Genomic DNA, 144,179 nt, shown 5'->3' with positions numbered 1-144,179 from the left:
AAACATGATCTTTGACAAATAACAATATGATTGAGATAAAATTATAAATAAAATTGTAATTAAAATTATCAATAAAACTTCTTGGTTTAGTTTCCCTTTTTTATTAATTTTGACCAACGAGCGCTTTTGCTTAAGAAGGCATCTTCAGGAAGGCATTTTCTTAGGCGGAAGCGTTTGTTGGTCAAAATTAAATAAAAGTGAAACTAAACCAAAAAGTTTTGTTAGTAATTTTATTTTTAATTTTATCTCAATCATTAACTATGGAGTTGGATCAAGAAATATCTACAATAAAACATCAATGTAAACAACAGTACTTTTTTCAATTTTATTATTACCTCTACAATAAAATTCAGTATATAAAATAAATTTAATTTAATTTTAAAGTTTTATTACCATTACATTATTTATTTTTTTAGATTTGATAAACAAGCTATAAAATTCACTGAATAAAGTTAACTACATACGTTTCACAAGTTCTTTGACCGGAAATAGCTTTTTCTAAAATTGATAAATGTACTATACAATAATAATAATAATAATAATAATCATGGTTTATTTACAAAAATAACAATTACTTTATCTACTACATACAAACTTAAGTAATAGATTTTTCTGGATCATGTCTAGTCTGCCTAACTAGGTACAACCTGTTTTAAGGCAGACATTTTTATGCAAAAATAAAAAATATCATTACTACCTAGTAGTTAATTTACTATACAGTTATACAATATTAATTTATTCTTTAAGAATTTATTTTGAGTAAATTATCCAATTTTCTCGACCTCAATCCAGTAACCATTTTTTTACAAATTCATTAAATTGAATCCGGGTTATGGTTTTACAATGTTTGGGTAACATATTGAATATTTTGGGGCCCAGAAACCTGAAATTTCTTTGCCTGAATTCAGAGTTTGTGGTAGACCCCATGACCCATCCTCAAGTTTGACTTCTGGTAGTGTTATGAAAAGTAAATACACTAAAAAACGCGGTTAGTATTATTTTAATAACGGCGCCTCTGTTCTTATTATAAAAACCTTTTGTGTGCGGGTGTCTGCTCTAATTTCACAGCAAACGTCTAGTGAAATGGGTTGAATCGTTGCACATTTTGTTTTTCTAGAATCATTCACGTCTTCATAAGTCCTATAATAGATTTTGCTCTTAAAACTTTAAAACGTTGTGTATTTGTCCACACTTGTAATACATAATATAAATGGAAAAACATAGACCGATAATTGAAAACACCTTTTCTGAGAAGAACGTTTATTATTAGAATAATGTAATTTAATAATATATTATGCTCTTTTACGTATAAAATTACTATCGTAATGTATTGAAGAACATATAAAGTAAGGTAAACGAAAGCTTGTAAACCAGAACAAAGAATATAGGTTAAAAGATTCATCCCTTCAGGCTTCATGTAATCGGTCCTCCGGGCCTAACAACCTATTTTTTATTGAACGCCGTAATACAAATTAAACAAATGATAATTTGTCATTTTTGTGTGATGATGCTTCCAAAAGCACACAAAATTTACAGGCATATTTAATATTGCGATAATGCAATTAAATTGAAAAGTAAAGAATCTATAATTTAAAATTGTAACAGTAACATGTTGGGGACTGTTACATGCTAGTGAATTCTGCCTTTCGGGCCTTACTAAATTGGCACTATGGGCCTAAATGAATATGTGCTCGTAGCCATATTTATTATTGATTTATTATCATTTTATATTACATGCACAAAATAATAATTTATACAAGTTGCTTTGACAGCCTGGCCTAACTAGGGTTATTTATCCCGTTCTAAGGCAGTCAAAAAATATTAAAAAACAGTCATCAATATATAGAAATAATTATAAAGATAGAGGACAACGTGAAAAACAAAGTAAAAAATGGAGTAAAAACATAGTAAAAATGTAGCAAAAAAATTAAACAAAAACAAAGAAAATAAATGTAGTGAAAACATAGTAAAAAACATTAACAAAATATAAATAAGTATTTAAAAATATTTTAAAACTTAGTAAAATGCGAAATAAAAACAGAATATCTAGTAAGAAACATATTTAAAGTCAAAGTAAAAAAAATAATGTATGTGTTTAGCAAAAAGCATTTTTTTTTAAACATAGCAAAATGCCGAGTAGAAAGAGTGAAAAAAACAAAGTAAAAAATAAAGTTAAATATTTTAAAAAAAGTATAAAAAAAAATCTTTATACAAAACATTTTTTTTGAATAAAAAAAGTACATAGTAAAAAAATTAAAAAGTCATAAGGATCTTAACAATGAAATTAGTAAAAAACTAAAAATATATATTAACAATTCAAATTGAACTATGTGTTGGCCATCTAACAGCCACCATCAACCCCTCAGACTCCCGGCGACCAATTTCTCTGAGGAAAGTAGTCAGCAACCTCTTTAGCTTGTGGCTCCTAAATCAAAAATTTCATATATTTTCGAAAAACTTTGCCGTCCAATTAAACGCCCTAATTTTTACCAAAAGAAAACATTTTTTATATCTGATTTCCCGTAACACCGAATTTCTTTATTCCATGAACCGCTGTCATGCGTATACTCATCTTACCCATTATAGGCCTTTTCATAAACCACGTGATATTTATGCAGATTAAATTTATTTGTCGGCCTCGTGGTGTAATGGTCAGTGTATTTGTCTACCATGCAAGAGGTCTCGGGTTCGATTCCCGACATGGTTGATATGAAATATTATTTTAAAGGGTGTTTTTACACTAGAATATTTTATAGTCCCTGGACTGGCACCTGAGCGTAAGACTGATCATCTTACCTTCGTACAACAAAAATGATCAAGATACGCTGCGATTGTGAACCAATGCAGTGCCCTATGCACCATTAAGTGCGGAAAGGGAATGATGATGATGATGAAATTTATTATCTGTCAAACTTTAGAAATCGCACCTTTGGGATGAAAACGACCCAACTCAAAAAAGCTTAAAATGAGTTGAGATCATAAAACAACTTCAATGAACATAATCCATCTTTCTGCATTTAATAAAACGCAACATTCGGCAACAATAGGACAAAACCGTTACATCGGTCTCCTTATTACTTAGAGAATTTAGATTCCGTGTCAGTACGGAAGCGACGCAATAAGTGTTGTGTTTACATTGCTGTGTGAAGGACGCAACGCAGACAAACATATAGTGACCGAAAGCCGGTTGAGTCAATTTTATTCCGATACAAATGGCATCTGTAATTTATTTATTTAATATAAAACAACCAATTTGGCTTTGTGATTGTTTCGTTCCGACTTATGAAGACGAAAGTCGTAGTGACTTATTTAAGTAAAGTCTGCTTATTATTTGATTTAATAATAATCTTAGTTACTTATTTACGTTTATTTCACTATCTTTTTTATCAAAGTGCTTTTGTTTGTTTTTTTTTTCAATCTTTTTTTAAAGGAAAAAGAAATATTTGCGTTCTTTTGATTTACCCAAATATTTCATTTTGATGGCCATTTTCAACGGGTTGTAAATACCTCACTCAGTAGAGTGGGATTCGAACTACGGACCTTTGAGCCATGATTCCGAGACACTAGCCACGGGACCACTACCCGATTCAAATCTAATAATGACTCATTAAGTAAATGTCTTGTTTAAACATATAATAATTCATTTTTATAACGCTGTTTTTTTCGTAAATTCATAGCTGAAAGCCTTCAGTTTATTTATTAACTCAAAATTTTGTACTTATTTCAAAAGAACCGAAATATTTGACGAAAGAATACAAAGGTGTCACAATTTATGTTCTTCTTTCGCAATTTCCCAAAAGGTTGATTTTTTTATTTGAGTCGTTTAAGTCCTAAAGGTGCGATATGTTTTGTATTCAAAAGCATTTATATGGCGAATAAATAATACGACTCTCAATTAGAATTTTAAGTGTGTTTCTGCTCGGCTGTTAAACTTTTTAATTCTTAACAGCGCGGTGGCTGCACGGCAGTGTATACATTTCAACTTGGTAAAGTTATAGATATGGGCGGATGAACACACGCGAAATAAGAAAATTAGTATTTTTCACAGATCCGAAAAAATGAGAAATTGCAGGAAACTTCCCGTGCGCTTTGTACAAGGTGACCACTAAAAGACTAAATGAATGAAAGATGAAGAAGACTTAGCTCTCCGCTCTAAATAGAAGTGAAGTCTCACTGACAATAATAATATTTCTCCTCTTTTTAAAAAAAAAAAGATTAAAAAAAGACAAAAAATACTAAATCTATTACACATATCAAACAAACACCCCATCTTACACGCATCACTTAATAAGCCATATTCCATATATTCCATATTTACAAAATGGAAATACCAGCACGAATTGAATCGCGTGTTATACGTGCAGGGTTTATAGTCCATAGTCGATGACACACTTTTCTTCTTCAGCCTTCTGTTTTCCACAGCTGGATTTAGACCTCTTCCATATTCTTCCATTTTTCTCGGTCGGTTGCTACTTGCAGCCAATTTTTTACCCCTTACAGCAGCCATGTCGTAAGACCATCTTTTTTTAGGTTTTTTGACGCCTCGCTTATTCTCCCAAGGTCTCCATCTTAAGATTTTAGGGGTCCATCTTGTGGAGTCTTATCTCGCAACACGTCCTGCCCATTGCCACTTCAGTCCTGCTACGCGATCCATAATATCCGTTATTCTGGTTCTGTTCCTAATTTCTTCATTTCTTATTTTATCTCATACCAAGCATGGATCGCTGTGTACATTTGAACTTTTCTACATTTTTTTTGTGTGAGGACCATGGTCTCTAATGCATATGTAGTCACTGGCAGTATACATGATTAAGATGACACACACACGCGTTAAATAAGTTCACCTAAAATAGAGTAATGACCAATGATGCAATGTCATAATTTTCTATCGAATCCAATACATACGTACATTGCAACTCTTACAATATTGCACATTAAATTAGGAGCATTATTCTGCAGTACATTCACATCGTCTCTACTATAAAGAAATGAACAACAACGGAACGTAGTCTAAAAAGAGACCACAGGACGCAGCCAAGACAGTTAGCCCAACGAGTTCAGTTCACTTCAGTCCAACTCGATAACGTCACTCAGCTTCAGTACGTAGTTCAAATGCAGTCTCTTCAACCCATCATCGCCGCTACGCTTGTGCTACACAGTGAAGTGCTGTATCTCTTTTGCCATGTAATAAATACGCATTAAATAGCAACTTCTTGTCTACTCTGTTAATCTCTAACTGCGGTAGGATTGCCAACTAATTCTCAACAACCTATTCCTACATACATATTCTTGTTACATTTTGTTGTTTTGTTGTCAGAAATTGTATAATATTGTGTTGTGTACGTAATTGATGCTGGTTAGGTTTATGTTTTTATTTTTAATAACATTTTTGTATAACACCAACGCAGCACTGTGCGCACAACATAATAAAATAAACCTTAAAAAAAAATTTTTCATAATCATCAATTAAATCATGATCATATAGTGACCACTTAAACCAGCCAATGACAGGTCATTAGCCCTGTAAATGCCTAGACTTCCATATAATCTTCTCAAAAAAAAATTCTCTCTCTGTTGCAAAAATTTAAAGGTTTATAATTCCCAAGGGAGGAAATCAAGCCTGTCTAAAAACATTTGGATATGCTCAAAACATTTTTTATTTAATTTTCAGATTATTTTATAAATATTTTCTTAAATGAATAAAAAAAAAACTCACTCTGGCTGAGTTTTTTATTTGCTCCCCTGTACTTCTCGGGTTCTCACAATTTCGGCGCGCTGTCAAATTGAGCAAAAAAATAACAAAACGAAGATGGTTGTCCCGAAAGCCCCCAAATAATTCACGGCAATTTGCTCACACGAAAAACTTTCCCCGTCTGACAAATCTTTCATAATTTTTTCAAACTCCCACGTCTTTTGTTAAATCATTGGACTTCACATAAGGGGTGTTTTTTAGCCCTTAAGAGGAGAGTCAACATACATTCTAAAATATTATCATGTAAGTAATATTAATTTTATGTGAGATATGGAAAAAATGTATTCGTGAGCTAGCGAAATTAAAAATGCATTTAAAAAAACGCTTTCTGATCTTAGTACGGGGTACTGACTCTAGTTAGACTGGAAATGTGATACAATTTTTAAAATAAATGAATGGATTTCATTATTATTACTATTATCGTGTCACCAAAAGTCAAAATATGCTATTTATAAAATCTTCTAAGAACAACTTTGGTTTTTATGCCCCAATGTCCAGAATGTGTAGATTAGTCAATTGATCACACGACTTGGAATTTTTCGGGATAGATCTTCCGGCTTTTCGTAAATCTCTTCGTTACTAAACAGTGTGGGATGAAGTTGGATTGGCATGGTTTAGCTCAAAGATTTTGGTCTTTCGTTTTTTTTTATATATTGTATACAATTATTGTTTTGCCCTTGTTTGTCTTTGCTAAATAGATTTAAGTTTTTTTTGTTCAGTTTCTTGCATTTATGTTTCTTCATGTAACTGTTGTAATTGGCTTAGGCCGTATATATTATAAATAAATAAATAAATTAGCTGTATGAAACAGTGCTTACGATTTTCTTGTATTCTTTAAAATATTCTATTATTTTATTTGTTTTCTACTTTTATTCTTAAATTGTTTAAACTTTCTACAGAATATGTTGTATTATTTTAAGGTTAATTTTTGATTAAAAATCTTGTTTAATTTAAAGGTTTATTTTTTTTATAAATCTTGGGAAAAGGGATATTTACGTTTTAAAAAAAATTAATCACTAAGCCAAATATGTTAGTATTTTTTTTTTGTAAAAAGCAGATTGGCCGTTTATGTTAATAAAATAAAATTACTGTTGTTATTTTATTGGTTAGACTGTAAGAAATTGACAGCAGCAATTAGTCCACCCTTTAGTAAAATTGTATATTCCTAGTGTTGTAATATTCAGTGCTTTTGCCTACCATGCAAGAGGTCTCGGGTTCGATTCCCGACATGGTTGACATGAAATATTTATTTAAAGGGGTGTTATCACAGTAAAATATTTCATAGTCCCTGGACTGGCACCTGAAGCGTAAGACTGATTATCTTACCTTCATGGAACAAAAACGATCAAGATACGCTACGATTGGTGCACCAATTCAGTGCCCTATCCACCATTAGGCGCGGAAAGGGAAAAAATCAATTTTGGAGTACGGTATAATCGGTTAGGGTGGTGCGAGTGACACAGTTTTAAATAGTGTATTTGTTGCACAAAAATCCATAATTAAAATATCACTCATAAGTCCCAATACTGAAGAAATATTCCACAAATCACAACTTATGACACCAAAAAAATTATACGCTAAAACAATTCTCACTTACATATTCAAAAACTACTCTTACTCAAATGAAAGACATAATCCCTACAATACATCACATACAAATAATATAATCACTAGATCCTCAGCACAAAGACAACTTGAACAAATACAAACTATATTAGTTTCGGACAAAGAGATTTTCAGTATTATTCAATTAAAATGTATAACCTACTTCCACTATCTTTCAAAACAATTAGTAACGGGAAAATGTTTAAAAAGGCTATAAAAAAAGGATAGTGGAGCTAGGTAGAAGTAAAATGGATTGTCTTAGTGATTGAATCAACTGCTTCACAAGTGTATAGCTTACGTTAGGTTTTTGTTATTTTCGTTGTGCGTTTTGTAATATAAATAATATAGATGAACATAATATATACCTAGTACTTAAAATGGTCTGAATATTTTGTTAATTATCTCTGTTTATTAAGTTTGTCTTCTTTGTTTATTCTCAAATGTAAAAACATTTCAAAAAAGTATATTGTTAAGTGTCCTCGGCTCGGGTAGTCACATTATTTTTATTATTGTTTATAGTTTGTAAGAGTAAAATATGAATAAATAAATAAATAAATGAATAGATGATGATGAATGTACGTATGTACTGTTGACCTGTATTAATGTATGTTTTACTAATTTAACAAATAATTCCTTGAATAAATTACATATTTTTTAACAGGGTGATCCGGTGACAGCTGTCATCAAGCGAAGGCGATACTGCGAATGACTCCTGAGAGTCTTAACCACGCTTGTGCTTACCTCTTTAATTCATAATTGCTTTATAAACGAGTAAGTTCAAATGGTCATAACCGCTCATAACATTACATTTATTTAAAAAAAACAACGTAATTGAGTTTAAGTTCAACAATTTATTTCAAGTTTAGCATTTTAAATCAAATTTTGCATATTTATTTTAGGATTTAAAGAGGCAAATTGTGATTCCGAAGTAATATCGCAATTTTTTGATTAGATTAGATCAATTAATTTTTGTATCGATCTCTGTTTCCCTGAAGTTAAATATTGAGTACTGGGGATGGAAAGACTGAAAAAGATATTGAAAGGAGGGTGAGTGCCGAAAACAGGGTGAACGATGCTCTAAAACCTACCTTGAAAAGCAAATGTTTGTCGCAGAAGAAAAAACAAGCAGTTTACCGTGGAGTGATGGTGTCGACCTGAGGTAATCTTGAATCTAGGCATTATAGTGCCTCCGAAATGTTTACAGCTGGACGGGTAAATTCCTTCGCTATCCTACTTCGCCAAAGAGCCCAGAGCCTATGGGAACGCCTGAAAAGCTCCAACAACACACTTCTCCAAGCCATTGCAGGGTGAATCCATTCACCCCTGTTTGAGCTACGGCTACTAATGCTGAAACCGCCATGCCATTAGGACATAATATAAGAGTATTTATTATTTATTTTATTTCATCTCATTTATGCAAAAAATCAATTATTTATGTTTTCTACCCTTACAAGTCGATTATTTTTGTTTAGTTTTTAAGTTTAAATTTTTTTAAAGTTTGTTTTTCTCAATGTTATAAATATAAAATACATATTTGGAAAGTTATCTCTATAATGTTATACGAAAATAAAATATATTTGTTGTTTTATACGGTAGAATCGGCTCTGCCATTTTACTGGAATAAAAATAAAAATATCATTATTTTGGACGGAAACTATGAACTTTGAAAAATGATGATGAAAGTAGAATAAATGCTGTCGAAATGCTTTCTCTCGTGAGAATGTGTGTTAAAATGATGTGTTTTGGGCACAACTTTTTACTTTTAGTGGAATATTCTCATCGAGGAGAAAAAGCAAATAAGTTTAAATAATTTGGATGCTTTTTCTAATATAAAATAAATAATAATAATATAAAATAAAATAATTACTTTAGTAAACATTGAGAAAAAAGCTTGTTTAGCTTTGAAACTGGTCGGTGGAAAAAAAATTACTCGTTAAAAACCAAGTTATTTTATTTATTTTATGGTAAATTCATATTCTATTCATTTTCGACCAGTTTTAAAGGTAAACAAGTTTCGTTCTCAGGGTTTACTTATGAATGAATTATTTTCTATTTTATTTTATATTATTTTTATCATAAAATAAATAAAACAACAATGTTTGATTATGTCCAAATGCTTGCAGACTGGCTGGATTTCCTCCCTAGGGAGTTGTTCATATTTAAATTTATTTCAACATAGAGGGAAAAAGTTTTCGAGAAGAAATTTGGAAGTCTAGGTAAAGTGGCCACTTAAGCTAGGGTTTCCTAGGACAGCGGTGCCCGTATCTTAACGGCCGTAGTGAACGGTGATGCGGTGGACAGCCGTCGTAGTGGTGACTAGAGAGTGGTTTTATTTTTTAACTGTGTTATCAACACCATTTTTATAGGAAACCACTCTCTAGTCACCATTACGACGGCTGTCAACCGCATTAATGTTCACCACGGCCGTTAAAATACGGGCACCGCTGCCCTAGGAAACTCGAGCTTTAAACCAGCCAATGACAGGTCATAAGCCCTGTAAATGCCTAGACTTCCAAATTTCTTCTCGAAAACTTTTTCCCTCTCTGTTGAAATAAATTTAAATAAAACAACTTTGTTTTCAACAACAAAAAAAATTCCGACCGGTTTCAAAGCTAATGAAGCTTCTTTCCCAAGGTTTACTTAACTAATAAACTCTTTCCTATTTTATTTTTTGCTCTCAGGATGTTCCCAATGAAACAAACAAATCAAGTCTTTTTTCCTTGAAAGGGTGGTAATGTGAGATGGATATGCTCGAAACTTAACAGGAGCGGACTAAAATAAATACTGTTTATTTGGCTATTTATAATTCTTATTATGAATCGCTTTTATAATTTCTGAGATTTTTAAGTTGTCTTATTTTAATATTTTATTTTCAACATGAAGCACTTTTAATCCAGCTTTTATAATGAAATTATAATTATATTCATAATTAAAGATATTTCGATTGTGTACAATCATCATCATTATCATACCTGATGGTGCATAAGGCATTGTACTAGTACACTAACCACATTATATTTAGATCATGTTTGTAAGATGAACAATCGTACCCTTTGGATGCCAGTCTAGGGACTATGAAATATTGCAGCGTGAAAACATTTTTTAAAAAAGCATTTCATTTCAGCCATGTTGGAATCGAACTCGACCATTTCTTTATCAAGGCTTAAAATATAATAACACTTCATGTTTTTGTCATTTTACACAAACGAAATATTTCGTTATTTAACAGGGAAAATCACAAAGTTCATGCCACAAAAAAAAATATTCTACTATTTTTTTTTAGTTAACGTGCTTGAGGTCCTGGATTCGATTCCCGTCAAGAGCTGTTTTAAATGTTGTGTTTTTTGTTTTTCAATTATTTTTCCAAATCATGCATATGAAGCGTAACAAATTATCACATACATATTTTTTTCTTGAATGTTTTATTACGATCTGAATTGTTTATATTAACATATAACTCACATGAAAAACATTTGACAGAAGGGAACATAGAAGCCTAGGCATCCACTTGGCTAATGACCTGTCATTGGCTGGTTTAGGTGGTCACTTTACACACTGTGTAATATTCACCATTCTGCCTATATTTGAACATCTACATTCTTTCGACTCTTCTATCTGTTGATGTTTTAGAAGTTAAAGAGCTGAAACCTTTATTGTTGCGGGTGTGATTCATTTGATTGAATTATTTTACCTACACACTAGGCAACGCCTAAAAATATTTTTCAATTGATATACTTCTTCTTGGACTACGTGGATTCATCTTTACTTTGACAAACGTCAAAAGATATGAGAGTTTTCGGATTTTTCCGTGCACGTGTCAAGTATCTTGACCACTACGCCATAAAGGCTGCTAAAATTATGTTTTTTTTTTAAATTATGCTTTTTTTTGTTTTCTTTTTTATTTATAAATCATTTAACACAAAGTATTTTACAAGTATAATACGTTGAATTACATTCCCAGGAGTTACAACAACTCAATTTGGGGCATTAATAATGTTAGCATTTAGAAAATAACACATATTGAGAACAACAAAGAAACAAAGCAAGTTTAGCACCTTTATAACTAAATATACAACGACAATATATACGCCTTAAACCTTTTCTTACACAAACAGAATTAATATACATAAAAAACGCTTTTAAAAATAAAAAAAGTAGTAAATATACTAAGGGAGATAAGGTCATTAACATCACATGCCATGCAGATGATGCTGCCATAGTGATGATGAAAACATATCAATCTCAGTTAGTAAACATCTGGATGCCTACGAAATGTCGTATGGTACAATTAACACATGATTATTGGAAACATAATTTGGATATACAAAACGTGTGTCAGACCAAATCATGGTGTATACAACAGAGGCGAGGATAGACAGAGAGGAAATAAAAAAATACGAAAAACCAAGTAGAAAAACTAAATAGAAAAACTAAATAGAAAAATCAAATAGCTGCTTAGAACGTCAGAGATGAAAGTGCTAAAGGCAATCGCAGGGAAACCCAAAAGAGGCTGAATCTAGAGTCAAGAAGTTAGACTGATTTGCGATACCCAGTGGATAGTAAATAGATTATGGAGAGATTACGTCAATAATTCCATTAATCGACAGTTCTAAAATCCCCTATACCATTGCCCACGAAATCCCGGCCGTTTGCTGCCTGCCCGGAAGACCACCAAGGAGAGGGAAGAACAGCTGAAACTCAAAGTCTCAGAAGTTAGCTTTTAGCTGAAACCAAATTAATTGATCCTTACCGAGAAGAAGAAGATGATTAAACTTTCAGCTTTATAATGTTACAGTAACTTTTAAATTATGCTACGCTATTTTACGGTTAAACTATGCTATATTGCGTTACAGTTACTATTAAACTATGCTTTATTGGATTGCTGGTAAATTATGCTCTATTACGCTACAGTAACTATTAAATTATTTTTGATTATGCCATATTATTTTACTGTTAAATTATTTTGCTATTTTATGTTGCTGTTAAATGATGCTATATCATGGAGTTGGGATTTATGTCTTTATATAATATGTAAATTATATTACATTGTGAATAAATAAATAAAAATACAACCTTTCAGGGACAAATCCACAATTTGTCTTTAAAATTTAAACGCTCTCAAATTACTGTCGTTTGTATAATAATCAACAACAGAACATACGAAGAGGATAGCAAAATATTTTAAATTAATTTTAAGTATCTTACGAAAAATTCCGTTGGTTTTTCGCGCGCTCCGCTAGGATATTGTAAAAAACTGAAATATTTTTCTACTTCTGCGGAAAGATCATTTTTCAAAACCTACCAAGTGTCACTAAATGTCAAAAGGGTAGTTTTTAAGCACCTTCACACCCCGTAATGCCCACTTACTCATCTTTAATAATTGTCACTAACGAATTTTGAGGAAGGAAATTATTAACCCAAAAGATCTCACTTCAACATTTTATTTTTAAAAGTAGAAGTATTTTTTCCAAACGGCGCCGGATTAATATACACTTGAATCAACGTACTAGTATGTGGGTAAAATAAATTTTTGTAACCCACAACTTTTACTAAGATAGATCAAAACACTTTTTTTTAAATAAAAAAAATCATACAGACATAACACACATGATAAAATAAAACATACATTCATAAAACGCATAATTTAAGTTTAAAAGTTGTATTTAAGATGCGTTTTTATATTGATGAATGAAGTTTTAAAATAATTGAATTTAGATCATCTATATTGCTAGTTTTATTTAAATGTGTATTTTATTAGTGTAAACCTGTAATTGATGAAAAAAAGTATTGTCCCTTATTTATTTTTTTGTATTTCTGTATTTTAAATATTATTTTCTATCGTTTGTAAACCATATAAATACATAATAAAATAAATCATACATGCATAACACACTAAATAAAATAAATCCTATAGTAAAACGTATTAAAATTTTAAAAATCAACAAGTTATAAATTACCTAAGCAATAAATTTTGATATTAAAAATTGTCACAAATTCATCTATCCGCTTCTAATGGTCCATAGGGCGCTGCATTGGTACACTAATCGCAGCATAATTTGTTTTTTTTTGCTACGTCAAAATAAGATTATTTGTTTTACGCTGTAACTTTCAATTTTTATTTTATGTTTTTCATAAATATATATTTATATATGCATCTTCATCATAGATTTTATAATATATTCTCGATTAAGTATCGAGGTCATGCCCATGTGGGATATTTTCGTTTTCATGAAAAAATTCATATTTTATAAAATAAAAAATGTACCAAATGTAAACCAAAAAATCTAAATTATATAAATAAAACAGGAATGAAGAATATTTTATAGTAGGCAAAATAGAATTCTAGGTATTTACAGGGGTTATGACCTCTCATCGGCTAATTTAAGTGGCTTCTTTACACACTGTGTAACATTCACCATTCTGACTATGTTTAACCATGAACTTTTCCTCAACTCTTCTATCTGTTGACTTTTACCGTTCATTACAGCTAAAAAAAAGCTTATGACCTGTCTGTGGGTTAAGTGGCCCTTTTACACACGTTGTAACATTTATTATTTTGCCTATGTCTGCCTACGTTTAAACAGCCCTGTATAGTGTATATCTCTAGACTTCCATATTTCTTTCTTAAAAATGTTTTCCCTCTCTGTTGCAACAAATTTAGATCATTATGATTATTTTTCTCTAAGACTGCCAAATTTTTAATGAACCTACCCAATTTTTTTGTGAATTCAACGCGTTCGAGATGGGGTCACCATTTTAAAATTTTGATTTGCGAGTGCGGATTATAAAGATTAACACGGATTAGATTTAAAATATTTATTGCTAGAAGTTACACACTTTATTACCATATAATAACCATGTAATGAAAGTGAGGAATAGTTTGAGATTATTATTAATTATAAGGCATACAAAATGCTAGGTTTAAAAATGCGAATGTTTTACGATTCCAAGAACACTGAAACATTAACACTGCTTTATAACACATATGTGAGAAGTCAGTTAGAATAAGCTTCAACTATATGGAATCTCCGATATAAAAAATATGTAAACAACCTTAAAAAGATACAGAAGAAATTTACAAATTTTATTGTACACCAAATGCAAATCAAACTCTGGAGTATAGAATAGTGATTGCAGATCAAATATTCCTGTTTATACTAGTAGACTGCCCTTTCTCACAAGTTCTTTAGAATATATTGTACCCAAAAGAACAAAAATTCATTTTACATTTAATTTGCCAATACCTGAGACTACCTCAAGGAAAAACGATTTCGTTTTTAGAGCATGTCATTATTATAATACGGTTCTCTCCGGTCACGCAGATATTTTTCATCTCTCCTATCTGAAATATAAAAGATTCCTTATAGACAGTACGCCCGTTTAGTTATAGGATGTTAGTAATTATGTATGTCCATTATTTTATTCTGTACCTTTTATATTACTTTTATGTTATGGTTTTATTTTTCTTATTCTCTAAATTTATTTTATTTCTATTTACTTAATTTTTATTACTATATATTTACAGATGTGAATATTTCATTTATTTTTTATTCGCACCTTCTAAGTGCCTAACATTTCTTCAATTTTAAATTACTTTTATTTTGATACGTATAATGTACTTAATCAATAGCTTACATCACTGTGGAATTTTTTTTTACACTGTTTTCACAATTTTAGTTTATGAATATTATAATTTGCTGACTCTGTTCATGCGGCTACAAGAGTAGATCCCAGCAGAATGCTCGTACGAGATTTTCCACTAATTTGAATTATTTATTTCCAAAAACACGTACGACGACGAAGTTGGCTTAGAAAAATTTCTCTTTTGTGGCCCCAAGAGTGTTCAATGTCCCGGATGAACATATTACGATCTACAAAACGAAAGCCATTTTCAGAAGGAGTATACAAGTGTGGATTTTGTCTAAGGGAAGAGTCCATTGTAGGAGACTGCTGCAAGATATTCCATAAATTTACGTACTATTAAGCGTGTTGTCCAGATGCCCTTTGAAATAAATGTATGTTTTTGTAATAATATTTAATTTTTATTTTTGCTATTATTTAATAATGTACCAACGTGCTTTCACTTTCCATTTTGTTGTATCCCAACTCAGGGCCTTTGGCCTCATAGATTTTGGGATACATTCTTTTTTTTTTTTTTGTAATTTGTATGTGGTTAGGCCGATTGAAAATGTGTCACAGCGTAAATAAATTCCTATACCTGTCTCTTTTTCTCTCACCTACTTAAGTCCTGTCCCTTTTGCACATTTATAGTTCTAATAACTATTGAGTCGATTATTTTGCCACCCGGGGTCAGTGTCCGATTTGACCGCGATTGAAGTGCATGTTTGGTTTTGGAGTTTTGCCGCTAAGCTACCGCTCGCTCCACCGTATCGCCGCCTCAGCTAAGCTCGGGGAAAATAAGAAAATCAACCAAAAAGGTCAGTCCATTCACTCCATTTCCTTGCATCCATTTGCGCTGTGACATTTACAAAATTTAATATCCCTCCTGTCGAGAACCAGCTCACGCGTCGTCAGTATGAATAAATCAATAAATGTAAAACATATTTTTTCCCAAATAAATAAATAAATAATTTTATCAAAAGAATTCGAAATATGGTTAAAACTGGCCAAGGACCCTGTGTGCAGATGAGACGAAAGATCGTGAAAAAATTCCGCGAACGATGTCCTTTTAAGTGTAAAATAGAAGTGTCGTATAGAGTGAAGTTAGGTTCGTATCAGGTGTGCCAATTAAAAAGGCGTTCCAGTGTTGGCATCCTGATAATGTTTATTTTCAATATTATTTTATTATTATAATTGTTTGTGGCAAACTGTGTGAAGTGTTTTCAAACTTGAAAAATAAAAAATAAATATAATTGAATAAGAACGAATCCGTAAGCGTGTATTCGTCCCTTATTGAATCGATTCTGGAAACCAAGCAAATAAAACTAAATAATTAGTATGTTTCGAAGGTTCTCCATTTCCATTTCAGATTTTTTACTCCTCAAAGTTCTATTTCTTCGACCTTAAAGTACCCCTTCGTGTTGTGGCTTGGATGATTTTCGATAGGCAGATATGTAGAAGGGAAATTGTTGGTCGTTATATTGAGCAACTCTACCGTGAACAGAAAAAATAGTGCCCATTTTTCTTAACTCACAGAACCATTATTCTGAATGCTCACAATTGATTTTAATAAAAATGTAAGCCAGATAAGTATGTAAAACGAGAACGTTTTGGTTTTATTCGAATATTGGTAGACAAGGACTGGAAATATGTATTTTACTTTTTATTTATTTTTGCATTATGTGCAATATTTGACCACATAAATAAAGTATATTCACTTGAATAACACAAAAAAGAAGAAAAACATTTATGAGAAGGGTATATGGAAGTCTGGGCTTATGACCTGTTACTGGCCGGTTTACGTGGCTAATTTACACACCGTGTATCATTCACCATTCGGCCTATGTTTAAACATCCACATTTCTTTAACTCTTCCATCTGTTGCTTTTGTTAATTAAACTTACTGGAATAAGAAGACTATATAAATTGAAAAATTGATTTCAGACGTTGCCTAGCAGGTGAAATGGTTCAGCCGGATGAATCTCACCGACGTGATAAAGGTTACAGCATGGAAGAAAATATGACAGCATGGAGCAAAATATGGAAGAGTTGAGGAAACGTGGATGTTTAAACATAGGCAGAATGGCGAATGTTACAGTGTGTAAAGTGGCCACTTAAACCACCCAATGATAGGTCATAAGCCCTGTAAATGCCTAGATTTCCATATTCTCTTCTCATTGATATTTTCCCTCTCTTTTGCAACAAATTTAGATAGAATTATATTTTTACTCAACCAAATGTCAGTTCACATTATTAATAATTCTTTGATTGACAAATCGTAGTATAATTATTCAAGATTTTTATCGCAGACGCTGTCGAATTGAATTGCATTTGATTGACATAATATGTATGTTATTGGTTAAAAATGTGATACTATTTTATATGGCCATGATTATTTTTCAACTAGACGTTGGTTACGTGTTTTCGTAAATTTTCCGTCCACAATCAAAGTGTCACAAAATAACAGAATAATTCATTTAAGCTTCTCAATTCATCCAAAATATAACAATATGAGACTTAATAAGAAAATTTATGTAGATACGGGAAAAATCACAGCTAAAATGGCCGTTTTGCCAATATTAATGCTTTCTCGATTATTTGCACTCGACTTCTGCAAAAACTATAAACCAATCGAATGTTCTAGATCATATTGGCTTTCTATTTACAGTATTCCTAATACGCTTTATTCCTTGATAACGTATTCGCTGTATCTTTACGGATTTATTAAAATTTGGGAGTCAGCCAAATTTGAATCAAATATTTCTTTGATGGTTGTTTTTGTCGATCGCTTCTACAGTTTTGCCGATATTTTTTCAGTTTCAATAGTGGTTGTCTTCGCCTTTGTAAATACAAGAAAATTTATAAATTTCTTAAATATCTTAGAGCAAGTAGACTTCCAGTTTATTCCGACAATTAAAGACGCAATAAACACATCGTTGAAGAAAATAGTTTTCAGAATTGTCTTATTTATGGCAATTTATTGGGGATTTATCGCACTTTTTGTGTTCTTTGTAAACTGTTCCTGTGATTTCCAGTTCTGTTTCATAAAATTTTGTATAAATTTATTTTCAAAGATTATTATTTTATTGTGTTCAGTTCAAGAAATCGTATTCTTGTACACAATCAACTCAAGATTCATTTTTTTAAATCAAGCCGTTTCTGATTTATTCAACAATAAAAAAATATCAATATTTAAACAGACTTGTTATATTTTTCTTCAAGAATCATCGAAAGGAAATTCGGTGGTTTTAAATATTACTAAGTTTAGAGATTTTCACTATCAGTTGTGTGATTTAACAGCAAGTTTGAAAGAAGTTTTTAGCGGTCAAACTGTGGCAGTATTTTTTCATTCTTTTATTAACATTTTTTATTTTATTTATGTATTTCAATTTGGCTTGGTCATTGAGAGAAACTCAAAATTAATTTTGCTTTATCCTAAAGAAAATATTGCGTTGTTTGCAACATCGATAGGTTTTGGATTAGAGGCTATATTAAAACTGTATTTTATAGCTAAATATAGTAACTCTATCAAACGCCAGGTAATAAATTGAAAATCACCTATTTAAAAGTGCTTAAATGTTTTTTTAAAAATGATACAATCCTAATCAAAATTTAATTTATGCGTTCTAATATATAAAAAATTCTAATCATGGAATTATAATATACCAGAAGGCGCGTAGAATCGTGTTTATGTACATCACACTGTGTCCAAAAGTCTGACATCCCGCCTGCGCGCATGCGTGAAGTGGCCGCGTAATGTTACCAGATTGCAAAAAATAATCACAATAACCCCCGAATATGATAATTTTGTATAATGTTTTGTTATGTTTTACCAAGAAAATTATTTTTCTGTCTGGACTATAAAAAAAAGAAATACTTTTATTAGGCAAACGTCAAAAAAATCATCAAGTAATTAATTAAATTAATACCGTTTAAAATTAAACTAAGGTTTTTCAATAGAAAACGGGTAAAAAAATCGACTACCCTGGCAATACTGACAAAATATCTACCTTGTTTTATTTGACAATCTGACAGACGGTAAAATAATAGAATTCTTGAATAAAATTATTTGTGAACTCGCTAATTACACGTGAAATGTGATACCCCCTATTCCCTCTTAATCCCAGCAGTATTTTGACACTTACAAACGACACATCACGGCATAATTAAGTTTAAATCGGCAGTTGCGAACTAAGCGGCGTATTTAGAGTAACTAATGCCAAATCGTAAAACTACTAATTTTTGTTACAATATTTGAGTTTGTCCAAATGTTCGTATTTTCAGGCGTTGCCTAGTATGTGAAATAGTTCAGTAAGGTGAATCTCTTCACATCAATAAAGGTTTCAGCTCTTTAACTTCACTAAAATTAACAGATGGAAGAATTGAAGAAATATGGATGTTCAAACATAGGCAAAATGGTGAATGTTACACAGTGTGTAAAGTGGCCACTTAAACCAGCCAATGACAGGTCATAAGCCTTGTAAATGCCTCGACTTCCATATTCCCTTCTCAAAAATGTTTTCCCTGTCTGTTGAAATAAATTTAAATATGAATAACTCCCTAGGAGGAAATCAAGCCAGTCTGCAAGCATTTGGACATACTCAAACATTGTCACTAAGGTATTATTAAATTGAGATGACGCTTCATGTAACACGAATTTGAAAACGTGTTCTAAAAATTATCGAATGACATTCCCGTGCAAAACGCGTGGTAGAGTAAAAAGGACTAACTGTTTATTTATTTATTTTATTTTATTTGGGATTTTTACAGCTTTTACATAAACAAAATAGGTAGAAAAATCTTAACAATGCTAAAGCCAATTAAAAAAATCCACTGTTAATATAATTACACATAATATATAAGAAAATAAGTTTAGTAATTGTATTTGTGTGACGTTTGTATTCATGTGTATCTGAATGTGTGTATGCGTGAATGAATGAGGGAGAGGATACATGTGCGTGTGGGAATGAATGAGGGAGAGGGTGCGTGTGTGTGGTTGCGTAAGTATAAAAAAATAATTGTTTAAAACTTGTTAATTGTATTAAAAATGGTACAATAAAGAGCTGAGTAAAAAGTTAGAAACCTTTTTGTTAAAATTCAAATGACGAAATGATATAATTTTTTATTTTTTTTAAGTATGCTGCTTACTCTGAACTCAAAACTGTATGTCACCCCTTTCGCTCATCTTTACATTTGCTTAGCGTATACACGGAAAAACACTTTTTCCTACCAAATACACGATAAGCACAGGAACCTATGTTGGTTTGAACACAAGTCAGGTGCTTGCTGCCGTGTAAACTTGCATCAATGACTTACTTAATATTTGATATTTTTTAGTGTGAACGAACGGGAACCATTTTGCAATCATTGACAATATTTTCACAAAACGAGGAATTAAAAGAATCGGTGAGTAGAGTTTACGGTTTTTAGATATCATCATCCTGTCCTTACCGCATTTAATGGTGCATAAGACATTGCATTTTTACACTGAATACAGCATATCAATCATTTGTTAATTGAAGTTAGCGCGATACGTCTTACGCTTCAGGTGTTTTACATTATTTAAGTAACCACGAAACAGGACGACGTAAACTGTAAAGTTAAATGTATTTACACAATTAATTAACAAATAAGTGTTAAATTTCATACACAGATCGACGGTAAAAGAAATGATTCTCTCAGTTTGCTCAATACAAATTTATATAAAAATTGCGTCCTGTAAAATCAATTAAAATGACGTAACAAATACACATATTTTTGTCTTGGTTTTAAATTAATATGATGTTTTTCATGTTATTATCTGTAGTATAAGAGAAAAAGTTGAATTGTACAATTCTTGTAAGACTTTAAATAATTTCAGACAAGGCATTTTTTAGCGTTTTTAGTTATATTTAGGTATGATTATCTATTTTCATGTATTAAATATAGAAATAACAGTTTTTTAATCGTAAATTTAATTTCTCTTTCAATACGTACATATTTCAAATATATTTTAATACTTTACTACATGGCAATAGTTATGCCCGCATTATACATAGTATTTCAAGCATTTAACCAATGTTAACCCCTTAACTGTCTTTGGTAATACGTTTTACCACATATGGATCATCTTTAATACAAAAAGTATGGAAAAGTAATATTCATTGCCAATTTCTTATCTTACAGACAATCTCTGGTATATGGGATTGCCACTTTTTGTATTTTGCGGCAATCGGTTCATAAAACTTTACGAAGAAAAAAAAGTTCATAAATGAACTTTCAAACGTGGTAATTACGGTATACGAGTACAAGTGTGCATATATTCGATCATTGCGACAAGTTTTTGACAGCTTGTGCCTTTGATTACGTTTTTGTGTGTTTTATTTGTTTATTGGAGACAAAAAATGTAAGCAATTTAATCATTGCAATATTATTATTTATCTCCATTATAAAAAAGCTTATTTTAATATATTTTTGATTTAAAAAAAAATCTCCTCAGCTATTAGTTAATATATTAAACAATATCTTTTTAATCAATAAAACAGGTCACCATTTTTTAAAAATTCCCGTAAATTACTGTGTTTTCGTAAAGATATCTCATTTGTTATAACTTTTGCATTTAAACGTTTTATTTTACTTTAGTCGCGAAGAAGTTATTTATGATAAAGTAAATTCAATATTATTTTGATAAAAAAATGAAAATTTCTCAGTTTAAGTGTATTTTATTATTAATATGCTAATTAAAAATACTTAACTTCAATATCAATACATAGATGGCGCTCCAACTCGCTTGTGAATGGTTTCTCATTTAATAACATATATACAAAAATCAAAAATGTTACCTGTGTGGATATTCGCTAATAAGCGGAATGGGGAATGTTGTAGTACTTAAAGTGGCCACTTAACCCAGCCAATGACAGGTCATAAGCCCTGTAAACGCTCAAATATCCATAATCCTGAATTTGAAAAAATTCTACCTCATCTCTGTAGGGATATAAATTTTAAAAAATGTATTTTATTAATTCTACTTAATCATTTGAGAAAGTGTTCGAACACAAACATTATTTTCAATTTAAAAAAAGGACATAAAGTGGTAATACGTATTTAGTAATATTTTGCTTCTTCAAACGTTCTCTGGTTAAACGAAACACCGTGTATTTCATTTTCCAAAAGAAGAAAAATCTAATTCATTGAATATAATAATAAATGAACGCATGTTAATATTAAAAAGATAATTTTAAAGTTCCCTAGAGTCTTGCCCTATGAAGGGTTAACAATAAAGTATTTTTATAAAAATAGTAAAAATGTGTTCTTCGACAAAGCCGTGACAATTAATTAAATGATTCAACTATTATTTTCAGATATTTGATTTTTCAGTACAACTACTTCATAAAAATATAAACATCACTGCCTGTGGAATGTTTGCAATTGATTTTACATTTATTTACCAGGTATTATTTTTCTTTTTAGCACTGACATATAAGATTTGTCCAAAATATATTTTTTTACATTTCTCTGTTAAGAATATTAACTTACATAATTATTATTTTTTTATATTATTTCAGATATTCACAGCGGTTACGACTTACCTGATAATTTTCATACAATTTTCAAATTCCATAAATGATAAGAAAAAATAGAACCACTTGTGCGCATTTTAAATGAATAAATATGTGTTTCTTCTGATTCGTGTATTATTTTTTATTACTGTAACTCTTTGCTCTGTAACTAATAACTGTCGGTACATATGTGAACATGTTTGAATAGTACTTTTTATGGTTTACTTGAAGTCCCTTATTTTAAATCCAAACTGGGACAAAGACACTCATTTTTCATAGCTGCAAAACTGTTCAATACATTTTTTAAGGACAATATGATACAAATGAATTATTTGAATTTGTTTCAATTCAAATTTTTTGTGAAATTATGGACTTATTTTTTAAATTATTTTAGATTTAAATAACTTATTATTTTAATGAATAAAATATACAAATAAAGATTATAATTTCTCATTTTTAACGACAGAAAAAAATTGTTCTCATAAGTGTACCTCAGAGGCAAACGTATGCAAATCCAGAATTTGATGAAATGACATTTCGATTTTCGTATCCAGTGTATTGCCATGTCAATTGATTTTGAAGAAATGTAAGTCTCATGATGAAAGAACCAATGTATTCATCATCATCATCATCATTCCATTTCCGCACATTATGGTGCATAGGGCACTGAATCGTTACACCAATCGCAGCGTGTCTTGATCATTTTTGTTACATGAAGGTAAGACGATCAGTCTTACGCCTTAGGTACCAGTCCAGGGACTATGAAATATTCTGGTGCGAAAACACCCTTTTTCAAATAAATATTTCATATCAACCATGTCGGGAATCGAACCCGAGACCTCTCGCATGGTAGGCAAACGCGCTGACCATTACACCACGAGGCCGACTATCAAAATACACATTCATGAAAAGAATCCAGAATTTGATGAAATGACATTTCGATTTTTGTGTCCAGTTTATTGCCATGTCAATTGATTTTGAATAAATGTAAGTCTGGTAATGAAAGAACCAATGTATTAAGATACTAAAAGTAAAAATTGATGTTCTGAATTATTAGACATCACTTACGCTATTCTTGAACATTTGACGCTTGGATTTGAATCCGTCACCCTCTGAGGTACAGATATTAGCACTCATTTTTTAACTTTCTGATTTCCATCATATTCTTCCAGTAGATTTTATTTCAATTTAAAATAAAATGTATACTCACACACAAGCCATAAATTTGTGGATTTTTTTTGTGTTAATGTAATCGTTTTTTTGCATTTGTATCTTATATAGGGTAAAAGTGGGATAGTCGCCGCACATTTTGAAAAACACGATTTTTCGACAAATTTATGAATTAAACTGCCTGATACTTTTGTGGCGTTTAATTTACCTATTAGATAATATTGTTCAAGTGTAAAAAGTAAACTATTTATTGTATTTTTTTGTAAGAAATTATTTTCACAACCCCTATGAATGAGGATAGTTGCCTACTCTATGGGATAGATGGCTCAATGTTATTTTGACTGGTGGGATAGTTAGATTATGAAATCAGTTGAAACATTATTTTTTAAATATTACTTTATTTTGTCACAATTATGTCACAATCATTTTTGCCACTTAAAACTAACATTCAGTTGAGCAATTTTAGACCTAATAGTTGATACAATTATTATTTTTTATTATTTGCAGAAGTTTAGTCCGTCTACATTGATTACAGATATCCCCTTACAAAGTACAACTCTTGTTAAACCACTCCTTGCACATAATACATTGTATCTAATCCACCATAAATGTAGGTAATTTTTAAAACATTCCACGCATTCATAGTCACTTTCTCATGACAACTGGAGGGAAAAAATTTCCACCGGCATTACAACAGGCTATTATTGACATCCTCTCTCCCTTTTCTCCTGATGTGATTGACTGCACCGCCTTTGCATCTTTCGTAGCTATGACTTTTCCTGGTGAGTTGTTTAACTGGGTCCCAGTCTCGTTGCTATCAAAAATACGATCTGGTTTTCTAGTAAATCATGCTCCGTCATTACTTCTAGCAAAAGATCGATCATTTTTTTACTTCTGCGCGGTCAAGTCCTTGCGCTCGAGCAATGGACAATTCTTTGGCCTGTCTAATACTAAGCCCTGGATGGTGTTTTAAAAGTGATCGCAACCGATGAGGTCCAGCTTTGCGAGTGTCATCATTGAAATTAGTCTTAATTCCAAGTTTATCATCAAAGTCGAACACCAGCCTCTGTGGCATATCTCTTATTAAAGGAAAACCCGCTTTCTGTAGTTTCCGGATATGCACAACAAGTCTTCTTTCATCTTCCTGAAAAGAAAGGATACTAATCAATTGATAAAATAAATAATTAATGTTAACAAACAAGCTAGACAAAATGAGGGCGAAGAAAAAAAAATATCATCTTACCTCTGGCCTAAAAGTTGACATAACTCATTTGTTTACACAAATCATTTCTTTCGAACGAACAGGGTATAGCATAACAACAGTATAAGCAAACAATTAATCATTATTGTTACCAAACTAAAATTAGTTTCTCAGTATTTTGTATCTCAAATTGCCTCTTAAGTGTGCTGACTGGTATGCCATACTGACGGGATGTTTCATTTATGCTAAGAGTCTTTTCTTTTAGAGCATCTTCGGTCCATATGGCTTTTGGCCTTGTTCCGATTTTGCGTACGCATTTGCGTGGCATTGCTGGAAAATAAAAATGCTAAATTAGTATGGGGGACTGGAGCATCTATCCTTTATTGAGGAGATAGACGCCCTTAAATATGTAAAATAAGTTTAATAAAAAAATACTAAAACTATAATGCAATACTAAGTATATACATTGATCGTAAACATAAAAATATTATCACTTACCTCACACACTCGAAAGTTCCGAGCGAAATGATAAAGTGGGAAATCGAAATCCAGCAATCGTTTGCGCGTAATCAACTATTTGACACGTTCCTCACTCACACGAACGTCACAACGCGATGCACTGGCCAGACTGGCGAATAGCGGGGTAGAGCTTTGTTTTAAATTAAAAATCGGCAGTGTAATAGTTATGCATGTCTCTACATGACAATCGTGGCATCTATCCCCCTACGGCAACTATCCCACTTTTACCCTATACGTTTTGCAAAATGCGAAATATATATATATTTTTTTGTTTTTAAATTCGGCCATTTTGAAATAATTAGTTTCAAAAAATGTCTCCTGGGGATCAGTTTTACGTAGAACTGTCACCCATGCGGTTGTGTAAAATTACTACTCCTATATAAAATATAAACTTTAATATTAGAATTATGATACCAAAGTTAGACGGCCGACTGGGAAAAACCTTTGGTAAATCTTTGTACCACAATCGCAGCATGCAATCAGCATACTGAAGCTATCGATATTTTAATCCCACACCAAACATTTGAGGTTTCCTTTTTTTGAGGAAGTATTTGTTTCAATTTTCTTATGTGTACTTTCGTCTTACCGTGAATTTGTTTTGTAACTTTTTAAATATATTAAAATAAAAAATAAAAAAAATAATAATTCTACGCTATCTCTGATTAAATTACGTCTGAAGGAACATCTTTTCTCTCTTCCTTTATCTATCCTCTTTTCCGCTTTGCTATTTATTACTTCTTCCTATCGAGTGATGGTATTGATTTAAGGTAATTTATACGCAAATACTGTTTTTTCTATATTTGTAGATCTTCAGTTTTTTATTTTATTTTCTATTGAATACGTTTTGTGTCATTAATTATAAAAATAAAACATGGATTAAAAAAATGCAATTTGATAATGGGCCCGGTAATGTACAATTTATATTTTACCCAAAAAAATAGTCAAATTTCAAAAAATAAAAATATGTTGATAATTTCTTATTCGAAGGCAAGGTGACCAGTCCTACGCTTAAAGTGTCAGTCAGAGACCATGAAAATTACTAATGATTTAGATACATGTTGCATTTCACAAGCGTATTGGTTTTTCATATAAAATTTAGCGTCCAAACTAGTGACATACGTTTTTGAAAGGAACAGGTTTTTCTAAATCTCTTCCTGAAAAAGTTATGTGTCTGAATATCGCACTAAATGTTTGATATTTATTGCACTAGTTAACAGAGGCTATAAAAACTTTACAAAACAAAAAACTCAAGACAGTTTGCTCTCTTTTCTTCGCCGACAGCCTCCCAACGAATAGGAGTGGTTTAATATCTAAAACCCTCAAATATAAATTATTTTCACATTTGTAAACTCAAGAAAAATAAATATTATTTCAATAGTCTTCATCACGTATCATTTATTAAGCAAAACCTCCAAAATTCTAAATAATTGTAATTAACTAATTCAAAATCGAAATAATTATCCAACTAATCTTATCCTAACAATCAAAACTTATTACGTCACATTTAATATGACAGGTGCAACAATTATCATGTATTTGATTAAATTGGTAATTATTTATGTGGGACTTTTGAATAAATACAGTTTATTAATTACTACTACCTAACTACCAGTCGACACCAACCTTCAATAAAGTCCACATATTCAAAATGAAAAAAGATAAAATATCGCTTAGAATGGCTTTAGCGCCACTTTTCAAAACTTCAAAGCTTTTTGGCTTAAATTTAATGCACTGTCGAAATAAACTTGATAAAAAGTATACATTTTCAAATTATGACATCACTCTTTTAATATATTCAACATTTATTATCTCGATGTATACTTTTGTATTTTTTAAACATATTATTAACGCTTCGATAATAAGTTTAGAAAAAAGTCTCTCGATTTTAGATTTATGCATAGAATACTTATACTTAAGTACGGGCTTTATTTCTTTACTAGTAACCATCATTTTCACAGAAAAAAAATACTAATCAATTCAACGATTTATTGAATTCGTTTGTGAGTTTTGATCGTCAGTTGAAAACAACTGTTAAAAATAAAACAAATCATAAATTAAAAAGGTTAATATATATAAATTTAAGTTTTGCCTTTTGTTATTGGAGTTTTTTACTTTTTCATGCTTTTTTTATAAAAGATGAAAACTCCGGTTTGTACACGTGTTTTGAGAATTTCATTTTGAATTATTTTCCCAAATTAGTTATGCTCATATACTGTTTTCAAGAGATATCATTTTTGTTCGCTGTTAATGCAAGGTTTCGCATTTTAAATAATGCGGCGTTAAACTTATTTTCAAATGGAAAATTGAACATTAGCGAAGAAAAAATATATGAAAAGTCTCATCGTTACTTGGAGGACACATTCTTGAAACGATCTGAAAGTATCAGGGAACTTCATTACCAATTGTGTGATTTGACATCTGATCTGAAGAAAGTATTTTCGATGCAAAGTGTCGTTAACATCTTCGATTCTTTCGTCATAATATTTTTAGTTCTTTATTTATTATTGTACAGATCTAATGATGATAATAATGATTTTTTCACAAATAATCTGATGCGAATTCTAAATAACCTGCTACTCGTACTGGAAGCCATCTTAAAGCTTTATTCCATGGCGAAACTCAGTGAATCAATAAAAAAAGAGGTATGATTGAAAATAATATTTGTTTGTGAACTACGTGTATTTTTTAAAATATAATTCACCAGTAGCTTTGCTTGCGTGGTACATTAAAAATTATACTCGCGTGGTAATAAAAATTAGGTAATTCTTTTGTTTTTTTTTTTATTAGTGGGTATTTTTTTAGGTATAAAGTAGTATAGTAGTAGCCGGCATCAAATTGAATTATGAAACTATTAGAAAATTCAATTGAAATTTTAGAAAAATGATCGTAATTTTGATACACAGTGTATTTTTAACAATTTATCCGTATTATATTTTTTATTTGTAAAAAAAATATGTATTTGGCATATTGAAGTTTTATACTATTTTTTAATTTACTGATTTTACTATGGGAAGAGTCACAAATTAACACGGAATTTACTTACAAGTTGTGACATGAAAACAAATAATGGCTCCTTAACAAAATTGTGTATTGTGTAAATGAATAAATAAATTAAATTAAATTTTCGGTCCTCCAACTTTCGATATGCAAAAAACAACGATTCGTTGGTCTGTAGCAATGTAGTATCGTTTTTCTGTTTTGATATTAATTATTTTTTTACCAAGAATATTACCGAGGGAGCCAGATGTTTTTTCAAGATGAAAAGTAGCCTATGACCTGGACTATTTTTCTGCAATGATCAAGACGATTAGTGGCTCCGTTGTGACGTGAAGGAAACACAAAAAACATACAATCCTTTCGCATTTTTAATATTAGTATTGAATAATTGATTACCATAAATAGATGTTCAAAATACATTTATTTATCGTAGTTGCTTCAAATTTAAATATGTATTTATTGGTTTAACTCAAAGTTTTTGGTCTTTCGTTTTTTTGAATATATTGTATACAGTTATTGTTTTGCCCTTGTTTGTCTTTGCTAAATAGTTTTATGTTCTTTTTGTTCAGTTTCTTGCATTTATGTTTCTTCATGTAACTGTTGTAATTGGCTTAGGCCGTATATATATATATAATAAATAAATAAAAAAAATATATTTGAACCAGAAATTTGAACGATTTAAAAAAAAAAACGGAATCTTTCATCATCATCATCATCAAACTCTTATCCGCACCCAATGGTGAGTGATGGTGGAAAGCAAAAAACTAATCTTGATCTGGCTAAAAATTAAGCAAAGAGAAAATAAAATAAAAATCTGAGCGTCACATGAACAACATGAATTAAACTTCACTGTACAGACCTCCTTAGAACAATGTATTCTAGTAAGGAGTAATTATTTAACCTTCAAATGTATGGTTTTTTGTATTGCTATAAAAAAATATTTTATGTTGCATTAAATATTATAGTTTTGGAGGAAAATAATAAAAACCATCATGTCATAAAATTATAATATTTAAAAAAAATAGAATGATAATGTAAGTTTACATCTTACTGGTATTTCCAATAACTATATTTAATTTGATGTTTTTTACATAAATTTATAAACATATATAAATATTAACGTTTTTGCTCCAAATTTCGGTTTCTGTTGCCTTTAAAAAGATTATAAATAACATAATAATTTCAATATGTTCGCGAAATTCCAGAAATCACAAACACATACGTTCAAAATTTTAACTTACATAAATCATTGACAAAGGGTTGAATTTATTTTTTATATTCTCTTAAATCCATAAATAAATTATCTGAACTAGACTTTAAAATATTCCACTCTTTGTGATTTTAAATAATTATACCTAAATATTTGATATAATGGAAATTTCCATCAAGGTGCATTAAGGGTTAAATCAATATTTTATTGCTTATGGTATTTATAAAATATTTTCGTTTGGTAAAGAGATGGTTAAGAAATAATAAAATACATGATGTTAATTAATAATTCATTATTAATTTTCAAACTTTATTTTTCAGTCTGAGCGAACGGTTTCCATTCTTCATTCTATATCAACATACTCGACAAACAAAGAACTTAAACAATCTGTAAGAATCTTCTTGTATTGGTTTATTTAGTACATATTTAATTAATAACGTTTTATATCGTTCAAACGACTTTTTAGTAATGTATACATACAATTTAGATCTTTAATTTACCTGCAGATGGTTCAAAGTCTTGGGCTTATAAGAAAGATAATAGCAAAAAGATATGTTTTTAAATATTTTTTAAGTACAGGTAAACGTCGTTTTGCGCCGATTTGATTTACGCCGATTTACAATTACGCTGGTTGGTGCCGGCGTGGGATTCCCCGGTTCGGCCGACTCCAGACGACAGTAGTAGGCACCGCAGTTCTAATAGCAGACACACTTTTACACATTGTTTTATTCTACTACCCTGTACGCGAGCAGCCTATTGTGTGTGAAATTGGTTTTTTTTTATTTGTTTTTAAGGAAAGTAAAAAGGTATCGTTGTATATTTTATTTGATTATTATTAAAATTAAAAGAGTATTAAAATATTTGTAGTTTATCCTATGACTCTGCAAGAAAGGAAGCAACAATCAAAGTAGATGAAATTGGATTTTTTTTTTTAAAGTGTGAGAATTTAATTTAGTACCGACGAACTTATTGTAAGTTAGTATTTATTATTAAAAAAACATTATTTATATAAAAAGATTATTATTTATTTTGTAAACGAATTTAAACTGTATTTATTAAATACATTTATAATTTATTTTAAATAAATACAGGATATGTATTCAATAAACATGTTAGATTTTTCTTAGAATTTTGACACGTGCCTAATTTTTATCTTTCATTATATTTGTGTTCATTTTACGCCGACTTTTTTTACGCCGGTGTCTCTCGGAACAAAACCCCGGCGTGAAACGACTTTTATCTGTATTTAAAATTTATCAGAATTTATTGATAATATTAAGAGTTCATATGAAATATATTCAATAAAAAAATTCAGTGCTTCCAGAAGCTAAATATGAAAGGTACAGGATACAAAAGATGAATGTCAAAAATTAAAGTTTTGAGGTAGGTAGAACCTTTTTAAGTTTTTTGAACTTTTAAACTCTTGTGTGGCTGTGATGTCACACTAGTCGACATAGGACACAAGACTTAATATATCGCTCTTATTTTTTTAAATTATAAATTTTTATTTTTTGTAATCTTCAAATGGACATTTTCACACCTGATTTGTAAAGTAAAATTTGTATAACTATGCTTAATGTTAATACAAAAAATATTTATCCTTGCTATGCGAAGAATTAATGTCCGCCAATTCAACAAAACATCTATACAGATGCTTTATACAAGAGAGCACGAATATTAAAGTCATAACAAGGAAGACAGAGATGCTGTTCTGCGGCGGGTGTCGTCTAAAACAGATTTAGTCTTCAGTCGGTTGATGGCAATGATGGGGGACGCATGCGCGTAGCATGAGCGGCGTATTTGTGATTTTTAATTTAATTTTATATAACAGAGCATAATTATATGTTCATTCGCATACATTGTGGAAAAAGAATTATAAAACAGTATGTCTCTATGTTTTTAATTTTTTTCATATATCTGAACTTTAGAATATTCCGTCTTTTACTAGTGGTAACACGGTGTTACATCACCGCGCGCAAAGGGATTATTTACCACAGTTTTTTAAGAGTTAAACATTAAAATAAACTTATAGATTTAAAGGAACATAATAAAATTAATAGTTGAAACAATTACTTTGCAATTATTTATCGTATTTTTTCCTGGGAAATGGTAATCTTGGCAATAATGGAATCGAAATGTTAGTGGATGGAACATTTGAGGTTCGTTCTTGTTTTTTATACGAAGTTATTTTATTTTAAAACCAAAAGCTCGAAAGCCTTTAGTCTCCATGTCTTTTTCTAATAGGCACTATGTCCAGCAGCCGTACATTCTACCCCATGTAGGTCTTGACAAGAAACTTGCGTAGTTTCAGGTCTATAAGGAAATCATCCAAAGGGATTAGTATTTTGACACACGAATGAAATAATTTATTATTAGACCGATTATTAGTCTAATACATAAAATGAAATTAAGTGTCTACAAAACTTCACCAATTTTAATTTTCACTGTAATTTTGCGATACTATCTTAATTGTTTAATAAACAACACATATTTTAATTTTTAGGTTCTAAAATTTTCAGTCCAACTTCTTCATAAAAAAGTTAATATCACAGCATCTGGATTGTTTAACATTGATTTCACTCTTCTGTACCAGGTAAAAAATATTGTTTACTGTTTTTTCAACCTATTTATTTCCGCTTAGAATTATTTACAATTGACCAATCAGCCGAAGTCACTGAAAAGAAGGGAAAGAGAACTTGAGACGATTTCAAAAATACAAAACTTTAAAAAATCATATCGCTGATAATACGACTTATAAAAAATTTAATAAAAATATTTTAGCGTAGTTTAATAATCTATTAACAATTTAATATTTTTTGAAAATCGCAGAACTTTCTCATCATACGTTTTATAAGTTTTGTTTCAATGTAGTATTATGAGCGTAAAAACTAACAAAAAGAAATAAAAATTGTGAATTATTGTAGACCAAAATATCGGTTTAAAATTTTTAACGCAGATATAAAATAATAAATATACAAATAAATATAAATGTTTTTTTTTCAGATATTCACAGCTGTTACCACCTACCTTATAATTTTAATACAGTTCACCAATTCAGTTCGAGATCGGAAAATATTATCAACCAATTAAAACAAATATAATTACTGTACAACAAACTGAGCGATTTTTGAAGTTATCTTCTATCACCACTTATTTATTGTATTTACATATAATAAAAAGCATAAATCAATCTGATAAGTGTTTTGATTAAGTATTTAAATAATATTCTTATCCTTAACCACGTTTGCCTACATTGTATACAAGGTAAAATAATTCGATTACTATGAGAAGTTAATTGAATACGCAGTCTGATTTTTATTCATACAAAATTGTAAATTGAGATGGATACAATTTTTAAAACTAGACAGAAGTGAACTTTAGGGAATATAGTTTATTTAGTTATTTACTTTTTTTTATTATTATGAATCGCTTATTTAATTTCTAAGATTTCCATTTGTCTAATTTTTATCTTAATATATATAATTCCTCTGTACGTGTGATGTCACCGTACTCCTCCTAAACGGCTTAACCAATTTACGTGCGGTTTTGAGAAAAATATAGATCTTTGCGCAGTGCGTGTTCGTAGATATTAAAATCTTCAATCGAATTTGTAAAAAAAAAATTAGGAGCAAAAACGTTTTTTTCATCGATCTACCAGGGTTGCATTCGAGGAGAATGCATTTGCAAAAAAATGGAAAGATGTTTTTTTGCGTATGAAAAAAGTTTGTTTTTAAATGTTTACAAACAGCATTAGTTTTTTGTGGATCTCAATCAGGTTATTTCCTTAAATTCCTTATAATTTCTACCCATTTATTTCTTTTTATTGAATATTTGGTAAAACTAAAATAATATTAAATTCAATACATTTAAAAAAATTGTATTCCTACATAAGTCTACCCCTTTGTTGGTGAGACGGCCGGAGTTTGACGTTTGCAAAAAGAATGCCATTTTTAAAAAAATATTTATTTTATGTTTTGGAATTCAACCATAAACAAGAATCTACTTCAACTCAACATTTTTTTAATGTCAACATTTTTAATTTTGGAATTTAATCACAAACAAGTACCTAGATGAAAAGTATTTTTCCAAGGTAATAGCAGGCAAGCTAACGTTCGGGCAGAACAACGGCTGTCGGGTCCGCTAGTATGATATATCATTTTCAACATAAAGAACTATTAATCCAGTGTCTTTATTGAAACTATAATTATTTTCTTATTAACAGATCGTATCTATCTGACTTTACAATTCCCATATTTACAAGAGTAACATGACTAGCCTTGACTTATAAGCTCCAGATGCAACGAAGTATATTTATTAGATCATATTTGGTAATCGCTGTTGAAACAAAATAGAATAAGATTTATTGGTTAATTATACCTTGATAAAGAAGCTTGAGTAGCTTTGAAACCGGTAGGTAGAAAAAATAAGATGTTCAAAACAAAGTTATTTTATATTTATTTTATTACTGTTATCTCTCATCAACTTTAGGGTGCCAGGAAGAATTACTAGACAGGTACCACCGTTTTATAGCAACAATTCACGGACAATGTATACTTGTTATGCTGTACTAAATAGACTTCAGGAACTCAGCAATAGTTATTCCCACGTATCGGATGTAAATATTTAGTGTTGGATATTGTTCTTATAAATCAAACCTATTGAATTTTTTCAAATATGGTGAATGGTAATTGAATCTTTAGTATAACTTTATTGTTATATGAAACAGTGCTTTACAATTTTCTTGTTATATTTACCCTTTAAAACATTTTCTAATTTAATTTGATTTTTACATTTATTTTTAATTGTTTTAAATTTCTACTAAATGTGTCATATAATTTTTAGGTTTATTTTTGCTTCTAAATCTTATTAATATATATCAACAGTAATTTGAGTTTGTCCAAATTTTTGTAGACAAGGACTGGATTCAACTCCCTGGGGAGCTGTTTATATTTACATATTACAACAGAGATGAAGAACATTTAAGAGAAGTTAATATATAAGTCTAAGCATCTACAAGGCTTATGACCTGTCAATGGCTGGTTTAAGTGGCCACTTTACACACTGTGTAACATTTACCATTCTGCCCATATTTTAACATTAATATTAATATTCTTTCAATTCTTTCATCTGTTGATGTTTGTGAAGGCAATTTTGCCGTATATGTTAATAAAATAAAATAAAATAAAATTAAATTAAATTAAATGAATAACCACAAAGTTAGTGCTTGGTAATTATTATTTTAATTACCTTTTTTGCAATAAAACAGGCCTACAGGCCCATTACAATTGTGAATGACAATGCAACATGCAGGCCAATGTTTACTAGACCAAATTTATTAACATTAACGGGTATTTATTTCATGGAACTTTGTACTTGACTAAAATCAAGACTAAAATATTTTCGCGAACAGGAAAATAGTCTCGTTTACAACACTAGAAATGAAAGTAGTTATGCAGAAAGCAGCAAGTCGACAATTTCGGAAAAATTAGATATTGATGTTATCGGGTGCAGTAAGGTCCATTTTATGTTCTGCTAAAAACAGCCAGACCGTTTTCATGCAAAAATTGTTTTAATCACCTTCTGAAAATAGTGTCCTTCACAAAAACGTCATTTCTCAATTTGCAGAAAACACCCACAGCACTAGAAAAAAATACACATTCACCCTTCTGCCTATGTTTTAACATCCACATTTTTTCAACTCTTCCGTCAGTTGTTTTTGTTGATTAAACTAACAGGTATGAGTATAAAAATTGTTTTTAGAAATGTGATGATGAAGGTCTCAGCTCTTTTTCTTTACAAAAGTCAACAGGTGGAAGAGTTGAGGAAATGTGAATGTTTAAACATAGGCAAAATCGTGAATGTTACAGTGTGTAAAGTGGCCACTTAAACCAGCCAATGACAGGTCATAGGCCCAGTAAATGCCAAGATTTTCATATCCCCTTCTCAAAAATGTTTTCTCTGTCTGTAGCAACAAATTATGATAGAATTATATTTTTACTCTAGCAAATTTAGAAATCAATGGTATTAACATTTTCGCAAAAGTGTTGAGTTGTTTTTATGGATTTGGTTTCTTAACTTTTTTTCAAAATTTATTTTCTCTAAATTATTCAGGCCAAATTTAATTTTTAGGAACTCACGGGAATCGAACTTGAAACTCGCCGTGCGTGAGGTGAATGTCTTAGCCATTTCACCAACATTATGATGATTATGTTTTTTATCCTAAAAAGGGGAGAATTTATACTCTTGTTAACTTGCAAATATAATTTTCTTCTCTCAAAAGAAAAATTTCTCTAACCTAATCTTACGTAAACTTTTATTATGGCGATATAAAACATTTTCCTGTTGTTCAGTATTTTATGACAGTTTCTCAAGAAAAAGAACTTTGCGAAGGCTTTTTTGTTTTCCAAAAAGATTTACAAATCTTCTTTCGTATTCAATTTAACAAAAAAGTTGAAGAAAATGTGTCAAATTCTGTTTTATACGCACTAGCTCTACACATTATGGTAAAATAATGATACATGACAAAATGTATTGTTTATTGCTTCAGCATTTACTCCGTGGAAAAACATTTATAATTTATTTCAAATAATACAGTTTGTAATTTTTTACCACATACGAGTTTAATATTTTATATTTGGTATATGTTTATACCTGATGATGTGTAATTCAGAATACCTGAAAGTAGTGTTATTATACTAAACTCGTGTGTAGTAAAAAAATACAAAATGTTTCATTTGAAATAAACATGACAAAATGGTTTATCTTCGCACTCATAGATAATGCAGACCAAACAGGGTAGGAGAAGGGGGAGCTACAAAAAATAAAAAGTTGAATATCTGACAACTATTTATTTTGAGACACATCATATTGATTATATCTTAATGTTCATATATTAAAATATAATAAAACAATTTACATGTGTTCGTACAAAGTCCACAAAAATAATTACAGCATTTCAAAAGATATATTAAAACTGTAACAATGTGCCCCACACAGGGGCAAGTTGTTACAAAGTGGGAGCATGTTGTTACGAACTAAAACGAAAATCAAACATGCATGTAATTGTTAACAATAATATGTAGAATATGTAAATTAACATGTGATGATATAATAGCATAAGCTTGTTTATGCTGAAAGCTCCTTTTCCTGATCGACAGAAAATATTTGCTGAGATTTGTTGTAATCCACTCTATTAGATGTGGTTGGACCATTCTCTTGACGTTTAATGTAAAGCTAGGGTTTCCTAGGACAGCGGTGCCCGTATTTTAACGGCCGTAGTGAACGGTGATGCAGTGGACAGCCATCGTAAAGGTGATTAGAGAGCGGTTTCCTAGGAAAACGGTGTTAAATGGTGTTGATAACACCGTTTTCCTAGAAAACCACACTCTAGTCACCTTTACGACGGCTGTCCACTGCATCACCGTTCACTACGGCCGTTAAAATACGGGCACCGCTGTCCTAGGAAACCCTAGCTTAACGATGTGACGTGATAAAATTTACTTTGTATGCTTCGGCAGCTCCTCAAATAGATATTTTTTATGTTACTTCTTTAGCTGCTCTTTTGTAAGTCCCCTCGGAAATTTTACCACTATTGTTTTTTTTTATTTGTCCGTATCATTGTTATATAAAATCTCAAACAATAATAATAAATGGTTTAATAATTTTATAAAAATATGCCATTTGAAGTAAAAGGGAAACGCTGTGGAGATATTTGTTACAGTAACAACTTGCCCCCTCATTGTTGTAACAACTAGCCCCTCTGACCCAAAATAAAAACAAATTGTTAAAGCATTAAAACGAAAAGTGTTATAATTTTGATATATTATCTGAATGTTAGCAGAGACATGTAGAGTTTTACCAATAAGCTTTGAATTAACTTACCCCTTATAGTTGGTGAACAATCAATTTTCAAAATCAATCAAGGATTACTTTCAGATACGAAATACACTATAATCGATTTTATTTTAATAACGCACGACTGGCAAGAGTGTCGTTCCGTCGAGCATTGCGGACACAATGCTTAGACATACTGTGCGACACGTACGTCACAGAACCTAGTGGTGAGGGAGTTATTTAGAATGTAACAACTTGCCCCCGTAACAACTAGCCCCGCCTTTAACTACAAGCTTTTTTTCATATCATATACATAAGATTGTTGTTTCTTTGAATGTCTTACTAGGGTTCTAAGACAGACAAAATATTAAAACAGTAATCAATACATGAAAATATATTTTTAAAAAAGGTAGTAACTGTAGTGAAAATACAGTAAAAAATGAAGAAACGCCATAAAATACATGCTTAAAAACTTTTTGAAAGCAATTTATCATTTATTTTTTAATAAAAATGAATACGAGGTGTGTTCAGAAAATAATGGGAATTTAAAAATGTTGCTGGTTTGGGGAGCTCCTGAAAAATGAGATTTTTTTGCTGTTCTATTTTTTACTTTTTCTGCGGTAGCCGCTAAGGTTAGAGTTGTTTTCATGAGCTCGGCGATTTTCATTTGTTAAAAAAAATGGATAAAATTTAGTGTAAAAAATGAAATAAAGTGTAACAAAGTGTAAAAAATGTTGACAAAAGCCTATGGTTAGTCTGCTTTTAGTAAAACAAGAGTTTACGAGTGGTAAAAGCGTTTCCAAGATGGCCATGAAGACGTTGAAGATGAAGAACGGCCCGGACGCCCCAGCACATTAACAACCGATGAAAACCTGGAAAAAGTTAATGAAATGGTTATAAACGACCGCTGAATCACAAATCAGAGAAGCCGCTCCCTGGGGAGCTGTTAGCTGGGAGTTGAATCCAGTCCTTGTCTACAAAAATTTGGACAAGCTCAAAATATTTTTGATAAATCCACTGGTCCATGAAGAAGTATAGAAACTGAAAAAATATAAATTTCAGGCGTCGCCCAGTATGTAGGTGAAATAATTCAATTAGATAAGTCTCACCCGCATAAATAAAGGTTTCAGCTCTTTAACTTCACAAACATCAACAGATGAAAGAATTGAAGTAATATAGATGTTCAAATATGGGCAGAATGGTGAATGTTACACAGTGTGTAAAGTGGCCACCTTAACCAGCCAATGACAGGTCATAAGCCCTGTAGATGCCTTGACTTCTATATTACCTTCTTTAAAATGTTTTTCATCTCTGTTGTAATATGTTTATGTTAACAGAACTCTCCTCTGATTCGCTTGACGCGTAATTATAATTTATTTTTCAATAACATAGACATATTTAATTACAGTCAACTCACTTTTAAAACCAAAATTAAAAAACTATTATTTGAAAAAAATTATGTTTCGTTATAAAAAAAAATATATTTATATTTTTACATTATAATTTTAAATTGTTTCTATTCACTCATATCAAATACACACTTACCCTGTCCTTAAACCTACCCTCACACCCATATACAATCACACACATATTCACATACCTACCAAAACCACACTCCACTTTTTTACACACGCATCCTCACACACAAAAAAAAACTCGCACACATGCACTTCTATAAATTATATTTAACTGAACTGGATTTTTATAATTGTATTTATGTGAAAAACTGATTTGGCTTTATTTTATGTTTTTTTTATTATGTTGTGTATATTTCTTTGTATTGCTGTTGTTTTTCTTAATAAACAAAATAAAATAAATAAATAAAAACAGCTCCCCAGGGAGTTGAATCCAGTCCTTGTCTACGAAAATTTGGACGAACTCAAAATATTGTTGACAATTTAATAATATGTATGATTTTTATTTAAAAACTTTGCTGGTCTGTCTTTAAACCGTATTTTAAAAAAATGTTATTATATCATTGTCGACTGTTTGTTTCTTTCAAATAAATAAATACATAAAACATTTTTAAAGAATTCGTCGCTTCCATTTTAAATCATTGATTTAACAGGCCCATTTTTAAATGACTAAAATTTTCCGAGAAGTTTGTAACAGGATCTTAAATGTCAAAAGGTTGTTAAGAGAGGTTAAGAACCAAATTTTCAAAAGAATCCGGACAGCAAAGTGTCTATGGGGTAGATTGTCTTTTTTTACAACTTATTTTGTCACCTTGACTTTTAAAAATTCTAATTAACTTAGATTATTTTAACTTTTATTACATCGTAAGCCTTGTTACAATATTTTGTATTTTTTGCATCGCAATAGACCAGAGATCTTATTACAAAGTAAATTAAACCACCGTTATTTTGTGATTTAAAGTTGGAATAATCGGCGTGCGTTCATGAGAAAATGTACATATAATCGTAAATGAACAGGAAGCGAGATCTTCATGCTAATACAGAGGTGTGTAGTTCGCGAACGACCCGGTCATACTAACAAGGTCGGAAAAATTGAACTAGAGATGTTTTCCTCTCATCCTAGTCAGTTCGCGAACGAAAAGAGCCCCGAACTAAATTGATCATCGTGTCATTTGGATCTTTTATATCTTTGTGTTTTTGGATCTATAGCTCAGTTAGTTCATTCATTGAACGAGCTCGAGTCCTTATCCTTATTTCTGTAGCTAGTATGTAGATTAGGTATCTACATATTATTAACTATGTATATATAGTAAGTACCTAAATGCCTAGACTGGCTGCTTTGTTCGTTGTTCTCTTTTATCTCCCGCGTGCCATGTTGGTGTCGGTGCCGGCTGGTAAAGGAATGGCATTTGAAATTTTATTTATACTGATTATGAAATGTCGCAATAAAAATTATATTTTTTAATTATTATTTACGTTGAGATGAAAACATTGGGTATTCATATTTCATTAATGCCCTCAAATGTGAACCAGAGGTTAGTTTATTTGCTCGAGTTTATTAGATTATTTATTTTTCTGTTTAGTATAAATATTTACAGAAACAATTTTATTCTTTAATTAATTTATTATAATCATTACAATCATTATAATTATTATAAAAACATTAAAATTAACCTAATAATGAATGGCTTTTTAGGCTGTACCCGTGTTAAACCACAACAGTTAACAAAAAAAGTAACTTAAAATAAAAAGTAAAAATATATCGGTTACAGAATAACAGCATTGGAAGATATAACATTAAAAAATAATTATGAATAAAACAATGTAAAACAAAAAACCTTATTGTGGAATTACTTATTAGGTCAGTTATTCATTTTGTGCTAGAGACCGATTATTGTTTTTTTTCATATTTTATTTGTAAATATTTTTTTCATTTGCCTTAGTTAATTAAATAATATGTTGTATAACTGTACAGGTTATAAATACAACGAGTTTAATTTTTTATAATTTTAAACGGTAAACAAAACATCAATTGTCAAAGTAAATAAAAAATAAATAAACCTTGTATGAAATATATTTTTATTTATGTAATATAACGTTTTTTTTTGTAAGTAAAATAATTTATCTGTTTTCTACAGATTTGTGATATTATAATATCTAAAGAACAGTATTATCAAATATATAAAGAAAATCATGCTGAAAAACCAGCCAAAGATTTAGAATTATTTGTTTCATTCACCGCTTGTACGCATTTGGCTCAAGCAAACGAAAGAACGAAACGAACTAGAGACATAAAAGACACGATAGATATGAACACACAAATGATAGGAAGATGAGAAAGATGCGAAAGATGCGGAGATATTATGACCTAAATGAGCCGAATGAGCAAAAGATACATTCGTTCAATTGATCTACTTAAAAGATACGGTCACTTTGGTGATGCAGATCAAGTGACACGTATCCTTTCGGTGACAGGGACCCACGTCTAATGCATAATGGTATGGCGTTTTATTTTCCTCTACGGGAAAATGACGCGATGGTTTGTTATTGTGCGTTATTTAGATGGATTGAATAGTGATAACATGTGCGTCGTAACCTATACAATTATGTATTTATGGACATAAAAAATATGCTCACGATTCTAAAACTAACAGGGTTCTATAGTAAAAAGAAGTACACTAAAAAGTATTTGTAAAAGGATGCGCGGTTTAACTGTCTTCTAATTTATTTTTTATCGTTCCTCGTTCTCTTTTTGAGAATCAAGATCATTGGTACTTTCTTCAGCAATACTATTAAAAGTCAAGAAAATCAGCCCTACTGGAAATTGGCCATGAAAAATGTTTTCTTACGCGCCGTAAAAATTACAGCATTAATTTGTACCGCAAAGTTTCTGAAATGTATTTTTCTGTACTAACTATTTTACAATACATGTCTCTTCTTCGTTGTAACGATCTACCTCCACAAAAGACGCTTTATCCTCTATTTATTTCAAGAAAATCCTAAATTATCATTATCTTTCTATAGAACCCCTAACCATTCAATCCCTTCCTTCTCCTTCTTCCTACACTTCATTTCCTTTATATCATTAATTTGTTGTATTATAATATTTAATGTACACTATGTTATTTCTTGAGCTATAAATAATTGATTTACTCGTTATTTCTTTGGTTGAAAAATACTGTTCCATCCCAATAACTACGCTTACTGTATCTACAGTGTAAAAATGTTTTGTATAAAAATATGTATACGTTCGCATGGTGATCCGACGGTTAGGGAGTTCGTGCTCCATGGAAGAGATTTCGGGTTCGATTCCCGAAAAGATTAATATACATCAACAACAGCAACAAACCATCACGCTGTTCCTCCGTAAGGGTAAGCAGGGAGAATAGAACGCCACATCACGCTATCTTTGCATACAGATCTCGCTTCATCTACGTTCATACATCTTATCATATACGCGCGCCGATTATTCTGACTCTTAACATGTACATCTTCAAGTATTTGTTGGATTTAGTCCCACCATGTGTATCTCGGTCTTGCTCTATCTCTGCATCCATCAACATTCACGTTGTAAATATGTTTAGCCATTATTTCGCCGTCTGTTTGCTCTGCACGTCCAAACCAACGCCGGGCTCCTTTTTTTATTTTGTTGATAATGCTTATATCAGCCTTACCTAATGTACGGATCTCGACATTTGTGCATCTTTCCTATATTGTTTTATCACACACTCGCCTGAGAGATCGCATTTCGATAGCATTCAGCCTACTTTCATCCCTGTTATTCCAATTCCATACTTCACTCTCATACTGCTAATTTTGCCACTTGCCACAAACATTTGTGTGCCAAGGTTGACTTAAGTGCACCATTCACTCTGTTCCTGGCACTAACCCTCCCTTCAATATCTTTCTCAGTCATTCCATCTCTAGTAAACATACTTTCCTGATACATAAAGTCCTCTACCTGCTTTAGTATAACCCCCCCATTCACAGTGATTTTACATTTAGTCATACATTCATTTCTTTCAAAAACCATCATATTCGATTAATCGACATTCATCAACAAATCACTTTCCTTGCATACATCATTTTTTGCACCACAACAGGCCAGTTGGCCTAATTACAGTGGTGATTTACATAACAGATCACCCAGGCTTGAGAAAAATCACATTTATTTTTTTGTTCCCACCGGGAACCGAACTCAGAACCTTCCGTGTGTAAGTCAAGCATCTTGACCACTACACCACGGAGGCCACCGTTAATATTAAATATCTATTTAAAAATTTGTTATTACAGTAGAATATTTCAGTGGTCTCGTCTCCATTCTATGTCAATCGCATAAATCAGATTGAATCAGTCCAACATCGCTTGCTTCGAAAAATAGCGTGGATGCTCGGACTAGAGAGAGATAATTATTCTTATGCTGAAATAGAGTCAATGTTAAATATTTCTAGTCGACAAAAACGTAGAACTAATATTGACTCCATATATATGTTCGGCATACTAATTGGTATAATCGATGTTCCATCATTACTGGGACATGTAAAATTCAATATTCCGTCTCGTAGATTGAGAAACAATGAAGTACTTGTTCATCGATCAGCATAGAACAAACTATGACCTTAATTCTCCAATGACCCGTCTTTGTCGTATTGTTAACTCAAGACAAGATCTGGACTTTTTTGGTTTAAGTTTACAACGATTTAAACGAGCACTAAATAAATAGTCCAGATCTTGTCTTGATGTCCCTTATGTTTGTCAATGCTTCTTTTCTTCTTTTTTTGTTTTAAACTATTCTTTCATTGTAATATTTAAACCCTATATATTGTATACATGGACAATGTCCGTTAATAAATAAATAAATAAAATTCCTGGACTGGCCTGAAGCGTAATATTGATCATCTTACCGTCGTGTAATAAAAAAATATCGAAATGCCCTGCGGTTGGTGTACCGATGCAGTTCCCTAATCACCATTAGATGCAGAAAGAAGAATGATGATGTTCAGGATATTTTGATAAATAAGCTTGCGTAGCTTAGAAAACGGTAGTTGATTAATAAAAATATTAGTGGTTAAAAACATAGTTGCTTTATGTTAATTTTATTTATAACCACAAATATAGCGCTTCAAATACACATGTTATAAATAAATAAGTAATTTAGCGATGTATGTTTATGATTCATATCATTATGGATAATAGATCCTTGTTAAAGCAAATATCAGAAAACTTTTTCCCGTGTATATTATCCCGACATTTCCAAGTGACATTACAGTAACAGATTTGTATTACAGGCAATTCAATGTATTTTTATTTATTCTATGAACGTACTTTTGGAACTAAAGCTAATCTGCTGAAATCTCAGGATTTCCCGCTTCAAAATGGCTAATTTCAGTGACGTTATTTTTCCAATATACATTTGGAAACGCATTTTCGGCTTATGCAATTATCCTCTGCGTTTCAAAGGAAAACTCGGAAAAGCAATTTTTTCCTACAAAAATTACAGCATCCCGTGGATTATTTACGGAGCGGCACTTGTGTTGTGGTTTAGTTACAAAAACGTGGAATTGCTAGCAGCGAAAGATAAAAATTTCAAGTTTAAAATGGACAGCGAAATAAATTTTATAAATCTGGTTGTGGTTCTTGTTAGCACAACCTCCGCGTGGTTTTTCACAGTAAAAAATACTAGCAAACATTTAAAAATGATTGCGTCTTTTCATTATTTCGACGAATGTTACTTCAATGCAACCGGCTGCAAAATCAACGACAAAAAACTTAAAATTTTTATCAATTTTTTTATAATATTCATTTCCGCGTATATCACACTTACGCTGTCTACGATTGCTACAATTTTATGCGATGATGTCGCTTATATTTGTATTTATAAGAGTTTTGTGAAACATGTTAGCAATGGTTTGATGCTATCATGCGCGATCGAAGAAATCGTTTTACTGTTCGCCTTGAAAATCAGATTCAAGAGCATTAATAAATGCTTATTAAATATCAATTGCTCGAAATTCGTAAAAGTCCGCGCGCTTGACAGTGGGTACAATGGAATTTTCAACAAAATGGCGGCATACCGAGATTTACATTTTAAACTCTGCACGTTGACAGATGATATGAAAGATAATATCTGCATCCAAACTGCAATGGTTGTCCTCTATACCTTTATAAAGGTGTTTTGTACATCTTACATAGTAATATTTGGGTTTACTCAAAATGGAGAGTACGTTAACATAGTCACCAAGCCTTCGTTATGCTTATTTCCAGTATTATTAATGTCTGAAAGCTTAATTTCTTTATATTTCCTGGTGTATTTTAGTGACGCTGTCAAATGCGAAGTGAGTATTTTTGATTTTTTACAAACTTAAAGGGTTTACAAACTATGCAAATCCAGAAAGTTATTAACGTATTAATACATGGACGTAGGTACCTAATAGAGCAAAATATTTTTAAAAGTAAAAAAACGATAACGTACCAAAAATAGGGAAATATCACTTTTTTACACTTTTGAAGTACATAATAAAGGTCTATGAAATACTTTCCAGCAAAAACAATTTTTTGACTAATTCTTAGTAGCACATAAAATATTTTTAAATTTGTAATTTTGAATTCCCGCAAAAACGGTCATTCCATTGGCCACGCCTCTAATTCGTCACGAATCGTGTTTATTTTGTCCTGCCCATTCAAAGTTTTATTTAAACATTGTCACAAATCATGACGTCACAACTACCAAGGCCAAAGATTTTGCGTTTTTTTAGCAATATAGTTTTATTAAATTTCTTTTTTACATTTATGTATGAAAACATTTCTCCACAATATCCGTATTGATTTCGAAAATACAGTAAATTATTCTAGATCCATTTCATATATTTTGTCGGTGTTCGTAGTATGTGATATTTCCCAATTACAAAGTATGTTTATTTACACCAGGACTGCATTCAACGACTATTACATATGCTAGTAAGAATAATTAGAGAATACTCATTTTTGGTATTTAAATTTTTTGTTTTTCAATGTTAGCAATCAACATTAGTTTTTGGTGGATTCCGATTTTTCCTTATATTCTTTATAATATTTACCCATTTATTTCTTTCCACTTGGTTGTGAGAAATGCAAAGATAAAATTAACTCACATTTATTATATTTTAAAAACGTATTTACATCAGTGCAGTCCTGTAAGTGAGAAGACCTTGCGCCGCTTGACACAGTTTGACATGCACAAAAAATAACATTTAAATTTGAGTTTTTTTTAATCGTTTTTAATCACTCATAAACAAATATTTGCCAATTAAAAGTTACACAATCCTATTTATAATGCTTATCCGAAAGGTTTTAACACGCTTTCGAGACACAAGCCGGCATTTTAATATCAATTTTAAACGTCACACCTGGCTGGCGGTCGAAGAACATCTTAATACGCGTTGGGCATGACAAAGAGTTCGGGCATAAGTTAAGTGTCACCGTGTTTGAGGGCTCAGGGCATGTCGATATGTATTAATATGTCAATGCCAAATGTAAACTCCGTTTGGCAAGTGGAAAAAAAACAAAAACATTTTTTTTTACTACTTTTCATAGCTCGACACAAGCTTTTGATTTCCCTTTTCCTCTTAAGTTCTCGTGATTAATCACTATATGAACATCGTTTTAATCCTCATTTAGAACAGCATCGCGCCTCCAGTTGCATTTTTTTAAACTAAAAAAGAGGCGGTTTATCTACAGATGGTTGACATCTTGGGGAGTAATATCATCGCACGGGCAGGTGTTGATCTCAGATATCTTGAATCTGTGCGGGCAGCTCATGAACCTACCATGTCCCTTCAAGATTTATGTAAGTTCGTATCCTCACGCTGCAGTTTCCTGAAATCGAAAGCATGGTAAATAGATGGAATTTATTTTTCCTGTGGGTTCTGTTAAAAAACGATCATTACAGAGCTGTAAAGTTCTACTTCTTATTTTTGTATTTGTTATTTTTTTTAATTAACTTGATCTAAACTATTTTAAATTTACAAAATATAATTATGGCATAATCTAAGTGGAAATGGCAAGTGTGTCATCGCGAATCAGGAGTGACAACACCGCTTGCTTCTTGAATGCTTGCCTTTGCTGTAGAAACACATCGACAGTACCGTTTAGTGAGATTTCGTTCGCTGTTCTTAGGAACCTTGGCAGAGGGAAAAAGAATCCGATGTTAGTTTTATAATTTCCCACGGCAAAGACAAGATTGGTACGTAAGTTACGGCGAGGTACATTAAGGTTTATCTGAGCAAGGGTATCATGGGCATCCATACTGTTGGATATCAATTTGTACAAAAATATCAAACTAGCCAATATCCTTCTGAATTCTATACTAAAGATATAAAAGTAATCTAGACGATCATAATAGTTGATTATGAAACTATTTGATCCGATTCTAAATATTAACGATTTTAAAAATTAACGTTGCACCAATTCAATCCGCGTTATATGAATATTATAATTAAGAGACCATATTACAGAATTGCTGTATTGGGAAAACATAGTGAAAAGTCAGCGAAATCAGGAACGAGATTTTGAGTATTATGCTATTAAAATGTATAACCTTCTTCCAATTTCTATCAAAACAATTAGAAATGAGAAAATATTCAAAAAGGCTATAAAAAATGGATAGTGGAGCTGGGTAGAAGTAAAATGGATTGTCTAATCCGCCCAAACCAATATTGAATCAACTACTCCACAAATATATAGTTTATGTTATGTTTTTGTTCTTTTGTTGTACGTTTGATAGTATAAATAAGTGTACTTTAATCAAATATAAACTTAAATGCATAGTGTTTAAAACTATCTGAACATTTTTTAAATTATTTCTGTATATTAAGTTATCTTTGTTAATTCTCACATGCAAAAACATTTTAAAAAGTCTTTTGTTTTTTTCCAAAACGTAAATTATAGCTTCTCTAATAGCGGATATTTCTGCCTGAAATACTGAGCAGAAATGAACGAGCTCAAACTTCCTGGCCGGCAGTTTTTTTACGTTATCGTAGGGTACAAATGCTGCACCTATTTTACTATTTAAGAGACTGCCATCAGTAAAGATCCTCAATTCATCCAGTTTCTTTTCGATCATTAACCAGAAGTACTGTGTCATCTGCAATAAACACTAGATAATAAAATTGTTATGATTTTTTAGGCTGATAAAACGGGGTCGATTTTGCATTATATCTCAATATATTCGACGAACGAGGATCTAAAAATATCTGTGAGTATTCTCGTTTGGACCATTTAAATTGATATCACAAACAATTATTCGGTTTTTGCTCTACGAAGAAAATATTATACAACAGATTTTAATTTGTCGGTTTCATTGAAATAAAACTATGAATAGATTTACAAAATAAAATGGTAATTTTTACGTAAAATAGAGAATTCATAAAAGTAGATGATGGCAAATTTAAATATATTATCTAAAATTTGTTTTTTGTGATATAAAAAGGGAGTTCCTTAGAACGGCCATTTATGATTTTTATAGCCCATAAGTAAACAAATATCAACAAAAAAAAATATGTTGCAGAAATAAATAGCTTTTTTTAATAAATATATCTACAGTTTAGAGATTTTCCTGTTTACTACCAACATCCGCATATTTTACAAGTTTAAACTTTTTTTGCAGGTATTGCATTTTTCTCAGCAATTACTTCATAAAAACGTCAATATTACCGTCTGTGGTATGTTTCCAAACGATTTCTCGCTTCTTCTTCAGGTGAGCATACTTATTGAGTTCCTATATGGATGCCCAATTTCAGAAAATGCCGAAGTCCAATTTTATCGGTTTTGAGTTGGCAATACTGCCGCGTAGATCATTTTGTGAACTAAACATGTGCCTAATTATTTTTTCAATAAAGAATACCCAAATCGAATTTTTATTTAAAAAATATTATTTCAATTTCAAAAAATCTCTAAATCCTAGAAATCTCTTATTCCAAAAGATTTTTCCCCGAGAAAAAATCCCTTAGTCCTTCAAATACTTTTTAAAAATCCTTAAGTCCTGACCTCAGGCTTAAGTCCACTTTTTTACAAGCTTTAGTTTTGTACTTAAACGTGTAACAATTTTGTATTTTTTTATTTTAAAATAAAGAAGAAAAAAAAATTTACAAAATATATTTTCAATTTTCCAAAATTTTGTCATTTAACATTTCAGGAACGAAATAAACACTTTAAACTGAAATATCTCAGAACTACAAAAATAGATTTAGGCATTTTTTAAAAATTGGGCTTCCATTTAAATTGTAATGGTATTTACGCAGGTCTACCAATAAATAAAATGATTCACCTACAGTCTGTATTGAACGCCGCAGCGAGACATATTTTTAGAATCTCCAAGTACAGTTATATCATTCTACTACTGCGGGAGTTACACTGGTTACGCTTTTCACAGAGGTTCAAATACAAACTCTGTTGGCCTACGCATAAGTCACTGCACAACTTTGCTCCGGAACATTTCACAAAAAACAGCGTTCTGAATGAACTAGCTGACAGATATCTTACATCTTAGATCAGCTACATTTACGGCAAAAGAAAACGTCATCATACCTGAACGTACCAGCGCATTAAGTTTGGTGAGCGAGCATTTGCTTTTGCAGGCTTTATGGCATAAAATGCTCTTCCAGCAGAAGTGCAAAAACGTGAGACTGAAACAATGTTTTTGAAAAAACAAAAAACCCCCCCTGTTATCTAAATTAGCGTTTCCCAACGTGTTTAAGCCTGCGGACCGATAAAAATAGAAAAAAAAATATGTAGGCATAAAAACTTTTGTTATGTTTTAACTGAAATATAAATACCAAATGACAATTTTTGGTACAGGAATTTAAAAATGGGCGACAAGTATTTCTGCGGGCCGGCAGAAAATCTCAACGGACCGGTACCGGTCCGCGAACCGGCTGTTTGGAAACGCTGATCAAAATCATTTTAACAAATAGTTATACAGAAATTATTATATATACGTAGCATATTTGCATAAATACTTAGTGTTTAAAACTGCCTAAACATTTTGTTATTTCTCTATGTATATTCTCGCATGTGAAAAAATTCAAATGTATTTCAATAAACAAATTCCTTTATTTTTTCCGTTTATCTTTGTAAAAATTAAAGGGCTGAAATCTTTATTTATGTGGGTGAGATTCATCTGCTGAATTATTTCACCTACAGACTAGGCAGTGAATTAAATAATTTTTATACTTCTTACGAGAGAACAGTTGGTATTATCAATATATCTGTTGTAATAATTAAAGTGAATAACTTCTTAGGGGTTGAATTCAGCCCTGGTCAAAAAAAAATTCGACTAACTCAAAATATTGTTAATAAGTAATAAAAAAAATCGGTAGTCAGATGGCAGAAGGGATCATCTGTATTTTTTCTGTTTTTTAGTTTTCATAAGTTTTAATAAATATTTAGTTAATACACATAGAAAAAAAAAACATAATTTAGAAAGGTAAATCATTATTGAAAAGCAACACTAAAATATTTTAATTTGCGGATTGAAGTCTTGAAATTGACTCGCATTTCAGCTCTTGAACATTTTTAAAAATTACATATGGTCCCTTCTGCCATCTGTCTACCGAAATAAAAGTAGTCCCAATGATTTATTTAATTAACTTTTTGTTCATAATGTTATTTGTACATTGGCGGGCTTTACATTTATTATAATTGGTCGAAATATAGGAAGTTGCAGTTTATTCATTTGTTAAATGAATTTTTTTATGTAAAAACTATGTTAATATTTAAAATTATATAATCAAACAATGATAACTTTTTTTTAAATGATTTTTTTCTTTCTAGATGTTTTCTGCAATAACGACGTACATGGTTATCTTGGTACAATTCAGTATTTCCGATAGCAATTAATTGACATTTTCTTGTTTATAAATTTGTATAAACCACTTATATTAAAAGTTTTCCGTCAATGAAATTAATTTGTTTTATTATTTATAAGGTAAAGTGAGAATAAACAAAACCACATGAGTACTTAAATTTTTAAATTATTTACACACCCAATTCGGCAATCGGAATTTTGATTGGTATTAATTATTTTGTTTTGGAAAACCATCAGTTTTACATATTTGTATTACACATTAACAAATATTGGATGGACTCAGAACCATCAATATGTTTTCCCGGAGTATTCTAAGCAAAGAAATAATACTAAAACAATATATATAACGTGTTAACATAAGTTGAGTCCATTTTTTCCAAATAAGGAAAACATTAGGACACAACAGAAAAAAAAAAATAGTCGACAATATCATATCATATTCTCAACAATGTTTTAAGTATGTCCAAATGCTTGTAGACTGGCTGGATTTTCTCCCTTGGTCCCTAAAAGTCAACAGATGGAAGAGTTGAGGAAATGTGGATGTTCAAACATACCTAAGTCGAAGTCGGCCTCCGTGGTGTAGTGGTCAAGACGCTTGACTCGCGCATGAAAGGTTCCGGGTTCGATTCCCGGTGAGAACACAAAAATAAAATGTGATTTTTCTCAAGCCTGGGTGTTCTGTGATGTAATTCACCACTGTAATTGGGTCTCCTGGCCTGTTGTGGTGCTAAAAAATATTATATGGGCAGAATGGTGAATGTTACACAGTGTGTAAAGTGGCTACTTAAACCAGCTAATGACAGGTCATAAGCCCTGTAAATGCCTAGAATCTCATATTCCCTTCTCAAAAATGTTTTCCCTCTCTATTGCAACAAATGTTCATAAATTCTCCTTTGTTGTTTTAACACAAATTAGTTAATAATTGATATTATTTTCACCGCACACTGCGCAAATACCGCCTACAGCTTTGGCTGCTTTATTTTTTCGATTGAACGCGAAAAGAATGAGGTGTCGAAAATGTTGACTTTCGTCTACTTGACATTTAATTTTGGAGGCTTGTTATCAAATACAATGATATCTGTAATGTAAAACATCTAGAATATTTCATAGTTCCTGGACTGCAGAAATATACTTGAAGTCAATGGGGTGGGATTAGGACGGGGATAAATGTAGGTAAAGCGGATAAGGAGGGGAGGGATGATTATATTTAGTATTATAGTACCAGTCACTGCATAATTAATTTTAGGTGTTAATTTTAGTGATGACAAAGTGATATTTGTATACTCTTTACATCGACATATTAATACACATAGACATACCCTGAGCCCTTAAAAATGATAACACTTAACTAGTGTCCAAACGCATAGTCACGCCCAATGCGTATTTAGTCGTTATTTGACCTCCAGTCGAAACCAAAATGCCTTGTATCACGAAAGCGTGTAAAAACCTTTTGTATAAACATTGTGAAAAGGATTGGGTAACTTTTCATTGGTAAATATTTGTTAATGAGTGATTAATAAAGCTTAAAATAATTTGTTTTTATTTAAATTATTTATGACCAGTCTAAAGATGCATATTAGAGGGAACACATCACGCTCAGCCACCGTACGGGCTGGGCGTGAAATATAGTTCCTCCCCAACCGTAGCTTATAATCTTATAATAAATCTGAAAATAAGTTGTTATATGTTAGAAAACAATGAGTTTATGTTTATAAATCATTAGTGTGTAGTAGTGTAGTCATGTTTCAACAAACAGTGGAAAAAAGAAGACTATTTATTTAATAGCATTGTTTTATACTTTATTCTTAACAAAATATGTGACAAATAGTGAACAATGGAAACTTACAAAAATAGTGCGTCTGTAACCTTAAAATCATAAAATTTTATATGAATCCTTTAAAACCGTTTAAGAATGCATCAGTTTTTGACGCGAAAGTACCTAAATTTTGCTATTTAGAACACTACACCCATAATTAAAAAATTACAACAGTGCTACTAAAAGTGAACTGACATTTATTGATAAATACATAATATTTCAAATATCTGCCTTCTAATAATAAACAAAATTATAAATCAAACCGCTTATACACGCGTTTGTGTAATATTCATGTAAAGAAGTGAATTTGAACAGGAATGTTGCGTCTCATAAAACGAAATAATACGGACCAAAATGGACACCAAGTCGTTGGAACAATAGGCGTAATCCTGGGGTCTACACACGTGCGTTTCCAGAAATTCTCCAGCAGCCTAGTGGACCACATGGTGACGATATCTACCTACTGTCTACAAAAGATTCTCTTCGGACATCTGTCTCCCTTTGTTAACCATGGAGTTGATACAGTGCTTTATTTATTTAGTTTTTTATTGCTTACTTCTTGGTATGAACACTTGACCAATTTACTACTATACTCTATTTTTTATAGATTTATTGATATTGTTTTAACTTTGCTGGAATTCCTCTCATCCATGCGCTTTGTAGCTGCACGATGATTGGTTATCTAGCTTTCATATTTCAACTTTAAAATACATTAATTTTGTAAACGGGGTCTAGAATTCCAATCGTCTATGCGCTTAGTAGCAGCAAGGCGTGTTGTAATCTTACTCCTTTTTACTATTCATATTATTATTATTTTGTAATACACTAAATTTATTTGTCAATTTTTAAAATGTGTAAATGGGGGCTAAATTTCTAACTGTCTATGCGCTCTGTAGCTGCAAGACGTCCTGTAATCTAGCTCCTATCTATTATACTTTTTGATTGATCTTAATTGAAAACGAGGAACTAGAATCCCAACCGTCCATGCGCTCTGTAGCTGCAAGACGTACTGGGATATTTATTAATTGTACAGCGCCCTTGAGGTGATTTTCACAAAAATGGCGCTTTATAAATTATCCAACTATATACTATATATATATATATATATATATATATATATATATATATATATATATATATAAAAGCGCTTGTTGGTCAAATAAATAAGTGGAAGTGTACCAAGTATTTTCAAATAAATAACTTATGTGTAAATATAAGTTATTACATCATTAAAACAATTCATATTCAAATACAAAAATTATTTTTTGCAAACGTCAAACAAAGCCTAGCGGCGCAATTGCAAAGTTTTTCTTACTTAAAGGGCTGATGGATGTGAAACATTTTTAAAATATAATAAATGTGAGTAAATATTATTTTTGCATTACCCAAAATCTAGTGAAAAAAAATTGATGGATCTAAATTATAAGGAATTTAAGAAAATAATCTGGAATCCACCAAGAACAAACGATGATTGTTAATATTTATTTATTTATTTATTTGACGGACTTGTGCAGTCCATTCTAGCGATGATAAATACATTTTTTATGATTAATACAGGCACCAATAAAATAAAATACAACTTAATAAAGTTAAAGCTAAAAAAAATACTTTTTTTTTATGTACCAAAAATAAATATCCTTTAACTTTTGATAGCATATGTATGATCGTTGAATGCATCCTCGGTGTAAAAAAACAAACTTAGTAACTATAGATTCGTTTTCGTATCACTACTTTAAAAAATATTTGACCCCTTAGGGCGCGTCTACGTATTAATATGTCAATAAGTCTACTTTTTAAAAATTAAATATTAAGTATTTTTGGCACATTGTCGCATTGAGGAAACAAAGTTATATCAAACAAAATACGTTTTATTACATGAAACTTTTATTATATTTATATTTAATTATCGGTTTTATTTGCATCAAATTTTTTAAGAAAAACCAAATCAGTTTTTAATTATTATTACGTTTGCTTAGGCAATATTGAAAAAAATATTAGATTAAATCTGTACCTTAAAACCGAAATGCTGGAAGGAACATTTGGTCCATTATTCAGGAGAGCGGTTTGAAGTTGTAAAACTGTTTCAAGTGGACCTCTCGAAGTAAAAACACAATTTATTGCTGTTTTTTTATTATATAAAAGCTTTTGATAACATTATTTAAAATATGGACTATCAAATAACTATGGAAAGTCAATGTTTTTTGTTATAACCGCCCGGCCCGCGCCCTAATTCCTCCTCGGACTTTAGTATAAAAAGTAATGTAGAATAATGAATGAAAAACAATGTGTTTATAACATTTTCTTTGGGCAAAAACATTAAATTACGTGCCTTTATTTAAAGAATAATTATTTATGAAAATAATAGGTTATTTTAAATTAAATGACATGATATTAATAGCAATAAAACAATAATTGGAAGTAAACCCTTGAGGTATTTTATTACGAAAATGGCGCTATATAAGTTATCCACAATAAATAAATAAATAAATAAACAGTATGTGAAAAAAATCAAAGTAAAATATTGAAATTATCGGCAAAAGCAATGACATAATATTAAAATATGGTTGATTATGACAATGAGACGTAATCTTGTGCAAAATCCTTCGCTGCGTCAGAGGTAGTTTGTTATAAAAATTGTGGAATTTATTCGGCAGTAAACCGTTGAATTTTGTTGAAAGCGTGAGTATTATTACTGCACTACTGTACCTCGATTATGAACGCTATCTTTATCTGTATATATCGAGACGGTATACTTAACTTCTGTACTATCTGTATCTTACCTGGGTATGTTCTACCTACTTGTCATATCGACATCATATGATCGAAATAAGCCAATGGAATGACCGCAAACAATTAGTCCGCGTTCCTTACGTCATTAACATTTAAAATAGTTCTCATTTATAGTTTAAATAGGCTTCTGTAATAAAAAGTGCTCACTTCAAAGCGATTATAAACTCCAATAAATCCCAATTCAAGCGAAAAATGCTCGCTTGAACATGAATTATGTATGACTTTTAAAAATCACCTAGACGGTACGCTTAACGATCATCTGTATGTATCTACCGATCGAATACAAAGCCGGCTCCTTTAACGTCTCGATACATACACTCGGAAAGATAGTAAAACAGATGGAAAAATATCTAAATTATTTTTTAGTGGTAACTTTCTAACGCCTAGATACTCTTATTTTTTAATAGAATGGAATCTAGCGACATTATTTTTACATCTAGGCGTTCGTTTTATAAAAGTGTCAGTTATGTCGGAATTTAATTCGACTTCAAAATTTACTTATTTCTCTCTCATATTTTTAATAGGCTTTTAAGAAAAAAAGTGCCAACTTCAAAACGATTAAACATTTTAATAAAGCATAATTAAAGGAAAAATTGCTCGGTGGAACAAAATTCTTAAAACTTTTAATGCGTAGATAAACGTATCGAGGGGTTCTAGTCTCGTCGGTATAAACCGATGTACTTACATCAAAACTTGATCGTAGTGTATCTTTATAATCGGTCAGGAGACTTTTATTTTCAACATTGACGTCATACTGAAGCTATGTCATATTAGAGCATAGATATGTGTACCGTGACGTACGTTTCCCCTTGTTTCATATCGATGTACCTACCCAAAATTTGAAAGTGGGCTGTCGGTAGTATATCCTAATAATCACTAGAGAGAATCTATCTTTAACTTTACCGTCAAGGTGAAGGTATGACGTCTTTATCTTTCCATCTTAATCGAGGCCCTGGTGTTTTAGAACAAACTATTTCAGTAGTGGTATACCGGAGGACTCCAATATTTTTAGCATTAATAGAATCTGAATTTAAGAACAAAATGACATTTATAACTCAATTTTGCAAAAAAATGTGACTTCCGGGCTTTCAGCTTTAAGGTACAGACATAATGTCTTCATTTAAGACATCCATGTGTCATAAAAATTACGAATCTACATATTGTTTCCCCAATTCGACGATATGATGTTTTACTTATTGGTATATAAAATGTTCTAAATTTTACGCACTGTCACCTATTTACTAAATATTAAAAATATTTTGCATTCACCCTGCCAGGAATCGAACCCTGGGGCCTCGAGCATGGTATGCGAATGTGAAAACCTTTACTCCACGAGGCAACATATCCCCGGTCGGATTCCTTTTTCAGGGTTTTTACCTGAGAGTACCCATCGAGTCAAAAACACTTGTTCAGGATTCTAGTATTATTTTGTACACATAACTGTATTCTTCACCCGCTCTGGTACCGACAATATTCATTGGGTAATAATTTATACGATTTGAAAGTGTGATTTAATTTAAAACTGATTTACCCTTCTATATTATTTACAGACGCACAGCCATACATTTTTTTTGTAAATAAAACGTGTCAATTTTAATAATGTTACGAATTCCAAAGAAAAAATGCTGACAATTTGACTGAAGAGAGCGAAATATATTTCTCAATAGACAAAAATAAGAACAGACGTTTATATTCAAATGGCGTTCCAAAGTAGGTATTTGTATGAGAGTGACAGGCGTAAAAACAAAAGAAATTTACATTTTCCCGCTTTACTTAAGTCGTGTTGTCTATGGGCTCACAACACACTGGACTGTTTAATAAATTGTCATAAATGATTAAATGGTTCATAAAATAAAACATTAATTATTTAGAGTTCTTAAGCTTTTTGATATGCTACGCGCACTGGTAAAAATGCGTTTTATATGACAAAGATGCTGATGTATGTTGATAAATAGATTGTTATGGTTTAAAATGTTTTGGGGGAAACGAAAATATGACTTAATGTAAGGTCATTGTGAATTGAAACAGGTAGAGGAATTTGTGTATCTGGGAAGTATGCTTACTAGAGATGGAAATACTGAGAAAAATATTGAAATTTTGGTGGCCAATTTTTTCTCGTGTAATGTTACCATCGCAATTTTCTCGTGTTTTGACAAATAATATTCAGTTTCACTAAAAAAGGTCAATGAGGAACTTCAGCCCTACGGGAAATTGGATACAAAAAATGTTTTCCTGCGCGCGGTAAAAATTAGAGCATCAAATTGTACCGCAAAGTTTCTTGAAAATGTACGAAAAAAATTATAACGAAATAATTTGATGAAAACGCACTGGTTCATATGAACCAACCGATGATGTAAGAGCTGTGAAGGATATCCGGTTGGTTTGCTGCAAACGAACTAATGGGAAGAACTAACAGAGAACAACCTCTGACGTCTGACGTCACACGCGGAGTTATTTCAGAAATACGACACTTTAAAAAATCAAAGCACTAATAATACGATATGTAAAAAAATATTTTTTTTTTCTTAGTTTAATAGTCTTTCAACACATTTCTTTTTTTGTACAACAGGCCAGGAGGCCCAATTACAGTGGAGAATTACATGACAGAACACCCAGTCTTGAGAAAAATCTCATTTTAATTTTTGTGTTTTTGTGTTCCGATTCGAAACCGGGCACTGGTAAAAAATTACAAATAAAAGTGCGCTATAACTATCTACGTATTTTTATTATTATAATTAAAATGCAGATCCACCAAGATATGTCAGTAGAAAAACTTAATATATTTAAAGTAGTGTTAGTGATTATTATCAAAATAAAACTTGGTTATCAGTGTTACACAATTTTATTCTTTTACAAGAACACAACTATAGTTTCGAGAGCACTCCTCTCATCGACGGGTGATATAAAACTAATATAATAAACACAGAATATTGTTCATAATGTCATCGAATCTAAACAAAAAATAAACAGATTAATCAGTGAAACTTAAGAGCAGGGGGGTTTTACTCTTATCTAAGGTGTTGGCATATGAATGGATGGTTATCTTAAGTACAGATATGAAAACATGGACAGAACATTAAGTCGAATTTATTTCTTAAAATTTAGCACATAAGTGGAAGTTGCAATAAGTAAGTCTAAGATTTAATGTGTGGGAAGACATTGCTCGGCTAAGAGAGTGTTAACAGACGCGGGTCTAAGAGGGTGAGTGCGGTGCGGGTGGTCGCAAAGGGAACATAGTCAATAAAGGCGAGGGGTGGTTGAATGTGTGATTATTAATTAGGTTGTTTTCAGAATTTAAATTTTTGTGAATTTCTATAATTTCTAAATTATTCATATTACTGCCTTTGTTATTTACTTGGTGCAGGAGTTTTAGGATGTGATTATGAAATGAGTGGTTACTGTCTATTATATGATTCGCGAATTCCGAAAAATTATTATTGGTCAGGCAACGGCGGTGTTCGTTTAGCCTAGTTTTAAGGTTTCGCGCTGTTTGTCCAATATAGACTTTTTGCATTCGCATGATATCTGGTAAATGCCACTCTTGTTTAGCAGCTCTGTTTTTGACTTAGAATTAAATAGTGATTTGGCAATATTATTATTAGTGTAAAAAGCGGGTTTTATAGCTGTGGGAAAGTGATCACTTATTTTTCTAGACAGAGGTCCAATGTATATAATTCTACGCCAGGTTTGTGGGTTGTTGGATATATCACCACCGCTAGAATATAAAAACGTTTGACTCAATTTGTTGTTTTGTTTGCGTTTTAGCATTTTATCAATTATATTGGGGTCATACTGATTGTTATGGGCAATAAGTTTAATAATGTTTGGTTCAGTTTGGAAGTTGGAGGGACTCAGTGGGATATTGATCAATCGGTTAAGCATTGAGTGGAAACTGGCAATAAAATTGTGTAACACTGATAACAAAGTTTTATTTTCATAATAATTTATAATAAAGTGTTACGAAGTGAATACCGATTCAATTAAAAATATATAGTGTTAGTGATGTCACAGAGTGCCAATATTCGATAGATATACTTTTTTTCCCAGATTTGATCGTTGTAGGGTTTGTTGAAAAAGTGTGTGTATCTGCCATTGAATCTGGGTATTCGAAATTGTACAAGAGAAAACAGCTTGCCCAACACATACCGCACACCACTGGGTAATGCCTGAGGACATAAGTCTTCTTGGGGGTGTGGTGATAAAAGCTGCTTGAAGGAGCTCTCTGTAACGTGGTAGCCTTGCCATCTTTGTACTGAAAAAAAAGGTAATCCAGAAATACATATTATGCACTTTATTGGATTGTGGAAAAGAGAAAAGATAATTTCTCTCCCGCAACAATATAGGCCCTTGAACTTCACAAACGTCAACAGATGGAAGAATCGAAGTTATATAGATGTTCAAATATAGGCAGAATGGTGAATGCTACAAAGTTTGTAAAGTGGCCACTTAAACCAGCCAATGACAGGTCATAGGCACTGTAAATGCCTAGACTTCGATATTCCCTTCTCAAAAATGTTTTTCTCTCTGTTACAACAAATTTAAATATTTACAGCTCAACAATGTTTGAGTATGTCCAAATGCTTGCAGACTAGCTGGATTTCCTCCCTAGGGAGATATTCGTTATATTATACAGTTATTCATATTCTCTTTTACTTCACAAAAGTCAACAGATGGAAGAGTTGAGGAAATGTGGATGTTCAAACATGGGCAGAATGGTGAATGTGACACAGTGTGTAAAGTGGCCACTTAAACCAGTCAATGACATGTCATAAGCTCTGTAAATGCCTAGACTTCCATATTCCCTTCTCAAAAATGTTTTTCCTCTCTGTTGAAATAAATTTAAATATTTACAACTCGTTGAAAATGGTCACCGAAATTTAAATATTTGAGCAAATTATAAGAACGCTAAAGGTTTTTTTAAATACATTGCGTTTTTATTGATAATTGTATTAATATCATTAACTATGAGGTTTTATATTTAAATTTATTTCAATAGAGAAGTAAAACATAAATTCAAATATGAATAACTCCCTAGGGAGATAATCCAGCCAGTCTGCAAGCATTTGGACATTCTCAAACATTAATGAAGGTTTATATTGAAAAAAAAAACAAAAATTTAAATACATGTTACCAAATTTGAATAGGTACAAACGAATCTAATAAATGTCAATCCACTACAATTTTTAAAGTGATATTTGTGAAATAGGCTATTCTCGGTCGAATGTCACTGCGGCTGGTTTGTTTTTATGGTAACACTTGTGATAATAAACAGATTTTGGGGCATTTGTTTATGGCTCAACTCGGTTGTTTACAGCCAGGTAGTTCCGTAGTCCAATCTTCTCACTTCATAAACTTAATTATTTTTATTCACTGCATTCGGTGAACCGATATGGTGCCCTATGCACTATCGGGTGCGGAAAAAGAAATTATTATAAATGTAATAATATAATGACAAGAAATACATTTGCGTCGCAAAAAGTTCGAAACATTATCTATGTATGTATATTAAGGGAAATCGTGCTAATTTGTGATAATTAATTCCAGTTTCATTATCACTATGGACTAATCCCAATAAGGTCTGGGGGATCAAATTAGAATAATGATGGTATCCCATAACTCCGGGTTATTTCCCTATCAACGTTATGCCTAGATTTATGGTCGAATATCTGGAAAATTCAAGATTAATAATTGGGGAGATTAGTTTTAATAATATTTCAAGACGATTAACCACTATTAAATCAATAAATATTCCATTAAACCTTTTTGAAAAGTTAAGAATTTCAAGATTTTATATATTTATTTATTTATTCATATTTTACTCTTACAGACTTTAAATAGAAATAAAAATAATGTGACCTCACTGGGGTAACTCGTGCCGAGGACACTTAACAATATACTTTTTTGAAATGTTTTTACATTTAAGAATAAACAAAGAAGACCAACCAAATAAACAGAGATAATTTACAAAATATGCAGACTGTTTTAAAAACTAGGTATATATGTACATCTATATTATTTACATTACAAAACGCCCAATTAAAGAACAAAAACCTAACATAAGATATACACTTGTGGAGCAGTTGATTCAATATTGGTTTGGGCGAATGAGACAATCCATTTTACTTCTACCTAGCTTGCTATACGGCATTGCTCAGGTATCCAAGTGGTCTTTAACTTCACGAACATCAACAAATTAAAGAATTTATAGATGTTCAAATATGGGCGGAATGGTGAATGTTACAGAATATGCAAAGTGGCCACTTAAACCAGCTAATGACAGGCCATAAGCCCTGTAGATGCCTAAAATTCTATATGAGCTTTTCTAAAATGTTCTTCATCTCTGTTGTAATATGTTAATCTAAGTGATCGTTTCAGAATTAGTTTGAAGACCATTTTATTCAGTTCAAAAAGTATATCTGAAGCTATAGTTCCCTAAGAAAAAGGTGCTGTTATCTAGCTGCCATGATATGCTGTGACGCGGTGGGCGTAATAAGACGGCCATCTTCACGGCCACTAGAGATGTTAACTTAAATAGAGGTGCCGCTATCTAACGGCCATGATTTTCTTATTGTATTAATTGGGGTTTTTGTTTTAAATATGATGAATAGGGTAATTCTGGAAAAGGAGTTCAATTATTCACTTTGATTTTTTTTGGGCTTGGTAGATGGAATGTGAATGTCTTTGAAACAGGCAAAAAAGTTTTAAAAGGTTGCCATGTACGAGCTGTTACAGAATTGCCGGTGGAGGGGGGTGACGGCTCTAATTCTCTCGGTCGACTAACAAGCTAATGAATTTAAATACTCTATTGCTGTCAAAATGCGAAATTTCAGTGGTTTTTATTTTTTTAAGTTAATAAACTCTTTAACTAAGCCAATAAATTTTTATCTGAATTTTTACGTATCGTATTACTAGCGCTATGATTTTTTTAAGTTTTTTATTTTTGAAATCACTTCACGTATGACATTCTAAGTTCTCTTCCCCTTCTTGATGAGTTCTGCTGATTTGTCAGTTGACTTACCGTAAACCGAAAACCTGCCACAACCCTCATATCATTGGTTAATTCTGAAGTAAAAGTGACGTCATGCAAAGTAGTTAATTTTTATTAAATCTTATTAATTAAAGAAACTTTGCCGTACAATGAGGAACTTTAGCCCTAATTAGATTCAATAATTGTTTTCTTGCGCGCGGTAAAAATTGGAGCATTTAATTGTATTGGAGCTTTAAATTGAAAGTTTCCTGGAAATGTACAAAACAAATTATATGAATATTTAAAAAAACAAACTTCTTTGAACGACGACACTGGTTTATATTAATCAACTAATGATAAGAGAGTTATGGAAGATTTCTGGTTTGCTTGCCGTCAATGGACCAATAGGCAGAACTGATCGAGAATAAGTGGAAGAGAATCTCTGACGTCACACGCGAAACTATTTCAGAAATACAAAACTTTATAAAATCATAGCACTGATAATACGATATATGAAAATTGAAAAAAAATATTTTTTTGCATACTTAACAGCTAATAAACAAATATGTATTATTTTTAAAACCACCAAATCTCTTCATTTAATGTTCTAATTTTTAAGGCGAGTGAGAATTTTTTTTTATATCTAATTTTCCATAGGGCTGAACTTCTTCATTGCGAAAATTAGATCAATCAAAAAACTTTCCACGACTGTTTGTACCGCCATGACGGACGTCCTGCAAATGAAGGTACCGCTGTTTGGCGTTCTGTTCACTATCAGGGATCTCATGGAAACCTGCACTATCTGTTTTAAACAGACAACGTTTAATGATGTCATCCATCACTAAATAACGACCGCTATAAGACGGCACTGCTCAGCTCTTTAACTTCACGAAAATTAAAAGATGGACGAATTGAAGAAGGACGTTCAAATATAGGTATAATTGTGAATGTTTCAGTGTGTAATGAGGCCACTTAAACCATCCAACGACAGGTCATAATCCCTGTAAATGTCTAGACTTCCATATTTCCTTATCTTAAATGTTCTCCATCTTTGTTATAACACGTAAAACAAAGCTTTTGTTTAAATAAAGAAGTTGAGTATTTTTCAAACCAAGACGAAATTTTTATTTTTAGAAAGTACAACCCTGTACCGAACGGATAAGGGGTTATACTTTTAAATGTCAGAAAAACTGACTGACTTGATATCGTGACGTCACGGGTGATGAAACAAGAAAGTTCAGTGGTGTTTTTCTTTTTATGATCTATCAATAGACTATCAAACTACGCCAAAAATGTTCTTTTTTTATGTATCGTATTATCATCGTTATGATTTTTTTGAGATTTGGAATTTGAAAATGACTCCACCCGTGACGTCACTGGTTGTCGTCGGTGAGTTGTTCTAACATTTAAAAAGTGAACCCCGTACAACGTGGCTTACCGGAAACCGGAAATTTATCAAAACACATAATTGATTGGTTATTCTAAACAGCTCTTCACTAGAACTTGTGACGTTTAAAAGTAGTGCATTTTTGCTGAAACGATTTATCAATTATTTTTTCATACATTTTCTTCGAACTTTGCCGTACAATTAAATAATTTAATTAAATTTAAATTTAAATAAAGTACTTTGCATTTGCTTTGATTATAAGCGTGAGTATGAAAACCATTTCCCGTGGCACTGAACTTCCTCATTTTAACGTTTCTGTGGCAATTTTCAGTACTAATAATTCGATACATAAATAAAAACTTTTAAAAGCTGTGGTAAAAAATCCTAATCGCGCGGCGATGTAACATCACGTTACCTCAAGCAAAAGACGGAATATTCTGAAGTTATTTGAAAAAAAAACGTATGAAAATATCGTTGAATATTTCAATGAAAATATGATTTAACCCTAGTATAGCAAAATAAATTAAAAATCATAAATGCGCCGGTCGTCTTACATGCGTCCACCCCCGCTCACTGCCAATAACCAACTGAATCTCTTTCACACAAACTCCGGCCACAGAACGGCGTCTTTGTTTTTCTTTTTATTAGTTATTTCTTCTAGCCCTTTCTTATACAGATTTAATATACCTAAAATATTTAACATGTTGCCAAACAATATAAAAATACTGAGTTAAATACAGGAGTGAGACGTTTGTTCAAATTATGGTTAATAGAAAAAAGTTTTTTGTATTAGTGATAGTTTTTAATTCTTAATAATGTAATATGTAATGTTTATCAAGTAAAATTATTTGTGATGTAGGTTAAGTGTGAATAATCGATGCAATTTATAAGAACCTGCTGACAAGTTGTATGTGTGCAACTCAGCAGGACTTTAATTTAAGACTATTTTGTAAATATTTTAGAAAAATATTTTTTTTTATATAAATTTTAAAAAATGATGTTGCGTCACATTCATTTTTCGCATAGCAAGGATAAATATTGTTTGTTTTAAAAATATGCATATTTTTACAAATTTTACTTTCCGAATCCGATGTGAATATGTTCGTTTAAAGATTACAAAAATTTGACTTTATCATATAAAAAATAAGAGAGATATGAAGGTAGAAAAAATAAGAGAGATATAATGATAGATGCAAACTTAGAAATCTCCACCAAAAACGGAAAATTACTATTGATGCTAAAATAAACTATACTTAATAATGTAATAAATAAATCATTTAACATAGATTTATTTGCAAATAATTTCAATGACGTACGGCGTTTGCTTTCGAAATAATTCGTAGTATTTTTTATTTTCTTTTGAATTTACATTTAATTACTATTCATTTTATGTTCGAGAATCTTTTTTAACTTACTGTGATGCTACTTGTGAAAACCTGTAATTGGCTTATTTGTTATATATATAAGATCATTATAGCTGTTGGTTATCCAAATAAAAAAATAAAATAAAATAAAATAAAATAAAATAAAATAAAATAAAATAAAATAAAATAAAATAAAATAAAATAAAATAAAATAAAATAAAATAAAATAAAATAAAATAAAATAAAATAAAATAAAATAAAATAAAATAAAATAAAATAAAATACAATAAAATAAAATAAAATAAAATAAAATAAAATAGCATAAAATAAAATAAAATAAAATAAAATAAAATGAAATAAAATGAAATAAAATGAAATAAAATGAAATAAAATAAAATAAAATAAAATAAAATAAAATAAAATAAAATAAAATAAAATAAAATAAAATAAAATAAAATAAAATAAAATAAAATAAAATAAAATAAAATAAAATAAAATAAAATAAAATAAAATAAAATAAAATAAAATAAAATAAAATAAAATAAAATAAAATAAAACCTACCTACCTAAATAATAGCGTAATTCAAAACCATCTCTAAATCTTGCAAAAACAGATTTCAATTAAAATACTTGACACAGCAAACTAAGAATTCTCCGTTGAGCTAGTGAAGCATAATTAGAAAATCTCACAAATTTTTTTTTAAAGTTTTTCGAAAAATATCTCAGCAACTCCTTCAATTGAGATTTATAAGATTGCTTCGAATACCCTCAAATTAATATTAAGTCTGATATCGTATGTTGACTAGTTTGACATCACAGCTACACTACAGTAAACATTTTTTTTTTAAACACTGACCTTCTTTACTGAAATCGGCTAACTAATATAGTGAGCGAGGCTTCTGGCTTCATTGCATTAATGCGTCATTATAATTTTAGCTCAGCTATGTTTAAGCCTCCGTTAGCATGCCGTTTTGAACAGCCAAATTGCTAGTGTGTTTGTATTGTATAGGTAGATAAAATTATATCGATTGAATTTTACACTCAAAGATGCATTACTAAAACAAAGTAAACATTAATATTATCTAGCGGTTCGTTCTCTGCGAAAACAATTCATTGTTTGCGTTCCGCTGAACTAATTAAAAATGGGTATCCTAACGTGCGCCTTCCTTGTCCGGGCGGAACGAATAATACAGTCAGGTGTAAAATATAGTGCTACCATGCAAGAGGTCTCGGGTTCAATTCCCAAGATGGTTTACATAAAATATTTATTTTTATAAAGTGTTTTTTCAAAACAATGTTTCATAGACCCTAGACTGGCACTTGCAGTGCAAAACTGATCATCTTTCTTTGATGTAACAAAAGTAATCAGGACACGCTGCGGTCGGTGTACCAATTAAGTGCCCTGAAATGAGATTTAAAAATAAAAAATTCACCCCTTTCTTGAAACTATTCATAAAGACTTGTGTCTTTCTTCAGTTTCACATATCACTCTCAATTTTTTAGAAAGTAATTAAGTGAAAATTTAATATTTCTTTACTATCAAATTGCGGAAATAAAGAAAACTAAGAAACTTTAAAAGCTTTCATTGAACTCCTCACTGCAGTATTGTCAATTTGTGATCAATCAAATACACATAGTCAGCACAATCACCTTTTTCTAATTTCCCAGTATTACAGTGGAGGAATACAGTGTTAGTTCTACATTGAGACCGCGGCCGCACGCATTGATGGATGCAGAAATAGAGGAAGACCGAAAAAGACATGGCATGACCAAATCCAACAAATACTTGAAGATGGATATGGCAAAAGTCGGATTAATCGGCGAGCGTGCATGAGAAAATCTATGAATGTAGAGGAAGCGAGATCTGAATGCAAAGATATAGTGATGTGGCGTTCTATCCTCTCTCCCTACCTTAACGGGGAAACGGTGTGATAGTTTGTTGTTTTTATTGAAAAAAAAACATTTCTCTAATGCCATAATTCAGAGAGAAAATACGTGAATACGTTTGTATGAAGAAAAGTCGGACTGCGTTTCCTTTTAAGACTAAACGTAATTAAGTATACTCCCTAAACTTAACTTAAAAATCTTTAGTAAAAACAGTTCGGATAAACGTAAAAAAGATCTAACTTTTCATTGGTAAGTAGGTACTTGTTTATGATTGAATTCCAAATCTAAAAATAGTAGATATTCAAATATTTCATTTAAGTAGGTACCTAAGTACTTGTTTATGTTTGAATTCCAAAACATAAAATAATCAATTATTTTCAAATAAAGAATTCTTTCAGCAAATGTCAAACTCTGCTCAGGGATGCACTCTAGTCAGGAATGCGATTTTCAAAAATGTAGAGAATGTCAGTTGATATTATTTTAGTATAATAAAAAATCCAGTAAAAAGAAATAAATTAGTAGAATTTATAAGGAATTCAATTGAATAATCTGACTGGGATCCATAAAAAAACGAATGTTGTTTGTAAACATTCAAAAACAAGCTTTTTTCCATCCATTTTTCTGTATACGCATTCTCGGCAAATGCAATCCTGGTGATGGATAAAAAAAACATTTACGCTTCTGACTTTTTTTTACTTAATAAATTCAAAATTTTATGAGCTATAAAACTTTTCGTGGCAAAGATGTACATTTATCTGAAAACCGCACGTAAATCGGTCCGGTAGTTATTCAGTCCATTGAGGACAACCATTCGAACATTGCCTTTTATACGTATAGATTTTATTCAATATTAATAATTGGTTGCTTTATCGGTCGTAAATCTATATTTCAGATGAAATCATTGCACGTGTGAGTATCATCGATCAATGGCGTTGAACCCCAAAAACCCGCCAATGAACAATTTACATTATCTACAAAAAGTTAAATAAATAATAAAAATTGTATCGTTTCCAAGTAAATCATATCAATATTCCACCCCTGTAACTATTTAGGTACTAAATATATTTTTTTCTTTGATGTCTACTCTTCATCCTTGGTATTTATCGATAAATAATGTAACTGATTTATTTGAATTGATATGTGGAAATATAAAAAGGATACGCGCGAAGTTTTCCTTTGACTAAAGTATCGGAATCCAAGTCCTTTTTCCATTGTCAACTTATCCATAAATGTCAAAAAAGATTCAGCTGTCATTTTCCTTCTTCTTTCTTTCACTTAACGCCGTCCATCAATAATGCTATCAATTTATTAAGGGACTCGTGACAGGGAAAATAAAATATAGAAACTAGCGATAGACTGAAGATTCGGTTGCGGTTTCGGCCAAAAATTATCCGAAAATTCAGCTCCGCCGAAACCTGTGGTCGGGATGTGTCGAATTACGTTCGGCTGTACTCCGGTGGAAAATTAGCACAATAAGAGATTGATTTATTTATTAACGGACATTGTCCATGAATACAATTTATAAGGTTTAAATATTACAATAAAAGAATAGTTTAAAACATTTTTCAAAAAAGAAGCATTGACAAACATAAGAGGCATCAAGACAAGATCTGTACTATTTATTTAGTGCTCGTTTAAATCGTTGTAAATTTAAACCAAAAAAGTCCAGATCTTGTCTTGAGTTAACAATACGACAAAGACGGGTCATTGGAGAATTAAGGTTGCAGTTTGTTCTATGCTGATCGATGGACAGTATTTCATTGTTTCTTAACCTACGAGTCGAAATATTGAATTTCATTTGTCCCAGTAATGATGGAACATCGATTATACCATTTTGTTATGCCAAACATAAATATGGAGTTGATATTAGTTCTACGTTTTTGTAGACTAGAAATATTTAACATTGACTCTTTATCAGCATAAGAATAATTACCTCTCTCTAGTCAAAGCATCCACGTTACTTTTCGAAGCAAGCGATGTTGGACTGATTCATTGTAATTTATGTGATTGACATAGAATGAAGACCAGACCACGGAGGCATATTCTAGAAGAGGGCGAACAGTTGAGCAATAAAAAGTTTTGATTGTACGGACATTAGTAAAATCGGAGGATATTCTGTTAATGAAGCCATGTTATTTCAGTGATTTATTTACTGTATTATCCATATGCTCGTTGTTTGTCAGTTTATAGTCCAAAACAACTCCTAAATCTCTGATGGACTTAACTACGTCAATTTTTTAGAGTTTTCTAACAGGTAGGTACTCGAAAGAAAGATTATGAGATTTATCTTTTGGAGACTTATATGAAGAGCGTCGGAGTTACGAATTTTTTAAAGAACGCTGATTTTAAGTATTATCTATATGCTCGTTGTATGTCAGTTTATAGTCCAAAACAACTTCTTAATCTCTGATAGACTTAACTACATCAATTTTTGAATTTTCTCTCAGGTACTCGAAGGAAATCGGTTGCTTTATTTTTCATTTTTTTAAATATTTAGTTCTAATTTATTGACTTTACACCATTGGTCAAAAGAATTCATGTCTGATTGAATAAGAAAACAGTCTTGTAAAGTTTGAATTATTTTGAGAATTTTGTTGTCGTCCGCAAAAAGCCAAAAGCGAGAGCTAGAGAATGATTTAGCAACATCATTAATAAACAAATTGAAAAGCAGGGGTGCCAAATGAGCACCCTGAGGTACACCCGATGTAACATCAACACTGGTTGATAAATAGTTAATTATCCGAACATTTTGTTTCCTACCAGTTAGATACAATTTGATAAATGAGAGTAATGGATCTCTTATTCCTAAGGCATGTAATTTATATATGAGAATTTTATGATCTACTTTGTTAGATGCCTTAGAAAAAATAGTACAGAGAACGTTAATCTGCTGACCATCCTAAAGTGCTTTGACAATAACCTGGGTATAATCTACCAAGTTAGAAATATTCGATTGTTATCCATTGAATTAATTAGTTATTGTATCGCCGTTGTCAAACATAAAAAAATAAAAACTAGGCTAATGTTGTGCTTTATTGGTTAAAATAATAGTTATATAATCTTTCATATTTATTCTTTTGAAATCCTTTAAAGTGAACATCATAAAGTTCCTATAGCGTACATTGAAGAATGAGGAAGTTCAATGTGACGTCACAGGTTGTTCTCTGTAAGTTCATACGATTGGTTCGTTTACGGTAAACCATCTGGATATCCTTCACAGCTCTCATGTCATTGGTTGGTTCATATGAACCAGTGGCGTCGATCAAAGAAGTGCGTTTTTATTAAAATATTTTTTTTATTATTTCGTTCGTACATTTTCAAGAAATTTCCATATTTCCAAACAATTTAATGCTCGAATTTTCCCGCGCGGAAGAATATATTTTTTGTATCTAATTTCCCGTAGGGCTGAAGTTCCTCATTGTTACATATAAGTTGTTCTGCCCGAACATTGGCTTGCCTGCTGTTACCTTGAAAAATGACTTTTCATTGATAAGCAGGTACCTAGGTACTTGTTTATAATTGAATTCCGAAACTAAAAATTATTCATTTTCAAATATTGAATTTAAGTAGGTACCTTGGTAAACGTTATGATTCATATCATTAATTGAAGTGCTTTCGCACTTATAGATTACGCGGCACTTGATCATGGTTGAATTCCAAAACAAAAAATAATTTATTTTCAATTATGGAATTCTTTTTGCAAATGTCAAACTTGGCACTTAGGGTAGGAATACGATTTTCAAAAATGTATTGCATGTCAGTAAATATTATTTTACTATTAATAAAAATCCATTAAAAATAAATAATAAGGAATGTAAGAGAATAATCTGTTTGGGATCCATAAAAAGCGAATGTTATTTGTAAACATTTAAAAACAAACTTTAACAAAAAAACAACAGCCCTCTATTTTTTTATGTATGCATTTCCGTTAAATGTAACCGTGGTAGGTCGATGAAAAAAAGATTTATGATTCCAACTGTTTTTTTACAGATTCGATTGAAAATTTTAATATCTACGAACACGTGCAGCTCAAAGATCTACATTTAGCTGAAAACCGCACGTAAATTGGTTGAGCCGTTTAGAAGGAGTTCAGTGACATCACACGTACAGAAGAATTATATATATAAGTGTATAACATAATAACAAACCAAAAAGCGCTAATAATTTTCTCATTAAATTTTTGCCTTTTTTAAATTTTTTATTTATTTATTTATAAATCATATGGCACAAAGTATTTTGAAAGTATAATACATTGAATTACATTCCCAGGAGTTACAACAACTCAATTCGGGACATAAATATTATTTACATTTAGAAAATAACACATATTGAGAACAACAAAGAAACAAAGCAAGTTTAGCACCTTTATAACTAAATATAGCGCAACAATATATACGCCAAAAATCTTTTCTTACACAAGCAGAATAAATGTTTATAAAAAAACACTTTCAAGAATAAAAAAGTAGTGAATCTACTAAGGAAGATACATTAACATCACATGCCTTGCAGATGATGCTGCCATAGTGATGATGAAAACACATCCATCTCAGTTAGTAAACATCTGGATGCCTACGAAATGTCGTATAGAACAATGAACACATGATTATTGGAAACATAATTCGGATATACAAAACGTGTGTCAGACCAAATCATGGTGTATACAACAGAGGCGAAGATAGACAGAGAGAAAATAAAAAAAAACGAAAAACCAAGTAAAAAAACTAAATAGAAAAACCAAATAACTGCTCAGAATGTCAAGAGATGAAAGTACTAAAGGCAATCGCAGGGGAACCCAAAAGAGATTTTATTTTATAGCGTATTTATTTAACATTTATTTAAATGAACTCGTAAAGTTAAATAGTAAAAACGCATTATTTTGGGTGTTTTGAAGTGACTTTTAATTTATTTAAGTAAATCTCGCGTTCTGTTTTAGCCGAAATTAGAACTGAAGCCAAAACTCGGTTTCGGATAAAAATCTAATTACGGTCGCTCACCAATTGGAACACACACATAATGTACATCATATTTTAAAAATGGCTTTGTAAAGGAACTTGTTCTTATTCTTAGAGGTGAGGGTCAGTGCTATGCTTTAAGCTCGTGACGTCAGTGCGACCTGTGAAGATCTATTGCGACGGGTCCTCGTGAACAATTCTCGCCTTTCAAGCCCAGGGGTGCAATTTTGAATCTTCTCCACCTCCTAGAGAGTGGTTCATTGTCATCATCGTCATTCCATGTTCACTCCCTAGTTGGAGCATATGGTATCCACAAAGAGCCTCCGAGCATCTCTATCGGCTGCCAACGCCTTTGCGTCCTCCCAAGTCTCGTCCCGAAGTTCTGACATAAACTGCCAACGAACAGTCAGCAGTGGACGTCCAAGACGTCGAGAACCTGAACCAACAGATGAAATAATTGAAGGGATATAGATGCTCAAATATGGCAGAATGGTGAATGTTACACAGTGTGTAAAGTGGCCACTTAAACCAGCCAATGGCAGGTCATAAGCCCTGTGGTTGCCTAGACTTCTATATTACCTTCTCAAAAATGTTCTTCATCTCTGTTGCAATATGTTAATATTAAAAGCTCCCCAGGGCGTTGAATCCAGTCCTTACCTACAATAATTTAGACAAACGCAAAATATTTTTGATTAGAAATACAGTAATTAAATAGGTACTGCATATAAAAAATGTTTCAAAAATCGGGACTTATTAGGTAAATTTATTTAAAAAAAACACATATGTAAACTATGTAATGCAACAACTATTGATAATTATTTTCCGTTGTAAGTATAATATTACGAAGTCAATGACATTTAATACACATGCATGTAGTATCTCTTCGTTTTAGTAACGAGAGAACCCTTTTAATACCCTGTCATCGCTCTAATTTTCTTGCCTTCTCTTTCACAGTAGTAGCCGCTCGATTGTGGAATAATCTACCCACTAATGTTAGAGACGCCCCTACTTTGTTTACATTTAAGTCGAGATTGAAATGTCACTATCTTAGTATTTAAATTGTTCCTTTATCCTTTTTCTTTCCTTCCCATCCCCTCTCCTCTCTTCGTAGTAAAGTGTTATTTTTTTCATTATATTTTTTATTTTATTTTGTTAATCTTTAATTTTTGTATAAAATTGTAAGATTCAATATGTCCATGTATTTATAATTTTCTCAAACTGAAAGGTTTGGGTAGGTAGGAAGAAATTGCCTTAAGGCAATATGCCCGCCCTTATATGTATATATATTGTATATGTATATCAAGTGTCAAATAAATAAATAAAATATAGACATGCCCTGAGCCCTCAAAAATAAGGCCACTTAACTCTCAACTCCGCTTGTGTCATAAAAGTGTGTAAAAACCTTTCGGATAAACATTGCAAAAACGATTGTTTAATTTTCCATTGGTAAACATATTTTAAAGAGTGAATAACAATGCTGAAAATAATTAATATTCTAATATAAATTTTATTTTTGTAAACGTCAAACTAAAAAACTTAAAAAAAAACAATATTTCCTAAAGTGTACTCCTGTCTAGTTTTAAAGATCGTATCCATCTCACATTACGCTTCCCATCCTTACAAGACTTGATTTATTAGCTTCGTAAACAGTAAACATTGAAAAAATAAAAAAGGAGAGAATTCATTAATTATGTAAACCCTGATAAATAAACTTGTATTGCTTTGAAACCGGTCGATAGAAAAAAAAAACAGAGTAGTTTTTATTTATTTTATTATAATGAATAACCACAAAGTTAGAGATTCAAATTATATGTTTTAGTTTCTTTGTTTATTCTTTGAGCCAATTAGCTAGATTCTCTCCTCAATAGGAATTTTAAAAAAATATTATTTTATTTCATTTGCATTATGTAAACAATTACTAGTCGTACCGAATACATCCACAGAGACTTCAAGCTTTACTCAACACTTTCTCGTCTGAAATAATTATCTCGGGAGCATTTCCTAGTTTTAATTATCAGAAAGGTGTTAATTGCTTTTTTTATTCGCCGGAAAATTAATATCATTTCCCCCCACTTTCTAGACTGATTAATACCCGGTTTATTAAAAAAAAACTCTGAGAAATTGGAAGAAATCGTGATAAAATGCTCAGCCATTCTACCAAAGATAATTTTGTTCGCTGGATTCATAAAATATGCAAAGTGCCTACAAAAATTAAATATGCATGTTAAGGATTTTTGACGTTGAAATTAAAATGTCGATTTCCGCAGTACCGGCGGTAGGTACTCATAAATAATTCATTTAACAGACATTTTAGAAATAAAAAGTTAATAAACAAAAAAAAAATGAAATAACCAGTGACCTGTTTCATCGCTTTCGCGACGTCTTCGAAACTGTTTTTTAGAAATTTTTATAAAAAAATTAGTAATGCCGTTTTTTTTTTAAGGAATGACGCACTAAGCTTCTAATTAAGAGGCTTGTTTTTGGCAGGTAGAAAAAAGAGAATGTGCACGGTAGTTATGAAAATACACCACAACACCCAGACCAATGGAAAAAAAATATTTCTTCGATTTTTTTCTTGCAACTGAGAGAAATCGAACTCGCGACGTCAGTTTCACAGTTGGCCGTTTAACCAGCTGCGCCACGGCGCAGTGTCACGTTTCATACAAGCTAGACGCTAAAATTCTAAAATGTCTTGAAACTCGCTCGTGCAATGTATTTCACCCTGCCACGAAGAACAATGTAATTAAATTCGTTAGTTTTTATTTTTTTAAATTATTATGTTTCATTTAAATGAATAAATTGAATTATCGAGAAATTGAAATCTACGTAAAAACATGCGTTTAAAGAGAAAGTATTAGATCTTTTAAATTAAGTTTTAGTCATTACTTACATGTTTTTACACTCCCACATACTTTTCATGCCTAGATAAACTCTTCCATACTAAAAAAAATATCTTGTCTTGAAATCTTGTACTTATCGAGCATTTCTGATATTCAGGGCTTATGGCCCATCATTGCAGCCATATCATTTATGCAGCCATTTTACACTCTGTATAATTCACTATTGCCCATATGTTAAAACATCCACATTTCCTCTTTGTTATTTTTGTGAAATAAAATCCTTCACTTCTTTATTTCCTTACCAAAAATGTGTTTACTCTCCGTTGCGATAATTTTATGTTCTTTAAAATAAATATAATGAAAGTTACATTTAAAAAAAAATATATGTATTTATTAACGGACATTGCCCATGTATACAATTTATGGGGTTTAAATATTACCATAAAAGAATAGTTTAAAACATTAATTTTTAAAAAAGAAGCATTGACAAACATAAGGGCCATCGAGACAAGATCTGGACTATTTATTTAGTGCTCGATTAAATCGTTGTAAACTTAAACCAAAAAAGTACAGATCTTGTCTTGAGTTGGAAAATACATTTTAAAATAAAATCTGGCAAGCTGGGCATTCACAAGGTTTAAGTCAAGACGAAATGAAAAAGTTCAGCCCTACGGGAATTTGGATATAAAAAATGTTTACTTACGCGCGGTAAAAATTAGAGCATTAAATAGTGCGGCGAAGTTTCTCGAAAATGTTTAAAATAAAAATTAAAAATATTTTAATGAAAACGAACTAATTTGAACGACGTCACTAGTCTATATGAATCACCCAATCATAAGAGAGTTGTGAGAAATCTCCGGCTTTCGGTACGTCAACGCATCAATCGGCAGAACTGACCGAGATGCGGAAGAGAACTTGAGACGTCACACGCGGAGTAATTTCAGAAATACAAAACTTTAAAACATCATAGCGCTGATACTACGATACATAAAAATGTGGAAAACTATTTTTTGGCTTAGTTTAATCATCGTTGTTCCCTTTCCGCACATAATAATGCATAGGACACTGCATTGGTATACCAATTGCAACGTATCCTGATTATTTTTTTATCACATGAAGGTAAGATGATCAGTCTTACGCTTTGGGTACCGGTCCAGGGACTATGAAATATACTAGTGTAAAAACAGGCTTTTAAATTAATATTTCATATCAACCATGTTGGGAATCAAACATTATTATAAAATGGCTTAGTTTCCTAGTCTATTAACAAATAAATAAAAGCCACTGATCTTCTTTATTATTGCATCGTTTATATTAAATCAGTTCAGTTTAGTTTAGTGCTGAAAATCGGTGTTTTTTATTAGCGCAAACAGAATATAATAATATTCTGTTTGCAAAACAGCGAAGTTAAAAAAATATACAAATAAGCAAAATAAAAAATATAAGCAACCATATTAAGTACTGTCTAATCTCACTAGGTATAGTAAATACCTGTTCTAGGTAGACAGCATTTCTTATTGAATATGTCTAAAGAAAATCAAAATTGAACAATTTATAAAAATACGATAATCTTTCGAAAATATGGAATTAAAAAAATACAGTTTGAAGAGTTATCGACTTTTTTGGGTGGTGAACTGTGGTTTTAATACCAACTGCAGTGGTGTTATCATCAGTAATAGGGGTACAAAGCACAGCAGATACAGTAGGCTTAATTGTTTTAGCAAAAATGTGGTCGATTCAAGTTTCTGCCTTATGTGTCACTCTTATTGGTACATTTAATAATGATATTATGTAGGAAATCACCATCAAGCTGTAAAGTTGACAGGGCCGAACACCGATTTGGCCCGCAACGAGTAATCCGTTGCAACGTCAGCTCGGACAAGTAATTAAACATCGTGCGCCGTAAGGATATGTACATTTCATCTTGGTATTTCGTGTCGCCCGTCCACCAGCTTCTCGCCAGTCTACGCTATTGTAAATTCCTCCTATACAAAATTGTAAGGATGTAACTCGTCTGTATCTAATAAATGAATAACTTCATTTGAAATCGATCTTTCTCATTTAACCTCAAATCAATTCACGCGCACCTATCCATACAATATCAATTCATCCATAATTATATCCATAAATTATGATTAAATGTTTTTTATTAGCACTTAGCGCGTGCGCTACTTCCATTTCATATATTTGTAAGATCTTCTATTCTAAAATGGAGATTGTTGTATTTTTATGTGACGTTTAATTAAAAAGAACAATGATAAAAATATTTATGAGCTTTGCGCTTATAAATCCCCAGAAAGCATTGAAAAAACATCAAATTTCTAACCTCTAAAATTTTAAAACATTGTATTATAAAATTATTTCTTCTAGGTAATCGTAAAGTAACACGATTTGACTAAAGTAACTTCAATTTTGATGTTCAAGCATAGGCAAAAAGGTGAATGTTACACAGTGTGTAAAGTGGCCACTGAAACCAGCCAATGATAGGTCATAAGCCCTGTAGATGCCTAGACTTCCACATTCCCTTTTTTAAGGTAGTCATTAAGGTAATGACTCCCAAGGGGGTGAAATCCAGTATTTTGTCTACAAACATTTGGACAAACCAAAATATTGTAATAAAAACCAACTGGTCCAAGAAGAAGTTTCAAAATTGGAAAATTGTTTTCAGGCGTTGCCTAGTATGTGAAATTATTCAGTCAGATGAATCTCTTCACAACAAAAAAAGTTTTAGCTCTTTAACTTCACTAAAATCAACAAATGGAATAAATATGGATGTTCAAACATAGGCAAAATGGTGAATGTTGCACAGTGTGTAAAGTGGCCACTTAAACCAGCCAATGACAGGCCATAAACCCTGTAGATACCTAGACTTCCATATTCCTTTTTCTAAGGTATTCTCCATCCCTGTTGTAATTTGTTAATTTCAAAGAATTTTTTTTTATATTTGCATAGACTTTTGTATATTCCAGAGAATTTAATTATTACAATCGTAGACCTCGTTCAAAAAACGTAAAATGTGAAAAAAAATCCAAAACGATATTATTTAACAACGTTTTGAGCATATCCAAATGTTTGCAGACTGGCTGAATTTCCTCCCTGAATAGTTATTCAGATCTAAATTTGTTGCAGCAAAGAAGGAAAGCATTTTTGAGGAGGGAATAAGCTAGGCATTTACAGTGCTTATGACCTATCACTGGCTTGTTTAAGTAACCTCTTTACACTGTGTAACATTTCTTAATCTGCCTATGTTTGAACATCCACATTTCCTCAACTCTTCCATGTGTTGACTTTTGTGAAGTTCAAAACATGAAACCTATTTCATGTGAGTGAGATTCATCCGGCTGAACCAACCCACCTACTAGGCAACGCCTGAAAACAATTTTAATTTTTTTATACTCTTTTCAGTTAGTTAATTCAACAATGTTTGAGTATGTCCAAATGTTTGCAGACTGGCTGGATTTTCTTCCTAGATCTAAATTTGATGGTTTTCTCTCTGCTGCAATAAATTTAGAAATCAAGGGTCTTTTACACACTGTGTAACATTTAGCTATTTGCCTATGTTTGAACCACCCATATTTCTTCAACTCCTCCATCTGTTGACTTTTTAAAGTAAAAGATCTGAATTCTTTATTGATGTTGGTAAGATTCATCTGGCTAAATTAATTCACCTACTAGGCAACGCCTGAAAACACTTTTCAATTGTTTTACTTGTTTTTATACTAGTTAGTTAACTCGGCATTACTTAAAGTATATCTCAATATTTGTAGACGAGGCTGGATTTTACTCCCAAGAGATTTAATTAGATCGACATATAATTATGAATGTTACACAGCGTGTAAAATGGCCACTTAGACCTGCAAACGACTGGTTGTAAGCCCTGTACATGGCTACACTTTCATATTCTCTTATCAAAAATGTTTCACCTCTTAATTGCATTGAACTTTAATTATTATTTATGTATCTAAAAGGATTAATCACGGGAGTCACATTGAACGAAATGTTCGGGAAATATTTTTTTTTTTTGTGATTTTGCGATTTTCAAAACATCGCAAGTTTTTAACCAAATGAGATCATTTCGGCCTATAAAGTACTTTCAATGGAAAGAAATGATTATTTTGATAATAAAAGTACAACATTTTGAGTTTGTCCAACTTTTTGTAGACAAGGACTGGATTCAACTCCCTAGGGAGCTGTTAACATTAACATATTACAACAGAGATTAAGAACATTTAAGAGAAGGTTATATATAAGTCTAGGCATCTACATGGCTTATAACCTGTCAATGGCTGGTGAAAGTGGCCACTTTACACACTGTGTAACATTCACCATTCTGCCCATATTTGAACATCTATATTCCTTCAATTCTTTCATCTGTTGATGTTTGTGAAGTTTAAGAGCTGAAACCTTTATTTATGCGGGTGAGATTCATCTAATTGAATTATTTCACCTACATACTAGGCAAAGCCTGAAAATGATATTTTTTCAATTTCTATACTTCTTCGTGGACCAGGTGGATTTATCAACAATATTTTGAGTTTGACCAACTTTTGTAGACAAGGACTGGATTCAACTCGCTGGAGAGCTGTTTATTCTTCATCTCTGTTGTAATATGTTAAAATAAAAGTACATATTAAAATTGCGTATCTGGGACAACTGGTGTTTTTTGCATTAAAACAAAGTGGACTCAAAATTTATATTTCAACCTACAAAATCATTGATTGTCGAAAGTGGAATTAAATGTTTTATTTACATATAAAATAGCTTATTGCGATAATTTCTGCATTTTCGACTTCAAAACAGCAAAAAGTGGACTCTCGTGTTTAAGCCTCTAAGGAAGATATTTTACTCAAATTTAAAATAGTTTAACCTTACTCTTTTCGACAATGAAGATCGCTAGTTTTCTTCATACTATGAAAATATAATGCAAACGTTTTTACCGGCGTTGTCTTAGACCGATGTTATCGTGTTTTGGTAAAAGGCCGTAATAAAGGGAAAAAAAATCAAAAATAAATTAGTTTTTACACTTTCCGTTTTCCGTTGTTCTAATTACGCTTAAACTGGCCAGAAAACATTCGCAATCGCTTTCAATTCCCACCGGTTTGATTGTAGCCCCCTCCCCCGCCTACAATCATTATAAGGGGTTGCTGGAATCATTAACATTCCCTGGATTTATTCCGTTGGTTCATTTACACTGCCAATTTATTCCCCAGTCACCTGAACGATATGTGAGTACTTAAAAATCCAATTGAGTAAATTCGATTTTGAATTAAAGTCTTAAAAAAATAGTTGTTCGGTTTTAATACTCCTCTAACTGTGTCCCAACAGATGAAGAATACAATTATGTGTATAAAGTTGAACCAGAATCCTACACAAGTGTCATAAACTCGATAGATACTCAAGTAAAAATCCTGAAAAGGGAAATCGAGCGAGATAAGTCCACGTCATTTTATTATTTAAATACGCGAGATCAAAAGATCCCACAAACCATCATTAACATGAAAGATCTTAAAATGAAAAAAAAAGAACTGAATAATTATCTTCTAGATACTTTATAGTGCCTGTTTATAAATAAATTTGTAAAACATAAATAAAATAAATGTAATATAAACCTGTCATAAAAAAATAAAAAATAATGTGTCCTACTGAAAAGTCTTAAGACTTAGTGGGTAACAAATTCTTATATATATTTTTTTATTATTAAATAAACGCCGCTCTGCAGCACTGAAATTAAAAGTGTTTTCTACGGCCGCAAGAGCGGTTGAGAATAGCACTGCTGGGACTGTAAAAAAACTGTATGATTTAATAAAAAAAAAAATGTATTTTAATCTCGAGGCCATTTTCTAAAAGTGGTAGTAATTTGGAAAATAGTAATTAAATGTGGTAGAGCGGGGTTCGAACTTTGGACCTCCCGATCCAAAGTCCGGACACTACCACTGGACCGCAACCCAGTCCAAATATGTTACAAATTGAATCTTAATTTCTCGGCATCTTGACACTTATGTTTGACAGAAATTCCTACGGCGGCTCGCCTTAATATGTAGAAACAGACCTTCGTAACTCGGAACATGCCCTCCATACTTACTGAATACACTTTAGCGTAATTCCCATCAGGCTGTTACACTGGCAATTATCAAGCAATTTGCACAGAGCTTAGAGACCTTAATTGCTAGTTAAAACGGCGAATCCCGGCGCCCGAAAAAGGAGATCCAAGATTCAAATTCAACTCGAATCAAATAATCACTCCTAAAGAAATTAGGCGTGGAGTTTCCCGTATCGAAAGAATTTTGTTTGCTCGAATTTTACCGTTGGGCGTATTTCTCCATTACTGTTATCAATTTTGCCTATTTTTAAAATTAGTTTGCGATTATATTTCAAGGGCGAACGTACTCCTTACTTAGTACGAGCCGAAACATTTTTTGTATCCTATTTCCCCTAGGGCTGAAGTTCCTCATTAAGTTTATTTTAAAAAATATGTATATATATATATATATACATATAAGGGAAATAATTAAGACATCATCGATACTATGTATTCCTGGGGTGGCATTCTGAATCTTCTCTACCCCCTAGAGCAGTGGTGGCCAAACCGCATGCGCCAAACGTGGCGCATTGAACTTTCACAGGTGGCGCATTGCATTCTTGTGGCCATTATTTTAAAATAGGTACTAATACGTTAATTAATTAATTGAATTCCGAGATTGAGGTATTAATTTTCCTCTCATAAGCGAAGCAATTCTTATTCTTATCTCTATTGTACAACCCCAAACTTGAACGTAAAAAGGTAAAAAAAGTTCGAGTTGTATGGCGCATCTGACAAATATATACAAAATGCCGGCCACCACTGCTTAGAGAGTGGTTAATTTGGGGTATTTCAGCTTTTTGGCTTCATAAAATGTCTTTACTGATGTAAAGACAGGCGTCGTGGCGCAGTTGTTTAGACGGTCGACTGTGAAACTGGTGGTCGCGGGTTCGATTCCCGCCAGATGCAAGAAAAAAATCCATGAAAGATTTTTTCTCAATTGGTCTGGGTGTTGTGTTGAATTTTTCATTGCCTCCTTCCATATTCCCTCTTTCCCACCTGCTGACAAGCCTCTAAAATAGAGGCTTAGCGGGTCATTCCTTTAAAAAGAAAGAAGAAAAAAAAATGTAAAAAAGAAAAAAAAATATTAAAAAATTAACGTCAAATGATGTATAAAACTTCATGAAAAACGGAAAAAAAACGAGTACGGTTTGGTATTTCCAACCTTATTTATTTTTATGGGTAATGCTTAAGGTAGCAATAATGTTCTAAACGAAAATTTTCATATTTGATTTGGCTTGTTTGTTTTAATTTGACGTAGTCATCAGTGTGGTCATAAATGAAGGAAAGTTTAACATTTTTTTATTTTTTTTTGCACCACAACAGGCCAGGAGGCCTAATTACAGTGGTGAATTACATCACAGAGTACCCAGGCTTGAGAAAAATCACATTTTAATTTTTGTGTTCTCACCGGGAATCGAACCCGGAACCTTCCGTGGGTGAGTCAAGCGTCTTGACCACTACACCACGGAGGCCGCCAAAAAAATGCATGCAAAAAAAATAATCCCCAATTAACCACTTCATAGGGGATAGAGATGATTCAGAATACCACCCCGGAGCAATCTTATGCAGTGGTGTCTTCCCTTCGACAAAATCCAGTTATGGATGAAATTATTACTTATGACGCTGAACACTCTTGGCGTCATATACGAAAAGTGTCTTCGAGCAAACGTGTAAACAAATATAGGGATGCACATGAGGAAAACAATTTTTAAACAGTGTGTCTTTTCGGGATATTTATTTTGAAAAAACGTCATAAGCTGCATCTGGTACCTGTAGATTTGGGTATTTAATGTTGATGAGGATTGATATAAGATATCGAAGCTTGTGCAATCAATAGTAGAGATGTCAGAACAGCAGAACCAAACTGTAATCATTAAAAAAAAATACATTATCGTATGAATAAAACAAATTTAAAAACATAATTATCTACTTGGTTGCCGTAAGATGATTTGAGCGTATTTTATTTTATTTATTTGTTTATTATCATATTATAAACATAAAATTATACATTTATACAACGTTGCTTTGACTATCTAACTAGGGTTATTTATCCCATTCTAAGCCTGTCAAAAAAATATTTTTTAAATATAAAATAAAAATATTAATATTTTCTTTGTATTGATTACTGTCAAAACAATAATCAATACATAGAAAAATAAATATAGACAGTGAAGAAAATATTAAAGTACATACTTTAAAAAACATAGTAAAAAATGTAATAAAATATATAGTAAAAACGTATTTAAAACCCCAGTAAAATACATAGTAAAAAGAGAATACATAGTAAGAAACATAGTAAAAGACATAGTGAAAAAACGTATTCTAAAACCCAGTAAATACGTAATAAAAAACAAAATACATAGCAAGAAACCTAGTTAAAGACATAGCAAAAAAAATAATTATATATATGTATAGCAAAAACCATTTTAAGAAAAAACATAGTAAAAGATGTGATAAATGAAAAAAGGTGTATATGTAGAAAAATCATAGTAAAAACCAAGTAAAAATTAATGAGGATCTTCAAAAATAAAGAACTAAAAAATTTACATATTTTTCCGTATTTCCTCCCCTCTACCTCCGCGGGTGGCTCAGTGAGGCTGAGGACACATTATTTTTATGCTTTATATTTATGCATAATTACAGTTCGAAGTCTGACAGTTGAAACACCGTTAGAGATTAAGATTAGAAGATTCGAGGTAGTTACAGATCATTAATCACTGTTCTTCCATTCTTTAATGAAAGAAAAATGAAATACATAAAAATTCTTTATAGAGAGAGGATTATACTCAAAAGAAATCTACTACATAAACACTTAGGTAATAGAATTCTCTGGATCATGTCTAGTCTGCCTAACTAGGTACAACCTGTTTTAAGGCAGACATTTTTATGCAAAATAAACAACAACATTACTACCTACTAGTTAATTTATTATACAATCATAAAATATTAATTTAAACCATTAATTATTTAAGAATGTTTTTGAGTAAATTTTCCGATTTTTCTTTACCTAAACCCAGTAACCATTTTTTTACAAATGTATTTAATTGAATTCGGGTCGTGGTTTTGTAATGTTCGGGTAACATATTTATTTATTTATACATCAACGGTTCAAATAACCTTTTACAAAAAAATAATAATTTACAGAAATAATCACAGCAGTGCACCTTAATCATGTAGTACATAGTATGAAATAATAAAATAATTAAAACCAAAAAAATTAGAGAACATATAATATAAAAACAAAAAAGTAAAAAAGAAACATAACATCTCTAAATAAAAGATAACAATAACCATGAGAATCTTATGTTCTAAATATAAATATAACACAGTTAAGTTGAGAATAACTAGATAATAATGATTAAAAAATTATGCATTAGTACTTAAAAAATTATAAGTTTTTTGAGCAATAAAATAAAAAAAACTTAAATTAACTTAATAATACCTTTATTTAGTAAAATAATCATTATCAGTTGGTTGGAAGAAGTTGTCGTGAAGGGATTAAAGCTGTACAATGAGTTAAATAAAAGAAATAGAAAGCATTGAAATATTTAAAATTTATTTTGAAAAATTTGAATAAAAAATTGTAATGTTATTAAAAGTTTATATTAGTTCTTAAGATTTTATGAACTAACTTAATAAAGCATAAATAAATTAATGAAATTAAAAATTTGACTTTGAGATGACATAATGCGCATGCGCCGTAATTGTGCAATGGCAACACTTCGAAAGAAATGTTGCCACTGTGAAAAATAATACTTTTTTTTAACATCCTGAAACCACGTATCGTCATGTCGGTAGAACCGGCTTCGTAATGCCAAGGTAGATAGAGATAGTAGAAAAGTTAAGTGTCCGGCTCGATACATACCGATGAAGATGGCGTTTGTAATCCATCGTTTGATATTCCAAACGCTCTCGCGGCCGTAGAAAACACCTTTGTCTCGCGTACTTTGTATGTAAATACACAAGATAAGTGTTTTCTACGGCCGCGAGAGCGGTTCGGAATAGCACCGCTGGGGGGCTATTCTGAATCTTAGTACGGGGATAGAGAGTGGTTCATTTGTGGATTTCTGTTTTTTATGCATGCGACTACACTTTGCTTCATATATGGTCACATTGATGATTAATGTCAAATTACGTGAAAATAAAGTTTTATAATTGACATTTCATAGTTCGATATAATAAAACTATTTTAATAAATTATATTCATCATGTTTGATTTCACGCGTTCGTATTTATTTTACGTACTTAATTTGACATTTAATCATCATTGTGGCCATATATGAAGAAGTGTAATCGCATGTAAAAAAATAAAATCCACAAATGAACCACTCTACCCCCGCGAGAAGATTCCGAATAGCACCTAGGGCTGCTATTCTGAATACTCGTGGCCGTAGAGAACGCTTTTATGGCACGTATTTATTTACTAAATACGCGCTATAAAAGCGTTCTCTACGGCCGCGAGAGCGTTTGGAATATCAGTCCTGCTAGTTGTGATTTATTTACTGTAAATCATTGTTTAACTCTACCTACCCGGCGACGTGTAGCTAATGCACATGGCATCTAATAACTTTAATAACTCCATAAAAAATATAAATTATAGGTTAAAATGTTCGGTATTCCTCCGTTATACACTTACGTATCAGTTAAAATATTTTTATAATGAATGCTTAGTGGGAACAGAAAAAGCAATTTGTCAACAAAAATAGATAAATCATCAACACAATAGAAAATTTGCCAATATATCTCACATTGCGTACGTAGTAAAAGAGTAATTCTCCTATATAATTGTCTCACACACTCTTTACGTCTCACTCTCGATAATACAGGTATATTCGGGGGTGAGAGAGACAATTTCATGCGTCACTCGCGCAAACAGCAAATTCTCTAATACTTTTCGTAGACGCCCGTTAGTAGCTTCCTGGCTTTTTTTAGGGGCGGTTCTTTCGCCCGCGCTGCGAGCACGAGCTAATGGTTTTTTCATGTTTTTAGCAATTAGATTAAAACATCATCACATTTGACTTTAACAAATAATTGAAGCAAATTATACACGTTGCTTTTTTTTATTTAAGATCAATCATTTTCTGCGTGTGTAATGACTACACAGCACCGTTATGAGCGGATATTTTTGAGACAGTAAGGGAAAGGTATAATTAAATACAAATGTGTAGATAACGTTTTCACTTACTTGCAATAAGAAAGAATAATCTGTTAAGATGAAACCAAATGCCATGAGACAAACATCGTTGTGTTTCATCTGAGATGTAAAATGAATGACCTAAAAAAATTGGACTCATCACAACTTTTAATATTAACATTTTTTCTATTAATTTTTGACGGCAACCCGCAGGCGTGATGAAGAGGCAACTTGGGTTAAGGCTCTCCCAAGGCATCCGCGACCGCAACATCCAAGCCAGGTCCACTCCCGCACCCTCAGTAAATGTTATTTGATCTGGTGGCAACAGTGATTAAAAAAAACAAGATGTCCGTTTAAATTACGTAGTTTGTGAGCTAAAACGAATACATATATGCGTTTATTTCTAGTTTTACTGTTTTACATTGTTTCAATAAATATGACCACGTTTTTTTGAGATTTTCTTCATCGATCAACTTAATAACCATTCCAAAATGTATTGTAAGCGACCCACGGCAAAATATAATTTGAATTTTTTAATGGTGATAGTAATAAAAGCAAGGTGTGATCTTTAGATCCGAATGGCCAAATAATATTATTATTAAAATATTGACATAATATTATAAATGTGTCAACCATCGCATGGCTGCGATTTCGATAGCTTTATTCCTAAAGAAGAAGAAGATAGGAGTATAAAAGTCAGCGTTGCCAGCTATACCGATTTTTCGATAGGTCTACCGATTTTGGGAGCAATCTATCGAATTCGATGGTAATTCTACCAATTTGGGGAGCAATTCATCGAATTCGATGGTAATTCTACCGATTTAAAAAATCTTAAATAGGGTATTTTTGTACGCAAATTTTTTTGGCAGCGTGACTCGTCACAAGTAACAGTTGGATTAATTTTTGTGAAACTGCTAATCTACCTAAGTCTACCGATTTATATTTCTGAATCTACTGATTTTAGCTCGATGGAGTTGGCAACGCTGATAAAAGTTCAACTGTAATGTTTGTCTATGGTTAAGGCTACTGTCATCAGATCTGTCATATTCAATGTAAAAAAAAATATACTTCTTAATCGCACATTATGTGTGGCGCACATAAATAATTGTGCAAGGCCATGTCCCACGTCAGAAATAATGTAGAACTATAACAAGTTTAGATCTGCCACTTGGCGACGGCGCCGCGCCGTAATAAAATTTTGACGTTTAGGCATATGTATGCAATAATATATACCTAAACGTCAAAACTTTATTTTAGTTTGCCATATGTCGCGTTGGCGCTAATATCGCTGCAAACAAAAATCCGCAGGAGATCCAAAAATATCCATAAAAGTTTTTACGCGTCATCATTTAGTATATAATATTATTATTTCAATCAGAGGCCATGCAGGCCCATCTGTCGCAGGCGAATTATGCGAAAGGTCAATTTTTTGTATTATTTCTTCCAATACAAACTTCATCTGCTTATACGGGGTGAATTGCTATCCCAGTAAGCTAAAACTCTAAGAGAGGATATATCAAATAAATGATCAAAACGAAAAAGTTGAGACCTTAATTGAGTAGTTTGAAAGATGTGTTGACCCTTTTTACTTATTGTCCTACATATGTAGACATTCATATGTAGGTGTACACATGCAATGCGGCGAGAGAGATATTAATTCATTTTAAGATCATTCTCTCTACATTTAGTCGGGATCGTAGAATAACGACGGATGTGCGAAAAATGCGACATTGACTTTCTTTTATATTTGATGTTGAAAAAGTTAAATAAAGGCTTTTTCTCAGGTTTGAATATATATATATATATATAACTAATCCAAGAATCAAATGGTATACTTTTGTACTTGTGACATAAAGAGTAAAAAAAAATTAAACCGCTCTCAAGTAAAGTTGAAAAAAATGACATGCGTCGTTTGTCTACGATCCTGACGATTAGAATTACATATTATTGCAATATTTACATTTCAATTTATTTGTTAAATGATTTACGAGATTTTTTAAAACGATAGTAAATTATCTATGTGACTATCTAAGTATTCAACAGCAATAGTTAAAAATCGGATATAAGTAAACACTTTTTTTTATATTTGTAAGTTGTTACTTTTACCACAAATTTGTTTATGTTTGTATTATGAAAAATTAAAGCTTCTCTATCATTAATGATGTTACATTTCGAAAATTCTGAAATGTAAATTTTGATAATTGATTGCCAACGAATGAATGTAATAAAAAATGTTAATAAACTAATTTTAAAGTAAATACACCACATTTAACAACGAACTTGTAAAATCAAATTAAAATCATTACAAAATTTCATAGATAAAACCACAACCATTTTCTTATCTTATTATATTAAGAAGTATTTAATAATCGGTAGAATTTCAATCGAAAAATAAGCAGACTGCTCCCAAAATCGATAGATCTACCGAAAAATCTATAGAGTTAGCAACGCCGATTGAGTGGCACCTCAGTGACCCACGCAACTTGTTCTGTATAATCCTCTGGCCCACGCGTAAAAGTGAAGCCGCCTTTTCTACTCATGAACTAATCACAAATTATGTTTATTTTACAATATTCGTACAAATAACATATTATTTTATTCACGTGAGTTGGAGCGGGTTCTGCAACTCATGTAAATATTTATTTTGATATTTCAACAGCGGGATTTGTGACTCACAGTCTGCCTATTTTGTACAGTTTTCGAAACATGAATCTCTTCTTTCAAAATTCATCCAGAGCGGGGTTTGAAATTATATGGCTCATTAGGTATAAAAGAAAAACATAGTGAATATGAAAAATTAATAAATACATAATGAAAGAAAAGATATTTTATGAATCCCGCACATTTATTTGTACATAAAACTTTAGTATAAATACTCACAATTTGATTAACATCTGAATTATCAACTGCCACCGAAAGTTTGTATAAAGTTTTGTACAATTCTCCGGACTGAAAAAAATAATAATCACGGTTTATGAACAAAAATAACAATTTCTTTACCGACTACATGTTTTAGATAGTGGATTTCTTTAGATTATTCTGCCTAACTAGGTACAACCTGTTTTAAGGCAGACATTTTGATGCAAAATAAACAATAACATGACCACCTATAGTCCTTAAAATGTGACATGATTATAATGACAGTTGTCAGAAAAAGTGACGACATAACTTTGTAGTAACGTCAAAGGAGTTATTTATATTGACACACGAAAAACCATTTGTATCTGGCGGGTTTATTATTTTTTATAGAATGCTTGAAACATAAATCAACATTAATACAGAAAATCAGCTTAAAACTAAAATAAACCTAATTATTAACGACGTTCTTACAAGGTTACACTATTTTGCAAAAACGTTAGAGATGGGACAAATTGATCAATGTAAATTGATCGAATAAAAAAATAATTCATTTGATGTTGTTCATGAAAAAAGTATAAATGTCTCATTTTTTGGTGAATAATTGTGCTAAACACACTATAATAGGCTTGTTTTTGCGTTTTTTATATCAATTTTCGGAAACAGAGTTTCATGATTGCATGAAATAACTAATAAAATCGATGTGATAAGTAATTTCCCATCACTAATGAAATTAGTTTGACAGCTGTCATTCTAATCAAGCTATATTTTAAGGACTATTGTTGATTTATTATACGCAGTTATACAATATTTACTTATTCTATTTATTATTTAAGAACGTGGTTTAGTAATTTTCCGACTTTTATCTACCTAAACTCAGTACCTATTTTTTTACAAATTTATTTCATCGAATCCAATGTTTGGGTAACATATTTGATATTTTGGGGCCCAGAAACCTGTTTTTTTTGCCCGAATTCAGAGTTTGTGGTAGACCCCATGACTTAACTAAGTATTTATTGTAATACTGACTTTATCCATTATTTTCTTGTTTATATATTCAAACTGAATAAAAACCCATGTATTTAAATAATATTAAGCCATTTTATTAGACATTTATAAACTGTATGAAATTCCCATCGACACATAGACATGCCCTGAGCCCTAAAAAAATATGACACTAAACTCATGCCCAGACGCTCAGTCATGCCCAACGCATATTTAGTCGTTCTTCGACCGCCAACCAGACGTTTAAAATGGAATCCATTTTTTTTTTGTAAAAAAAAATAATCTTTGCGTTCTTATGATTTACACAAATATTTCCATTTTGGTGGCCATTTTCAACGCGTTTTTTTGTAAAAAAAATAATCTTTACGTTCTTATGATTTACACAAATATTTCCATTTTGGTGGCCATTTTCAACGCGTTTTAAAAAACTCACTATTCAAAAATGGAAATCAAGTTGTGGTAGAGTGGGGTGCGAACCTCGGACCTTTGATCCATGAGTCCACGATGCTAGCCACGGGATCACAACCCGATTCATGTGCCTGCTTGAGTCTTGAAAGCGTGTAAAAACCTTTCGGATAAACATTGTAAAAATGATTGTGTGACTTATTTTCATCGGCAAATAATTGTTCATGGGCGATGAACAATCAACATTCAACAATAAATATATTTTTTGTAAACGTCAAACTACGCAATTGCGAAGCTCTTCTTAGTAACAGGGATGCACTGATAGGAATGCGTTTTTAAAATATAATAAACGTGAGTTAATATTATTTTTGCATTTCCAACATCCAGTAAGAAGAAATAAATAGGTCCAAATTGTGAGGAATTTAAAATACAATTTTTTGGTCGCATATGCCTGATCATTGAATGCGTCCCTGGTACAAACCAACAAGCTTAAGTATTATAAACTATGTGTACATTTTCGTGTCACTAGTTTTAAAAATATTTTATTCTATAGTATGGATATTCCCTATCTGGACCCAGTGGTGAATAGGGCACTGACACATTTGTGCTCCAATATTAGTTATGAACATAAGTTGTGTCCGTATTTTTTCATGTGAAGACTACAAGGGGGCACAATAAAAAAATTATATCAAATTAGTCAATAATGTTCCATTGTGTTGTATTCCAACTTAACACAGGGCTCTTGGCCTCATAGATTTGGCGATACATTTTTTTTTTGTATGATGTATCTTTATAAATTAGTCAATAATTCATAGCATCTTCACTTTGATAAATTTATTTATTTATTTATTTATTAACGGACATTGTCCGTGTATACAATTTATAAGGTTTAAATATTACAATAAAAGAATAGTTTAAAACATTTAAAGAAAAAAGAAAGAAGCATTGACAAACATAAGGGACATCGAGACAAGATCTGGACTATTTATTTAGTGCTCGTTTAAATCGTTGTAAACTTAAACCAAAAAAGTCCAGATCCTGTCTTGAGTTAACAATACGACAAAGGCGGGTCATTGGAGAATTTAGGCCATAGTTTGTTCTATGCTGATCGATGAACAGTACTTCATTGTTTCTCAATCTACGAGTCGGAATATTGAATTTTACTTGTCCCAGTAATGATGGAACATCGATTATACCATTTAGTATGCCGAACATATATATGGAGTCAATATTAGTTCTACGTTTTTGTAGACTAGAAATATTTAACATTGACTCTATTTCAGCATAAGAATAATTATCTCTCTCTAGTCCAAGCATCCACGCTATTTTCCGAAGCAAGCGATGTTGGACTGATTCAATGTGATTAATGCGATTGACATAGAATGGAGACCAGACCACTGAGGCATTTTCAAGAAGAGGGCGAATATTCACTGTACACTATGTAAACATCACGAGCAGCTTTGTCAGCTTTATTCCTCGATTGAACATGAACAAAAGGCGGTGTCAAAAATGCTCACTTTCGTCTACTTGACATTCCGTTTTGAAGGCTTGTAATGAAATAGAATAATATGTGTAACGTAAAAGCACACACAACATCTCGTATGGCAGATTTTTTTACACACAGATTCCCAATATTTTGAGTTGGTCTGAATTTCTGTAGACAAGAACTGGATTCAACCCCTGCATTGAATCTTGTATTTTGATTTTTTTTTATAGAAGAGTAATCTTCAAAACAAATATTACCTATTCTTTTTACCAGGAATCGAACCCGGGACCGCAAACAACGTAGGGAAACGCATCGACCACTATGTGTTTTTGGATCGTATGGTAGAATTGGCTCTGCACTATTTAACCATTTTACTGGAATAAAATTTATTATTATTTTATTTATTTATTCATATAAAGACACATATTACAAAAAAATAATAACGTATCCCTAACTCTATGAGGCCAAGAGCCCTGTGTTGAGTTGGGATACAACAAAATAGAAAGTGGAAGCATGCATATTTTTTTATTAAAAACATTAAATTTGTTAAAACTTAACAATCCAAGAAAAATTATAGACTTTTGAAACTTATTCAAAATTGTAAATTCAATATGGGATAGTCCAGGCCTGTTATCTCTCATCAACTTCAGGGTGCCTGGAAGAATTACTAGACAGGTACCACCGTTTAATAGCAACGATTCACAGACAGTGCACACTTGTAATGATGTATTAAATAGACTCCAGGAACTCAGCAATAGTTATTCCCACATAGCGGATACATTTAGTGCAGGATATTGTTCTTATAGATCAAACCTACTGCACTTTTCAAAGATGGTAAATGGTAATTTAGCCTTTAGTATAACTGTTTTATAAAACAGTGCTTTATGATTTTCTTGTTATATTTACCATTTAAAATATTTTATTATTTAATTTGATTTATACATTTATTTTTAATTGTTTTAAACTTCTACTGAATGTGTTGCATAATTTTAAGGTTTAAAATTGTTTCTCAATCTGAGTAATGTATCAACAATATTTTGAGTTCGTCCAAATTTTTGTAGACAATGACTGGATTCAACTCCCTGGGGTGCTGTTTATATCAAGTCAAATATCTAGGGCACATACTGACTGATACTTGTAAAGACGATCAGGACATAGAGAGACAGAGAAGAGCCATTAATGTCAGGGCCTCTATGCTAGCGAGACGCTTCTTTCAATGCAGTAACGAAGTGAAGAAAATCATATTTACTTCGTATTTGACGTCCATGTATACAGCGGAACTTTGGAACAACTATACGCAAGGAATAAATTAAGGATTGCGTATAACAACTCATACCGACAATTATTCGGATTGCCTAGGTACTGCAGTGCCTCTGAAATGTTTACAGCTGGACGAATAAACACCTTCGCTGCCCTGCTTCGCCAAAGAGCCTGGAGTCTATGGGAACGCCTAAAAAAGTCTAATAACGAAATTCTCCAAGCCACTGCAGAGTGGATCCAATCACCGTTGTTCAAGCGATGGCGCGATATGTTAAGACCACCATAAGTGCTGCAGTATAAAATTTTATTTTATGTTTATATTTATGTTTATTGTTATATTTATGTTTGTTGTTATATTTATGTTTATTGTTATATTTATGTTTATTGTTATATTTATGTTTATTGTTATATTTATGTTTATTGTTATATTTATGTTTATTGTTATATTTATGTTTATTGTTATATTTTTGTTTATATTTATATTTATGTTCATGTTTATATGTTTATATGGTAGAATTGGCTCTGCACTTTAAAGCCATTTTGCTGGAATAAAAATTTAAATAAATAAAATAAAATAAAAATTACAACAAGAACATTAAAGAGAAGGTAAGGTTGAAGGAATATAGATGTTCAAATATGGGCAGAATGGTGAATGTTACACAGTGTGTAAAGTGGCCACATAAACCAGCCATTGACAGGTCATAAGCCCTGTAGATGCCTAGACTTCTATATTAACTTCTCTTAAATGTTCTTCATCTCTGTTGTAATATGTTGAGTAATGTATGTTTTTTTCAAAAATAATTAAACCAAATATCTTAATATTATAAGTTTTGTAAAAGGCGATTTCGCCATTTGCGTTAATAAAATAAAATATTATTAAAGAATACCACAAATAAAAAATATTACATAAACATAAATTTAAATAAACATGTAATTATTATTATTATTATACTACAAGGTGTACTAATTTCCACTTGATTTCATTATTTGGGACTTAAAAACTACTTGTTTTATTTTCTTTATTTATTTTGAATACAAACAGGTTAAACGATTATAAATAGAAACTTTAAAAATACATATAAAAATAGTAGGGCCTGCCATCCAATAATGTGTATTCATATAATTATACTAAAATAAAGCGAAGACGGTTTAAACTTTATAAAGAATAAATATACTTTAATATTCAAAAAGAAAAGAAATAGGGACAAAACAAGGAGATAGTGGGAAGGAAAAGAAGGAAATTGATGAGGAGTGGTGAAGGATGAATAAAGGAAAGTAGGAGTGGAAAATTGCATTTGATTTAATAATAATGAGCAAAAAAAGAGCCAAAACGTCTATTTTCTGTTGTTCTGAATCAAGCCTATTATTGAATTAAAGAGGAATTCGACTTTTTTAGAGTTTTTAATAGGCGACAGATTGTAGATAAACATTTAATCTTAATACATTTAAAGGAATAATTTAGTTCAGCTTTAAATAAATTAAGCAGTTTTTTCGTTGTCCTGTAAAAAGAACATAATCACCACTTCGTTTCCCCATAAGGTTAGGAAGAGAGGATAGATCCCCATATCACTGTTTTTACATACTTACTATACATTCGTACATCTACTCATGCACGCATGTAATTTACCATTCGCATTGTAAATCTTTATAACGGTTCATTTGCTCTACACATTCAAATCAATACAACTTATTTCTCGATTTAGTCATTCAGCCTTACATAATACATAGATCTCGAAATTTGTGCACCTATAGTACACAGTTTTATCACACATTTGCCCGAGAGATCGCATTTCTACAGCCTACTTTCATCATGGTTTTTCCAATTCCATAATTTGCTTCCATACACAAGGGTCAGCGCCAGGACATTGTGAAATGCTAATTACACCTCCCGCAACAAGCATTTATTTGCCAAGGTTGATTTAAGTGCACCACCCAACCTGTCCCCATCACTCACCCTACTTTCAATATCGATATTTGTGCATAAATACAAAATTAAAGCTAAAAAAAAAACATCAATATCAATTAATATTAATGATCGTTTATAATAAATGTTTATTTACAAATATCACATTGTCAATAAAACTAAAATATTACCAGTCCTTTTTGCGAATTTCTACACAAGTTTTAAATTAAATTAATTCTACCAAATAGTAAAACAAAAAACAAAATATTGGTATAAATGGCAGCAGCGAAATAGATCATAATGATCTAGTCTTAATCAATAACAAAACAAGGCACTTGAAAATTGATTTTACCAACATTTAAATAAGTAAAGATGTAGTCCTGATTTGGACTGTTAAACATTTGAACATTTGAACTGTACGGTTAAACATTTGAACTAATATTGGCAAACATCAGTTTATAACCACTTTCCATATTTTTATGTCTACCGGTTTCTAGACATACACGTCTCTTCATCAGGACACTTACTAAACCAACATGCATATATGCATCACAAATATGGAATCCTATGTACAATGTGCAGATATCACGCATTGAAAATATTTTTAAAAAATCGTAAAGTTCATGTGTTTCCGGTTGAAACTTGAGTTTAAATCCGATCAATATATTCATATATGTAAAAAACATCATCTTTTGCCTCTGCAAAAACGTCGTGAAATAGCGGGTATAATTTATTTACTAAAAATTGCCTCTGGTTCAATTGACTGTCCTGAACTACTATGCAAACTTTCTATCAATGTTCCTTCCAAAGTTCTAAGAAATAACCTTCTTCTTCACATACCTCTTGTTTCATCTAATTATAGGCAAAATTCATATTTATGGCGCACTTTTAATAATTTTAATGTAATAAATAAATAGCATAGATTTATTTGCAAATAATCTTAATGACGTATGGCGTTTGCTTTCGAAATAATTCATAGTATTTTTTCTTTTCATTTGGATATAAATTTAATTACTATTCATTTTATGTTCGAGAATCTTTTTTAACTTACTGTGATGCTACTTGTGAAAACCTGTAATTGGCTTATTTGTTATTTGTTTTATTATATTTATATAAGATAATTATAGCTGTTGGTTATCCAAATAAAATAAAAATAAATAAACATACAAATACTAAAATACACTTTCAACGTCTCAAAACCAGTAGACATAAAATCAGTAAGTGGTTGAATGTGTTTATTTTTTGGTAGATAATATATTAGATATTTTCCGGTGTTTTGGCTACCATTGCAGGAGCCATCTTCAGGGTAAACTGTGTGTTTTGTAGAAAAAATAATGATTTTTTGTACTAGTAATTTGTACCGTGTCATTTTAGTAGTCTGTAGTTCCGGGAACCATGTTGAGTTTAATTTCAGTCTTTATTTATGTTATTTGGGTGTTTGTGTATTCCAATTGCCACTTTTATTATTCATACACGGTAATTTCTAAGTTTATGCAAAATCTTTGGTTCGAAGGCGAAAATATGTCCTGTGTCGATAAAGTGTTCCACTATTGTAGAATTTTCAGGGTGCCCTGTTTTACATGGTATTTTATGTTCATCAATTATTTTCTTAGCTTTGCGCCGTGTTTGTCCAATGTACACTTTATCACATCCTTGGCAGCTCAGTTTATAAACTGCTTCAGTTTCCAGGGGATTCTTATTTTCCAAGTTTTTTTTCTCCTCTTGTTCCAGTTATTTATTGCTTTGCTTATGCATACAAACCCTTTTTTTACCTGTTTTGTATATATTTTACAAGTTCTAGGTCCATTCCTTCATTCATTTTTTTCATTTTTATTACTCAGGTCTTCAGAAAGTCAATGTATCTTTCCGTAGTGGCTTAATTTTTCTTTACTTCATCTTGGTTTTAAAAAATTTGGCCATATTATGCGCACATTTGTCTGCAGTTTAATCTCTCAGCGTCAAACACAGGACAATGGTGTAATATATGGAGGACATCCTGAGAGATGAGGCAGCAATCATTATCTCTTTTTTGGATCTATGAAGATATTTTCGTATTGCACCATGACCTGAAAACATTTGTGTTTTCTCGTAAGTCCGCCCAAGAGTATCCAATATGTAACTTTTGAAAAACAATTTCGTTATTTATCTTTTCAGTTTGTCTTTCGGGTTTGATAAGTGTACTAGTACATAAACAAATATTTCTTTCTACAAAACACACAGTTTACCCTGAAGATGGCTTTTTCAATAGTAGCTGAAACGTCGGAACAAATCCGACATACACGAGATCACCCAAAAACGATAGATATATTCATAACAGTGACTGAAAACCTACGCATCAATAATTGGTTATATACTATTATTTACTAACATTAGCATACTGTTTTTAAAACTTTTGACTGACTAACTATTAACACGATTTATTTCATACAAAAATATTAAACACTAAGACTCTGAATTTGATGACTTCACCCTAGGTCATTGATGGATGTAAGTTTTTGTGGGAAAATAAAATAATATTCTTACACCATCAAACCCTAAAAAATTCTGTTTTAAAACTTTATTTCATTTTACTAATTAATTTATTACTCAACTTGTACATAACGTTTTCAACATTATACTATGTTGAAATTGTTTTATCAACTTACCACTTATCATAATATATAGCTATAATATCACAATTATCTTGCCCAAATTTGGAATCTGGAATCCAGCAGCAGAGGGTCAAACTGAAAAACAGAAATAAATTTATTTTAGATTAATCAAACATAATTAAACAAACTAATAAAAAATATTCGTTAGTTTTAACTGTTGTCTAAAATATGGCATTTGTAGGATACAACATATTATATTTATCATGATAGGTTATGCCCACAATGCCAGTGAATCGCCAGGCATTTCCATTTCGGCCTTAAACCACAAAATTCGCAATGAGAAGGTTCAGTGTTTTTTTATATTTTATTTGTTAAAAGACTATTAAACTAAGCAAAAAAATATAATGCTATGTTTCGTATTATCATCGCCACAATTTTTAAATTACTCCGTGCATGACGTCGCTAGTTCTCTTCGGTGAACTGCCCTGATTGGCGGGTTGGCTTCCCGGAAACCGGAAATCTATCACAACACTCCATCATTGGTTGGCTTAGAAGAACTTGTAACGCCACTTGAATTCATTGATTCTTAGAATAATAATTTTTATTAACATCTTAGAGAAACTTCGCAGTACAGAAGAGTCCCGTTAATCCGAACATGTGTAATCTGAACGTCCGGTAAATCCAAACATTCCCCGGAACGAAATAATTAGTTTTGTAATGTGAGAAAAATACGCATTTCTTAAGGAATTAATTAATGAAAATAAGTGCATGTTATCAAATCAACTCAAAAACAAATGAAATATTTATTAAATACAGTACACTTTTTTAATTTGACACTTAGGTTTAACCTTTCTTTCACTAAGCATCTAAAAATTACACATGATTCGAACGGGGGGTCCTACTTGTATATGGCATTAGGAGAATAAAACGTTGGAAGTGTTTATGACCGTGCAATAATTTATTCATGTTTTCGCATACACATGTTTTACTCATTCGTGTATGTTATTCATTTTTGTTAGTTTGCCGAATGCTTATGTACACAAAGTGAAATTGACCAAATCGGTCTATGGGGGATTCGAATCCCCCCCTTCGGTCCGGCTAGGTTAACAGCACATTGCATACAGTACAATGTAACTAGGCTAGCAAAACAATGTTAAAACTTAGGCTAAAACGTTACTTAAAAAATTGTATTCTGGACTATCTACATACTATACGCCACTATTATAACACAAGAGACTCGCCCTTTCGCTTCCAACCACGTTATCACAGTTATTTCGGCTATTTCGTAAAAAGACCGGTCCCGATAGTTCGGGACTGTACTGTACAATTAAATACTCTAATTTTTACCACGAGTAAGAAAATATTTTTCATATCCAATATCCCGTAGCACCAAACTTCTTTATTTGCCAGTTTGTCTTTGAATTACATTTGTCACATTAAAATTAATTCAAAGTGAGCTGTATTCGTGATAATAATGCAAAGCTTGTATTTCATGAGTCAGAAAATGTAAAGTACACGATCTTGAGCGAGATCTAGTACGATAAGACTTGTACCAAACTTGGGTCATGTATTTTCTATTTTACGCGGGACAGTTTCTGGGATTGAAAATTGCACATTAGCATACATAGTACGTATTTGTCGGCCACGTAGTGAAGTGGTCAGCGCATTGGCCTGCCACACAAGAGGTCTCGGGTTCGATTCCCGACATGGTTGACATAAAATATTCAAAAAAGGTGTCTTTACACTATAATATTTCATAGACCCAGGATTGGCACCTGAAACGTCAGACTGATCATCTTACCTTCTTGTAACAAAAATAATTAAGATACGCTGTGATTTACTAATGCAGTACCCTATGCACCATTAGGTGCGGAAAGGGAATGAAGATGAAGATACGCAGTAAGTAGATATTTTCGGCGCCTTGAGATATAACAGGCAGTTTTATAGTTGACAAAAAGAGTTGTGATGACGCGACTCCTGACGACTAACAATATTTATAGGATCAACAATCAACATCGGGTTACTAAAACAACATGGATCGTGAACCATTTTGAAAATTAGTATTACCAGAAAAGAAAGGAGACCATAGAGTGAAAAAGTGCGGTAAAATAAATAAGACAGAGAATGAATAATGTGATAAAAGCAAAAACAAATAATACGTGTTGACAGTTAACAGTATCACAGGCATAAGAGCACACGCAGAAATTGGTTCAAATATTTATTGAAAAATAGAACACGTTATAATTTTTTCAAATTTGATCACAGATTCCACCCAATTTGTGTATTACACAATACAATACCTGTTGGGTCAAATTTTACACAAGATCTTGTACCATTTTATAACCCGATTTATCTATTATAGCTTAATCATAATAATAAAAATACGTATATAGTTTTATTCCACTTTTATTTATAAATTTTTACCAGTGACCAACATCGTCAGACTGGTGGGAGACTTAACAAATTTCTATGTCATATACAAGTGCAAGTATTTCGGTCTGGTCGGTCGTGTGCAAGCAGGTGAGCAAGCAAGTGTGCAAGCAGGTCGGTGCAAGATGTCGGTCACGACGAAACCGGTCACTGGTAAAAATTTATAAATAAAAGTGGAATAAAACTATTTGCGTATTTTTATTATTATAATTAATATGCAGTTCCACTAAGATATGTCCGTAGAAAAACTCAATATATTATTAAAGCTTAAGTAATTATTAAAATTAGTATTTTTAAATTTATAAACAAATAATTACCAACATTGTTTTGAGTATGTCGTAGTATGTGCCTTCCAAAAACAACTAATATCCGTGGTCCTGTTATAGGTCCCGTCGGATATGCATGTCTAGTGGCTTCCGAAAGGAATTTCAAGGCTTTTAAAAAGTTTTGTAACCATTTCAGCTAATTGATCGTGTTCAATCAATTTAACCCCAAATTATATTCGCAGCCAAATGGGATAATTATATCTAAAGGGAAAGTTGAATTATCGTAAAAAACAAGTTTTGGGTTGTAAGGTAATGCGTTAAATAAATTTAACTATGAAAATTATCTAAAATTAAATGAAATAGTAATTTTACGGCTTATTTACAGTAAATTTATTCAATTTTAGATACACAATACACCTTGTTTTGGCCGCTTTTTAATTTTAATTTTCCCAAAAAAAAGGTAGACAGGTGATTTATTTTTGGAAGGCATCAAATACATACGGTTTGTGAAGATACCCATTTACAAAAGAAAGCGTAGTAAGAGGAACCTCTATATTCATCAACCCCCATATTCGTAATATTCGATAATTGTCATATTTTGATGACCATTTTTTCCCTTATATTAGTTAGAATTTTATTGTATTATTTGCAGATGATAGCTCTTGACAACATAAGAAATGCTTTCTTCTCTCCGTGGCGTTGAATTGATTTAATTGTATATTGTTAAATGAGTTTGTGACACGTAATGTCAAACAGACTATTTTTTAGAGATAAAGATTTCGATCTTGCTGATACTACTGTATTCTTAGGCATTATATTAGATTCTAAACTTCAATGGGGTCCACATATAGCTGGTTTATCGAACAGACTTAAGTTCTACTGCCTAAGCTGTTAAAAATATTCAACATCTTACTGATGTAGAAATAGTAGGTTGGTCTATTTCAGTTTCACAGTGTTATGTCTTACTGAATAATGAGATGGGCATTTCGGTTATTGAAAAGAACTAACAGTAACAGCTACTGTTTCACAAATTAAACTGTTTCTAAATAACAGTAAAATGCAGCGTGGGCTAAAAATCTGTGCAAGCAAATGGTGGAACAGTTTCGCAAAAATTAATAAAACTGTAGCTGTAAAAAGAACATGCAAGTCCGGAAAGACTAGGTTGAAAAAAAACTTTTTCTCATCCATTTTGAAACAGATCAGAGGTGGAACATATCACACAAATGAGGGTACAAGAAGCAAACTTAGAAATTTCCATCAAAAATGGAAAATTAGTCATTGATGCCAAAATAAATTATAAATAAAAACCTACCTACCTAAATAATAGCGTAATTCAAAAACATCTCTAAATCTTGCAAAAACTGATTTCAAGTATACTACTTGACACTGCAAACTTAGCATTCTCCATTGAGTTAGATTAGAAAGCTCACAATTATTTTTTCAAAGTTTTTCAAAAAATATCTCAGTAACTCCTTCAATGGAGATTTCTAAATTTCCTTCTAATTCTCTCAAACACCACAATTAAAGCATTTTCTCACCAAAAAACGACATTTTTTGCATAGTTTCAGATCTGATAACGATCAAAGTCCGTTAAAAATAAAGGCAACTACCCACCAATTGAAATTCCATGTTCTATGTGTTTGTAAAGTGTCTATTTAATTACATGTCATCGATTCAAACCAATTAAGAGCGAACTAATTTTTAAAATGCTGTTTGATTATCTTTAGACTTAGTAACTCATGTTTTACTGACATCATTTCATAAACTATGTTTTTGAGAGGTCGCAATTCTCCCGCCTTCAATTTTAAACTTTTTTGTACACCATTTTATTAACGGAAGCTCACCACCAGATGTTGAACAAATTTATACCAGTATCATTTATATTCCTATCGTTCAAATATACAAATCGTCAAAAATTGTTTATTCCATATATTATTACAGAGTGGCGCCGAAGGAATGAAGACCGAGGTGGTCGCAAAGGGTGACCATCCCCCGTATGGTTTCGTTAGGTGTCCGATAAGAAACTAGTATTCCCATGTTTTTTAGTCGCAAACATGCAGTAGCGGATGGAGAGCTTTTTTTAGGTAGAGGCCTACTTCTCACACGCACGCTCTACCGTCGTCGTGCATTAAGCTTGCAGTTTAATATGCAGTACTGGGGTAAAGCCAATCCCATAGAACTTCATCATATACCCCTTCACTAGGACAGGATTACAGGGTGTGGCATGTCAAGAATAGGGATCACCAGCCCTTACTTTTTTGAAGAGAAGGGTCATGCTGTGACAGTGAATACAGCACGTTATTTGGTCACGATCCAGGATTTTTTATGCCAGCTTTCGAAGCTATGGAACTAGCGGATGGGTGGTTCCAACAAATTAAGACCACAGCTCACACAGCGAGGGTTTCAATCGATTTTTTAAGAGAAACCTTCCCCAGATGGCTCATCTCCCTGAAGGGGGACCTCAACTGGCCTGTGCGCTCTTCTGATTTAGCCCCCCGTGATTTTTTCCTGGAAGGTTACCTAGTCTCTTGTTTACAGCAATCACCCCAGACCCTGGACATCCTACATGTCAATATTCGGGCACAAATTGCCAATACATCCGTTGCCACGCTTGAGAAAATACACGAAAAACTTCCAAAAAAAGCTTCGTGAGTGCGTGGCCATGAAGGATATTTGCACAATACCCATTTGAAAACTGTGATATATCAAATTTCTCATGTTATGGTAAACATAAAAAGGTTTTTTGAGACGTTACCAGTGTTTTATTTCAAATGAATAAAACACAAGTATCATGCGCCATCCTGTATAAGGAGCAAAGGCCATGTTCTTGTATTTCGGCAGTAGGTACATAATTTGGGCGGGGTCTGATTCTCGACTGGACTAAAACGAAGTATTCCAACAACGTGATTTTTACAGTGACTGGAATTTCTGGAACAGTCTGGAATTTCTAGACTGGAATCTGAAACTTAAGACTTATTGTCTTACCTTCAAGAAATTCAGATAACACTGCAACCATTCATTGTCGTGAGGCTTGTAAGTGAAAAAGAATCTATATAATTATTCTTCTTATCAATGCAGGCCTTATCGTCCACAATAGTGACACATATTCAAAAGTTACGCAAAGACCTTCTGTGTGGATAAGTATTTGATATATCTTAACATTTTGTGGGGTTGTGGTAGCATTCTTTTATGTGACCAATTATTTTTTATTACATACTTTTTGATTGCTCCCAATTGCGAGACCCAAAAGGCTAAAATTTGTTTTGGTGTTGAAAAATGTCCGGATCCCAATTAACCTAGGCCAGAAGGGTAGTCTAGTATTATATAATCATGGTCACACAGTATACATATATTTCACCAATAATAAAGCCTTTATACTTACATTAGGGAAATACCCATTATGTACTGCAAGCCATCGCATCCAATTTAAATCATAAAAATAGTTTTTAATAAGCTCCAACCATTTAAAAACAAGCTCCAAAACATGCAAACCTACTTTGATTTACTGTTCTTTTTCCTTGTTTATGATTATGGAATGTGACCATAATTTATTAACCGTTTTTAATTTTTATAAGGCCTCGTTAAGATAGGCATTTAGAGCAATAAACAATACTAAAATAAAAAGTACAAAGATTGGCATACATTAAAAGATTTATGAAAATATTATCTACGCTATAATTTAAAAAAACTAATAAACCTCCTAATGAATTTAAGGATTATAAACATACAAGCCATATTTAAAGATGTGATCATCGTAGAAATTACCAAAACTAATTGATAAAAGAAATAGTTTTTATGCATAATATTACTTATAGAATTTGAGAGAAATATTGTATAGTGACTTCAGCGAATCCCTTTAGAAAAATCTTAAATGTAATGATTGATATTTTTATACATTTATACTATAAAAAATACTTCATAATTATTGCTGCCGTTATGTATCAAAATTTGGGATAAAAAATTTAAACCCTCCCCAAGTGATTCATTATTTATTAATTTGGCATAAAACATATAACAAATGGCTGTCAAAACAGTGTTTTTTTTCTGATACCTTTCTCATTTGTAGCTGAAAATATATTTAACTATTTTGAAATTGACTGTAGTTTTTAAGTAAGGGAATCCTATAAAAAGTAAGACTATGTGAGGCAGTAGTAAGAAAAAAAGAATCACGGAGACAAATCAATTTGTCATTTCATGTCACCCATTTTTCCACAAATTAGTGGGAAGTCTTATAAAAATAATGTAACAAACAATATTTATTACCGTTTTTATTTTTAATGAAAAAAAATAGGACCATCATAGGAAAAAGATTATTATTTAAGTCCCCTAAAATACTAAATAAAAAAGTGCAAAATTCAGGAAAATAACACTTTAAAAAACAAGTTATATTTTTTTGACAAATCATACATGTTGACATATTTCTTACTGGGTATCATCGCAACATAATTTTCCTAATAATAAAAACACAATTAACATATTAAATCTTTTACTTATGTGTTCATTTTCATGACAAAAAAAAGCAAATTTAGAAATAAATCAACACTCAATATGTTAAGAGGAAAATAAAAAATGGTTTAATCATACCTCCTACTACTAAAGTCAGCACATAAACTTAAACATATCTTCAAAAGAGTCAAGGAAAGTGCGAGACCAATGCCATTGAAATTCGTAAAACCTTGAGATATTATAATATAATTATAACATTTTATGTAAGTGCCTTAAACTAAAAATAAATTTAGCAAACAAAGCTGCTGGAGTGTATACTAAAATAAACAATACCAACATAAGTCATGTCGGATATTTTATATGTGTTAACATAGAGTTTCTTCAAAATTAAAAACACATATTATAATTGAATCTTAAACATAAAATTCTAGTGTTTATTAATGTCTACATAATGTATATTTGCAAGTCATTCACACAAATATATCTAACTCCCACAGATTAAACTCACATATAATGCAACTGACATAATTCTCATATTTTCTATGAATGTTTTTGTGGTTTTTGAAAACATATATTACAGTGACAGTGATAATGATTGATACCAAATCTTCTTATATTTATATATAAAGCCGTTATTCATTAATAGAAAAGGTGAAACACACAGTATTTCATGGAAAACAATGAAATATGAAAGTAGGTATTTTATTTTATACAAAAAATAATTTAGAAAGATGGCCGGAAATTATTCATTCAAGTTCATAAAATGTAATTTCTCCTTTATAAAAAAATATATTTTACTTAAAAACCCAGATTGATTCAACAAATAAAATCCATAAATTCTCTTCCAGTGTTTTTTTTTGCCATTTGCCCCAGGTAAATGAAAGGCTGTTTTTTTTTTTACATAAACATATTTATGGAATATCTGATTCCTTATTGAATGGAAATAAAATACCGCTTCAAATATAAATCCTAATACCAGCATGCTGAGTTATTCTTCGAAATGCAAGATGAGTAGATGTCGGTCTTCACCTCGACTCTAATGTTCGGTTGGAGAATCGGTCCGTTAAAATTTGAATGGCACCTCACAAAATTCATGGTAAACGTTCTAGGGTATAAAAATATTACAAAACAATTATGCCCATGGCACACTTTGTCTATTGAAAGTCCCTTTTTCCACTGATAAAATAGCGTTTTGACAGATACACCAGAAAATTTATGGTAGCATAAAATCTCAACGCAATTGCTAGTTTAACTATGGGAAATACCCTCAATTGTTTATGGTATTTTTTTGGAAATTCATTAGCAATAAAACATGAATTAATGCCATTTTTCGTAATCGAAATCATTGCATTAGGGCTGTTCTGATACAGCACTTTATTTTTGGCCGGATCCTGTGTCACATAACGTGGGCTGGAATTTGAGAAAACAAAATCACTCAAATCTACTGATGAATTTATATGTATTCTTACGATGCGCAAATAACAGTAACACCGATAACAGTTGCGTAAGTAAAGTGTAAGATGGTTGGACAATTCACCGTACAGTCACCTCAAATCTTGACAGAATAATAAATAATATTTTTTGCAACTGACCATGCAGTGTCATAGAATGCGTCTATGCAAATTAAATTACTTTGGATTACTCATCTAGAACCCATAAAGGCTTCCATATGCCTCAATGGTGTCATACTCAAATCCGCCAAGCAAAATTTGAGGACCTCACCTTGAAGGTACCTTAAAACTCAACTCAGCATACGGGTATTAGTTTTTCAAATAGTGTTCAATTATGTGAGATTTGCAAATACATTTTAATTGTAAAAAAAAGGAAAATTTATAAGAAATACTACGTTAACGGGATTATAGAAAATACAAAATATTAAAAATTAAAAAATACTTATTAAAGTATGTTATATTTTCATACAAATATGTTTCCTGATATATGTAATATTTTTTATGACTAGTTATCCAAAAACAGGTATTTATATTTGGCAAAGAAAATATTAGCACTCATATCAAACATCTTTATGTTCAACATTGAAAAAATAGTGTAGGTACAATATATTATAATTATTTTCAATTGAGATAGAAATCCTATGAAAAAATCACAATTTTACCAAAAAATATTAGTAAATTCTTATAAAGAAATAAAACTAACAAAAAAATAATTATTGTTTACCACTGACAAATGATAAATTATAACAATTTATGGTTGCCAAATGACCGCTTACAACTGCTTATAAATAATATTCTTGTAAAATTCTATAGAAATAAATATCAACCAATAAATGCACGTCAAAAGATAATTACAGTGAAAATCTAAACAAAATCCATTGATAAATGTAACCAGTTTGAAGTTAACTTGCCTACCTTTTTTATCTAAACCGTGGCCTGTATTTTTTGTTTTTTTTTTTTAAATAAATATTTGCGTTCTTATGATATACCCAAATATTTCATTTTGAGGGCCATTTTCAACAAGTTGTAAATAACTCACTATTAGAAAATGGGAATCACACAGTAGGATTCGAACCACGGACCTTTGGCCCAATGAGAAGTTAACATTTATAATCAATTTTATCTACAGAGTAAAATTAAGTTTTATGTATGAAAAATAGAATACATCATAAATTTTTTTTTTTCTAAACTTGTTCAATTACGCGGCCTCCGTGGTGTAGTGGTCAAGACGCTTGACTCACACACGGAAGGTTCCGGGTTCGATTCCCGGTGAGAACACAAAAAATTAAAATGTGATTTTTCTCAAGCCTGGGTGCTCTGTGATGTAATTCACCACTGTAATTAGGCCTCCTGGCCTGTTGTGGTGCAAAAAAAATGTAAAAAAAAAAAAAAAAATGTTACCGACGAAGATATTTTAATTTTTTGTACAAATATACTAATTACGTACAAATAAATATTGATTTTACTTTATACTGTCTCGATATGTACCGATGAAGGTAGCATTAGTAATTGCAGCCCATATTCGATTTAGTAGAGCATTGAAAACATGGAATGGACTCCCCTTTTGAAATGATCAATGTAGAAAAAATTAATAAATATATCCTTTTGCAACCGGTGGACTTAAAAATAAAAAAACAATTGTTTACGCCACTAAAACATTTTATTATGATCCCACCAGTAACGGAAAAACTAATTAAAAAAAAACTTGAAATCCAACAATTTTGGAAAAAATACCAGCACAACGGTGCCATCAGGAATAATTTTAGTCGCATTTTTGCACAGTTTTGATTTTGTGATTTTGAAGAACTATTCTTTTAGAAAGAAATGTTCCCCCAATTAATGTTTTATACATTTTTCATCACCCCGGTTTTACGCTTAAGAATTTTCGGAATTCATTTGATGTGTCAAAAAATCCAAAATTATGTCGTAATAATGATGCCGCGGCCCGCGCGCCACCGCGTGGGCCATGCAAATGAAGAATAAAAACAGGTAAACAACTAATAAAGGATAAATTATTGTCTTAACCTAAATTCAAACCAGGTGCAGTGTAATTGACCTTTTTGTTTAAGTGTCTTCCTTTACGGGTAGTCTTAGTTTTCATTTGAACAAAAACGTCATTTTGGCTTGAACAAATCATGATACGCAGTTGACAAATGTTAAGAAACAAAAGTTTTAATGTCATTAAGTTTAAAACATAGCAATAGAAATATTAAAAGTTATAAATAAGATGGTTTAAAAAGTTGTTATAAAAGTGGAAAAAAATTTGCCGCGATCTATATGACAGTTGTTTTTAGTGATGCCATAGAAAAAAAGTGATACCGTATAAATAAAATTTCCTAACATTTATGGGGAAAATTATTTTATGTTATTTTATGCAAATTCAAAATTCTATTTTCGTTTTTTTTTTATTTAGACATAAAATAATTTTAAAATGCTGTTTTTAAATCAAATAAAAAAACAGATTACATTATATTGTTTGAAAAAATATAAAACTACTTTTAGTGGATTCATTGAAAATAAGTAAAGAAATATTGTCAATTTCCACTTATCACCGTTTTTACAATTTTTCTGGGAGTATATGTACACTATAGTGTAGCAAAACAATTTAATTTTTATGTAATTCCTATTTTTTCCGTACATTTTTCATTTCCTCACTTTGGCGTTTTCCTCAGTTTTACACTTTTTTTCTTGCTCCCTTGAAAAACGTAAGAAGGGGGGTTTTACTGTATTTAGAACTATCAGAAAGTGGTCTGAAAATTGAAATATTCGGGTAACTAATGCGAACTCAAATATTTATTAAAAAAATAAAATATTGTGACTAAAGACAGGTCATAAGCATTGTAAATGTCTAAACTAAAAAATTATTTAAATCAATTGAATTTCTTGTGAATTAAAAATATCTCACCCCCAGAAGTACACTATCGTAAGTCTATTTGCTATTTTGAGTTATGAATGCAGTTAACCACATTTTTTTTTCTCTCTCATAACACTCATGTATCTCTATGATTTTTTTTGAGCGAGATATACCACAAACTTTAGTATTCTTTGAAATCAATGGAAAATATCGAGAACACTGCAGTAATTATGATGCTAAAATTCTTCCTCTGATATTTTAAGTCAAATGAGCAAATACTGCAAAAAATATTGGGCGTGTCAATTTACAGCTTGCCCACCACGCACCGCATCTGAGGACATAAGTCTCCTTGGCGGTGCCCACATACGCGGAAAAGTTGCTCATTGCCAAAAGAGAAAAGCTGCCCGAAGGAGCTCTCAGTAATCTGGTAGCCTTAGCATCTTTGTGCTAAAGAAGATAATCCAGAAGCACAGAATATGCACTTCGTTGGATTGAGAAAAGAGAGAATTGAATTCTTCACTAACTGAGATTAAACTGATTGGACATGATCAATTCGCCGAAATGATTACAAAACTTTTTAAAAGCCTTGGAATTCTTTTTGGAAGCCACCAGATCTGTATATCTGACAGGACCTATAACAGGGCCATGGATAAAAGCGTGATGCTCCATTCGGTAATCATAGAGGGGTAAAGGGACAAGACCACAGAATGTGTCAGAAGATTGATTAGGACGTCCGCAGCAGCAGGAAGGGGAATCAACAATATATTTTTTTTAATTGTCATTAAATTTACCATGACCTGATAAAAACTGCGTAGTTCAGTGATCGTGGATACCTAAGAAGATTTTAAGCGCAGACAGATTAAAGGAAAAAAAAAGAAAGGTAACCCTCCCTGAATGGTAAGATTCCCATCAGAGGAGCATTAAAAGACAATTTTTTTATATCCGATTGAGACATTCCTTCAGTTGGGAGTAGACGGACACCACCAATAAAAGAAATGTCAATGTATATTAAATTACGTGCATTAATAAATTTCAAAAGGTTTGTTTTTGAACTCCCGCAAAATGGTCAATTTAGATATACCACAGTGTACTTTCGGGGGTGCTACATGTTACAAATGTTTAAAAATTATTTTTTACTATTAATTTCGGCTCATTATTTATCTAAGAATCCCAGCCTGTAAATTTAATTATTATTATGTATGTCTTTAAATTGTGATTTTTCCATTGGATGAGAAAAAATGTTTTGTGTAATTTTACCATGATTTCCCAATAGCAGTTTCTTCACCAGAAGCCTCTGTGGTGACGGGGTCCCCAAGGTCTCCGGCCACGATCAGGGTTAAAGAATCTCTCGGGCGGGCGGTTGAACATTTGGTTCCTGAACCCGCGCATGTGGAACGGTCTCATAGGCGGGAAGCTGGGCCTGGACGGGTTCATAGCGTCCATCTGCCGCCGCCATTTCTGAGGCTCCTCTTGCATATTGTCGTCCTCCCAGTCATTGTGAAAGACTTCCAAGTTTTGCGACACTCGACTCTCGAGCCGAACATCTTTCCTCGGTTCCGCGTCAGGATTTACGGGATTCATAGCGCCGCTGCGATTTTCGCCAAACACGTCCGTCACAGGTGGGGACGATGCTTTATTTGTATTATTTTCATTACTAACTTTATCCGATTCGGAAGTAGTGTTTTCTTCATCTAGGATTATTGTCGCATCTTTCTCATTTTCAGGAGGGTCAACTTTATCTTTGACTTCTTCAGGAACGCTATTGATTCTAACAAGGTTCGAGCGGGCTTTGGTTGATTCTGAAGTAGTCACTGGCTCCTTTTTGCTGGGGGTGTTTAGAACGGACGGTAAAATCGGAGTGAGGTTAGATTGAAGGTTTCCTCCAACTAGCAGCTTATTGTTGTTGAATGATTGTTCCCTCGGGTGATCCATTTTTCGGAATTGTTGGGTTTGTTGATTGTGTCGCGTCATCTTTGACGAAGGATTCCCGTGCATTCTCGCGAGGGTCATTTCTATTTTAGAGCTGCGGCCATATTCTGAAATACACAACAGAAAAAATATAATCACATAATAAATCTACAGCTAAAGTAACTGCATACGCTTCTATAATAAAGTACCTCTTGATATTCAGGCTTTTTCAACAAAGACATTTAAGAATGTTATCAAGACTGTTTGGAAAGAGTTATTATAGAACCGTGGAACGTTTGCAAGACAATACAGTTTGGCAATAGATTTTTGTATGCTAGTATGCAATGATTTTGATTATATTGTTGATTTTTATTTATTAGTTGTTGATTGAATAAACTAATTGTTGATTTGAATTATTAAGTTTTAAATCACAGACATTTACAAGAGATTCATTGTTAAGAATAAGTATATCACAAATAATTACATATTTCCATACGTAAGTTAGTAAATTTGGACAGTGGTAATTTAATAATAATTATGAATGAATAAGTAAATGCTTTTTCTTTTTTTTATTACAAGGGTTTAATAATGCTCCAACAAGGCGACGAAATTGTCTAATAAAAAAATAAAAAATAAATAGGTAGACTCAAATCAGTTTTTGAATAAATATTAAATTCCAAAATTAACACAACAATTTTTTCTTTTCGATTTTATTAGTATATGCATTTTTTTTTATACCCTTTTAAAAAACATATTTTGTAAAGCATATTATTTTCACCAAAATTAATATCTATCAGGATCTGAAAGAATTATTTTTTGTCAACAAATATATTTTTGTAAAAATATCTATCTGAATGTTTTGATGAAAATGGCAAGAGAAAACGAATTCAAAACATACATAAATATAAAATAATGGCGCATAATAATTTTCTTTGTATAAACACGTCCTTAAAAATTCCCATTGGGCGAATATATAAATAAATAAATAACAATCAGTAAATAAAAAATAATAATTATTACAATATAACATTATAGTTTAAAATATTTTTTGTTAACAGAAAGATAGATTGGTGTTGATGAAATTTAAAACATTACCATCATCATGCTCGTACATTTCTTCATCAGACATCTCCATGTCTATACTTTCAACATTATCCGGTACAGATTGTGACGGATGTCCCATCATGGCGTGGAGAGACACGTTTCTGCCATGCTGCATCGTGTTGGGCCCATGCTGGGACATGCTCGGCCCGTGGTGGGGCATGTTGGGCGGGAGGTGAGATATGTTCTGGTGGTGGGGCATGTTGGGAGGATGTTGCAACATGTTCGGCGGGTGTTGGGACATGTTTGGAGGGCGTTGAGGCATGTTCGGATGATGTTGAGGCATGTTGGGATGATGTTGAGTCATGTTTGGATGATGTGGAGGCATGGGAGGATGCTGAGCCATGTTTGGAAGATGCTGACCCATGTTTGGAGGATGTTGAGACATGTTTGGAGGATGTTGAGACATGTTTGGGGGATGTTGACCCATGTTTGGTAGATGTTGAGGCATTTTCAAATGTTGCGGCATAGTGGGAGGATGCTGCGGCATGTTAGGTGGAAGATGAGACACACCTGGTGGATGTTGGGGCATGTTGTGGTTAGGAGTGCCGGATGGAGTGGGAATAGACAATAAATTGCTGTTCATCTGATGATGCATCATGTTTGAAGGAACATTTGGTGAAATAATATGCCCCATGTTGTGGAGGTTGGGAGGGGGCAGTACGCTGGTTGGGGATTGTGTTGCGGATTTAGGAGGGGTACTTCGAACATTGTTGACGGGAATATTAGACTGATGTTGAGAAATATTCTTGGGGGGGTGTTGAGGCATTTTTGCCGGTAGTCTTTGTAATGTTGGAGCAGGAGATACAACAGGAACATCCGCTCTCATGCTTCGATAATCCTGCAAAAAAGAATAACAAATTAGTTATATTTTGAGTACTACGCTATCTCACTAATCCGCCACCCCGAAGACCGGACACGTGTCCAATCAAAAAAGGTAGAATACAATAGTCCACATCTGTATTGTCGCAGGTTTACAAAATCAGAGATCCGAGGATAGGATCCAGTTATTACAACTAGTTAAAAAAGACTACCAAAAGGTTGGAGCTTCTTTGGTAGAGAAACTACTCTCACGTCACTGACTGCTTCACTTAGTCGTGGAGTCTGAGAGGTTGATGATAGCTGATAGATGGCCAACATATGTTCATTTGAATTGTTATTTTTATTTCATTATTTTGTAGTTCTTTATTTTTTTCAAAAATATTGTTTATCCATACATTGTCACACATTTTGTTTTTGCCTAGTAAAATCATATGTTATTTAATGTCTTAGATTGTGGTCTTATAGTTACGAACATGCACTAAAATAAGGTTTATAATATGTAGTGATATGTTGCAGAATGTGTGGTGGTGGGGGTAAGGAAGTGAAGAGGCTAGGAGGTTGAAAGATACACGATTGGTTAATTTCTTAAATAAAAAAGTGGACTATATTGAAATGATATATGATTATTTATTCATTATCATCATTCCCTTTCCGCACCTAATGGTGCATAGAGCGCTGCATTGGTACACCAATTGCGGTGTATCTTGATCATTTTTGTTACATTAAGGTAAGATGATCAGTCTTACGCTTCAGGACCAGTGAAATATTCTTATGTAAAAACACCTTTTAAAATAAATATTTCATGTCAACCATGTCAGGAATCGATCCCGAGACCTCTGCATGGTAGGCAAACGCGCTGACTACTACACCAAGAGGCCGACAACAATTTTAATATACACAAATCAGCCTTTGTTTTTAATGTTAAAATTATAAAAGCATAAATTTTATATTTAAAACGTCTAATACCTCAGATCTTAATGAAAATCGCCCTTCATTTATTTATCGTACCGTCAATTTTAAAATCAGACAGCTTAATACGTAGAGTTAGCTTAGTACGAAAGCAAGTTTAAGTACAAAATCGTAAAGCACACACGAGGAGATTTTTCACAAAAATGACGTAATAAAAATCATCTTATATTATTATAACAAAATTTTGTGATTTTTTGTGCCCAATTACATACATATACATTATTTCAAGTAAATTAGATACAATGTGCATCTTCTTTTAGCCTCACCTGATCCATTTGATCCGAGTTTGGCGTCCATGGGCTAATGGGAGGTGCAGGTGGAGGGGGTAACATTCCCGTTAATGATATTAAGTTTCTATGGTCCACATCTAAACACAAAAAATATAAATTAATATAATTATGTTTTGTCATCGCAAAATGTATTTACATAATGTTCCATTGGCGAAGTTTCTATTTATGCATATTTTCCTACATGTTGAAATTGGCTTAGGCCATTAATAGGTAATCTATGAGACGCGTGTCAGAGGTGACTATGATAGCAATGCTTTATCATTTTAAATCATTTTTTTTAAATTTATTTTTGTACTACAGTAAAACCTCAATTTCACATTTTCTCGCTTTTCATGCTGAAATGTTTAAATCCCTTTTTTTTCCATACATTCTCATTCAAATATTCCCCTCAATTAATGTTTTTTACGGTTTTCATAATGTAATTCCTAAGTACATTTTTTAAATCAAAATCAATAATACTAATTAAAAAATATTAATTATTTTTAACAAAATCATTAAAAAACAGGTAAAAATATTCATAATTGCCAATTACAGTTTTTTTTAATTTTATGGCAGCATATTTACACTATAGCCTAGTACATTAATTATATTTTTAGGTAATTCAATTTTTTCCTCACATTTTTCATATCCACAATTTTTTTTGTTTCTCCCTTGAAAAACAAAAAAAAGGGGTGTTACTGTATTTGCTTTTGTATAAATGCACTAAATTTTAAATACCAGTCTCGAAGATAAGCAAAGGCGATGAAACCGGCACTGGTTATTCCAAATTTGTGAATTTAAGTATCACTTGTCTTTTATTTTAACAACAAATTATGTACAATGTACAAACTTAAATGTTTCATAAACTACGTAAAATAAATGTTAAATAACACATGCAAAATTTAAAGTAGAACAACCAAAACCTTTCGGTAAAATTAACCTGAAAAAGCACAAAAATGTTTACAATGTCAGTAATTTTTTTCTAAAACTATCAGTAAACATAAACCGAATGCGAGCTGTCAGCTGTGTTTGTAACGGATACCAATTTGAGTTCAGTGGACATACCTTTTTGCACAGATCTATTTCTATCTTGAGGAGGAGAGTCTACAGGAGCTGGCAGTGGTGGGAGCATCCTATGGTCAACATCATCTCCTTCCAGTAACACTGAAAATACATTTTTCACAATAATACATAGTTAGCGGATATTTCGCGGCAAATCCATGTCGAAAAGTGTCCATTTTTTCTACACATGCCTGAGAAAATACATTTCACGTAAAACAGTTATAACGGTCATAAATTACATTAAATGAATTACATGTGTGGTTAATCAAAAAAAATATTATTTTTAATATTATACATAGAATTAAGAATAGTCCAGAAGTAGTGTAGAATCATATTTGAATACATCGGACTGTGTCCAATAATCCCCCCACCATGCCCTACTTTCGCCGCGCGCATTCGTGAAACCGCCGCGTAATGTTGCACGATGGGAAAAAAAAATCATAACACAAATGTAAGGTAAAAAAAAAAGCAATCTGTTAATTTCTCTAAAATTTTATTGTGCACGCGGAAACATTGATTGACACGACAGAGTAGATAAGTAAAGAGTCATTTAATAAGAGTAATTGAATTAATGAACTTTGAACTTAAAATTTAAAATAAATTTTATTTTATATGAAACAGATATTTTTATATCATGTTAAATAATATTTGCTGTTTTAAAGATAATGTTGTTCAAATGTCCCCCACGGCGTTGTTTAATCCGAGGTCTAATTTTCATTAGTTATTTCATTAGATGAGCAAAGTAGGGTAAAAAAAATTACTACCCTGGCAACATTAACAAAATTTGCATTTTGTTTCTTCGACAATCTGACAGATGGAAAAATAATTCAATTTTTAAGTAATGCATTTGCTATTGAAACATTTGTTTGCTAATTACACACGAAATGTGATACCATCCTGTTTCTTTAAGATCCTAGCAGTATTTCTACACTTTAAAAGGACACAACACAGCATAGTTGAATTCAAATCAGGAGTTGCGTACTGAGCGATGTCAACAAAGATACTAATGGGTCAAAACGTAAAGTTACTCATTTATGAGTAGTTAAGTCGCCTTCTGTTTGATGTTCGTATGCGGTTTCTGGACTATTCTTAATTCTATGATATATTCCTATTTCAAATTTAAATATGTGATTGTAAAAGCCAATTTTTTTCCTGGATTGGTACAGTGCATTTGAATGTGAATTAATTTCATCAGCTAATTTTTTTATTTTTTTTCAATACCTCACATAAATATATTACAAGATTAAATTTACAATGTCTTTCTCACTGGGAAAACCCGTGCCGAGGATTACATTTTACAATTTTATTTTAGTGTGATGTACATTTTTTAAATAATGAATTGTCTTAGATTTTTTACATAGATATACAGAAAATAATTTGATTCAAATACAAACACATTGCTACAAGTATCAACTAAGTGTAGGTAACTTAGCTTGGATTATCGGAATTTTAGGGTGACTATAGTTTCCGGGATGATTCCATTTCTATCTATTAACATAATTTTTATTTTCTGTTTGAATTTTGAATATGCTTTTGGCAGACTGTTGAAGGATTTGAGTCCAAGATATAAGTGGGAACATTGACCATAAGATATTCTCATTTTCGGCACCGGCTGCAGTTATTCAGTGGCTTCCCGGGTTCCCATGTTTTTGGCTTTGGTATCGGTCTTGTGATTGAACCAATAACATAGCAAAACCCTATTGAAAATTTGAATAAAATTCATAATAGCTGCTGCTTCGAACACATATACTGAACTGGTGACAATTGGCAACTTTGACATTGTCTTAAGAATTCTTTTTTGAGCTACTTTTAAGGGATGAAGTGCAGTTTTCGATGCTGATACCCAACTTATGATCCCATACTCTATTTTACTTTGACATAGCGCAAAGTAGACTGTCCTAGGGCTTTGTATATTTAGTACAATTCTCAAATTGTACAATAAATACACAAGTTTTTTTATTCGGTTTGCGGTTATATCAATGTGTTCTTTCCATCCAAGGAGTGGATCAAAGGTAATTCCTAGATATTTGATAGAGTTTGTCCTTTCTATCACTAGGCATGAGCATACCGGGTTATTGCATTCTTTTACGTGCAGTTTCATCTTAAGTTTTTTGGCAGGTTGTCTATGTCCAAGTCCAATTTTACTAATTTTGTCATGTAAAAATGACAATTAACTTAGGGCCGGTTGCATCAAAGTTGGTATAAATTTAGTTTAAAGTTAAATATTTAAACTTAGTTAAGGTTTAAAATCTGGTAACTGAAAAATTCCGTTGCATCAACATTATTTTAGTTAAGTTAAAGTTAAGAATGTTGCCACTGTAAAGGTTCAAGTTTTACCCTAAAAATTGTTGGGATTTTTGCGCAAGCACGTACTTGTTTACTTACATGTAGCAATACACATGCCCCGCGACGCGTCTTTGGGCACAAACGTTTAAATTTCGTTCCAACTTTCAGTGTGTGCAAAAGGGCGAAGCAACACTGCGCATTCGGAGAAGAAAAGAACAAAAGGGACATCGTCCTTTTTGAACTAGATAAAAAATTAAAAGAGCAAAGGCTAAAAAAAATGAAGAACTTTTTACTCTAGAAATAGAGCAAAAAAAGACATTTTTCGGGCAACTATGGCAGCCTTAAATGCCCAGAAAGAGTTGGCTGAGCTCAATCTAGCTCTATTTAAAAATAAATAAACAGCATTTCAATACAGTGATGATTTAGATTTACTTTACACCACGCCGCTGATGATCAAGTTCTGTGTTTTGAAAAATAATTAACAATTAAAAATTCAAATAATTATTAGTTCTTCACTTTTTTGACATTCGAAATCTTGCGATAAAGTCGGACTCTTCCCACAAAAAATGGTCCGTTCGCGGTTTGAACAGTTTTTTTTTTCGGTTTAGAATATACTCGATGATAAATTCGTCATCGGAAGACAAAAAATCAGATAAAATTGACATTTTGTGCAACTTTTTACAGATCGATCAATAGATTTCAACACTCACGACGCATTTTTGACAGCTGGCAGATCGCATTTAACTTTAAACGGTCCCCTGGCGGCCGGTCAAATAAAAGTAACTTTTTTGTTAATATTTAGTTAACTTTCTTTGATGCAACGCATTTTGACATAAAAGTAACTTTTATTTGACTTTAGCCCTGACTTTAACTTAACTTTTGTCGATGCAACCGGCCCTTAGTCAGATAAAAATGTTTTACTTACGAGGCAAGCGCGGCGGAGGAGCCAGGGCCATCAGGTTGCGTTGGTCCACATCAGGGCGAGGGGGTGCTGGGGGCCCCTCAATGTAGCGCGGGGGAGGTGGAGGGGGGCTCTCCGCAGAGCGAGGAGGAGGAGACTCGGGACTTTCCACGGGAGGCTGGGGAACAAACCGGCATACCATTAACATTCCAGACCAATAAACTAAATCCTTTCTCAACAATAACACTGTTTTCAACACAACAGATAGACCTTATTGTCTCATTTCTGATTTGATCTCTAAGAATTCTGCATACGATGGAGTGCAGGGTCTCATTTCCGCTACTCTGGGGGTTTTCCGGTATTTTATTCCCAAAATTCAAAATGTCAGCTACCAGAATTAACAGTTTTAAATAGATAATATTTTTCAGAGTGAGACTTTTTTACATTGCTAAGTGCGTAGTTACAGAACAGCCAGACTAAAGGCAAAGGCGTCGCCGGTTCTAAAGATGATATATAAATATAACACGTATGGACATGTGTAGAGATAACAAATGGCAGCTATGGCGTGACGAATTTGCATGGAAAATAATCCTGGTGTTTTATTGAGTTATAGTCACGATACGGATGTTTCTTTATACTTGGAAATGTACTTCAGAATGTCAATGATGATTTCTTCAACAATAATTGCGTTATATGTGTTATTATGATTTTAAAACAAAAATAAGATTTAGCAATATGACTGCCACATGTGAATGAAGCGCGGAAATATTTGGAAACGCGTCCAAAGGGATTAATACCATTTTTTATAAATACCTGGACATTTTCCCATGGATTGTTCCACTGTTCTTGATCAGATAAGTAGTTTTCAGGTGCTGGTACTGGAGTGGGTTCTATAAAAAAAATTGTAAAAATCAATAGAAACCAGACACAAATACGAATGATGCACAAATTGCTGGTACGGGCTTACTACAGTGAGATTTTTCAAACAAAAAGAGTCACCTAGAATGAAAATATTTATTTACGTATAACAAAAAACGTAAGAGTGTTAATAAAAAAATCATACATAATATTTATGGAGTTCCACAATGAGCAAGTTCAATTTTTTTAAATTAAGCCAAAAAATATATTTTTTTAAATGATGTAATTGTATTTTCAGCAATTTGATTATTTTAAGTTTTGTAATTGCTCTGCGTGTGACGCCTGAAATTCTCTTCGAATTCTGCTAATTATTGAATTAAAGCAGAAAACTATCACAAAACTCCATCATTGGTTGACTGGAAAGAACTAGTGACGTCTTTAAGTAGTTTTCTTTTATTAAAATCATTTTTATTATTTTTTTGCAAATTTTCAAAAAACGTCACTATTACAATTTAATGTTCTAATTTTATATTCAATTTCCAGTAGCACCAAACTTCCTCATTCTTGATAAATAACAAATGAAAAAAATGTACATGTTCCATCGTGGAGAGAATAGTGAATGTTACAACAGAGAGTGAAGTAACTTACATGAGCCAATGACAAGTCGTAGAAATAACACCATCTCGGTTGTAATTATAAAATGCAAATATTCATCATCAATTCCCTTTAAGCACCTAGGGGTACATATCGTCGCCATTCAGGCAAAAGTCACTAACCCAAAAATCACCATTTTGAGAAATCACAGTTTGCAGACCAAGAAAAAATCTGATTTTTGCATTTTAGAAGTTTATGTATACAACATAATTCCTTCATGTCTTTTTAACGAATTCCATAGATAAATTTTTCTTTAAGATAGGTTTTCATTTATCCGGAAGTTTTTTAAGAGTGCGAGATGGTTAAAATTTGGTTTAGTGACTTTGCTTGTTTATAATCTGGGCAATGCAAGCCAAAAGAGTTGGTGAAAGGAAGAAATTTTTACAAATAATTATAATAATATTGTGGATTTATAAAATAAATATTTTTAATGTGTTTTATTTTATTTTATATAAATACCTAAACACAAACAAAATAATGTTTCTGGAAAGATAACTATTATACTTAAAAAACAATAAAAATCTATTTCCAGGGTTTGGTTATTTAAAAAAAAAATATTTATTTGTTTGTTCTTTTACAATTTATGTAATACTTTTTATACATTAAAGATAATGTTCCCTTACTGGGGTGTTCCGTGCCGAGGGAGACATTTTATATAATTTTGAATCATGCCTTACTGAACAGAATTAAATAATAATCTCAAATACATATTGAACACATAAAACTCACAAATAAAAACATATTTTTAGCTCTTTGGCTTGATCCACTCATCAATCTGTGCGCATCCCACCTCCATTATCCATTTCTTAATAGTGATTTTATAGCAATAGTGTTTACTAATTGTCCTTATGGACAATGGAAGTAGGTTGTACACTATAATTTTCACACTCGGAACTGTATTCTTTAACCAAAACACAGAATGAAAAATTGATAAACAAAAACGCTAGTTTAAATACTTCCAAATTTCCTTCTCAATAAAATTCACCCAATCTCTGTCGAAATATCCATCAGTCTTGATAAATCTCTTACGAAGTTAAACCCCGTACTTGTCTACAAAGTATTGTTTATTATTGTGTTAGTTCACTTACCAGGCGTGCTGGGTATGTTTGTGTAGAAATTGGGCTTCAGCAGGGGCGGGGGAGGGGGCGGAGCCAGCAAGTCCAGGCCAGGTAGTGTCGGTGGAGGGGGTACGGGTGTGGGTGACACTACGCATACACCAACACTCACAAGGTTAAACCAGGGGGGCGATTACAAACGCTATCGTCATCGGTACGTATTGAAACAGTATGCTTAACTGACTTTTCTACCATCGTTATCTACTAAGGTATTTTTTTTTTAAATTGAAATATTAGAGTGCTTATTATTTACTCAAATGTTTCAATTTTGATTTAATTATAACCGCTAAGTTAGTGCTTCAAATAAAAACATAATTTTTTTTCTCTTTGGTATTTTAAATAGGCTCTGCGATAAAAAGTACCCACCTCAAAACAATTTTAAATGCAAACAAATCGCAATAAAAGCAAAAAATTCTCACATGAAACTGATTTTCGCCATTTCCAATACATGGTACCGTGGGGTACGAGTGCCCCGGATAGCTATCGATCTCTATACCTCAAAACTGGAAGATACAGGCTCGATACTGTATCTTTTTCAGAAGAATTTATCATTAACTAATCCGTCACTGTGAAGATATAGCTTCTCTATCTTACAATAATTGCCTTCTAGGTCAAGTAACTGTAGTATTATTGGCAGGTTAATATATATTTATATAAGAAAAGTCGACATATCAATCGTCGATTTAATTAGACTTTTCCAAATTTATAGCTTTAGAGATAACGTAAAAATAAATATTTTAATGGTAAACTAAAATTTAATATTGTTGATTTGTGCCAGAATTTCATATATTTTATCAAAAGATGATGTTTAGCAGTTGGGTAAATTGGCCAAATGTCAGCATCATTAGCAGGACATTTGGAATGTTGCATAAAATTAAAGACTAGGTTAAGAAATTAAAATATTATTATTTAAATTTATTTCAACAGAGGGAAAAAAATTGAGAAGGGAATATGGAAGTCTAGGCATTTACAGGGCTTATGACCTGTCATCGGCTAGTTTAAGTGGCCTTAACCAGCCAATGACAAGTCATAAGCTCTGTAAATGCCTAGACTTCCATATTCCCTTCTCAAAAATGTTTTCCCTCTCTGTTGAAATAAATTTAAATATGAATAACTCCCTAGGGAGAAAATCCAGCCAGTTTGCAAGCATTTGGACATACTCAAACATTGTTTAAATATAATTAGCTTAAATAACAAATTATGACTTGAAACCTACATAATTTACATTAAAAAACAGATTTTACATGATTTTATATAAAATGTTTATTGAAATAAAATTATTTGAATTATGCAACGTCAAGCTATCATACATGGCCTATTTTAAGACAAAATGGCCTAACATAATCTTTCAGGGTGTCAGATATACATTTCTACTTTATTTGCATGAATTATTTCAACTCAAAATCAAATTTTAATAGCCAAAACAAAAGTTAAAAATAAAACAATTAAAGTTAAAAAAATGTTTCACATACCATTATTAGGAGTTGAAGGTTTAGTTGGAATTAATGATTTAAGAAATTCATTAATATTAAAGTCTTCTCTCGGTGTGGTAACGGGACGGGAACTTATTACTTCAATCTTATTCCCTAAAAAAATTCAAAATTGTATATGTAAAAACATATTCTTTTTAGTGTCCTTAATGGAAAACTATTAGAATAAGAATAATATTATGCTAAGAAATAATCACTTGCCTCCTTTGTCTGCAGGCGGTTCCTCGTCTTGAAAGAATGGAAAATCACCATGTCCCATAAAACTGGTAAAGCCTTTTGCTACCATTTCATCACCAATCATACTAGTTGAAAAGGTTTTGTCCAAATTGTACTCTGAAAATGACATCAAAATCACTATTATAATTAATTATTTATTGCTTTTACAATTTTGGGATTTATTTTTTTAATTAAATATAATGTTCCCTCACTGAGGTATTCCTGTGCCAAGATAATTTTTTTAGGTAATTTTAAAACATAAACTAAATATATATTAAACAAAATATTAATTTTAACATTTATCCTAGATGGAACGCAACAATTTAAATTTCAAAACAGCTATTCTAGTCTAAAACTGCTTTACTAGAAAAAAAAATCTTGGTTTAGGTGGAATAGGGGACAAATGACCCATCGAATGGGTATTCGGATTAAACAATAACCCAGAATAACTCAATCGACGTGTAAACAGTTGTAATGTAAATTCTTCAAGTAAAAGTCTTACCTGCGTTTTGGCCCGGCAGATCGATGTCCTCGTCTGGCCCGGGGGAAGGGACGGCCTCTCCCGGGGAGGGGGGAGATGGGATGGGGCTATTCTCAGGTAGAGCAGCAGGAGGGAGAGTGTTACATAAGTCGTCCAACTTGCGCTTCAAGCCGCGGACGCGTCCACCAAAGTTTCTGTACGCCTGCGACATAAACATAATTTGTTTAATTACTATTTTGTCATGTCCATGATTTTTTTTTTACTGTTAGTGGTACTAATGACAACTTAAGTATTTCAGGTACTTTACAGCATTATTGTTCATGATTTCCCTTTTTGCACCCAGTGGTGCATAGGGCCTTACAATTATAAATCAAATGCAGAGTATTTCATAATCTGTCACATGAAGGTAAGGTGATCAGTCCTACGCTTCAGGAGCCAATCCGGGAACAATGAAGTTAATAGTTTAAACCACCTTTAAAATTGATATTTCAATTCCACCCTGCTAGGAATCAAACTCAAGACCTCAAAAATGGTAGGTGAACGCCCCAAGTACTAAACAGCAAGGCGGACGTATCTCCCCTTGATTTCCTTATTCAGGATTTTTACCAAGCTAAATTGTCTCTACAGGACGACCTCCTTATCTTTCCAGCTCACGCATGCGTTTTAACTCTAAATTTGTATGAAAAATACTAAATGTGGTGAAACCGTGGATTGAGCGAGACTATGCTTCATAGTAAAAAATCATATGTTGGAGGGAAAAGACAATATACATAATCCGCGTGGTGCCGAGCAGGTAGCCTGGTTGTAACCTCACTTTGAAAATGCGTACTGATGTTACGTAAAATATAAGCGTGTATATATATCAAAATGCAAGCAATAGTGGATTTGGGCACAATTTGATGTTCCGTTGTTATAGCCAGGCAGCCTTTGCTGATGCACCTATATCTAGTGTACTGCTTTTGTCTGCATTCTTCTTCCTTCAAAAAAGCATCCAAACTGTTTTTGTACTGGTTGACCAAAATGGAATGGCTTGGCAATTCATTCCAATCTGAACTACCCTGCTGGAAAGGAAGTTTTTCTTAGGATTGAAGTGCGTTTGAAGAGGATATAGCTTCCAGTTATGACCCCATAAATTTGTATTGGTATTTAATTGGTACATCTTATGCAGGGGGCAGTCATAGTAATTATTGAGTATCTCATAAGTTTCTATAGAGTCCCCTCTCTTCCATCGTTCTTCCAATGATGTAAGTCCTAGTGCTTTTAATCTACTATGGTAAGGCATTCTTTCGAGTAATTTGGGGATTTTTGTAGCACATCTTTGGACTTTTTCTAGTAGCTCGATGTTTTTAATAAAGTAGGAACTCCATACTTGATATCCATACTCCAATTGAGGTCTGACATAGGCCCTGTATATTTTAAGAAATATCTCGGGAGTAATATTTTGGAATGTCTTTTTAATCAAGTAAATTATTGACTCAGCTTTCTTGGCAATAGATGCGATGTGAGCTTCCCATTTTAAATCCATTAATATGATTATGCTGAGAACTTTTTGATGCTATACAAGTTTGAGTTGGACACCACCCAAAAGATAAGTATACGTAGGGTTGTTTTTGCCTATGTGAAGAATGGTACATTTTTCAGCGTTTAGCGAGATTAGCCAATTTTTGGTCCATTCATTGATGTGGTCCAAATCCTGGAGTAGTTGTCCAGAGTACAGAAGGGGATAATATATTTATAAAAATAAATTATGTAATTGTATAAAACAAATAAATAGCTTTACTCACATTCGCCACAACTTTGACTTCTCCCCTCTGCGTGTTGTAGTGGTGATGGGCTCTCTGCAACAATTCGCATAACGCAGCTCGGGCTACCAACTCCTTCTGCAGTGCTATGACATATCCTTCCAAGCAACTGACACCATCCTCCAGTTCCTGCTTTGCCTCGTCAACATCTCGCCTCTCTGAAATGTTCAACTTGATCATAAATGATAACAAAATATACCGTAAATGTTTCAAAATTTAAAAAAATGGGCATGGGCAAATTTTTTCTAGTTTGGGTCAGATTGTCAATTTCTAGTAGTCAGCGAACACCGTATAAAAATAGTAATTAAATCAAAATTAAAAAGACATATGAATGTACTATGGATGGAAACCGCTTTCTTGATCTAATCGCTTTATTCTACACTTTTATGTTTATGAATTTGTTTAAACCATTTTAATTTTGAGATACACTTCGACCGGTTTCGAGGTTACTACGTCATCGTCAGGAATTAAACTAACTTATAATTACACACATTGCTATTTATATTATAAAATATTGTATGAAAGAGACAGAAAAATGAAAGAAAGATAAAGAAAGAAGATAAAATGAATCACAACGGATATATTTTAAAAATATATTCTAGCTGAAATCTTAGTCCAGTAAAATTCTATTTGACATTACACATACCTGACGCGTTATGGGTTGAAATTATTCCAACAATCCGAGTGCATTTAATTTCCTATGAAATTGGATTTAACGCTTCGGATAAAGAATGCACATGCATTATGGCCCTTAATTAATAGCTGTATCTTGTTACTATTGAATATGACATTGTATCTTTCAATGATAATATTAAAGGATAATTTATTGAGAACTGTTTTTGTGAAAAACCATCTAAGTCTCGCTGATTATATTAGTTATCTGGGTATTATGAAAAACAATGTTTTGAATATATGAAAGAATTTTAGTATGATCAAAACTACAAAATTCCACGGGCCGGGGGTTGCCCACATGTGCTCTAGATCATTACAGACAGCGATGTGACTATATTTTGAGTTTGATGATTCCACGCATCCACAGATCTACTGTTGATATACTATTCACCGGATCAAAGTTGAATTTTGGGTTTTCCAAGTTCCTTGAATGTCCCCTCAGTTACGTATTTAGGAATATCAAAATCAAGTTTGTAGTCCCAAAACCCATGAAAATTTTTGTTAATGTAGAGGATTACCTCTTGCCCTTATTATTTAACTTTTGACTAAAAAATAGCTATAAAAGAGCTTCTACCTTTCAAACTGGAACAAACAGCATCCACATCTTTCAAGGCGAGTGGACACTCGTGGATTTGCTTTAACTGGGTATCTGTGTCTGTCTCCAGGTCAGAACACTGACGAATTTTGTTAACTAGTTGAATAGGCTGTAAAAACACAATTTACAAGTTATTAATGCCTTCTGTTTTAAAAATCGTGTTTTGATAGATACAGTAGAACTCCGTTTATCCAAACTCCAGTCATCTGGACTGCCAAATTTCCGGATCGTTATCAGGAAATAAAAATAAAGCTGGACATTTTTAAGTAAGTTTTTAGTGTGATTCTTATTCGCTGTATTATTTAAAAAGGTACCACATCTCCAACTTATCACTTTTTATTTAATCATCACAAAAACCTTTTGGTTTGATCAATAAGATTTAAATCACTTTTTTTATACTTCACTCGTTTGCGAGTGATTTTGGCTCTTAGAAACAAGAATAAGAAGTTTAAAGAATATACGCTTCAGTTCACAAAAAAAACCATACCCATGAAAAAATATAATGTGAGATGTTTAAAATCAGTGTGAAATGTGACAATAAAATATCATTACCGTCTAAATTTAATGTAAACATAACATGAAATATTGGGCCAAAAGTAAAGAAGGACATTCAATTAGACTTATTATTTAGATTTGGCAAATAATATTAAACAAATTCAAATATTTTTATTATTTGTCCTTAAGAATTTATTCAGAAGTAAATAAGATCCAAATCATTCTGGGCGTGTAAAAAATTTACGTTGGTACAGACACAAAAACTCAAGACAAATTATATATGAGTATGTATGTATTTTTTATTTACTTGAAAATCATTAGGGTCTATATCAGGAGTTTGCTTTCCTGCAGCAGCACTCAATAATCCTGTTAAATCTGTTAGAAACTCTTCATCGTATACAGTCCTCTCTTCCCAAATCCGGAATATTCTCAAAATGCGATGTTTCACTTTATCATCCCTGAAACAATAATAAATTATGCACTACACCGCACTAAATTACTATAAATAAAACAATTAGTACAGGGTGGGGCGGAGAGGACCGAGTAGTTTAGTGAAGGGCCACTGCTCAGACTTGGATTGAGGTAGACTAGACTAGTAGTCTCATTGTGTTCCTATCATCCTGTTTTTAACCATTACCATAACTTGGATTGGAGTGCATTGAGGTTTCGTCGCGTGCCATTATTTTCATTAATGAAAATAACCCTTCGGTTATCGCCACGCAAAGGGCTTTTTTTTTGACACCTCGGCATTCCAAGCGCCATTTTCGTTCCTTCTGCTAACAAAATCAAATTTTCGATTAGGCAATAAAAAGTACCATAAGCAAAGGTGGACAGTTAGCACCCAGAACTGTTAAAACCCCCGAAACGTGAAGTTGGTTAGGGCAAAATGCTCGGCTCGAAAGCACACGTTTGCTTTGGGGATGTCACGCCGCTCTTAAAGAACTCTTCATGAAGGTTTGCTGTTTCATCCCGACACACTAATGACTTAGCCTATGCAAACCACTAAAATCGCAGAAAATCAGAAAATTCTTTAGCAAATCCCTCTAGAGCAACATTTTTCTGTAGCGGTGAAGCCCATTTTCATCTCTTTGGAGGTGTCAAGCAAGTCCATTAACAAAATTTTCAATATTTGGTTAAAAATAACCCACGGCAACTCCACACAAGACCACTTCATTAAAATCGCGGCAATACCCATCGAAATGTGCCAAAAATCATGCAAAAACTTCAGAAATCGCATTCATCAATGTATTGCTGCCGACGGCCGCCTCTTGCTGATACGATTTTCAAAACATCATGTAAAAAATGCGATTACCTACAGATTTAAATGAAATAAACTGATTTTCTCTAAATTGTATTATTATGTATATTTATAACCCTACAAAACTATTCAGTCAGATCCGCTCCTCCTTGTACTTTAGAGAGATCCCTACAAGGCCCTTTTCACACATTGGTCATCTAGCACATTAGTGAGAAAAAACAGTAGTTTGATATGCAATATGCTTAATTCTTTTTCTAGATTTTTATATACTGTATAATATTTTCCTTCATATTGATTTATCATGTTTTTTTAAAAGGAGTAGAGTATTCATGTAAATTAATTATTTAATATTATTTATGGAAACGAAATTAACATATAAAAGTATAAAATAATCCAAAATCCATGGCACTTTTACAAGTAACAATTTTTTGAACGTGAATTTGAAAAAAAAAATTGCCATGTTTTTCAAAGTGGATTGGCTGCACGATATCCGCAAAGTGGCGCAAACTAAGTATGGACAGGGTCTATGTTCAAGGTGCACGGAAGGAATGGGGTTATGTGTTTTGACGCTGTCCAGTTTCGATAAAAATTGGCACCTCAATATTCAAGAATATAATATTATATTTGTGAATATCGACCAGCTAATTTCTATCTAAACTAAACCAAACAGCGTCACAACACATTCGTTCCTTCTGTGTGCCTTGAGCATAGACCCCGACTGTATGTGTTAAGAGTCTTTCGGAGTCATCGATGAAATAATTACCAATATGTTATAACTTATAATCTGCATAAATAGATTCCGAATGATGCACAGTGTCTTTATGATAATCAAGTAGGATAGGCAGTGGGCAATGCCTAAACGCCTATAGAGTTCAATCCCCACATATAAAGAATACAGTTCAGTGTGTGAAATAGAACCAGAACTCTGGGCATGTGAATCAATGGCTCTCAAGTAAAAATCACAAAAAAGAAGTACAGTCAATACAATTGAGTGAGAAAAAAATGAAAAACCACACTTTTATTTTGGATTCCACCCATGCATCATTCATTTGTGGTCAGCCTCGTGATCTAGTGGTCAGCGTGTTTGCCTACCATGCAGAGGTCTCGGGTTCGATTCCCGGCATGGTTGAGATGAAATATTTATTAAAAAGGTGTTTTTACACTAGAATATTTCATAGTCCCTGGGATGGCACATAAACCGTAAGACTGATAATCTTACCTTCATGTTATAATAATGATCATATACCGATGCAGTGCCCTATGGACCATTAGGTGTAGAAAGGGAATGATGATGATGGTGATAATTTCATTCACTTAGTAACGCAGACCAATTACTATATTACTATTTCTTTTCAACATGCATTTATATCTTTAACAAGTATAGGAAAATATGTTAAAGGTTGAATCAAAAGTTAAAACGTAAAAGCTCTCATTTCACTAGATAGTTTTTAATCTGTCCATAGATATATTATACAGCAAGATATTTTCATTTAAAATATGCCCGCTTCTAACTGGCAATTCATTATTTGATGTAGTAGTCTTCAAATAAAAAATACTCGAGTAAATTTATGTAAAACCCTTACCGAACAAGTGGTGTGGCTTTTTGCAATGTTGTTCCCCAACTTTCAACAAACTCGTAATTCTTCCTTTTGCTATATTGAATGACATCATTAGCAAGATAAAATAGAGTGAGGCGATGTTCAACTTTAGCTAAAACAGAAATGTAATCATTTATAAGATGCAAATAACATACAAAGACGTCGACAGTACTGTTTTGTTTTTATTTTTATTATATGGAATAAAATAATAATAAATACCTCTTTTTAGAACATTCAACCAACTGGAAACAATTTTCTTGTGAAATTGTCGTTTCTGCAAACACCATGATGAAAGTGATTGAATACTTTCTTGGGTATCTTTCAACAGTGTCAATTTTTTTTCAAAGGCCAGTGCATTAAAATCTTCTGTCGTAGCAGACATTTTTGAACTATGAAAGTACCGATTTCGTCATTATTTAAATGATCATATTTTCCCGCTTTTCTTGAAACTAAAAGACGTATCGTTGCTGTGTTCACTTTTGTCAATTTCCCACATGTATGCTGAACAAAATTATATTTCCATATGAATACTTATACTGAAAGTAGTTAACACATCAGTTAAGAATTATCACGTTAAAATGTAATAAGAGGTGTATGATGTTAAATAATCTTTGGATACGATAATATTTCAGTAAATTGACTCCTTCAAAGGTGCCGTCCGACAACACTCAGAATCAATAACAAATACACACACAAATGCATTGAGCCGAGCATATTTTTTAAAGTATAATGTTTTATGACAGTCGGCATAGATTATTGGTAAAATCAGATATAATAATTAGGTTTCCTTTCAGAATTCCGGCGAACGTAAGAAACTGAACACAACAATCGCCATTTATTTTTAATGTACAATGTTGCCGGTCGCAATTAATAACCTGAACTTGCCAGAATCAATAAATAGTACCTAGCTACTTTGCGATGTGATTTCGATTTATTTTATGAAATATTTTCGAACAAGTAATGCATGTTAGAGTATTTTCTTTATTTTATTAGAACTTTCTTGCAAAACATGATAACATTGGCCCAAAACAAGTTACATTTATTTATAATAAACATAAGAAAAACACAAACAGAAAGGAATAGCAATATAAATCTAAACAATAAACAACAAAAATATTTGTACGAGAATAACATTAAATAATAATTGTAATAATAAGCATATAACCAAACTAACAAAATTCAAAAATAAATTGATCTAGGCACTAACAGAAAAAAAACTCACCAAAACCTGATAGCGCATATTTAACAGAAAAGAGAAACTCACAATAAAATATTAAAAAGAAGATAGAACTTAATAACTGGAAAAATTACAACAAAATAATTCAAATATTTACAAACATATTTTTATATAAATGATTAATTTTAAATACTAAAATTAAAATTAAAAAATAAATGTCAGGGAGTTACAATGAAGTTTAAATATTTACATAAACCTTGAAACATAAAATAATTTTGTTGTAAAAAAAAACAAATTAAACAAAATTATTTCAATGAAACAAATATTACAAATCATAATAGGGAACAGTTTGAACATAAAAATATATAAACAGAATTGATCAATTAACAATTTGTACAAGAAATAATTTGAAATAAATTAAAAAGAAAGGTCGTAAAATACATAAGGTATTGAAAAAATAAATATTTAAAAATTCAAACCTATCAAGCTTCTGAAAAAAAAATGTAGAAGCAAAAAACTTCAAACCGTACTTGAAAAATGAAGAAAAGGGAAATTGACAAAATCCTCCTTTTAAAAAATAAAGAGTATGAAAATACGTAATATTTTGGTGAAAATTATTTAATGTAACTCAGATTTCTAGAAAAAAATCAATCCAAATCAAACATTTCACTAATCGAACTCTACACATTTTGCATGGTAGGCAAACATGCTGACCACTACACCACGAGGCTGACATTTCTAATTTACCTTTCATAAAAGAATAGCTTGTTATAATTTGATTGATTTCAACAATAATAACGGAAGAAATTATTTCATAGTGGACAGCACAGACGCCTCCAGGAGACTTTATTGCTAGCCAACACTTTTGTCTCCTTCCCCGTCAATCCAGTTCCCCGTCCTATAGTTGCACCGAATGAAGCCAAAAGATCGTTTATTTATTTAACAAGTTGTTAAATTGTTGTTTATTTTTTGCAATAAATCTGTGTTGATAAAGTAAAGGGAGATAAGTGAACGAATATATTTTAATGTATTTGTTGATTTATCTCTCTTTACCTTATCAACACATAAATAATCATGCACTTTCTGCATTAAGTAAATATTGAAATTGAATAATCAAAGCTTATTCGTATTTGAGCACTCGGTAATTTATTTTGTCAATATGTTTATAGTGGCATTATAATAATAACACGTCGTTTGACCTGCATGAGAAGAAAAAATAACGTTCTTTGCATTTTTGTCACAAAAGGTAAATCTGTTTAACACGATGAACGCTGAACACGCTGAACATGATGAACTGCAAGATGTGCCGTAATCTAGCTCCTATATATCTTAATCACTTTTTAGCATGAACACTTTACAAATTTACTATTATGCTCAATGTTTATTTTTGTAAATTTATAGATAATTTTAAGTTGCTAGAATTTAATTCGTCCATGCACTTTGTAGCTGCAAGACGATTAGTAATCTAGCTTCAATAGGTAAATATTATCAACTATCAAATATCTAAATTTTGTAAATGGGCTCTAGAATCCCAACCGTCCATGCGCTCAGTAGCTGCAAGACTTGTTGCAATCTAACTTATATTTTTGTAAATTTGGGTTTTTATTTCAATTTTATAAATATGTATCACTTAAAATTTAAACGTCATTGTTAGAAAAAAATAAAAATGTAAACAGGGGCTAGATTTTTTACTGTTCATGCACTCTGTAGCTGCAAGACGTGCTGTAATCTAGCTCCCATCTATCATAATTGTAATATACCATAATTGGAGACGAGGAACTGGAATCCCAGCCATCCGTGCACTCTGTAGCTGCAAGACGTGCTGGGATGTTTATTAATTGTACAGCGCCCTTGAGGTGATTTTCACAAAAATGGCGCTGTATAAATTATTCATATATGTATATATATATATATATTTATATAACGCATGATCGGTGGATGAACGCTCTTAGTAAAAGAACGCACCCCAATATCATGTTAAACGTCAAATCTTTGCGTCAAACTTTGCTTCGGCGGGTCTTATTTTCAAAAAAATTGTTATTGTTCAACAATCATAATATATTGAAATCCCTATTTCATAAGCATTATATATTTTAATCGCAATGGATGACCAAGCGTGTCCACGATGTAAAACAACTAAATATCGAAACCCATCATTGAAATTGATGGTTAATGTATGTGGACATGCTTTATGCGAAAGTTGTGTCGATTTATTATTTTTAAAAGGTAATGATAGATTCTTGATCTGTATCATGCCATCACTTGCTGAATTCTTGTTAATCCCGGTTTGAAAATCTTTTGTATTTGTATTTTAGGATCTGGTTCTTGCCCGGATTGCAATGTACCTCTACGCAGAAGTAATTTCAGAGTTCAGTTGTTTGAAGATGCCAAAGTGGAGAAGGAAGTTGATATACGCAAGAGGGTGCTTAAAGACTACAACAAAAAGGAGGAAGATTTTCCATCTCTTAGAGAATATAACGATTATCTTGAGGATATTGAGAATATCATATTCAATCTTACAAATAATATCGAAATTGTTGCAACCAATAAGAAAATAGAACAATACAAAAAGGATAACAAAGAAATAATTATGAAAAACAAATCTAGAGCAGGTGAGTAATGAATCATTTTTAAAAAGTTACACAGCGTCGTAGCTAGGGTGACGAGCGCGCCTGTTAAGATTTATTTTTCAGGAAGAGAAAGAAATTAATGCTGTGGGTCTGCAAAGTGCGCCCCCCTGAGGGTTGCGCCCCTGGCAGCTGCCCGCCTGGCCAGACCCTAGCTACGACGCTGATTATTTATTTATTTATTAAGGAAATCATACAGTCTTTATATAAACACAAGGTTCAAAAGAACAATAAAAAAGTAAGACCAATTACAGATTTCACATTAATTTATTATGAATGCAGGAGGAGAGGGGAAAAAATAATTAAATTAAAAAAAATAAAATATTAATATAAAATAAAAAGTACATAAAAGGGAGAAGATATTTTAAAGCTCCAACTCTATTTTCCTCCCCTCTCTCTCTGCTTTCATGAACATTTATATTTCTTAGTAAAAATTCACTACCAACAATAATTAATTAGATGCAGGTAGTAGATGTACATATGAATAAGTATAAATTAAGAGTTGAAATTAAAAGTTAAAATTAATAGTAAAAGTTTAAATTAAAAGTTTAAATTAAAATTAAAAGTTTAAATTAAAAGTTTAAATTAAAATTTAAAATTAAGAACTAAAATTGAAAAGTCAAAATTAAAAGTTAAAAGTATACAGTATAGTTTCTATAATTTGAACAATTAAAAACTGAGCCTGTTCAGTTCAACGAATATTCGGATTACTGGAATCTTTAAAAAATAAAACAGGCTTTGCATGATTCTGATATCCTTTATCATGCAATTAGCACAAAACCATAATCTAGTGGGGTTTCACATTGTTTTTGATTGCCCACTCCAAACAAGTGTTAAAAATTGAAATGTTATCTTTATGTTTGACCGTGTTAGGTGTTGGTTCTTCTTCTGTAATGCTCTTATTTTCTTTCAGTGCAGTCTTAAGAATTTAAACATTTAAACTTTTTCAAATTTAGTGTTCGTAAATGATGCTTTCATGGTAAATAATCTTCGTTTTAATACTCGGAGTCGGAATCCACATCCATTTCTTCTGTCTACGATTTTTTTTCTTCTATGATTTTAAATTTAGATTAGGAGTTACTTTCTCCCAAAATTCTGCCAAGTCATACAGTATATCACATAAATGAATTTTCTTGAGGATAAAATATCTGCTATCTTCCTTATCAACAATTTTCAAAAGGAGTTTCTTGCAATATGAAATTTTCACCACCGGAATAACATTTTGATACATGGGCATGGGTATGATTTAGAAAAAGAAACATATCTAATTTCTCCATCAGCTCGTATCAATTCGGCTCAATGTGAGCCTGGAGCATTATCGAGTTACAGTTTGGCTTTTTTGGAGGCAACTCTAGTTCTTTCATTCCCTCGCCCTTCACCTGATGCTATGGTTTGGATTACTGGAGGTTCGGTTTATAGCGGGTTCGGATTACAGAGACCATACTGTATTTACTTTAAAAATTTGTTGCTAATCCCACTTTGATATTACGTCGATTAAGAGAATTGAAGTGATTATTAATTATGTCATTTAGTATCTCTATTTTATTATAGAAATAAAAGATGAGTGATACTTTAATCAAATCGCTAGCCCAAAGCGACAGCGAGAAAAACGAATCAAATTGAAATATCCTATTTTGAGATACACATGCAGATATGTTAATAAATGAAATAAATGAATATTTTCAAATATAAAATACTGAAATTAGATAGTTTACATATTTGAAAATACAGTATACATAATCTACTTCAAATAATTTTATTCAGTCAGACCCTCGCAAACCTAGAAGTCCGAATATCTCTGAATTTGTGTTTCAGAGAAATCTCTCTGTTGCTTTGGGCTTGCGAAATAGAGAATTCAAAATTGTATATTAGTAATTGATTTGGATTATTTTTGTCTGAAGGACCTTTTTACAGTCTCATAGATGTCACGAAAGCGATGTAACCGGTCACTGGTTATTTCAATTTGTGGATTTAAGTATCACTCGTCTTTTTCTGTAATAAATTACAATGAACTTCCACCAAGAATTTTCACTAAAAAAATTTAATGTTTCGTATCTCTGCGTTTGATGCGATTCTCTTTCTTTGTACTAAAACACAAGCTAATTGTATAAATTCTAACCTTAGGTCGAGAAGAAATAGAACTGGAAGAAATTTTAGAAATTGAAAAACAAGAGGAGGAATTAAGAAGAGCAGAATTGATAAGACTAGAAAAAGAAGCAAAAAGACAAAAACTTAGAGAGAAAGAAGCACTCATAGATGAATTAATGTTTTCTCAGGAAAATGCTAAAAATATAGTGAATACTTTTGCACAAAATGCGCAGGTCGCAAAGGAAGAGAATGCCAAAATAGTTGCTGCACCAACGGTAAAAGTATGAAAGGATTTTGGTTCTACTTTTTTTCATTACTGGGGTAAATTACTATATCCTATATCGTCGGTGATGCTGCAATACCGCATAATCTGTTTTTTTTAAATGAAAATGTTTTACTGCAATTAATTCATGATGGGGATTAAGAGTCATTAGTTTTGAATTATTGCTATTTTTCCTCTAAATAATGACCGTTCTTCTGATATTCTAGCGGTATCTGTCAAAAATATAAATATATAGTTACACGGAATTGCTGTAATCACTGATGATATTCAATATTTTGTTATTTTGGATACAACACCAGCAGTACGGTTCTGAGCGCTCTAGAGGGTGAGAAAGCGTTGCTAGCTGCTTAAAATTGCGATCCGTTGAATGCGGTTTTCGGCACTGTTATGACGCCTAAGACGTTGTTTGATGACTTATATTAGATTAGATTATTCAAAGAGTAGTACAAAAAAACGGTTTTAGGCCCTAATTTCACAATAACAAGAAATATAAACTGGATTCCGGTTGAAGATTTTGAAGATCTCAGCTCTGGCAAAGAACAGGTTGAAAGCTGAGATCTACGCTCTGGCGTTTAAACGGTTAAGATGGTGCTTTGAGAATAAGAATGAAGAAGTAAACCATGAACAGATAAGCATTAAAAAAATTCACGGAGATATATAAGTGCGTTAGGACTATTAAGTACAGTTTATTCCAGAAGTGCTGATACATTTTTTCTCTCAACCAGTTTGTTTCTTTCAAATCTGAATTTTACATTGCGTGTTTTTAATTATGATTTGGTATTTTTTAGGCTACTCAATTTTCTAGTGGGGTAAAGTTCACTAGAGGGCACGGAGCAATACCGCCAATCCCTATTGTTACTGAAGGACCACTTTATACTTACGTGGCTCCCCCCTCTCCACCATTCCTGGGACCCCCTCCACCAACTTCTAAAGACTTAGTTCCTAATGGCTACATGAACCACGTCAGGTAAATTATTTCAATAATTTTAATTTAATGTTTTGAATGTCTCACCACCCTGTCTTCTAAAATATGTACTATACGTTGTATTAAGTGCATTTAAATGTTGTCATAAATAAACTAAAACTTATTTAAATACTCATCTGACATTTATAAAGAGTCAAAATGTGATGCAACATAAAATTTTACCCTATACGTATTGAGCAAAGACGGTTTTTAGCAAGGGCCTAAGTGTAGTACACTACCGAGTAAAAATATAAATAAATGATTGTAAAAATATTTAATTCAATGAAACAGATTTGTTGCAACATTATACAGGTAACTCTTTATAACCCGTTGATCTCAGGGGATACGTTCTGAACATGGCAGTGAAATTTTGCAATCAATGAGGGATATTTCACGTAACTATCACATATTTTTCAGCTGATTCTATGTCTGCACTCGCTGGTTCGCCAATCAATTTGAGACAATGCAAGTTTCATAGTTTTTTAAACCGATCAAACTGTTGCTTGATTTAAAAACTTCTCCATTTTGAGATTTTAAATGATCTATGATTTATTATTTTCTATGATTTTGTTTTTTTTCAAAAGTCTGTGAATATTCAAAAAATTGTGAAAAATATCGCATTATGACAAATCCGTACTCGCCAGGGTCGCGATCATCGAGGGTTACCTGTGTGTATATTTTATGTAAAAACTGTGTGTAAAAACAATGGCAAATTTAGCATTTTGATGTGTGCGTCCGTATTATGATATATTCATATAATCTGTGGATTCTCCGTGGAAATTGCAATGTTTTAATTCTCACCTATTCAATTGAAGTTTAGAGAAGAATAATTATTAAGTTAATTTGTTTATAATGTTTTGTTTTTAGGTCAGAATCGGAAACTGAACGAGCAGGTGGATACAGTTCCCAGTTAGCTTGTCTCAGAGCTCTAAGAGAAGCTTTATCTGGGCTATATTATTCCAGTACCTAGCCAAACAACGAAGAAGATTGCTTATAATTTATACTTACTGAATTGGTCATTTGAATTTGGAGAGTTGAAAACATTGTCATTATCAAGAAATCAAGCTCTTATACCAGTTGATTGTAGGTGAAACAGAAAACTTATTAGTGAATGTAATTAACAATATTGTATTATAAAATTACTCAATTCTGTCGGTTACATGGTACTGTTCATTTTGCTTATAATATTTCATGCTTTTAAATTTTCAAATGGAGAATTCGAACATCAGTAAATCTCTTAAATTGGGCCTTACTTATAAACCTGGCATAAAGTTACGGCTAGGCATGGTGGTAGAATAAGGACGAAAATACCATTCTTATTCTACCACTATCGTAAGGATGGTATTCCTATCTGTATTTTACCACTTTACTTAGGTGTAACACCAAGTTTAAAATGTAAGGCCCCATATCTTCACGTATGGTACTGTCAACCATACATATTTGAAACATGAGATAAAATACGGCAAATATTTATATTTCTCTTCTATCGAATTACATTGTTTTTTTACAAATTTATGCATCGAGACAAATAAATAATTATTGTTTATGAAATAATCATCATACTCTTATCCGTATCTAACAATGCATAAAGCACTGCAAAGGTACACCAAATTAAGCGCATCTTGATCATCTACTACATAAAGGCAAAGAGATTCAGTCTTACGCCAAAAAATATATTGTCAGTGATATTGCGATACCGCATAATCTGTTTTTTTTAATGAAAATGTTTTACTGCAGTAAATTCGTTATAGGGACTGTTAAGTAAATAACAGCATTTATCGATACTATTCCTGGCCGATTACCTTTCGTTCCCATCCTTCCTTTAACCCATCCTTATGGTACCTACCTAACATCAAGATAGAAGATATTCAAAATTAGAAGATTCGGATTTAGAACAAAAACAAAACAACATTTTTGACTTCACATAAAATCGGATAAAAAAGTAGTTCGAATTGTTTCGCGTCGTGGAAAACATTTTTACATTTAATAGTTCATTTTGTCATCCAGTGCCAGAAATTGAAGAACATTCAGACCATATAAACGGTAGGTATTCATTCCATGTTCCTATCCTTTCTCAAATATTTCCAGATAACAAAACTGAATGAAATTTGTCTTTCATTTACAGTCCGCCTTTTCGTTAACAGTGACTAAGAACTGATAGTTTTAAATTATTGTTATTTTTACTAGAGTAATATTATTTAGATAATGATAGTTTTTCTGATACACTAGTGATATTTTTGGTTGGTTAATATCCTTAAGTAATATATTAACAAAATCCTTTTATGGTTCCTTTGGCAAAAAAAATCCATTGATAGTTATGCAGTATTACAGTATCACCGACAATATTGTATAAATTACATGAGTAATATAGATCACTTCTAATAACAATGAATGGAGATCTTTTTTGGCATCATAATGTGCCTCATTTGAAAATTGAATTAAAAACACAATTTTTTAAGAATTAAAATTCACACAACAGAGCTTCGTAAATGCAAACGTGTGAGACTTACTCAACATATTTTTATAAATGTCTCCTCTCCGATAAAAGTCGCCATAATTAACAAATCGCAAGTTTTAAATTATAAATGTGTTCTAAAAAATACCTCAAAATTATCGTACTAAAAACGTGTTCTACTCTAATTTTGTTGATTTATTTTTATTCGTAAATACAACAGTCTAGGATTTTTGCTTGTTGATGCAGGCAGCTCCTACACCAGGAGGTGACAGAAGAAAACGACATTATACTTCGATGCGTATTTATTCACTCACTTTTTATTGACTTCTTACTACTTATAGTAAGGGCTTCATAGTTTTTATAGTAGGCGTCCCTATTGTTCTCACTTCTTCTGAGTGGGGAGTTGAGGTCATCTTCTATTTCCCTTACTGTCAACAATTTGACATTCGCTCTAGAGAATCTAATTGTTGTTTACACACAGAAAATACATGATTTACCTTCTCCACTGTCTTTATGATGATGGTAGGTCAGGTGACAGTAAGTCCGATAACGGTATTGTCGCCAGAATTGCTGTAAACAAATTCGAAAATGCGATTTGCGTAAATGTTACCTTATTTATTGTATTGAATTTTCTGTTAGATTTGAGAAAATAAAATTCCATTTGTTTTTGCTGTTGAAATTTCCAGCATTAACAGTTTTTTTTTTGTTACTTGTTTTGTTTAATTTACAATGGTTATGAGAATCTAAACTTACTAAACTAATAAAGTACAAAGATTTGTTTATTGTAGTTTTATTTAATTTAATATTTGTATATTTATTTTAACATAGGTCTGCTACTTCAGTGAATGTTGATATTTATTTTGGTATTTCTTGCTATTGTAATGTGTCCTGATGAAGAGACAGACACGCCTCTTCTCGAAACCAGTAGACATAAAAAAGTTGGTTAGTGGTTATGTACCGACTAACATTCATTTTTTTATTATAGGTTGGTACATGTGTAGGGTCCATAGTCCATAGTCCATAGTCGATGACACACACGTGTTAAATTAGTTCACCTGAAGTAGATAAATGACTGACAATGCAATGTCATCATTTTCTATCGAATCCAATACAACTTATATTGCAACTCTAGCAATATTGCCCATAAAGACGGGATCGTCGCCCTGCAGTACATTCACATCGTCCCCTATAAAGAGACCACAGGACGCAGCCAACATCAGTCAGTCCGTTCAGTTAGTTGGCCCAACAAGTTCAGTTCACTTCAGTCCAGCTCGATGAAGTCACACCGCTCCAGCATGTAGTTCAAGTGCAGTCTCTTCAACCCATCATCGACGTAACACTCGTCTGACATAATTCATTATTTATTTGCCATGTAATAAATAAACATCAAACAGCAATCTCGTGTCTTCTCTGTCAATCTCTAACTAGGGTAGGAACTCAAACCAAACCCCAACACACTAAATCCTACACATGCACACTCGTTCTAAATCGGAAAATAAATTAGCTCAAATTAGATTGAAATCATAATATGAAGGGTACATGGCTAAGGCTAAAACGGGCTCATTAGATTTTTTTGACTTTCGGGATATGCCATTTTTTTTTCTCCTGAATAAATTCAATTAAAGTCTTATTTAAAACAATACGAAATACATATAATTAGTTAAAAATATATTATGCAGTTTATCAATCAGTTTTGGAATATGGTATAATTGGATGGGGATGTGGAAATGACACATTAGGCAAACAACTTATCATTGCACAAAAAGTTTTAATGAAAATTATTCTGAAAGTTCCTGTCAAAATGAGTTCCTCGACATACACGAAAAAAAAATTACATTGAATATTAAAAACTAACGAAATATGACCCCCTGTCTTATAAACAGCTTGCAACATAAACAGATGAAATACAATGATTGTCATAACAAGCTCTTTTTTTGTCAGTTCAAAAAGGAAGTTTTAATCGAATTCTTTATTTGTTCATGAGCCCATTGCCATGTAAACTTCGCATTTACTATTTACACTTCAAATTATTTGAGTGAGTGATTGTGGATCGCCTTGCTGTCGCTTTTTGCTGTGCTGCCTGTGGGTGCCCCAACCGATACCACACCATACACATACAACTTGCATCTGTCTTGGTACGGTTACCTACATATATAGATGCAACAAAAAACTAATATTGAAAAATATACATTGTACGAAGTATTAATTAGGGATAATAAATGAATATTTTTTAAATTTATACATTGTACATTATATTATTCCGTGGAATGTAAATGTGTTTTTTTCTCAAATTGCCAAATAAAAATTATTTGGCATGATCAAATCTAACAAACACTTGATGGACATGTCAAAAGTCGGAATAATCGGCGCACATGCATGAGAGTATGTATGAATGTAGAGGAAGCGAGATCTGTATGCAAAGAGGGAATGATATGGTATTTTTTCCTCTGACTACCCTTACGGAGAAACGGCGTGATGGTTTGTGTGTGAAACAAAAAAATAATGTTCGTGCTTTTTTTGCTGGCAATCTTCTCTATGGTATTTATTTTTGTCCGCTAGATTGCAATCCGTAGTAATAATGGCATCAGCATTGCCAACTCTACCGATTTTGGAAGCAATTTACCGATTTCGTCGGTAATGAGGAAGTTCAGTGGTTTTTAAAAAAAGTTGTTAATCGACTACTAAATGAAGCTAATTATTATGAATTTTTTTATATATCGTATATAATATTATCTGTGCTATGATTTTTTAAAGTTTCGTATTTCTGGAATAACTCCGCAAATGTGATGTCATAGGTTCTATTTTTTTCGTACATTTTCAAGAAACTTTGCCGTACAATTTAATGCTCTAATAAAACTTTTTTGTATCCAATTTCCCGTAGTTCTTCATTCTATCGATTTTTAAATATTTCGAATAATTGACTATTTTTATGACAGCATGAATCCAATTCGTGGCTCCCTTTCAGAGGGTTAAAACGTATCATAGCCCATTCTCTGATTTTTACATCAATGCGTGCGCCGAATATGAATAAAATTGGATCAAACATAATTTAAGTAAGTAGGTATACTATACGACTTAACATAAATATCAGTCAAAATTGTCTCCAGTTTCCTGATACGGGCTGAATAGAAACATTAGGCTCCGGCTTAGTGGCCAAAAACCTCAGGGGCGGCCCCTACCAAAAGAAAAAAAAAAAGCAAAAATGTTGAAAATTGACAGAATTTTATTTTCAAGCACTGTATGAAAATATTTTTTTCCCAAGGTTTTTTTTTTTAATACTTTGGGCCTACGGAGTGTATCTAGGGTCCCCCAGGTAGAATATTTTTTCAAGAACCTTTTTCGTTAATCATTGTATTGATTTCAATTTTTTCACAATCCTACCCCATAATGTTAAGAACGTACCAAAATTATTAAAATATTTATCTGACGAATTTTTAAAATAATAATTCACATTTGTCTTTGATTTCCCTCCGTGCAAACAGCAAACATTAAACATTAAAACTCATGTCTATAGTTTATTTTTATTATTAATAAAACATATGTAATGTATTTAGTTTAGATAGTTGTACAAATAAAAATTGATTGACTAATAAACAATATATTTACAAAAATCATTTCAATAACAAAACATTGTAGTAAAATCCAGACACTTGCCGATGACACTCTATCTACCTATGTGGATCTTTGTTTTTAACAAAAATCATCGCCATCCCACGAAACGATTCAATAGACCCAGTATCCCAAATTTCTTTTGGCATACACGAACAAGAGTTAACTCCCAGGAGTTATAAAAAAATCTCATTTAGGACGGTACATAAAAAGAAGACATTTTTAAGACAATACATACTATAAATAAAAATAATTTAATTGACATCTTGGTCAGTAATTCTGGTAGTGTTTATAAAACTGCTGTACAATATTTTGAGTTTTCTATGGCATTCATTTTTTCATTAAAAAAACTGTTGCTAGGATGCTGGACGACATCGCGCTGCTCTCCCTGTGACACGTTGAACAGCACTGATCTAATATCATGTCACCCGTTAGCGTAGAATGCACGTAAAATGCAAAGCACGAAATCGAGATTTTTGTGGTTATGGCTGGGTAAAAGCGGCCATATAGCAAAAAGCACACGTGCAAACTGAATAACATATCAAGTTGTATTCCTGGTACCCCACTCAGAAACTCGCTGAATTTTTACACGTTCAGGCTCGGAAAGGCTAATAGTTGTTATTGGCAAAATTATTTTAGCGAACCTGGCCGTTAGGGACCCTGAGGATTCAGAGAGACCCGAGCTTGACAGGTTTTTAGACCTAGCTCTTATCGGTACGTTCTACGAGTACCTATGAGCTACAAGCTACACTGATACCCGTATGCAGAGACAAACCTTAAGGTGAGGAAAGTACATTATATTGTCTTCACCTTCGGGTTATTCTCTGCATTTGAAATTAGAATGTACTTTCCTCACCTTAAGTTTTGTCTCTGCATATGAATGTGTGTTAATTAAAATAAGAATAAGTTTAGATGAAATTTACATTTTCCGAAAAAATTTGCATGCGGCGCAAATAAAACTTGTGGTAAAATTCCATTCTTAAAGGTGCAGTTTTCTTTTTTTCCCTAATGCATTTGTAGGATTTAGTTTGTTGAGAGGGTTGGAGTTCCTACCCCAGTTAGAGATTGACAGAAGACACAAGGTTGCTGTTTGAAGTTTATTTATTACATGGCGAATAAATAATAAATTATGTCGGAAGAGGTGACGTTGCGGTTTGAATGTATATTTATTGCATCAACATGCATTCAACAATAAATATATGACATCGTGTTGTGGAGCGCGAGAGTAATGGAGATGAGAAGTTAAGAAGACTAGAGTTGAACTACATGCTGGAATTGAGTGACTTCGTCGAGCTGGACTGACTGACCGAACTGAACTTGTTGGGCTGACTCACTGGCGTTACATCCCGTGGTCTCTTTATAGTCCACATTCCTTTAAAGTTAATTTTTTCGTGGTAGGGACGATGGGAATGTACCGCAGAACGATGCTCCCGATTTTATGTGCAATACTTATAATGTGATATTGGATTCCATATAAAATGATGACATTGCTTTCTTCGGTAGTCCCACTATTTCAGGTGAAACGTTTAAACACGTGTGTGTCATCAATT

The 144,179-nt window shown here is 31.8% G+C and overlaps 3 protein-coding genes across 8 annotated transcripts; 2 read left to right on the top strand and 1 right to left on the bottom strand.

Annotated features, from left to right (window-relative positions):
• Positions 1-44,772: 44,772 nt before the first annotated feature.
• On the top strand, positions 44,773-50,734 carry LOC148284327 (putative gustatory receptor 28b). The gene is made up of 4 exons (XM_088241550.1): positions 44,773-44,874; positions 48,024-48,092; positions 48,504-48,593; positions 50,669-50,734. The coding sequence occupies exons 1-4, from the start codon at positions 44,773-44,775 to the stop codon at positions 50,732-50,734; spliced, it is 327 nt and encodes a 108-aa protein (XP_088097676.1).
• A 31,758-nt stretch (positions 50,735-82,492) lies between these two features.
• LOC148284326 (uncharacterized) lies at positions 82,493-130,279 on the bottom strand. Of its 5 annotated transcripts, XR_015825158.1 has the most exons (19): positions 129,646-130,279; positions 129,412-129,538; positions 126,878-127,028; positions 126,055-126,184; positions 124,791-124,966; positions 123,028-123,208; positions 122,511-122,642; positions 122,292-122,405; positions 120,793-120,909; positions 119,006-119,082; positions 118,217-118,370; positions 115,009-115,107; positions 113,941-114,041; positions 111,878-112,724; positions 110,132-110,910; positions 97,482-97,562; positions 88,802-88,870; positions 85,973-86,062; positions 82,493-82,651 (listed from the first exon to the last, which is right to left on the bottom strand). XR_015825158.1 is itself a non-coding variant. In XM_088241662.1 (16 exons), exons 1-15 carry the CDS (start codon positions 129,806-129,808, stop codon positions 110,156-110,158), a joined length of 3,324 nt encoding a protein of 1,107 aa, XP_088097788.1. In that variant the 5' UTR covers positions 129,809-130,279; the 3' UTR covers positions 96,717-97,562; positions 110,132-110,155. The 5 variants fall into 5 exon arrangements, 2 of the variants coding, with proteins under 2 accessions (XP_088097788.1, XP_088097809.1); XR_015825157.1 differs by lacking the exon at positions 85,973-86,062; XR_015825160.1 differs by lacking the exons at positions 82,493-82,651; positions 85,973-86,062 and having other exon boundaries at positions 88,786-88,870.
• A 2,291-nt stretch (positions 130,280-132,570) lies between these two features.
• On the top strand, positions 132,571-139,799 carry Mat1 (CDK-activating kinase assembly factor). 2 transcript variants are annotated; one of them, XM_088241647.1, is made up of 5 exons: positions 132,571-132,829; positions 132,919-133,215; positions 135,355-135,593; positions 136,390-136,568; positions 137,433-139,799. In XM_088241647.1, the coding sequence occupies exons 1-5, from the start codon at positions 132,706-132,708 to the stop codon at positions 137,533-137,535; spliced, it is 942 nt and encodes a 313-aa protein (XP_088097773.1). In that variant the 5' UTR covers positions 132,571-132,705; the 3' UTR covers positions 137,536-139,799. The 2 variants fall into 2 exon arrangements, with proteins under 2 accessions (XP_088097773.1, XP_088097766.1); XM_088241640.1 differs by having other exon boundaries at positions 132,572-132,829; positions 135,355-135,599.
• The last annotated feature ends 4,380 nt before the right edge of the window (positions 139,800-144,179 follow it).

The sequence above is a fragment of the Micrasema longulum genome, unplaced genomic scaffold (assembly GCF_059751315.1).
Source record: "Micrasema longulum isolate JH-2025_06_02 unplaced genomic scaffold, ASM5975131v1 h1tg000131l, whole genome shotgun sequence".
Taxonomy (NCBI): Eukaryota; Metazoa; Arthropoda; class Insecta; order Trichoptera; family Brachycentridae; genus Micrasema; species Micrasema longulum.
Note: the sequence above shows the minus strand (reverse complement) of the source record. Positions and strands in the feature narration are given on the sequence as shown.

Bases quoted from the DNA above. Each gene is read 5' to 3' on its own strand.
- LOC148284327 (XM_088241550.1), top strand. From the start codon at position 44,773: ATGCTATCATGCGCGATCGAAGAAATCGTTTTACTGTTCGCCTTGAAA. The intron at 48,093-48,503 runs GTGAGTATTCTC...CTTTTTTTGCAG, and splicing joins ACGAGGATCTAAAAATATCT to GTATTGCATTTTTCTCAGCA. The intron at 48,594-50,668 runs GTGAGCATACTT...TTTTCTTTCTAG, and splicing joins ATTTCTCGCTTCTTCTTCAG to ATGTTTTCTGCAATAACGAC.
- LOC148284326 (XM_088241662.1), bottom strand. From the start codon at position 129,808: ATGTCTGCTACGACAGAAGATTTTAATGCACTGGCCTTTGAAAAAAAA. The intron at 124,967-126,054 runs GTAGAAGCTCTT...TGAACATTTCAG, and splicing joins TGTTTGTTCCAGTTTGAAAG to AGAGGCGAGATGTTGACGAG. The intron at 115,108-118,216 runs GTAAGTAAAACA...ATGTATTTTCAG, and splicing joins TCCTCCGCCGCGCTTGCCTC to TGTTACTGGAAGGAGATGAT.
- Mat1 (XM_088241640.1), top strand. From the start codon at position 132,706: ATGGATGACCAAGCGTGTCCACGATGTAAAACAACTAAATATCGAAAC. The intron at 135,600-136,389 runs GTATGAAAGGAT...GGTATTTTTTAG, and splicing joins TTGCTGCACCAACGGTAAAA to GCTACTCAATTTTCTAGTGG. The intron at 136,569-137,432 runs GTAAATTATTTC...TTTTGTTTTTAG, and splicing joins GGCTACATGAACCACGTCAG to GTCAGAATCGGAAACTGAAC.